This window comes from Molossus molossus, unplaced genomic scaffold (assembly GCF_014108415.1).
Source record: "Molossus molossus isolate mMolMol1 unplaced genomic scaffold, mMolMol1.p scaffold_m16_p_19, whole genome shotgun sequence".
NCBI classification, from domain to species: Eukaryota; Metazoa; Chordata; class Mammalia; order Chiroptera; family Molossidae; genus Molossus; species Molossus molossus.
Window position 1 is genome coordinate 13,987,812 of NW_023425354.1, and position 144,179 is coordinate 14,131,990.

A 144,179-nucleotide genomic window follows, 5' to 3' on the forward strand; every position below is an offset into this window, starting at 1 on the left:
ATCAAGAGGCTGGGAAATTCACTTCTTAAAACTTATTTAATATCCTCCCCACCCTCCAGATTGGGAAAGGCCAAAACAGTCTGGCTGGATTTAGTTACAAAATAATACACATTTAAAAAATCATTCTTTAAAGTTAATCAACATCATGGGAATAGGATTATCCTTGGAAAAAGTGAAACCCATATTAACAAAATATATCGTGGAAGAACCCCACTTAGTGATTTCACTGGCTATTTGAAAGTCTAGTGAAGGCCAACATTCTGCATGTTTTTGGGAGCTGGTCCATGCAGTGGAAAGAGGCCTTGCTCAGGCTCAGTCAAGCCCAGGCAGCTCTAACCAGGCCCTAGACCCAATGAAAGCAAGGAGAGAGGGCATCCTTTCTTCAAGACAATCAAGTCCTGCAACTTCACTTAGCCCATGGGGAAAAAGAAGATAGAAAGTTAGAGGGAAGGCTTAAAGATGCAGCATTTCTTCAAGTGTTAAAAAAGTTCAAAATATTTTTTAAAGGTTATTGAATGAGAGGAAGGAAAAAATGGAATAGAACTTAACATTCTGAGTAAGTTTAAATCTGGTCTCAACTTCAACCATCTCTTCATGTGAAGACACCATCCTTTCGGCATTGTGCTCAACCTTTGTGACCCCCCTGGGTACTCTTTGCTTAGGAGCTTGACTGTAATGGTTAAAAAGGCATTTTACATACACATACACACATATCATGTGAGCACATATATATGTACGTGTGTGTATCTGTGCACGTGTGTATAAATATGCATTGCAATCAAACAGCTTTGGAAAGCTGGAGGAACCCACAGCTCTGGGGCCGACTTCCTTCCAGAGTTCCACAAGACGATACCTACCCACAAATTGGTCTCCAATTTGGAACATTCCGTTTTCCCTTAAGATGGCCTGATACTGGGGAGGGGCAGGTCCACAGAACAAACAGAGGCCCTAAAAATATGTCACCAGTGGCATTTATCACGTGTAAAAGAAACATTAAGAGTCATGGGTTAGTTGCGAGCTCTCTACCCTTCCTGACTCCCACCTCCTGCCCAGGGAACTCGCATGCCTGAATGCTGCATCTTTAAATATTTCTGGCTGAGCCCTCTTGCCACATATGTCAGTAACATTCCAAGCTGGCTACCACATGTTCAAGCTCTGGCCTCCTCTCTTCCACTGCCGAGTGCTCTGCTGTTTCAAGGGCATGGCGGGGCCACGCAGCTCCCATTTCAGCTCCATCTTCAGTCGATCACATCTCAGAAACAGCCACATTGAAAAAAATTAGTTCCAAAAAAAGTTCATATTTGAAATACCTATTTCCCTTGAGATTATGTTTTAACTCCACTTAGTGAATCTATTAAAGTGAGTTAGACAAAGTGCGTGTGCACATGCACACTGATACACACACCAGCACACCCCCACAAAATTTAGAGGGTTGAAGGTTATTTCCTGCCAACAGATCTAACAGAGGAAAGCTTATGTGCTGATCGAGTTTTAATATCGTGGTTAACAAGAAATGCACACCATTTAGCAAGCACATAGAGACCGTGGGTAGGAACTCCTGATCCCTGGGGTATTTGGCTCTCCAGCCCGTTTTCTGCCTACCTTTGGAACAGTTTTGATAGTTACTACATTCAGAGAATCCAAGAGGACTGCATGGACAGATGAACCTTTATTTAAAAAAATAGCACTTCAAATAAATTAAAAGGGACAACCGTCAAGTGTTCAAATTGTGAAGAAATAGTTGAAAACCCAGAGAGACCCAAGCTGCAGTCTTCTAACCTCATTCTTTGTCCAGTGGCAAAACCCCCACATCTCAGTCCTCCCACTCAAATTTCCCACTGCGATGAGGGAAGCAATTGCACACAGGAGACCAGATGGAGGAGAAAGCTGCATCTGACTGGAATGAACATTGCCACGTACTTGCTAATACGGGTTTCACTTTATGACCAAATGTATTCTTCAAAAATAAAAAAGGGGGGAGGGAAGCTGCATGTTTTTAAAAATTGAAATTATTTAGGGATAAAACACTAACTCTAGTGCCTTTAACGGGCAATAGCAACTTTTTTCCTCCGAAGTCAAACACCATCCCCAGCTGAGCCTTTGTGCTACAAGCTTTTTAGGAGATGTTACCTAAACTTTATTAAAAGAAAAGAACAAGTTTAAATATAGACACTGGACTAGCCCAGTCTGTATTTTCAAGTCCACATTCTTCATCTGAAGCACTGCATCAGGGACCCCCCTGAGTCTGCATGTTTTCAAGTTCACAGTACATGGAACCAGTTTTTCTTTTTAATTTTTTTCCTCACTCAGAGCAGCCACACACAGTGGCCGTTGACGCCGGAACCTCGGGCGGGGCCTTTTCCTATGAGGCCTGGCCAGAGGTGCCCAAGGTTTCTCCTCAATGAGAATCGATGCTGTCATGCTCTATGGATGGGAAAAAAGCAAGAAAATAAAAGCACCTGGTACAGGTTTCATGAGATCCATTCGGATTCGCTATGTTCCAAACCCGCTGCTGAATGCCATTTGTCCACTGTGTGTGTGTTGAACAGTCTGTGGCCTAGGAGTGGGTCTCAATTTGAAGAACTGTTATTGGACACCCCGGAGGTTGATGCAATAGCAGCGCCAGCAGGGCTACTTGTAGAGACCGACTTTCGGATGTGAGGCAGCAAGTAGGGGTCACAGGCCAGCTGCTGGACATCGATGCGGTCCTCCTTTCGGTAGGCTAAGCATCGCCGAATAAATGCCTGCAAGGAAAGTTTCTTGAAGAAGCCTGAACAGGACTTGTCTCTCCAAGAGACATCAAGACATCCTGTGAGTGGGGTTTGATTCAGAATCCTAATTCACTACCATTACAGAGGTTTCTTTGGCTCTAGGTATGAAGGGCTATGTAGTCTGTTTCTACAATTTTTATCATAAAGGCCCTTAAATACATGGTCTGTCTCTTTCACCAGACAGTTCTATTTAATCAAAGTCTTGTAATGATTTTAAATAAATGAATCAAGTTTTAAAAATCTAAAATATCATCACCCAAAATCCATACTTTGCATAAGGGTGATAATAGCATCTCCATGGAGGTAAATTTATTATAACAAATGTACCATGCTGGTGTGGGATGTTGACAGTGGGGAAGGCCAGGTGGGGCAGGGAGTATGTAGAAACTATTTTCCATTCAAATTTGTTGTGAATAAAAAAATAATCTGTTCTAAAAAATAATCTATTTTGATTTTTAAAAATTAATTAATTATTTTTTGTTAATCCTCACCTAAGGATCTTTTTCCATTTAGTTTTAGAATGGAAGGGAGAGAGGGTGAGAAAGAGAAAAACACTGATGTGTGTGTGTGTTTGTGAGAGAGAAACACTGATGTGAGAGAGACACATGGTCTGGTTGCCTCCCACACGACCCAGGCCGGGCCAGGGATCGAACCTGCAACTCAGGTACATGCCCTTGACTAGGAATCAAACCTGCAACCCTTAGGACTGAGGGCCGACACCCTAACCGCTGAGCCAAACTGGCCAGGGCTAAAATACAGTCTATTTTTAAAAATCTAAAACATGAAATAAACTAATGCTTTTCTATTTGTTCCCATGTTTAAGTAATAAAACACAAAAGTATAATACTAATACTGGTTTTTCAAAATAAAAGACACCTAGAGGTAATTGTTTGATTAAAACATTTAGAAGATAAAAACAAATTCACAGAAATGAACATAATGGTCCTTGGCCTTTTAAAAAAAATAAACCTGTCCAGCCAGTGTGGCTCAACGGTTGAGTATCAACCCATACACCAAGAGGTCACCGATTCAGTTCCTGGTCAGGACACATGCCCAGGCTGTGGGCCTGATCCCCAATGGGGGGCATGCAGGAGGCAGTCAATCGATGTTCTCTCTCATCCATGTTTCTATCTCTCTCTCCCTCTCATTTCCTCTCTCTCTAAAATCAATAAAGGAAACAAATAAATAAACAAACAAACAAACCTTTCTTGCCCTGACCAGTGTGGTTCAATTGGTTGGGGTGTAGTTCCATATACTGAAAAGCTTCAGGTTCGATTCCCTGATCAGGGAATGTACCTAGGTTGTGGGTCTGATCCCTGGTAAGTCAGGGCACGTACAGAAGGCAACCAATAGATGTTCTTTCTCATATAGATGTTTTTCTCTCTGTCTCCCTTCCTCTCTCTTTAAAATCAATAAGCATATCCTCATGTGAGGATTAAAAAGAAAAAAAAATCTTCCTTGGATATCTGGAACTGGAATTAAATAGGTTTCCTTGGGTTGGACACCAGTCAAACAAACTTTTACACCTTGAATTTTCTCTCTACACAGCTGCCAGTACAGGCTTTTGAAACAACAATCGGATCACAGAGTTGCCCTGATTAAAACTTTCAACTGCTTTCCATCATTTTACAATCTGTCCTGCAGTCTCTCTTATCACTCTCCCCTCTGCTCTGCCTGCTCTGTGGACCTAAGCTCACACTCATATCTGAGCTTTATTCACTTTACTCTGCTCAGAATATTCTTCTCCCAAATCTATACATGGCCCCACATCATTCCAGACTGCTCAAAACCACACATCAGCTCTGGCCGGTTTGGCTCAGCGGTTAGATCCTCGGCCTGCGGTCCGGAGAGACCCGGGTTCGGTTCCCGCTAAGGGCACGTACCTCGGTTGCGGTTTGTCCCCGGCCCTGGTTGGGTCGTGTGGGTGGCAGCCACTCGATGTGTCCCTTTCACATCGATGTCTCTCTCTCTCTCTCTCTTCCTTCCACTCTATCTCAACAAAATTTTTTTTTTTTTAATGTCCTCGGGTGAGGATTAAAAAAACAAACACACAAACAAACAAAAAAACCGCACATCATCATTTGAGACCTTTCCTGATCATGCCATCAAAAAAGAGATTCCCACCTCTCCACCCTCTTACTCTGATTTATTTTCTTCATAAATTTATCACCATCTGAAATGTATTCATCTTTAGTTATTGTTTGTCTCACCTAGCGGAAAGTAAACTCCTTAAGGGTAGGGCCCTTGTCTGTATAGTTAGTCCATTGTTTACATATTCATAGCTCCTTCTGCACTGCCTACTGCTTAATAGTCACTCAATAAATACTTGTGGGAGGAGAGAAGAGGGTAGGGGTTGGAGAAATACACATTTAGAAAAGGAGGAAGGTGTTTTAATGACTCCTTAATTTTGTACTAAATAATCCATCCACTATTACCCAGAGAAATAATACAAAGAGCAAAGCAGTCATTTCTGCTGGCCAGTTGATCAGAACTTACCTTTGCTTCAGGTGTCACTACTGGCTTTGGCGGAAACTGCACTTCAGTAGCTTTAAGGATAGTATTTTCTTGTAGAATGTCTTGCTGGGACTGGTTATGGCCAAAAGGCTATCATATTGAAACAAAATGAAAAAACAAAGGTGGGCCTCCAGTTAAAGCAAAAGACAATTCAAAACCCCAGGAAGGAAAGACGGCATCTTAATGAGAACAGTATAGGGAACTGTGGAGATAATTTTCTTGAATTCTCTCATCTTGATAGATAAAGGGTGCAGAAGGCTCGAGCTTAACCGACACTGAGGTTAAGGCAGAGAAGAAACCAGAAGCAGCATCTGCTATATCATATCTCTGCTAAACTTTGCTTACAGCAAAGAAAAAGAAGATTCAGAGCAGAAACCAGTACCCTCTTTTGCCCTGCGGGCTTAAGTAATACATATGTGTGACACCAGCAGACCCAAGACACAGATAAAAAAAGATGGAAAAGTAAAAAAGTAGAAGGGGGTAAGGTCAGAGTGTGGAGGGGAGACAAACAAAACAAGAATTGGGGCTACTTAGTGGTTTCATCTGTGCCCTAAAATGCCATTTTCTAATAAATTGGGCTCAAGCCTAGTGTCATTTCTACAGTGTTTCAACAGAGAGGTCACAAAACCACCCTTCCTAGCCCAGCAGAGTGTGGCTCAGTGGTTGAGCATTGACCCATGCACCAAGAGGTAGCTGGTTTGATTCCCAGTCAAGGGCACGTGCCCAGGTTGTAGGCCAAATCCCCAGTGTGGGGCATGCAGGAGAGAGCCAATTAATGCTCTCTCTCATCAATGTTTCTTTTCTTTTTTTTAATCCTCACCCGAGGACATTTTTTGATATTTTGTTCAGATAGAGTGGGAGGGGGAGAGAGAGAGAGAAACATCGACATGAAAGGGACACATTGAGTGGTTGCCACCCGCACGACCCAACCAGGGCCATGGACAAACTGCAACCGAGGCATGTACCCTTAGCGGGAACCGAACCTGGGTCTCTCTGGACCGCAGGCCGACACTCTAACCGCTGAGCTAAACTGGCCAGGGCACCCGAGGACATTTTTGCATTTTATCTTCAGATAGAGCAAAAGGAGAGAGGGAGGAAGAGAGAGAGAGAGAGAAACATCAATGGGAGAGAAACACATCAACTGATTGCCACCCACACAACCCCAACTGGGGCCGGGGACAAACTGCAATCGAGGTATGTGCCCTTAGCAGGAACTGAACCCCGGATTCTCTGGTCTGCAGGCCAATGCGCTAACCGCTGAGCAAACTGGCCAGGGCTCTCATTGATGTTTGTATCTCTCTGTCCCTCTCCTTTCTTCTCTCTCTAAAATCAATAAAGAAAAAAAATTAATAACAAAAAACAAACAACCCTTCTTAGATAATCTTTGCCATCACTCTCAGCAGCACTTCCACATTGTCAGAGTATAAATAATAACCCTTGCCCTGGCCGGTTTGGCTCAGAGGTTGAAGCATCAGCCTGTGAACCAGAGAGTCCTGGGTTCAGTTCCCGCTGGGGGCATGTACCAAAAAATAAACGAACAAACAAACAAATAAATAAGACCCTTCCTAGTCCTGAGTAGCTTCCCCAGATTAGAGAAGTGGGATAAAGAAACAAAGGAAACAAAATGTTAAAGAAGAAACTAAATCTGAATTAAAAGCTCTATCTGGGTTTGTAATACAAATATATATATTTTTAATTTTATTCATTTTTTTTCCTTTATTGGTTTCAGTGAGAGGAAGGAACAGGGAGAGAGAGATAGAAACATCGATGAGAAAGAACATCAACTGGCCGCCTCCTGCATACACCCCACTGGAGATTGGGCCCATAACCTGGGCATGTGTCCTGATCAGGAACCAAATCGGCGACCTCTTGGTGCATGGTTCAACACTCAACCACTGAGCCACACAGGCCGAACTGTAATAAAAATATTAAGAGCCCACCCACTTCCCTGTCCTGGGCTCCTCTCGCTTGACCCTCACTTCCTTTATAAAAAAAGGAAAAAAAGCCCTGGCCAGTTTGGCTCAGCAGTTAGAGAGTCAGCCCGCGGACCAGAGAGTCCCAGGTTTGGTTCCTGCTCAGGGCACGTACCTCGGTTGCAGTTCATCCCTGGCCCTGGTTGGGGTCGTGTAGGTGGCAACCAGTCGATGTGTCTCTCTCAGGTCAATGTTTATCCCTCTCTCCCCGCCCTCCCCCACCAACTCTATCTGAAGATAAATGTAAAACTGTCCTCAGGTGAGGATAAAAACTAAAGTAAAAAAATATTAAGATCCTAGCCCTGGCCAATTTGGCTCAGTGGTTAGAACTTCAGCATGCGGACCAAGGATCACAGGTTTGATTCCAGTCAAGGGCACATACCTTGGTTGTGGTTCATTCCCAGCCCTGGTTGAGGTCGTGCAGGAGGCAACCGGTCGATGTTTCTCTCTCTCCCTCCCTCCCACTTTATCTGAAGATAAACAGAAAAATATCCTCAGGTGAGGATTAAAAAAAATAATAATGAAATAAAAAATAAAAATACTAAGAGTACAGCATTGCAGAACTCCCAAATGACTTATACTCACAGCCTAAGGAAAACATTGAAACGTACAAACACACTGACAGCAGAAATATGAGTAGAAATACACAGCTGGATCCTAATACACACATATTTAAGGTATTATACTCACAAGGGAAAAACAAATGTGAATATTCAGTAGGTGTACTTTACCACCCAGGTTATTACTTATATTCTAATGATGTATCACTTTGCTCAGAGGTAACAGACAATGAATACTTTCTGGACCGCAGGCCGACACTCTAACCGCTGAGCCAAACCGGCAGGGCCAGACAATGAATACTTTCTGATACCACCTTCCAGTATAGAAATATAAAGCATGCTTTTGTTAATAATAGCTTTAACTAATGGGGCAGTTGGGAATAAAGAACCCTGCAGATATTTCCAGTTTCAAGTATGGGGACCCTCAAGAATGACTTTTGGGAAGATTGTATACTTTAATAAACTATTTCACATAATTCCTTATAGCATATTATTAGAATCAAAACATACCATGGATCTAATTGAGAACAGCAAAAAAAAATGCATGTTTTTCACAGCCCAGTAGAATTCATTAGGTGCTCAGGATTGAAAATTTCTGCTTATACATAAAGCTACTATTATAAAGTCTGTATTCTGTTCAAACCACAACTTTCAAGATTCCATTTTGTATAATCCAATGATTAACCCCAACAGGATAATCCATATCATGCCACTCTGTACATGCACCACCCAAGACAGAAGTCAAGCCACCACATCTGACCTTCTTTCTTACCTTCCTTCCATAAAGACACTGGTAGAAGATCACACCCACTGACCAGACGTCAACTTTATTTGAGATCTTTGGTGGTTCTTTCCCAACCACAAAACACTCTGGTGGTAAATACCTGGAACAAAAAGGAAATAAGAATTCTTAGAAAAACGACTGTATAAATTAAGACATGTGCAGGTGAAGGAGAAGACCTTGCTGGAAATTAATATAAATAAATTTTAACAGCTAAAAAAGCAACTTAGACTTAACTGGAGAAAGTCAATGAAAAGACATAAAAATAAGGAGGCAGTAATATCCTATAAAGGCTTAAAATACTTATCTCAATTCACTGAGAGGTAAATATTCTCTCTAGTTCCTTCTACCCACAACAGCCTCCTTTCCCAGGGTTTCCCTAATATAAGTGTCACTCAACAAGTTTAAATGGGGCATAAAAGATGTGCACTCCCTTCTATGACAGCTGCATCAACAAACATTAACATGTGACCAGAGGTGGTGTCAGTTTCCTTTCACGTTAGCTAAAGGTGATGTTGTAAAATAACTGTTTAAAAAGTCCCAATGATTTCAGGACCGAGCAGAAATCTCTGAGGGGAATGACTATCTCTCTTCTTAATGTAGCTTCTCTGGGTAATCTGGACTGGAAATAACTACAATATGTAATCAAAGGGGTCATTCAAGTCCGTATTATCAAGAGATGTTTTACATTTCCCACGTCCGTATTATCAAGAGATGTTTTACATTTCCCACTTCAAGGGTGACCAGGGGATTACTGGAAAACCAATAGGGCAGAAAAAGCTAAACAAACTAGTTTGTCTGCACAACTCAATCCTCATCTGAATTCTTTCCCTTTCCACTCACTCCTGGCCTTCATCTAAAAAGACTAGCTGGACAACCAGCCACACCAAATTGTATGGTATGGAAGGTGAGTGCCTCTTGGCATTTAGGAAACCAAACAAGTATGATTCCACTCATTGGCTGGTGTCTTAGCTATGGCATAGATGGAAGGCAGAATTCTATAGATAACAGATCGATTTCTGCAGATTTCATGCTGCCAAAATCAATTCTGTGAAAAACTCTTTTAGACCCTACTGTGCTTCTTGGTATAAAAATCTAACTTATAGCTTGAAGGTGACCACAAGAGTTGAGAGTTAGAAAAATGATGGGCTTTCTTCTTTTTAAAAAAGTTTAGTTTCATGTTTTTTCTTATTTATTATTTTTAATCCTTACCCGAGAATATTTTTCCATTTATTTTTCACACAGAGTGGGAGGGAAGGAGAGGAGGGGGTGAGAGAGAGAGAGAGAGAGAGAGAGAGAGAGAAACATCTACTGGTTGCCTCCCGCACGACCCCAACTGAGGTACATGCCTTGACCAGAACTCAATCCTGAACTCTTTGGTCCGCAGGCAGATACTCTAACCACTGAGCCAAACTGGCCCAGGGCTTATTTATTATTATTTTTTTCTCTTTATTGATTTTTTGAGAGCGAGAGGGAGAGAGAGAGAGAAACATCGATGAGAGAGAACATTGACTGGCTGCCTCCTGCATGCCCCTCACTGAGGATTGGGCCCACAACCTGGGCACATGTCTTGACTGGGAATCGAACTGGCGACCTCTTGGTGCATGGGTTGACACTCAACCACTGAGCCACACTGGGTGTATTATTTATTATTTTTAACAGTCATATTTGGATGATTAAGACCACTGACCCAAACTACTATTTCACAATGAAAACTTTCAGCCAAAACACACATTGAGAAATGAAAATACAGATACAGAACTCACAAAGAAAGGGGAAATGGCAAAGAAACAATATAGATAAAAATTATTTAAAAAACAGCTTTGTCGCCCTGGCCAGTTTGGCTCAGCGGTTAGAGCGTCGGCCTGCGGTCTGGAGAGACCCGGGTTCGGTTCCCGCTAAGGGCACGTACTTCGGTTGCAGTTTGTCCCCGGCCCTGGTTGGTCGTGCGGGTGGCAGCCACTCGATGTGTCCCTTCACGTCGATGTTTCTCTCTCTCCCTTCCTCTCTCTTCCTCCCACTCTATCTGTACAAAAAGTGGAAAAATATCCTCGGGTGAGGATAACAAAAAAAAAAAAAAAAAACAGCTTTGTCAAATGCTAACACCATTTTGAACCCTAGTTTTCATGGTTCTTGAGTCTTTAACATATACAAAAAAATGACATTGGATATATAACAAAGAATTTTGATTCTTTTTTTTTCTATCCTTACCCAAGGACATTTTTCCACTTTTGTTCAGATAGAGTGGGAGGGAGAGAGAGGACAAGAAAGACAGAGAAACATCGACGTGAAAAGGACACATCAAGCGGCTGCCTCCCGCACGACCTCAACCAGGGCCAGGGATGAATCACAACCGAGGCACAGGCCCTTGACCAGAATAGAACCCGCGACTCATTGGTCCGCAGGCCGACGCTCTATCCACTGAGCGAAACCGACCAGGGCCAAAGAATTTGATTCTAAAATGATCGTTTTAATGTATTTATAACTTTTTTTGTGGAAGTGGTGGAGAAGAACAGAAGTTGTTGAACTTTTTCATATGCAGAGTAATAATTTAGCCAAATATTTAGAATACAAAAGACACTGCCATTTAATAGAAGTCTGGCAAATCACTTTCTAAGTCTAGTTTCCCCCGTCTGTAAATGAAGAAATAAACTAGTTCTTCACTCAAATACTGAAAATAATAAGCACTCTAATTCCCTATCAAGGACTTTGGGAGGAAGAGTAGACAACAGTCCTATGACACTATACTAAATTTTAAAAAACCAAACAAACATAGCCCTAGCCGGTGTTCTCAGTGGTTAGAGCACCAGCCCAAGAACCAAAGGATTCTGGGTTGGATTCCCGGTCAAGGGCATGAACATGAGTTGCATGAGTTGCAGGTTCAGTTCCTAGCCCTGGTCAGGGCACATGCGGGAGGCAACCAATTGATATGTCTCTCTCACATTGATGTTTCTTTCTCTTGCACACGCGTGTGCACACGTCCCCCCCCCCCCACTCTCTCTAAAAAAAACAAACAAAAATCAATGGATTAACCAAAAAAAAAACCCCAAAAGACAAAACTAACGAACATAGTAGCACATTTCATGATGATAAAATACTCAAGGGAAAAATGATTCTCAAGGCCTAATCTACAGGTCACTTACTTAAAAGTAGTAGTTAGGCCTTGGCCGGTTTGGTTCAGCTGTTAGAGCATCAGCCCGTGGACCAGAGAGTCCCGGGTCAGTTCCCACTAAGGGCACGTACTTTGGTTGTGGTTCGTCCTCGCCCCAGTTGGGGTCATGTGGTGGCAACCAGTTGATGTGTCTCTCTCACTTTGATGTTTCTCTCTCTCTTCCTCCTTCCCTTCCCTCCTGCTCTATCTGAAAATAAATGCGAAAATGTCCACGGGTGAGGACTAAAAAAAAAGTAGTACTTAGCTCTGGCCAGTGTGGCTCAGTTGGTTGAGCATTGCCCGGTGCACTGAAAGGTTGTCAGTTCAATTCCAGGTCAGGGCACATGCCCGGGTTGTAGGCTTGATCCCCAGTAGGGGGCGTGCAGGAGGTAGCTGATAGATGTTCACATCAACGTTTATCTCTCTCTCTCTCTCTTTTCCCCTCTCGCTAAAAATCAATAAACTCTTTTTTTATAAGTAGTATTTAATGTAGAATAATTCTAGCACAATCAAATACTACATACAGTCACTTAGAATTATGTCCTCCTGTCTATCTGGTAGCTCTCTGGGACATCATAAGATGACATATTGAAGATGGTGATTATGATAATGCTTCTACGAATATGGGGGTTTTTTAAACTTCCATAGAAACGCATAAAATTTAATTTACTCAGTAGCCCCTCTCTATCTTGCTCTTTTTTTTTATCCTCACCCGAGGACATTTTTCCATTTTTTGTACAGATAGAGCGGGAGGGAGAGAGAGGAAGGGAGAGAGAGAGAGAAACATCGACGTGAAGGGACACATCGAGTGGCTGCCACCCGCACGACCAACCAGAGCCGGGGACAAACTGCAACCAAAGCACGTGCCCTTAGCGGGAACCGAACCCAGATCTCTCCGGACCGCAGGCCGGCGCTCTAACCACTGAGCCAAACCGGCCAGGGCTCTATCTTGCTTTTTACTATGAAAAACAACTTCAAATATAACTGAAAGTAGAAAAAATAATAAAACAAACCCCCAAGTAATCATCATCTAGCTTCAGTATCTATCAACACTCAGTGAATCCTTATTCATATACATCCCTCTCCGCTTCCCCTGACTGCTTTGAAGCTAATCCCAAACATCATATAATTTTTATTTAAATTCCAACCACTGAAATTTAAAAATTATTTTATTGATTTTTTTTAGAGGGAGAAACATCGACTGACTACCTCCTGCACGACCCCTACTGGGGAATCAAGCCCACAACTTGGGCATGTGCTCTGACCAGGAATTAGGAATCAAACCAGTGACCTCTTCGGACAACGCTCAATCCTCTGAGCCACAATGGCCAGGCTCAACCACTGAATTTTTATAACTTAGCAAGTACAGCAATAGGTAGCAATGATTTGAAAATTAAGTATGAAAAGGCTTCACCTTTTATTTATTTGTGTGTGTGTGTGGTACGTGCCCCTAGCGGGAACCGAACCCAGGACTCTCTGGTCCGCAGGCCGACCCTCAACCGCTGAGTCAAAAGGCTTCACCTTTTAAAAAGAACAAGCTATCAAACAAAAAGTTCAAGTTCAAGTTCTAGTGACTTTATATAGAAGAGTTATACACCTGTTTCCAAAATTTCCGACAGCAGATATTCTTGTATCATTTAATGACAGGAACACTAACCCACAATAACCACCATAGTGAACAAACACTGTAAATGTAGCTTCTATTTTAAACCTAAAATCTCAAAGTTTTAATTTAGTGACCGATTTTCACTATAGGTACCACCTCCACAAACAATAGTGGAAACCAGAAATTTTGTGTTTTTAGCAGGATTTGATTGGTTCTTTAATATACATAACTTAAATACGATCAGACTGATGAGAACAGGGCTGATCCTGCATGTTGTGAAAGATACCCTTGCTTTTCTCTGTCTGCTTCAGATCAACACCTTCATTCCCAGACAGTCACTAACTATTCTATAGTCTCAAACATAAGTAATCAGACCAGCTGACTCTGGAGTATAAAAGCATGTGTTACCCATCTCTTTGTGCTGCTACTGGAAGCTTTTTTCATGTTCAGAATCACACATACGTGGCTTTGTGTTACTACCACAGATGTGAAGAACATGGCAGCTCTGTTAACACACATTTACGATCACAAAGTTAAATGCCTGAGCTGTAGGAATCTTTTACGGTTTTCACTGTCAAAAGTCATATTAGGTGGAAGTAGGATATGTCATAGAACAGGCAGGTAGAGTTAGCTGAGGTAGGGTGGTTGGGGAGAGATAAGTAACAATAGATGGGAAGAAATGTGGCTCAAAACCTTTTAAAATGTGGATGCAATAGATGGATACATTTCTTAGCAAATTGCAAACTTTTTCCTATTTAGATTGCAAGGGTTGCTTTTAACATCCTGATCTTCAGAACTCCTTAGTTCTTGAGAATCCATTATTCTTGGGCAACTCTAGAAAAAAGTCCCTCAGCCCATTAACCCATGAAGAGAGAGACCTATATTTGTACTGAAAATAATTTAAGGCCATTCTTTTTTTTTTTATCCTCACCCGAGGACATTTTTCCATTTTTTGTACAGACAGAGTGGGAGGGAGAGAGAGGCAGGGAGAGAGAGATAGAAACATCGACGTGAAGGGACACATCGAGTGGCTGCCACCCGCACGACCAACCAGGGTCGGGGACAAACTGCAACCAAGGTACGTGCCCTTAGCGGGAACTGAACCCGGGTCTCTCCAGACCGCAGGCCAACCCTCTAACCACTGAGCCAAACTGGCCAGGGCTAAGGCCATTCTTTATACACAAAGGAGCAACCTCACTCTCTCCCTACTCACTAGGGCCAACCCTATGGCGGAAACACACAACTCAAACATCTGACCACACATAATCTCTCTCTCAATGGTTTTCAGAAAAGGAAAGAAAAATCAAGACAATATAAATATAAGAGTCAAGCTGCTGAAAAGACAGTAACTTTTGGGGAGAAAAATATGCTTTGGTTTATAGCATTACTGCCTAAGCAGACAGGATATAGATATTAACTATGAATTACCAACACTTCAAGTATAGCACAGCCACCTCTCCACCAGCCAACTTGGCAGATCTCCCAGATACCTACCAATAAGTACCAGCACCTTGTGACGTTAGCTCCATGCCATCCACTGAATTGTAGCTATCATCATCCATGATCTTGGAAAGACCAAAATCTGTGATTTTTATCTCTCCACATGCTGTACCATTTACTAAAAGAATATTACCTAAAAAGATAAAAATCTTCATGAATAAAAAGAGACTTACTAATTAAGAGAAAAATCCAAGGTAATAACAGACATGAAGAGGACAACTGAACTCAAACTCCTACACACGATACTAAACATCTAAATCCCCCGAATAAAATGATCTGGACTCTGAATGCTGAGGGAAGAGTCCTCAGTGTCTGGCTGCAACCTTCTATTTTCCAAGAATCACCTGCTTAATGTGCCAAAACCACCACTATGAGCAGTGGAAATAAATTATAACTTGCCAAAGTAAAATATCACTTGTACAGTTAGTAAAAAATGGTGGGAAAGTTTCATCTGAACTTTCAGTTAAGGATTTCTAAACCACTGTATTTAGAACATTAGTTTCAAGGGGGAAAAAAATCAAAGAAAATATACAAGGGAATCAAAGATAGTACCACAGTGCCACCTACAGCTCCTAAGGAAACTGTACAGTGATGGAAAACTCATCACACAATGGCCAACTCTCTAAAAAATCACTTCATTGTAATGGATTTTTAGTCATGTGAACTGTATTAGAACATTAAAGAATAATGAACCGTGAGAGTTAATATGTAGCTACCAGAAGAAGAAAGCAAACTTAACAACTGTGCCACACCAGAAAGTAAATGGGAATCATCTTTCTAATACCAAAGCTAAACTGGTTGGAGCTTTCCACAGAGAATACATGCAAATGTCACCAAAAAATAGAGGCAAGCAGTCCAACTGTCCTCTACTTTTTGCTGATGACTATCCAAGTTAGATAGTGACCATACAAAAAGATGAAAAACTCTGCTCTGAATTTAATGAAATGGGAGATATGTGTGCAAAATAAGTCATTAATTTTTAAGCACTTGAGGAACTGCTATGCAGTGTGAGTAATGGGAAAAAACAAAGTGGAGCTTGCCAGAATAGTTCTTTTTAAATTGGACTGACATCATAAACTGCCCTAGCTCTAAAGACAGGGCTTTGTTTCTCTGGAGCATTTATTATGACTCGCTCTCCTAAACCCAGTGCTGGGTGGCCAGGGCTCTTCTATTCCCACACCTACTCAAGCAATCTAAAGTCAGATGGTTATAGACCTTCTTGGCTCCTGCCAAATTCTCTCACTTTATAAAATTAAAATTTATTTATAAGACCAAAGAAAAGTCACCAATACTGTCTCCTAAAAGTTAGACATACCTGGTTTGAGGTCATAGTGTATGATGGGAGGTTTTATTTCATTTAAGTACTTTAAAGCATTCACAATCTGCATGATAATGGACCGGGCCTCTTTCTCCGACATTAATTTGTGCTGTTTCAGGTAGAAGTCCAGATCATTTCCCTCACAGTATTCTAATACTGTACAAAACCTAAAGACAAATAAACCAACATTTGACCGCAAGATGAGAGCAAGCAGCAGATTAAGACTAACTAAACCAGCCCCAGTGAAAACTTCAGGTAATTAGCTTCTCCTTTCTTCTTTGTTCCTTAAAATATTCTTCTATTCTTTATTCAGTATTAGCTATTTGGGCGGGCACAGGAAGAAACAGCTTACTCTCTTGTTGAAGAGCCTACACACACCCCACATTGGAAAATGTGCTGAAGTTCACCCATGGCATACCTCAGCTGTAATGTATTTAAGACAGCTACCTTTTTGGAAGGGTCTCCTTTACATATCCATGTCCTGCCCCATTTCTAAACAAGCATATTGTGACCAAGTACAAAGTTCTCACTACAAACATTTTCTATGACCCTGAGTGCTGACAGTGAGGAAAAATCTTGGGCTTGCCCAGGTCCCAAGGATTGGTTGCATAGCATGCCTTCTAGTAGCTTCACACAATACTGTACTATAATTTCTCTTTGCTAAACACAAGGTATAAAAGAGCTTTTTAATAGTATCTATGGTTCTAACAAATGTGTTATTACACAGTATGGGTTTTCTTCCTTCACTTGTATCAATCAATATATTAAAAGGACCCAAATTTAAAACTGCATACCATTCGTGGCATTAAGGGTCATGTGTTTATCTTTCAAGGCAGTTATAAACTGAAGTAAGGCATCCTGAACTGTTTGAGTGGTCCTGAGAGATGAATACCTTTTACACTATTCTGAGCTGTGACAATATGGTTGTATCACCCAGGTCTAGCCAGGAAATAAAAATCACTAAAGTATTTATAACAGAGAGGCTTTAATTCAGGGAACTAAACACATAGAGGATGAAAAATCTGAGAAAACAACTGGCCAGTGAGGCACCCCAGAAATCATCTAGAGCAGGAAGCCATTAGCACCCTAAGGGCAGAGAGGGCTGAGGAAGATGGTGCAATCAGAACCCAGGGTCATCAAAGTGGAGACATAGGGTGGGGTGGGGGTGGGGTTCCTCCATCCACCACATACATCTGTCTCCCTACTGGCTGAACTCAGTTGAATAACTGACATAGGAGCCTGGTAAACACAGCCTGCAAGGGCCAACTCACCTAAGATGCTGAACAGGGGAAGAATGAAGAGCAGGTCTGAGAGTAAACAAATTCAGGACTAAAACTATTGGCCTCTGGGCAATTTGAGGCCTTCAAAATGCACTGCAATGAAATGTGGACATAGGTAGTCCTATGGGATCCCAAACTGAACAACAGCTTTATGCTTCTTATGAAACATACTAGGGCATGCTAGCACCCTATTTGAGAATGCTTGAAATTTGTAGATTCTATGATCTGAGACACTGAAATCTGAGATATGGATTCTCATGCTTAGTTGACTTATTCTTTGAACCAAATGAACGTTGAAAATAAAACCTCACTTTTAATACTCAACTCATAGAGGACTTTCTAAAATGATGGTCTGACTTACTTTCAATGAAAATACATCATACACCCAACAAGAACAATGTAAACAATTTAAGAATATCACAGGTTCAACTCAATTTCTCAGATTAGTTAAAAGTATGTATACAATTCAAAACAGCAGGTAATCTAAGTCATTGTATTTATCTTTGAAATAGTTTGTGTACTTACAGTTGGGGGGGTGGTAAGGGTCCCACCCAGTATTCAAGGAATTTATTCAAAGCAAACAGTAAAGCCACCCTGTGGAGACCTCTTTCTACCTAGATATTGTTCTGAACCCCACTCCATGCTTAACACACAAGGCTGGCTATTGCCCAGTGCAAGGGCCACCCTATTGGAAAGGGGAAATCCCAGAGCAGATGAAAGAAGAGAGTTCATGTTCCCAAAGGGAACTGTGGTCTCCTTTTAGGGTCATTTCTAAATATGGGCTGGTTCTCTGTGTAGCAATCTCTGAGACAGCTGCTGCCTGAAACAGGCCAAAACTCCTAAAATTACACTGGGGGGCTAAGAGGAACACCTGTAAGCCATACCCAGAGTATGTTCCCCTGACTCAGTCCAGACTCCTACCAAGAAAATGTTTCCAAATGCTGAAACATTTCTCAACTCCTAGATAAACCCAGAAGTGCTAGAGCTTACCTATACCTGGGTAATGAAATTCAACAATACCCAAGATTATTAAAGATCTTAGACAAGTCATTTAATTTCTGATTCTCAAATCTCCACTGAACTGAGATCCCTCCCAATTCTAAAATCCTCTAAGCCTATGAACCTATATTTTAACACTTAGTATTGGGCAATGTCTTCATTTATGCCACATTCATTTTCACTCTATGATAAAATCACATTGCTGGTACTTCTTTAAAAGGCCTGTCAGTATTTATTAGTTGCAAGGGTGGGGCAGAGACTCTATTGAACAGTCCACACTCACTGGTGCATGTAACTGGTATGCTGGCACCAATTTGTGACAGGTTCTGAGAGCTGATAGCTAAATTTTCAGGAATTTTGTGAACTGGTTATTAAAGTTTAAATAAAGAGATAAACAAAAGGTGGTTATTGTCCATACAGTGGAATATATCTGGTCATAAAAAGGAAGGAAGTTCTGATACATGCTACAAGGATAAACCTTGAAAAAAAATCAACCAAGTGAAAAAAGCCAGCCACAAAAGTCCACATCTATATGATCCATTCATATGAAAGTCCAGAATAGGAACTCTATAGAGACAAAAATGGATTAGTGGTTGCTTAGGGCTGGGGGTAGGGGGTGAAGAAATAGGGAGAGGGAGATGATAGCAAAAGGTATGGGGTTTCTTTTTGAGGTGATGAAAATGTTCTAAAGTTGACTATGAAGATGGTTGTGCATTCTGTGAATATACGAAAAACCACTGAATTGATTGTATATTTTAAAACAGCTATTTTCAACCAGTGTGCTATAGCAGGAATTTTTAAAACATGTAATACTTGACTATATAGTCAGGGGTACTACCTCTTTTCTCTTAGATTGTCAAATAAAAAATGACAACAGCCAAAACACAACAATAGCCGTCCGGTGTAAATGAATCAAAATTATACCTTTATTTTTTTTTTTGTCAGATCGGCAAAAAACACATTTTTTGGTGTGCCACAGAATTTTAGTAGTTTAGTTGTGCCATGAGATGAAAAAGGTTGAAAATTGCTGCTTCAAAAGGATAAACTATATGGTATATAAGTTGTATCTCCAGAAAGCTGGGGTTTTTTAAATTGATAGCTTGAAATTAGACATGTTGAAAGTATTATACCACAGAATTGGCAAATACTATGAATTACCCCCGTCTCCCTCCCCACAAGCTGGATGTTAAACATTTACCAGCACCAACTACACACATCCTGTGGCCAAGAGATGGCGTGCTGGCCCAACTCTTAATTCACATGATTATTTGCCCATAAATAAATATATTTGGTTCCCTTAAAGAATTTTTCCTGAGCCCAGATTTAAACTCTATTCCATGCGTAGTCAACACACTACAAGAAAACAGTATTTAACTGCTAAGCTGAAATGGTGTAGCACTTACGAGTCAGTGTCCAGTGAAAAGTAATCGTACAGCTTAACTATTCTGGGATGATCCAGTTCTTTGTGAATCCGGTATTCCCTACATGCATGCCTGTAAACAAAAATGAAAATTAACATTTTATATTCTGGCCTTTTAGAATTCATCAAGGATAATCCTACATATTCTCTTATTTCTCTACTATTTCCACCTACTCATTCTATTTATTCCATTCAGATCATCTGGTTTCCTTAGTTTTCCTCATCCTATTTTCTCTACTTGTATCTACGAAGCTGTTGAAAAAATAGTAGATGCTCAAATATTTGTTAACTAAATGGATTGGATTTTTATCCTTTTCAAGTTCATTCAGTGACAATCTCACCTCTTTTCTATTTATACCCAAATATTAGAGATTTAAAAATTATAAAGACAGCTTTTTTCCCCTCTCTTCTAAAGCTGATACTTCAAATCTATAAATGTTTATATATTAGGGTTACATCAAGAGGATCAATTAGCATACAAACTCCTTGGGTAAAAAGAGTCCTGGTTATATAAGGCAATTAGCAGTGTTTTGTATTTATTTTTAAATCCTACTCCTTACAAAAAGGATTTAAAGGGCTATCAGTTTTACTTTCTTCAAAGAAAATGTGAAATTGATAGAAAATCTGAAATTATGAAAACCCCAATTTTTTTAGAACAAAAATTTAAATATGTGTTACAAGTATTTTTTTAGTATTTTCCCAATTCAGAAGCATTTAATAAGATAAGGAACACAAATGTACTATATATATTAGGACATATTCATACATTAAATTTTAAAAGAATAGAATGTATTTACATAAAATAATTACAAATAATTTTTAAAGTATTTAGCTCTTATTTACAAACAACAACAGGAAGTTACTATATTTTAAGTAACCTAGCACCATTTAATTCAGGGCATTTTGTTATAAGACAAGAGTCATTAAAAAAAAAAAAAAAGCCCTGGCCGGTTTGGCTCAGCGGTTGGAGCCTGCGGTCCGGAGAGACCCGGGTTCGTTTCCCGCTAAGGGCATGTACCTCGGTTGCAGTTTGTCCCCGGCCCTGGTTGGTCGTGCGGGTGGCAGCCACTCGATGTGCCTCTTTCACGTCGATGTTTCTCTCTCTCTCTCTCTCCCTCCCACTCTATCTGTGCAAAAAATGGAAAAATGTCCTCGGGTGAGGATAAAAAAAAAAAAAAAGAACTTTCACCCAGCCAGTGTAGCTCAGTGGTTGAGTGTTGACCCATGCACCAAGAAGTCGCCAGTTTGATTCCCAGTCAGGGCACATGCCCAGGTTGTGGGCCCGATCCCCAGTGAGGGGCATGCAAGAGGTAGCCAATCGATGTTCTCTCTCATCGATGTCCCTATTCCTCTCTAAAAATCAATTAAAAAAATTTTTTTAATTAAAAAAAAAGAAAAGAACTGTCCACAGTATAGTAAAATAAAATTTAAAAAAAGTGGTGTTTTCAGAAATTGGTGTATTCCAGCATATCAAAAATACATAGAAAAGTAGTTAACCAACAAAAAGCTGAGAAACTAATTGGGGGTGGGGGAATAGAAATCTAAAAGTATTAAATATATATCTTTTCCCCAATGGAAACTTTGACTAGGCTTATTTTTCAAGCTGCCACTTTTGGCAGTTTTTACTTCTTCTGATGCTTCATGTTATCATCTTTATGTCTTCCTGAAAAGAAAGACTTGCCACACTTATAGTAGTATTAGAACACATACTAAACCAGGACCCAGAAACCTGGCTTCAAGTCTGGACTCTGTGACCCCACCGCACTGGGCTTCACCACCACTGTACTGGATTGGCTGTTCTAAAGGGGGCTCACTGCACTCTGGTCGGTTTGGTTCAGTGGTTAAGAGCATCAGCCCGAGGACCAAAGAGTTGTGGGTTCGATTTCCAATCAAGGGCATGTACCTGGGTTTCAGGTTCGATCCCCCACCTGGCCGAGGTTGTTCGGGAGGCAACCAATTGATGTGTCTCTCTCACATGGATGTTTCTTTCTCTTTCTCTCTCTCTCTCTCTCCCTACCTCCCACTCTATCTAAAAATATCAATGGAAAAACATCCTTAGATAATGATTTAATAAATAAATAATAAAGGGGGCTCACTGGAGATTCAAGCCTCCTGAGCCCCTGTGGAGACACTGAGCCAAGAAAGGCAGCTTTGGGCCAACCCCCCATTCCACCAAAGCAGCTCCACACTTGTCCTTTTTCACATATCGATTTCACGTAATATTTCATTTGGTGAAATAAAGGTGATGCTGTTCAGAAAACAAGTTTAGAAACCTATGGACTAAATTGGTAGCTGTTCTAGTCATTTTTTATTCTAACATGCTGCATATCCATAGTTCCCTGCACTTCAGTTTTAACATTTTGATTTTGTGCATTTCAGAGTAGAGAGCAATTTTTGTGTCAAGGTACAGAAAAGGCAAAATTAAAGAAGGTAAAAATTAAGAATCAAAGGAAGTGTCATTCAAACTCCTCACCAACTAAGGGAATTTGCTGTGTGTCACTGAAAGCACTCCCTTCAAGGTCACATCAGGCTTTAGGCCTGCTTCTCGTGCTTCATGAGGCAAGGCAGTGGCTCTGCCTTGTCCCTCATTTCAACTTAGCATCCAAGGGATTAATGCACTATAAATACAGAAACTTTACCAAGAAACTGGAAGAAACTTATCCACTAAAGTATTAGTCCTTGACTCTCTTACAAGCGGATATATATTTAGACTTTCAAAATGATGTTATCCTAGAAGATTACAAAAGTATCATATAAGAGTATACCATTTAAAATGCATTATTTATGCAGAAAGCTTTACATAAAAATGTCCTACCATAGAGTTTCTAATGTATTATTTTGGGGAGTTAAAGAAATCTAGTAACACCTATTAATGCTTTAATAATGCAAAAGTAAAACAATCAGTTTATTTTTTGTTTGTGGGGAAAGGAGGTACAAAATAGAACTCAAAATAAAACAACAGCCTTATACTTTCTTTTACTTTTTCCTTCCTTTTTTTACCCAAATAAATGTCCTGATTCCATATAGGACTGGAAAGTCATCCATGTGAAAGAAAAAGCAATTGAAAGACTTTATTTTGCAGGGTTAGAGTAGCATTTTCATATTTTATAATGTCACCACAACACTAAAGTATACTACTTTTTAGTTTAATACCGAATTTTTAAAGCACTCTCTACATGCGCTTGATATAAACCTCTTTAAGTTCAAAAAAGTTAATGACATTTTGCTAATTCATTATTATCTGTAACCTGAAATTCATCAGTATGATTTCATATCACTTAGCAAGAAAAATCTTTCAAAGAAAGGTGGAAGTGCTTAAGAATTTCCCCCACCAAGGATGAATGGAGGTCATATTAACTTAGCACACCCTCTCGTCTACTAGGAATAGGCCACTGCCCAGATGGCTCCACAGAGGTGGTCAGGCACCTGATTCCCTCCTCTGGTGAAGAAACAAAGAGCAGGCAGGCACCACTGTGAGCCTGAACTGGGCCAGTAAAGAGCTCAGAAAGATGAGACAATCCCCTTCCATTTGCTCTCTGACTATGTCTGGTAGAGAAATGTGAGAAACACAAGCAATTCATATCTACCAGGACTTGCCCAATTTGTCAAGTCCTGCCTTCAATACCTCACTGTTTCAAAATGCTGCAGTGTGAACATGCATCGGAGTTCTCTTTAAGGTCAGCCTAAAAGCTCGATACTGAGACAAGGTAATATAAGTACAGATCCAGACACGGGAACTATCTTCTTATACAGTCCTTGGTTGATCAATGTTGATCCCTTGTAGAGTCAACTGGTTTAGAGTGGTCAGTGCATACATAAGATAACTGGAAGGCATTTTAAAAGAGGAACATACACTGTTCCAACACTCTTAGGGACTCTGAGAGTCTCAATGTAATGGAGACATTTCTCATTTATAAGTGGTCAGAACAACATGTGGTTTCCTTCTCTGAAGTGCTCCTGGCATTCGCTGCAGCCTGCCATTCGTCCTTGCACGTCAAGCGACTGGAATGTACTTATAATAATGTAACTGCTCCTCAGAAGCATCTGGACTGCAGCTGCCCGTCACGTAAGATACACATGCAGGATGCCATGCATAAACCACATACAATCCCTTTTCCTACCTCTGCTAAACCCTGAACACTCTCTTTCCCAGTGCCAAGAGCCACTGCCAATCTGCATGGAATACGAAGAGTTCCTGGGTCTCCGATTAACAACAGGTATAAAGCAAGAGATACCTTGGTCCATGTGCCAAGAACTGGTTGATGATACAGAAATGTTTATTTTTCCCCTTGAGATTGAGAAGCCAACTAAAAGGCTACTTCAAAGTCCACTGCTTTTTTCCCTCCAAAGAACTATTTATAAGAAAAAACAAACAAAACTTCTTTTGGAGAAAGGAGGCAGGTTCTTTATATCAAAAGATGCTGTCTCCTCCTTTCAAGTATAGAACATGTCTAATTCAGTACTTATACCTACAACAAGGATACAATATTAAGCATAGTGGGGATCCTAATAGCAAATTAATTCTGTGTGGCCCCCAAAGCAAATGAGTCATGAATTGCAATGTTCTGAAGCTCAGAAGAAACAAGCAAAACCTGACATTAATGGAACAAAGAAACCTGTAATAACTATTCATTCTAAAGAAGTCACCCCCTACCCCAAGTACAGATGAGGGCCACTACTAGTGGCATTCTGAAGAGAGACAAGCACAGTAAATGGGACACTTAAGATCAAGGACTTTGCCCTGGCCAGTTTGGCTCAGCGGTAGAGCGTCAGCCTGCGGTCCAGAGAGACCCGGGTTTGGTCCCCGCTAAGGGCATGTATCTCGGTTGCGGTTTGTCCCCAGCCCTGGTTGGGTCGTGTGGGTGGCAACCACTCGATGTGTCCCTTTCACGTTGATGTTTCTCTCTCTCTCTCTCTCTCTCCCTCCCACTCTATCTGAACAAAAAATGGAAAAATGTCCTCGGGTGAGGATTAAAAAAAAAAGACCAAGGGCTTTGAGATGGGCAAACTGTGCTGGGGGAGGTGAGCACAGCACTGAGGAGCTGAACAAGTCAAACAAGTGCCACCAAGGCACCCTAGGTCTCCCGACCCCACTGTTCTGTCTCCTCCATAATGAAATGACTTCAACAGCTAAAAAACTCCCACCAAACACTTCCCAGGGTCCCAGACCACTAAAGGACACTCTCATTTGGTTTCTACAGACAAGCAACAACGATTTCTGAGGCTTTATTATAGCTAATTTTATACAAGACAATGGAAGGGGAGGTTAAGAGCATGGGTTTTGGATTAAGGGAAGGATAGATTTAAATGGTATTTCGGCCATTTCTTAACTATTAGCCAAATTCTCTAAGTATCAGTTTCCTCATCAATAAAATGGAAAATTTATTCTCTCTCTTAGAACAGTTATGAGGATTGAATGAAACAACAATACCTGTAAAGCTCTTAACACAGTATTCAAACTTCAGCTAGTATTATTAAATTTTGAAAAATCAGACACTCAAGTATCACTTACTTGTGGTAATTCTCCTTTTTTTCATCTCTCCAGTTTTTATTTAACTGGTGAATTTTCACAGCTACATATCTTTGTTCTGTTAGGTCAAATGCCTATAAAGAAAAGGAATATATTATGTTCTGGATAAATGCTAACAAGAATTACAGGCAACTGACTTGAAGCTTCTATTTAACAGAACAACACACTCAAAGTCCAAGATGCAATATTAAATGAAAACAGCAGCAGAAGACAATACATCACATATTTGTATCAGAGTAGCAACCATCTTCTTGAAACTTGTGATTAGATAATTTAGAAGTCTCCAGACTGGCACCACGGGGTTGAGAAAATAAAACCAAGCATACACCACAAACAGAAAGACAGCTCATGCCTTAACAGTCACTTCCAAATGATTCTCTTTCTGGACATCATCTATCCTATTTGGGACCTTTCTCCCTTAGGGTGTCTTTTGTCCCTCAGCTGACACTGGGACTTGACATGCTTCAATGGCACAGAATGCCTTCTTGAGAAATAACCACCCAGGATACACTTCTTTGCTATGTTTGTTTAGAAAATAACTTTGTAATTTGCCCTACTGTGTTTATTAAAAGAAAAACAGAAACTAAAACTAAAAAGAGCCCTGCCTTTAGTCCCACTCATATATGCTGAGTTAATAAAAAGAAGTTTTTGATCCCAACAATGTCTGAAGTTAACCTCACCAAGCCACTTCTCCAGCACTTTCCCCAAAGACCATACTGTTGGCAAGTCTCACAACTAGGCAGTGCTCTATCATGGAAGTAACAAACGGGTTTTTGAGGATGTTAAGTATAAATCACAATTTGATAATGTAGCATTTTTAGTTAATCCTCACCTGAGGATATTTTTCCATTGATATCCATAGAGTGGAAGGGAAGGAGAAGGAGGGAAAGAAAGAGAGAGAAACATCAATGTGAGAGAGACACATTAGTTGCCTCCCACATGACCCCCCCACTGGGTCAGGGATCGAACTTGCAACCCAAGTATGTGCCCTTGACCAGAAATCAAACCCAAGACCCCTCTGTCTGAGGACTGACACTCTAACCACTGAGCAAAACTGGCCAGGGCAAAGGAGCATTTTAATACAATAGACAATTTACCCCATACAAAAGAATTTACTGAGAAACTCCTTTAAAATGAATAGTTTTTCTTAGTTTTCAAATTTCAGATTAAAAATTTCGTACTTCAGTTCCAACACTGCTACCACCCATCTGCCAGTTTCCACGAATGTATCAATACATAAAGGCAACAGGGGCAGATACACTGTGCATGAACAATAATCACTATTCTGCAGATCTTTTCAAATGTAAGCTACCTCTAAGGAAAGCATTGCATGCAAGAGATGGCTGCTTACAAAAGAAACTCCTAATTTACACTAGATATAAAATAGTATTTTTTAAAATATAAAAACTATTCCATTCAAACAGATTCTCTTATGTCACACAAACTTCTGAATTCTATTTTTATTACAGAGTTTGAAGTCCACCTGCAAGCATGTGTACCATCATGGCTTTATAGTAGAGAAGCATTTCAAGTCATTAAAAGCCATATTAAGCACCACTTCATTTGTAAGAACACTAATGAGACTACAAGTATCATTTTCTCCAACTATCACACCATATTTCTGAACCCAAGACACTGTGATCCACCTTTGACTTAAGAAGGGCTTTTGGAGCATGAAAAACAGCAAAAGAATAACCACATTAAATGTACACATCATTGTAAGAAGCATCTATATTTCACAAATGTTAAAATGCTTAAAGAAAACACAAGGAAAAAGAAAGATAAAGAAAACACTAACTAGTAACTGGGAAGCACCAATAACCAATTTTGATGATTAAAAAAAAAAGGAAGGGTACCAATTCTGGGTATATTGCCAAAAGAACTGAAAGCAGGGTCTCAGAGATATTTGCATATGCGAATTAAAAGTAGCACTACTGCCCTGGCCGGTTTGGCTCAGCGGTTGGAGCGTTGGCCTGCGGTCCAGAGAGACCCGGGTTCGGTTCCCACTGGGGGCATGTACTTCGGTTGCAGTTTGTCCCTGGCCCTGGTTGGGTCGTGTGGGTGGCAGCCACTCAATGTGTCCCTTTCACATCCATGTTTCTCTCTCTCCCTCCTGCTCTGTCTGAATAAAAAAATGGGAAGATGTCCTCGAGTGAAGATAAAAAAAAAAAAAAAAAAAAGACAAACACTGTGATTCCACTTATATGAGATATCTAAAGTAGCCAATTTTACAGAAACAGAAAGTAAAATTGTAGTTACCAGGGGCTGGGAAGGAAGGAAAAAGAGAACTGTTGATTAATGGACAGAGTTTCAGTTTTGCAAGATGAAAAAGTTCTGGTTATCTGTTTCACAACATGAATATACCTAACGTAAACTCTGTACTTAAAAATGGTTACAATGGAGCATGGCCGGTGTGGCACAGTGAACTGACTGTTGTCCCATGAACTGAGAGGTCCCAGTTCGATTCCCAATCAGGCAGGGCACATGCCCAGGTTGCAGGCTCAATCCCCAGTAGGGGGCGTGCAGGAGGCAGCCAATGGATGTACCTCTCTCACATCGATGTTTCTATCTCTCTCTAGAAAAATCAATAAAAAACATATTTTTAAAAATGGTTACAATGGTAAATTTTGTTTTTTTACCACAATAAAAAAATTACCAAAAATAAACAATAAACTAAGCTTATGATTCAAGAATGAAAACAAATAAAAGCAAAGAAAGCAGAAAGAAGGAGGATTCAAAGCAAAAGTTAGTAAAATAGAAAGCAAATGAAACAGTAGATCTGATCAACAAAACAAAAAGTTGATTCTTGAGAGACAAAAACTGACTAATCTGTGACCTCTCAGTGAAGAAGAAAAGAGAAATAACTAAGGAATGGATGATATTTTTTTAATGAGGATGAAATAAAAAATTTTCCAGAAAAACTTATGACCAAAACTGACTTAAAAAGGAAAAGAAAATCTGAATCGATCCATAGTTGTAGAAGGAATCAAAAAGGTGATCAAATACTTTTCCTCTAAAATGACACCTACGCAGGTTATTATGAGTCAGCTCTAACAAACTTTTAAGGAGCTAACAATTCCCACGTAATACAAATATCCCAAGACATGGGAAAAGAGAAATTTCACAACTCATTCTAGAATAACTATGACATCAAAGCTAGACAATACTGCTTGTACACAAAACATGAGTATGGGCCACTCCCTCTTATGTACACAGATAAAAAACATAAATGAAATACTACAAAATCAAACCTAGGGGTACATTAAAAAAAATATCATTATAGTTCTAGAAATGGATAGCAATGATAGTTGCACAACACTGTGAATGTATTTAACGCCAATGAATTGTACACTTAAAAACAGTTAATTAAAATGATAAATTTTATGCATATGTTACTACAATAAAAAATTAACAGTAAAAAAGAGGGAGCCCTAATCAGTTTGGCTCAGAAGGGTCTTGGGTTCAATTGCCAGTCAGGGGCTCATACCTGGGTTGCAGGTTCGATCCCTAGCCCCGGTTGGGATCGTGCAAAAGACAACCAATTGATGTCTCTCTCTCATATCGATGTCTCTCTCCCCCCACCCCCTACACCCCATCCCTCCCTTCCACTCTATCTAAAAATCAATGGGAAAATATCCTTAGATGAGGATTAGTTCTTACTATTTCTTTCTGAAATGAAAACTAATTATTTTACACAAAACATTTCCCATATATACATTCATATGGGCATAATATAAATCCTAACAGTGAAGGCTATGCCTTAGAAAAGAGGGAATTACCAGGGCCATGAAGTAAAGACTACTTAAAAAACCAATTCTACATTTAAAAGCCAGGTGCCAGAAACATCTAGGAAATTCAAGGAGGTTATGACTGGTGAAAATGTTATGGATCTGCAGCTATATTTTAATATTTAAAACTGGATGAATTCCTCATTTAGTAAAAATCAACCGGAGGCACTGACTTAGAAGATGAGAACATCACAAAGCAGTTTTTCAAATAAGAATTAACTGTGACATATCTATTTTGTTAAAAAATTTTTTATGAGGCCCGGCCAGTGTGGCTCAGTAGTAGAGCGTCGACCCATGTACCAGGAGGTTCCTGGTTTGATTCCCGGTCAGGGCACATGCCCAGGTTGTAGGCCCGATCCCCAGTGGGGGGTATGCAGGAGGCGGCCAGTTGATGTTCTCTCTCATTGATGTTTCTATCTCTCTCCCTCTCCCTTCCTCTCTCTAAGAATCAATAAAGAAAAAAAAAATTATTTTTTAAATTTTTTTATGAGAATAAGAGTGAGGCATACTTATTTCTAGCAAATGTAGATGAGGGAGAATGTACAGAATGAGAATAAAAATCACCATAATTCCACTACCCAAAAATTAGTCTTGTTTTTCCTTCCTATTTTAAAAAATCTAAAATTATTTTTTAAACTTGAAAACAGGGTAAAACATTGTATCCTGCTTAGTCACTGAAGTTTATTAAAAGCAGCTCTCCCAAAAATACAAGGTTCTTAAAGTTTATTATTTCAACCATAGTTATCAACCCACAGTTATCACTATTCTAAATGTTCTCCAAGCTGGTAATAACTAGTAGTTTAACCCTTAGTCTCTGTACTCAGTTCCTCATACTTACCTTGTAAACTTCACTGAAACCTCCTCTACCCAAAAGATGTAACAACAAATATCTGTCATTTAGCGTTGGATGATCTTTAAATCTGTGGAAACAGGGAATATATAACAACATCCTGAGGTCAAGGACTACACAATCTTCCAAATTTGCAAAATTTCCAGAATATTTAACATGTTATACACTTGACTATAGCTGCTGCCAACAGTTTGACAATCAACACCAATATAGCTAACTCTAGGCATTAAAGTAAGTTATATAATTCAGAGATAGATAGAGCATGATTGCAATGAAAAGCTTTAGCTGCAGAGCCACAAGACATAGGCGCCGGTCTCTACATAGCCACAATCAGACCTGTGACTTCTGTTGGCCTCCCTCTTTCTGCCCAGCTATAAAATGAGGGAGGTGGACTCCACTAGATCAGGGATTTTTAAATTGCGTTACTTGGTTCCTCCAAACCTTTCAAGAGTCACATACCCCCACCATTACATAACTATATATAATAAAACTCCAAGATATTTTACATGGCCTTAAAAATGGGTTTGATGCCCTAGCTGGTTTGGCTCAGCGGTTAGAGTGTCAGCCTGCGAACCAAAAAGTCCTGGGTTCGATTCCAGCCAAGGGCACATACCTTGGTTGCAGTTTGTCTCCAGCCTGGCTGAGTTGTGCAGGTGGCAACCAGTCAATGTGTCTCTCTCACACTGATGTTTCTCTCCCCACCCTGCACTCTGTCTGAAGATAAATGTAAAAATATCCTCGGGTGAGGATTAAAAAAAGGGTTTGATTATAAAGTGAGTCACATGTTCAATGTGCATTCATTTTCTTTATAAAATAAAAAGTCTTCATGCTATAACTGTTAGTAACTGTTTCCTTCATATAGGATACCACCTTGTGCTGTTTTCTAAAAAACAAAGAAATAAGAGATTCTGCAAACATAACTTCTATTAATCCTGCAATTATTTTGATTTTGAGATAGCAGCATGATTGTGGAGATGACATTACTGTATGATAATTAAATTTGGAATCAGACAGATCCAAGTTTAACTCTTTTTTTTGGTAGTCCACTAGTTATAGGTCTCTGGTCAAGTTAACTTAATTTTTCTAAGCCTGTTTCCAGATCTCTGTATTTAAGATGACCTACTTCACCCGGTTACTGTGAAGATTAAATGACAAAGCACAAGGGCACTTAGCACTATGCCTGACAGAGAGAGAGTGCTTAGTAACAGTTGTTGCCTGGCACTTTACAGAAAGAGAAGTCCATGGCTCACATTGGCCAAACAAAAATATACAAGTTATAGCTATGTCAAAAAATCATGTTTCAGAGTCCAACAGATTACAGACAGAAGCTATTTCCCACTTGCTGTCTACTTTTTGCAGTTTCAGTCTCTTAAATGACTTATAAACAAAGGTGGGCATTTATCTAAATTAATGTGCTGAGCTTAACAGAGTCTTGCTTAAAATCTCAACAGCTTAAAGTCATTCAGAAACCGGGTGTCAACTCAATAATCTTTCTCCAATACCGCACTGTCACCCATCCTTCCCTTTAGTAAGGCTCTGGAGGTAAATCTGAACACAGCATATCCTAACGATTTACACTACAAATCTGTATTGTTTTAGTGACCTCTACTTGTATAAACATGCTATATGTACAGGTAGATATTTAATACATAAATCTAATATGTTTATATATATTTAAACTAAAGCATATCCTAATTTTGCTCATAAATTGCATTACACCCTACAATAAAACCAAATATACCATGTTATCAATTTAACAAATTTATATTAAACAAAATCATCATTCTAGACTAGCGATTTTCAACCGTTTTCATCTCATGGAACACATAATCTAATTACTAAAATGCTGCAGCACACCAAAAAATAAAAAAAATAGGTATAATTTTGATTCATTCACACCAGACAACTATTGTCTTGTTGTATTGGCTGTTGTCATTTTTTTATTTGACAATCTAAAGGAAAAGAGGTCAGTTCCCCTGACTAAATAGTCAGATATTGCATGTTTTAAAAATCCTTGCAGCACACTGGTTGAAAATTGCTGTTCTAGACCCTTCAATTCATGTCAGAAAGCGCTCAGCAGTCTCCAACCCAACATACCCCCAAATTGCTTACTGTGAATTATCTTCATTATGTATCCTTTTTAGTTCCCTGATATGTAGATTTCTAACCCTTTCTAGCCTTTCCAGCTCTGCCTGGATCTCTGCTTCCTCCTAAAGCAAACAGGAAAGAAACAGCTCAGAAAGCAAGAAATGTTACCCTTCTAGCATCTCATTTAAAAAACAATAGCAGACAACTCTTTCATGAAAAGCTAAAGGAGGATGTCTTGCACTGAAAAAAATATTTTTTTAAAGAACTAGACTTTTCATCATAAAAACCAAGCTTGTAACAAAATAATAAATAAAATTCAAACCATACAAAGGATTATAGTAGAATAAGTGAGAGACCTCTGCCTCCTTGCTCCCACCCCAGATATAACACTGTTAAGTTTCTAAGTATGTTTAGAGTGTGTGTGTATATATGTAATCTCTATTTTTTTAAAACAAAAATCAGGTTCATTATCTGGTTCTATTCTGAAAATATGGATTATATTTGGTGCCTTAAGTTTCACTGATTTAACGAGATCTGAGAATGCACCAAAAGCACTTTTTGTTAAATGCTTGTTGACCATCAGCAACATAAGCAGCACCCAACAAAAATGTATGAGCTGTTGAATTAAAGAGATGAGCATTCTATATCTAAGATGCTTCTGTGAACATTGTCAATAACAAATTCTGTGTAGGTGCCTCTGTGTTACCACATGGTTAATATAAAACCTTTTCTTTTTAGTTTAGGCAAAGAGTAAGAGCTGCTATGTGATTGAAAATATAAGAGATTTCTGCAGGTATGTGAAACCAATACATTTGCCCAAATAATCAACTTGTTTCCATACCAAATGTAAACTAAAAATTGCATTTTTCATTATACTTACCTTTTTCAGATGCCCTAATCTAAGTTTGAAGATTTCTTCTTGTTCATGGTATTCTGCTAATGTTAATCTGGAAAACAATGGTAGACATTTCAATAAATTATCTGAAATTATAGTGCATCTATTGAAAGAGAAATACCAAAGTGTGCTATACAGTATATTCAGTCTCAGTTAAAACAACTAAAAGACGGTTTATCTTGCAGTCCTTTGACACAAGAAGACTTCTGTGATTTATCAGATGTGATGTGCAAGAAGGATTTCAAAGCCAGGATTCTAATTTGTAAAAAATGAAAAAATAAATGTGCTATAATTTTACATTATTTATGATATTAGTTTTGTTCCAAACATTACTCAGATGAAAATACTTTAGGAGAGGTAGCCAAAAATTATGTCTAAATATTTTTAAAGGGCAAAATAATAAGCCAATGGATCTGATTATTTTTGATAACTCTTAGACCTTGATACTATAATAACAAAGAGAAGAACTAGAATAGAAAGAGCCCAGGATTTGGAGTTTGAGGACTAGGGTTCAAAGTGCAACTTGGGCCATGTGACTTTGGGCAAGCAACTTCCACCTTTTAAGTCTCAGTTTCCTTAAAATGCAGCAAGTAATAATACCTATCTAACAAAAGTGTTGTGACTATTAAATGAGAATGTGAAAAGAGTATATAATTTGTAAAATGTTATTTAAACACAATTCTCAACGGGCTGACTTGATGGGTAATCACTTGTTTTATGTTCCACCTACCCCAATCACATGCTCTTATCTCAAGAGTGAGCATGTAAAATACTCCTTCCATCTTCACCTCTTCACATTCTAGAAGCATATACATATATTTCAAAGTTTTATATGTTCCTGTTCAGATATATTCTAAATAGCAGGAGAAAGAAGAAACAGCTATCCTATCAACCAGGAAGGGCTTCAAAACACGGTCTTTGAGGTCTGACTAAAAGAAAAGAGTAACAAGAAAAAGAGATACACTTACTAGGATTGTTATACCTATCTCTTCATAGTTGCAGAAATACTGATATCTATTGCTTTATATCACACTAGAGGGAAAAAAGGAGAGCCCTGGCAGGGTGGATCAGCTGGCTGGAGCACTGTCCCATACACCAAAAGGTTGAAGATTAGATTCCTGACCAGGGCACATACCTAGGTTGCGGGTTTGATCTTCCGAGGCAACTGATTGAGGTTTCTCTCTCTCTCTCTCTCTCTCTCTCTCTCTCTCTCTCTCTCTCAACTAATCGAGGTTTCTCTCTTTGTCTCTCTTTCTCCCTTCCTCTCTCTCTAAAAAAATCAATAAAAAATAAGGATTTAAAGAAAAGGGAGAAATGAAAAATCATAGCTAAGAATTCTTTCTCTGCCTGAAATAAGTTTGATACCAGGAAAGGATAATGTGACTCACCCACTCCAAGACTCTAGAAGACTGTTTTTGGCTTCTGGCCAAAGGAATGAGCCAAGTCTCTGATACTCTAATTAAAAACTGGACCAAATGCTTTCCAGCTTGGATTTTACACAGTACTCCAGATGGCAACTATTTATTGACATACTATTGACCTAGACTAAATTCTAATTATTGTTCTATGGCAAAGAAATAACCTATGCATTCTTTTTTCTTTTTTGCCTATGCCTTCTTTATACTCCTAAGCCAATGCTTTTATACACTAGAGCAGTGGTTCTCAATCTTCCTAATGCTGCGACTCTTTAATACAGTTTCTCATGTTGTGGTGACCCCCAACCAAAAATTATTTTCATTGCTACTTCATAACTGTAATTTTGCTACTGTTATGTCTTAGGCGACCCCTGTGAAAGGGTCGTTCTACCCACAAAGGGGTCGCGACCCACAGGTTGAGAATAGCTACACTAGAGGTAAATTAAAAAAAATTTTTTTTCCTTTATTGATTTGAGAGAGAGAAGGAGGAAGAGGGAGAGAGAGATGGAAACATTGATGAGAGAGAACATCGATGGGCTGCCTCCTGCATGCTCCCCACTGGGGATTTGGCACACAACCTGGGCATGTGCCCTGACCGGGAATCGAAACGGCGACCTCTTGGTGCATGGGTTGATGGTCAACCACTGAGCCACACCAGCTGGGCAAGATAAATATTTTCAAGTAATAGTGGAGGAAGAGTCCCTTCACAAAATACATGAAAAAGGACAATATTCAGGTTAATTTGCCTGGAGAATCTTTCAAATCTGGGCTCCTACTTAGATTTCTTGAAAGGAAATATTTTTTATCTAGAAACTTAAAATATTCAGAGCTATAAGAGTGAAGATGTTTTCCAAGCTTATTCACTATGCACACTTTATAACTATACTTAATGTAATCATTAGCTTATTCATCTGTTCATTTTCTCCAAATAAACTGTGAACTCCTATGGCTGGGGCTGTATCCTTTAGCTCTGTATCCTCAGTGTCCAGAACAGAGCTGATAAGCATTTAACACAGACTTACTACATAAATGTCAAGGAAAAGGCTTCCCCAACACATCAAGTATGTATGGAGTGAAGATTGGTGTTAAGCCATCTTTCTCACTGGAATGAAGACACATTTCTGGAATGTCATGGACTTTTAACAATGGTGTAATAAAAGTAATATTATACTTGAAGGGGACTATGGGTGATTATATTTTTGTGAACTGATATGAAAACATAAAAGGCAAAAGACACACTAGTTAATAAATAATACAATATTACTAACTACTATTTGTGGCTATCTTTAAACCTGAAACTTATTTTCAATTGAAGAATCCCACAATGACAGCTTTACAAAAATTCTTTTCCCCCTGTAAAATCAATGTAGCTGCTATAAATACACTGATTACAGGAGCAATGACTGTTTCTAGAAAAGCATATTTTTTAAAATTTCAAATCTCCAATTCAGAAACCAATTTCATGGCTACCATCAATTCTTTAGATATTGCCTATACTATTATCCGTAGAGCTTTTGCTTCATTTTTAATTGAAAGCCTGCCTCTTAAAGACAGGTGATAACTTAAATGTCTTCAGTGTAAGCATAAGAGATATTTTAAATAGATAAGTAATATATATGTTTTATTTTCCATGCCAATTCTGTTTAGTAGTTCCTGTCTAGTTGGCAAACGACATACAGCCAGTGGGCCATTCAGCTCACAATTTGTTTATTTATTTTTTTTATCCTCATCCGAGGACATTTTTTCGTTTTTTGTTCAGATAGAGTGGAAGGGAGAGAGAGAGAGAAACATCGCCGTGAAAGGGACACATTGAGTGGTTGCTACCCACACAACCCAACCGGGGACAAACTGCAACCAAGATACATGCCTTTTGCGGAAACTGAACCCGGGTCTCTCTTAACTGCTGAGCCAAACCAGCCAGGGCAGCTCACAATTTGTTTTTGTAAATAAAGTTTTATTGGAATGCAGCTACACCCAATCATTTATGTATTATCTAGGGCTGCTTTCAGGCTACTCTGTTGAGTAGTTGCAACAGAGACTCTCTGGCTTGCAAAGCCTAAAGTAGTTACTATCTGGCCCATTACAGAAAAAGTTTGTGAACTCCTGCACCAGAAGACAATTCTGACATGAGATGGGGGTGGAAAAGAAAGGCATCTGTGCTCAGAATATTCTACCCCTCCTATATACTAACTGTTGATAGGCAGTGAAAGAGAAGATTATACTGCAATTTAAGACACTGGTGTTTTCCTTAGGTACCCCAGAACAGGAAAATACTGGTGATGCCAAGATTTGTCTTATTGGAAAAATGTCCTTTTCCTAAAATATACCTGTTTTTTCTTAGCTTATGCCTAAGTTTGTGGCAGTTAACTAAGTTCTCCTTAGTAAAGATCATTTTTTCAGTTGTGAATTCTTCAGTCTGAAATAGGAGCCAGGTAATCCCCATAAGATGATACCAACATACCATAACTGAGAACCAACCATCCAAAAGCAATTATATCATTTGAATACTATAATGACATCACATTTGTTATACTAGTGGCCAAAGATAATGTCAAGTTAAGTGGCATTACTTCTCCCTCTCATTCAAAACTCCCTCTCATTCAAATTATATCAAAACTAAATAAGATCAAGACTAGGGGTGGTGTGGAAATTGTTAATCTTGTATAAAGCAACTTAATAAATTGTTTCAAGGTTTCCAGTAAAAAATAAAAAAGATCAAGACTAAAAATATAAGTAATTTTATATGACTTGAGCAAATCCATTAATGTAGCTAAAAAGAAAGCTTAAGCTCTAAAAAAATCTCCATAATTTATCATATTTTTTCCAGTAGCATTCAACAGAAGATTTGTGTTTTGGGGGTGAGAGTGGTATCTCACAGTTCACACATAAAAAAACATACGTTTCATTTTCAGCTCCGTTGGTCTTGCTTTTCCGCTGTTTCTGCTCATTGGTTGCTGGAGGGGCTTGTCCCATGGCAGGAGGTTTCCGCTTTGCTAACATTTTCCGTTGTCTTTCTATTTCTTCCCTTTGTGAATTTATCCTTTCCTGCTGCCTAGAGATATAAAAGATATGGCACAGAGAAAGAAGGCAAACATTTTTTAGATCAGCTGGTGTGGCTCCCATTGACTGAGAGATCCTGGTTTGATTCCCGGTCAGGGCACATGCCCAGGTTGCAGGCTCCATCCCCAGTAAGGGACGTGCAGGAAGCAGTCAATCAATGTTTCTCTCTCACATCGATGTTTCTATCTCTCCCTTTCTCTCTCTCTAAATGAACAACAAACAATTAATAAAAACATTAAAAAATTTTTTTAACATGGCTATACAATACACACAAATATCTGTCACCTGTATATCTAATAGATTTCAGAAACAATAAGCCCCTTTAAAACAAGTAGAAATATGATTTTAACTTCAGTTTGAAAGAGCAAAATAATTAATGGTAGAAAGATTTTTTTCAGAATAAGTCTGTGCTTTAAGATTCTAGTTATGATTATTTTTAGAGTAGAAAAGGAAAATTATTAAATTTCTACTGTGACCTCAATTTCTGATTAAAATGGAAGAATTTTCTGATTCCTTTTTAACAATTAAGAAAACAACTCTCTGGTATGAAACCATTAAAGATCTATATTTATGTAAGAAAAAAGTACAATAGAATCCAAGTGCCTTTTTACTTTCTTTTTGGATGAAAGTTTCCTCAAATTATATCAAGATACAAATTTAAAGGATGCTAAACAAAGTAAAAAAGATTTCCATTTATTCTAGTCTAGCCCTGGCCAGTTTGGCGCAGCAGTTAGAGTGTTGGCCCACCGCCAGAGAGTCTTGGGTTTGGTTCCTGCTTAAGTGAGCCATTACCACCCCCAAGTCATTCCCATCCGATATGGCGAAACCTTAAACAAATTTTTTAAAAACAAGTACCTTCAGAAGAAGCATAATGAAGCCTCGCAACTAGTAAGAACTCCTTAAGGAATGGTACATTAAATGAATAAAAAACATATATGAAGACTCTTCAGATATTTAACTAACATCACTACCATTAAACTATTTCCTTATGTCTAATTTTTCTATGATAAATAAGTTTACGAAGTAGGAGTCAATAAAAATATCAATATAAAAAAAACACTTTCTCTCATGTATCCCACTACCTAGCAAGATATTAAGGTTTACAGACTTGGTATATAAAACATACCAAGGTTTGGGATTAATCTCCAAATCACCTATCATAGTTGACAGTCAAATATGCTAGCTCCCTTCTTCTGTAACACACGTCCCCTCATCACTCCTTTTCTGTTTCTTTTTTTTTTATCCTCACCTGAGGACATTTTTCCATTTTTTGTTCAGATAGAGTGGAGAGGGAGGGAGAGAGAGAGAGAAACATCGACGTGAAAGGGACACATCGAGTGGCTGCCACCCTCATGACCCAACCAGGGCCAGGGACAAACCGCAACCGAGGTACATGCCCTTAGTGGGAACCAAACCCGGACCTCCCTGGACCGCAGGCCGACGCTCTAACCGCTGAGCCAAACCGGCCAGGGCATCACTCCTTTTCTTGATCCAAACTTCACTTTTGCAGAATAACAAAATCCATTTTTTTAACCTGGTCTCAAATAAAATCTCTTCTACCCTCTTCCCTGAACACTGCAACTGTCAGTTTCTAGACCTTTTCCAGATTCAGTATATCTTTCTTGGAAGAATGGCAAGCAGAAAAACAAGACTATACTCCAGGGAGTGCAATACTTTAAACAAAGGTAACCTAATCTGAGTACTTACTATAAATAACTAACCATTCATCTGATAACACAATTCCCTTGGCTGAGTCGCTAATTAAATGTCAATTTAACAGCAGATGGAAATTTTATTTTATTTATTTTTTTGTTAATCCTCACTCAAAGATATTTTTCCATTGATTTTTAGATAGAGTAGAAGGGAGGGAAGGCGGGAGAGAGAGAAAAAAAGAAAGATCAATGTGAGAAAGACACATAGATTGGTTGCCTCCCACAGGACCTTGACCAGGGCCTGAAATGGAACCTGCAACCCAGGTATGTGCCCTTGACTGGGAATCAAACCCGGGACCCTTCCATCCGAGGGTTGACACTCTAACCACTGAGCAAAACCAGCCAGCGCCAGAATGGAAATTTGAATTCAGGAGTTTTCTGCTTGTCTGAAAAAAAAAAATTTTAACTAACTATCATTAGAGACATGCCTCTCCCTCCAAAATATATGTATAAAATTGTGGCTTGAAAATATTCTGGATTAAGACACAGAATACTTAGGTAAAATCACATTCTTCCTTCTGACTCAACAAATGTCCTTAAGGAAAATAATTTACCTTCTCTGGACATGAGTTTCCCAATAAAAAAAATTGGTAATAAAAATTTCTTTATCCCTGGCCAGTTTGCCTTAGTGCTTAGAGAATCAGCCAGCAAACCAAAAGGTCTTGGGTTTGATTCCTGGTCAAGGGCTGTACCTGGGTTGCATGTTCGAAACCTGACCCTGGTTGGGGTCATACGGGAGGCAACCAATCGATGTGTATTTCTCACACTGAGGTTTCTCTCTCTCCCCACTCCTTCCCTCCCTTCCACTTTCTCTGAAAATCAATGGAAAAATAATCCTTGGGTAAGGATTAACAACAACAACAACCTATATATATAAATATATATATATCTTCAGTTCATTCTACCCTTTCAGGAGCCATGAATGCAAGGTACTCTGAACTCTCTGGAGATAACCAGACGATATATAGTTGAAGCTACCAACTATTATGGGCTAATGGAATGCTATAACATTTTGTCTTTAAAAACTAAATGTTTTGGAAGACTGAGATATTAGCAATTACCTTTATTAAACATAAAATAAAATTGATTTTCCATTGTGTTCAGGGAGAATAATTTAACCCCCACAGATTACCAGCCCCAGAGCCAACATATAATATAAACCATAAACAAAGGGTACACTGATGTCAAAACATCTTTGTGGCATCTGAAACTGTATATTGTAAGAATAAGCGAGCTTGCCTCAACATGAAAAATGATGTACCAGAGATCAATGTTACATATAATAAGGATTCCTGCATTAATTCCTTATGTTCTTGAAACTAATCAACTATTTATAATTACAAATAAAAGTTATCTAAAAATAGTCTATCAGTGATACTTCATTACGTTTTATTTTGGGAGTACAAGGTTTGGATTATGTCACTAAACTATAAATTATCTTAGAACAAAAACTGTCTTTTCAACCCTTCTATCTCCAACACATATGAGAGTGCCTTTATACAGTTGAAGCTTAAATATTCTTTGCATTCCATCAATTTTAGAGTGCTCGCTCTTCATCCCCCATGGAAAGAGTATTTCTACTATCTTTTATAGAAGTATTGATGATCTAATAAATCCATCTCATTCAAGTCTTAATAATCCTGTTAAAAAGCTATTGTCTGTAAAAGAAAACAAGACAATCAGCCTTAGGCAGGCACCCTTATAGGTTGAACTGTGTCACCCAAAAATGCATGTGAAAGTCCTAACCCCCAGGACCTCAGATTGCCAACTTTGTAAATAGGGTCAGTGAAGATATATTTAGTTAAAATGAGGTCATACTGGAGTAGGGTGGGCCCTGACTCCAATATGACTGGTGTTCTTATAAGAAGAGAAGACATAGAGACACATGAGGGAACACAATGTGAAGATAGAGGCAGAGATCAAAGCTATGCTGCTACAAGCCACAGAAATGCCAAAGAAGGACCCTCCCTAGAGGCTTCAGAGGGTAGAAGAGATTTTATTTGAGAATAGGTTAAAAAAAAAAAAAAAAGATTCTGTCATTCTCAAATAAAATTTGTGAGAGAATAAATTTATTGTTTTGAACCATCTATTTTATGGTATTTTGTTACAGTAGCTCCAACCATATTATACATAACTAGCAAGAGGTATTAAAGAACAATGCACAGCCCAGCCGGTGTGGCTCAGTGGTTGAGTGTCGACCCATGCACCAAGAGGTCACCGGTTAGATTCCCAGTCAGGGCACATGCCCAGGTTGTGGGCCCAATCCCCAGTGGGGGGCGTGCAGGAGGCAGCCAATTGATGTTCTCTCTCATCGATGTTTTTTTTTTTCTCTCTCTCCCCCCTTCCTCTCTCTCTTAAATCAATAAAAATTTTTTTAAAAAGCACATATTTTCACCAAAATATTTTTTAGCAGTGATCTATAAGATAGCACCTGAATATACCAGATAAGAATTTTTAAAGACTCCCAGGATTTAATATGTTCTTTATCTACTGGGAACTGTGAAACGCTATGCACTACCCAAGAGAGAAGCTCCAGAACGCCAAAGGATCCTCCCTCAAGACTTCAGAGGGAGCAACACCTTGATTTAGGATTTCTGGCAATTTTGATTCTTTTAAGTTTTAATGTAAAACTCATTTTTTAGTCCTTTGATTACTTGTTTAATTTTCTCAGGATGTCACTTCATTCCCTACATTTCCTTATACATGTGATGACTGAAAAGATGACTACTACTAATTACTAGGATTATTAATGATTGCAGAAAACTTAAAAAATCCAAACCAACGTATCAATTCTCAATTTAATTAGCAAAAATTAACTTACTTGATAAGGTTCTGGAAAGCATAACCATCTGTCCATTGTTCGGTAAAAGAGGCCCCATGCCGGACAGTGGTAAAGTGGCCCAGTCTCAAGCGGTCTTGCATGCTCTTATCTCTACATGCCATCTTCTCTTGTTTTGACTTAGAGGAAAAGAACAAATAGAAAATAATTTTATTTTCCTATGAAAACTTATATATAGCATTATGTTTATTTTTTGTACTATACTGTTCAAAGTTTAGTACAACTGGCTAAATGTACATTCACCTTAGGAAATGCCCTAAAACTTTAAGTAAATTATCTGCATTAATATCCACCTTGTCATAAAAATGGGAAAAAAAGTCGTTTCCTTCTTATAAAATAAACGATGAAGCAAAATTCCCCAGTATCTTTGACATAAACAAAATAACCCACTTTACTTTTATCAGTGTTCCCTGTCATTTTAACAACATTCCAAAGATTTCAGTACATGTAACCACCAGGCTGTCTACCTTGTAATAATTTTACTGGTAAGTACTACCATCTTAAAGCCTTCAATATAAGATAAATAAGTACTAGGAATGTAATTTTTAAAAAAATTTTCAAGAAAGAGTTACTAATAACTATTAAAAGTAAGTTGCAACTAATCAACTATGAAGGAGACAGCCAATTAAAGTAATCACATATAAGTATATAGCAACTTAATTATTTTATAGCACAAAAAACTTGATTATCACATTATTATATACATACAATTACTCAACTACCATCTCTGAAATGGTAACGTAACTATTGTTAAATGTTGGTAATAGTAACAGAATCCACACTTCAACTGATAGATAAACGTACAAGAATCAACCAATAAGTGCATGGATAGGTAGAACAACAAATCGATGTCTCTCTCTCTAATCAATAAATAAAAAGAAAAAAAATTTAGGGGACCAACACTTCAAACAAACTCAACTTGAACAAGCTGTTTCTGTCCAATCAACATCACACTCAAAGCAATGCACAACCAGAAGAATGTCCCAAAAATTATTACTCTGGATGCTTGGTTCAAGTGTCCATGCAAGAAAGAACTCTAATAGTCAAGCAATAAGTCTTTTCCTAAAAAGCCCTAGTTTGAAATATTTTCATCTCAGGTAAGGAGTAAGGAGCCACAACAATGACACACACTGAGCACCCCGGGATACAGAGGGTTCTGGCTACCATTCACCACTCACCTTTTCTATAAGGAGTTTCTTGCTCATTGTCACACATCGATTTAATCGTTCTTTGTACTTCTCTAGCATCTTTTGCTGTTCATCAATCTGCCGTCTCAAATCACAGTTAGCCTTCAATTGAAAACAAAAATTTAATTACCTCTAAGGAAGATAGATTAACACAAAAGCAGTTTCTCAGGATGTCCAAGAATCATTTCTGTTGTTGAATAAAAAGCAAAATTAAAAATCAAAGAAGTAACTATGTCTTAAAAAGAAAAAGAAAAGTAAATACTTTGTTGTTTTCTAATAAACGTATCACCTATTTATTAAAGAGGAATTCTGTTACTAAAAATAAGCTTTTCTACTGATTGCATTTTATACCTCTCTCAAAACCCAGTTTCAGCTAAATCTAGTATGCCTCAACTATCACAAAATGAAAGGAAAAAACCCCTATGATATATGATTAAAATACATAAAAAGTGTGAGTAAGCAAGCACTTACCAAAAATTACAGAATTAATTTAAAAAAAACCACATATAGTTCTTTACGTTCAATTGTTCTTTGTTTTTCAATTCTTGTTTTCAAAGAAAAAGAGACACGAATTTGCCTAGTGTTTCTTACCAGAGAAGCTAGGCACACCCATGCCCACATAAGACAGAACTGACTAGTTGAATACAAGGTCCTCGTTCAAGAATGCCAGAATGTAAATACACAGTTAATTTAGCTGTGGCGAGAAGGATGGGGTAAATACTTTGAAAAATTCAAGCCTCCTACAATAACAGAGAAGGAAAGAACCACTAACCCAAGGTCAATTTTGACTTGAAACTCCTAAATTTATTCTGGTGTTAAATAAAAGATCTCCACTCTTTTGGCAAATAAATGCTACTTTATAATAAATCACTTGAATTATGAAAAAAAAATCTGGTATTTCCTAATCAAATGAAATAAGTGTTTCTGAAACAGTAAAAAACACACATGGAAGATATTAGAGCACACTCAATTTGAGACTTTTCAGGCTTCATTTTAAAGTGAACAGAGTACAACACTTCCATCTCCAAATTTCTGCTCTCCCCAGAAGTATAATTTCTTCCTATTAGTTCTTCTTACAGAGTTCTATGGACCACATTATCAAAGACAAAGTGTAAGGCAGCAGACCCCCTATTCAGCTGTCTAATGGGAGCACTAGTGGTTCTTCTACAGAACCTCCAGGATCCCATGGAGCCAGTTTGAAAACCACTACATTAGTATAAATAAGAACCAAACCCACCCCTTCTAAATCACTGAAGAAAAATGTTACTCAATTTTATTTATAAATCAGCAATATTTATGTGTATATTTATTTATATATGTACTACAAATGGCTCAAAAATCACTAAAGCAAATGCATCAAATGTTTTATCTCAGTTAATGTAATTATGGGTGCAATATTTTTCAGTACTCTTAAAATTTAAAAAAAAAAAAATTTTTTTTCCCTCACCTGAGAACATTTTTTGTTCAGATAGAGTGGGAGGGAGAGAGAGGAAGAGAGAGAGAGAGAGAAACATTGATGTGAAAGGGACACATCAAGTGGCTGCCACCCGCACGACCAACTAGGGCTAGGGTCAAACTGCAACCGAGGTACGTGCCCTTAGCAAGAACCAAACCCGGGTCTCTCTGGACCACATGCTGATGCTCTAACCACTGAGCAAAACTGACCAGGGCTTAAAAATGTTAAATAAAGGGCAGATACTGCTTTTATAACAATAAAAAAAGTTAAAAAAAATTTAAGAATGGGTCTGTCAATATGCCAAATTGCACATTAAAAATATGTATTTAAAATATCATGGTACATTTTCTAGTGGTAATTTTTTAATTCTGGATTAGCTATTTAAAATTTTTTTTCTTCTAAGCACAAAAAAACTTTAGAGATGAATAGGTTATAGAAGATACAAAATACAAAACCCAGGCTGTAAAATAGTTTAAAAAATTTTTTTTCCTTTATTGATTTTTTTTAGAGAGAGAGAGAGGAATGGAGAGGGAGAGAGATAGAAACATTGACAAGAGAGAACATCGACTGGCTGCCTCCTGCATGACCCCCACCAGGAATCAGACCCACAACCTGGGCATGTGTCCTGACCGGGAATCAAAATGGCAACCTGTTAGTGCATGGGTCAAAGCTCAACCACTGAGCAACACTGGCTAGACTATAAAATAGTTTTAAAATTCATGAATACTAAGGCCCTGGCTGGGTGGCTTTGTTGATTATAGCGTTGACCTGATACACCAAAGTTTTGGGTTCAATCCCTGGTCAGGGCACATACAAGAATCAACCAATACCCTGGCCGGTTTGGCTTAGCAGTTAGGGCGTAGGCCTGTGGACCAAAGAGTTTCGGGTTCAATTCCCATCAAGGGCATGTACCTCAGTTGTGGTTTGGTCTCTAGCCCTGGTTGGGGTCATGAGGGAGGCAACCAATCGATGTGTCTCCCTCACATAGGTGTGTGTTTGTTTGTTTGTTTGTTTGTTTGTTTCTTTCTTTCTTCCTTCCTTCCTTTCTTTCTCTCTCTCTCTCCTCCCCCTCCTACTCTATCTGAAAATAAATGGAAAAATATCTTCAGGTAAGGATTAAGAAAAAAACAAGAATCAACCAATGAATACATAAATAAGTGGGACAACAAATCAATCAATCTCTCTCTCTCCCCCCCCCTTCTTCTTTCTCTTTAAAATTAAATATATATACGTGTGTGTGTGTGTGTGTATTCTACAATATAAGATTTCCAATTTAAAGACAATGCTTAGAATGCAGGTTTGATCCTGGTTGCTACTCAGAGTAAAGGAAAATATCCATATGTTTATTACTTAATTTTTTTCTTTGGCTACAGTAATTGTCTCTATGATATGCACATGTTCCAAATACACATCCATCAATCAGTGCTTGTATAAAATCTCTAACCACATTTTAATACTTACTCTTAACAAATCATCTATTCTTCCCTCCTTCTTCTCTAAGTCAGAATTCTTACTGTTTTCTAGTGCAGATATTTTTTCTATTGTGAGGTCAGACTACAGAAACAAAACAAAATTTAGAATTAGTCTCAAAATACTACATGCTGTCACATTTTTCTCATTGCTTTTCTGGAAAAGAAAAAAAAAGCCCTGGAATCACATGGTTCAAGAAATTAAATCTCCTTTCCTCATCCCATTCTTGAAGCTTTATATTCTGCTACACCTGATCTTCAAAAACATGTTAACACTGGAATCAAATATATGAATACTCAAAATCTCTGTGCATTGAACAACACAGAAACACTACTTTAGAAATGAAATTAACTTTGAGAGGAGACAGGACCCAAATCTCTAAAGAACAAGTGCGCCACCTAGTGGAGATAAAGAACAATTAGAAGGGGAGAGATGGAAGTTATGCGAATACCCAATTATTTTTCAACTGCCCAAAGGCTGGTAATTCAAATAAAATTAAAATCTGCTCCTGAGGGTTGTATAGCTCTTGAGACCTAGGATATACTCCTAGATTGTCAAGCGTCCTGACTTGAAGGCAGCACAGTGCCAAGAAAACCTGGTATACTATTTGGCTAGCTCAATGTTACAAAATAGAGCATATATCCACTATCATTTTCAGATATCTTTGAATATTCAGAGCATTCCTTAAATTAAAAAAAATTTCTGAAGGTTGTTTAAGGAGAAAATTATGTTGGTGTGCCACATGTTAAAGAAGTTTAGCTAGATCTTGCCAAATAAACAGGTACAAGGAACTAACTCCTTTCATAAAGTAGTGAATTAACATTCATTGATGCCTAGTGCGAGCACTGTCCTACTAAGCATTTCATATACACTGTTTGAGATCATTAGCACCACATTTTACAGATAGTTTGTACTCGAGAAAACCGAGGCCCAAAAAGATAAAGTGTAAGGTACAAAGACAGAATTTGAACTCAGGCCTAGGTCTCCAACGAGTGCTCTTTCCTCAACAGCTTGCTTTAGTATAAACACTTCCACTGCAATGTACCAGAGAGGAGGAAAAGAAACACCTCAAAAACTTAAATCACCTTCCAAAAGATTTTAAGTACTCACAACACAAGTTCTGAATATAATAATACACATAATGAGGTAAAGTCAGAGAATTAAAAAGAGAAGACAGAGAGAAGACTCATGGGTTTTATATGTGGGTAGCATTTATTCATAAGCAGATCTTTTTCTTCTCCGTTTACTGATCACCAACCTACCTGGGTCTGTCTGTGCTGGATGGAGATCTGTTTCTGGGAGCTGCAGGAATGCTCTGTGTTACCAGATCCTGTAGAAGAGGGACTGTTTTGCTGAGCCTGTAATAAAGGTATATCACCAATCACAAGAAGTTTGCATTTTTCTCCAAAAACATTTGTAAGAATGCAAACAATTAACTCTATATAAAATAAATGAAAGTCAGAAAGTCAGAAGTCAGGGCCATGCAGCCAAGAAGAAAGTAAACCAATTCAAATGAGAATCAAAGGCTGGACATGGTGGCTTGGACCATGTTCCTGTAAATAGTTTAAAGTATCAAATGCTTATAAAATAATTTTTTAAAATATGTAAATCAGAGAAAATTAAGTTATTCCTGTTATAACAGGCCCTTTTCACTTGTATTTCAATATGCTTTTGTCACAAAAGGCTGGTGAAACAAGGGGATGTTAGTGACTCTAGGCAGAAAGGACTGTGAACTATTCAGAATACAGCAGTCCCTCATTATCCACAGTTTCAGTTACCTGTGGTCGACCATGGCCTGAAAATATTAAATGGAAAATTTCAGAAATAAACTATTTGTTAAGTATAAAGTTGCATACTGTTCTGAGCGATGTGGTGAAATCTTGTACTGTCCCACTCAGGATGTGAAATCATCCCTTTGTCCAGAGTATCCATACTGTATGTGCTACACACCGTTAGTAACTTAGTAGCCATTTTGAGTGTCGCAGTATTACAGTACTTATCTTTTTTTTTTAATTTTTAAAAATCTTTATTGTTGAATGTATTACAGAAGTTCCTCATTTTTCCCCCATTGACCCCCTCCTCCCCACTCCCACCCCCCTCCAGCCTTTTCCCACACTATTGTCTGTGTTCACTGGTTATGCATTTAAGTTCTGTGGTTTATTTCTCTCCCCGCCAAACCCCTTTTCCTTTGAGGTTTGTCAGTCTAGCAATGAATTTGTACTTCTTAATCCCTTTACCTTTTTCACCCATTCCCCCAACCCCCCTCCCATCTGGCAACCAACAAAATGTTCTCTGTATCTATGAGAATGTTTCTGTTCTGTTTATTCATTTTGTTTGTAGATTCAATTGTCGATAGATATGTATTCGTTGCCATTTTGTTTGTTCATATATTTTATCTTTTTCTTCAAAAAGACCCTTCATCATTTCATATAATAACGGTTTGGTGGTGATGAACTCCTTTAACTTGTTCTTGTCTGGGAAACTCTATATGGCCATCAATTCTAAATGACAGCTTTGCAGGATAGAGTAATCTTGGTTGTAGGTTCTTGCTTTTCATCATTCTGAATATTTCTGGCCACTCCCTTCTGGCTTGCAAAGTTTCTTTTGAGAAATCAGCTGACAGCCTTACGGGACTCCCTTGTAGGTAACGAACTGCTTTTCTCTTGCTGCTTGTAAGATTCTCTCTTTGTCTTGAACCTTTTGCATTTTGATGATGATGTGTCTTGGTGTGGGCCTCTTGGGGTTCATCTTGTTTGGGACTCTCTGTGCTTCCTGGACTTGTATGTCTGTTTCCTTTACCAAGTTAGAAAAGTTTTCTGCCATTATTGTTTCAAACAGGTTTTCAATTTCTTGTTTTCGCTCTTCTCCTTCTGGCACCCCCAAGACGCGAATGTTGGTATGCTTGAAGTTGTCCCAGAGGCTCCTTACACTATCCCCATTTTTTTGGATTCTTTTTTCTTTTTGCTGTTCTGATTGGGCGATTTTTGCTTCCTTATATTCCAAATCGATGGTTTGCTTCTTGGATTTACGTACTGTACTATTGAATCTGTGTAAATTATTCTTTATTTCAGTTAATGCCTTCTTCATTTCTGACTGTGCATCCATCATTTCTGACTGGTCCTTTTTTATGCTCTTGAGGTCCTCACTAAGTTCGCTGAGGTTCTCACTAAGTTCATTGAGCATCTTTATAAGCAGTATTTTGAACTCAGCATCTGTTAGGTTGCTTATCTCCATTTTGCTTAGTTCTTTTCTTGGGGTTTTGTTCTGTTCGTTCATTTGGGACCTGTTTCTTTGTCTCCTTATTTTGGCTGCCTCCCTGTGTTTGTTTCTGTGTATTACTTAACGAGAGGTAAGGGGCTATCTGAGACCAGATGCTGTTCCTTTGAAAGAATTTAGGAAAACCTGAAGCAGGATCCAAGAAAGGCCGATCCTGTGGTTAAGCAAGTGGTAGCAGCTTGGGTGGGCCTGAAAGTTGGGTGGGGCGGGGCCTCAGGGAATCACCAGGGCGGGGCAACCAGTGTGAGCCAGGTTGCTGGAGTCCCAGATATGGCGGCTGTCTGCCGCCCCAGGGAAGGCTCACCAAAGGAACAAAGGCCTTTGACAGCATGTTTGTCCCAGAGAAAGCCCCTTCTCCAGCCCTCCCTCCAACGCCAAACAGCTCAGTTCTTCCCTGTATGTCTCTGGAACCCCTCCAGCTGCCTCCCCTCCAAGCTTAGAGGGAGAGAGTCCAATAAGTCCGTGCGCGGGCCCTTTAAGGAGCTGCCTGGGGCTCCAGCTGCATCAGCTTCCCTGAGCCTCAGTTCCCCCTGGTTTTTCCAGCCAGAAGTTATGGGGACTTCTCTTCCTGGCACTGGAACCCTGAGCAGGGCGTCTGGTGTGGGACGGGGATCCCTCAGTCCTTAGGGAGGAACTTCCCAGACGAGGTATCCTCAGATTTTTATCCGCCACACGTGGGTGTGGGACCAGCCCGTCTGCCTCCGCCCCTCCTACCAGTCTCCAAGTGGCTGCTGCTTTAATTCCGTAGTTGTAGGACTTCTATTCAGCTTGATTTCAGGCGGTTTTGAATGACAGTTGTTCTGTAGTTTAGTTGTAACTTTGATGTGGTTATGGGAGGACGCGATACCTCGTTTACCTACGCTGCCATCTTGACCGGAAGTCTGCTCGTCTAGTACTTATCTTATTTAATAATGTCCTCAAAGGGCACAAATAGTGATGCTTGCAATTCAGATATGCCGAAGAGAAACCAAAAAGTGTCTCCTTTATGTGAAAAAGTATGTATGTATAGGAAAAAACATAGTATCAATATTATCTATAGTTTCAGATATCTACTAGGGGACCTGGAACAGATAAGGGGGGACTACTGTAGTCTCCTACATCCACAAACACACAATGGTCCAAAAATTCAGGTTAATTTCTAACATCACTTATTGATTGTGACTTTTCCATACAATTTATAGGGCATTCTAAGGCGTTTTTAAACCTGCAACTTAGATATGTACCCTGACCAGGAATTGAACCTGCAACCTTTTGGTGTAAGCGACAGTGCTCCAACCAACTGAGCCACCTGATAAGGGCTATATATTTCTTTTTCTTATTTATTAATATGGTAACAATGCTATAAACACCATCTATTGAGCAATTATTACCAACTAAATGCTTCACTGTCATGACTAATCCTTACAAAAACCTATAGGGTGGTTATTATTATTATTATTATTATTTCCATTTATAGATAAAGAAAATGCAAATCAGAGATATTAAGCACCTATGCGGAATCACAGAGCTAGTGAGTGGGAGATCAACTGAGAGCTATATGCATCATAATAACCACTCTAACTGTCCACAGTAGATCCAAAGCCTCTCCTTACGTTACAGGTACTATTATAACTAGGCCACAACCAAGCTAAGTACTTCATACACATAATTAAAGTGAAGGCTCTCAATGGCCTTGTAAAATAGGCAACATTATCTCCATTTTTATTTATTCATTAAACACTACTCATATCTCCCTATGTCTCCACCGACTGCTCCCACAGAGTACTCCCCGTGTCTAAGCACTGCTAGTTGCTAGGGACACAATGATCAAGAAAAACAGAAACAAAACCCACATACCCAGTCATTACTCTCCCTCAATAAAGCTTACAATTCAAGAGATTTATTCAACACTCAATAAATATTTGTTGAAAGAAATTGTTAAATACATAATCACATAATAAATGCAAAATTATAATTAGGATAAATGCTCTAAGAGTATGTAACAGGATACATAACCTAATGAATTCTTTGAGAAAGTGATATCAGAGTTAAGATTTGAAGAAAATAAGGAGTTAAAAATAGGAAATCATAGCATCAGTACAGGTAGAGAATGTGTGCAAGAACCCTACAGGAAGAGAGAAGACTGATGTGGGGATCAAAGAAGTCAAGAACAAGTAAGGTTAAGTTTCAGAGGTTAAACAACGTGCATACCCTGTAAGTAGCAGAGCTGAGATTAGAGTCAGGTCTAGGAGAGTCCAAATAACTGAAAATGTTCTCTACACTTTCTGCAATGTGGCAAATGTAACCTTTTCTTACTGATTAAGGTCCATCATTATGAATTTCAAGTGTTATATGCACAATGCTAAGAGCTTTATCTCCTTCAGTTATCATTAGATTGCTCTTACAATCTTCTTTGAAAATCTGTTTCCTTATAAATATGGCTGTTTGAACTGTATTTATAGTAAGAACCAAATAAGAATCACATAATTGACTAAAAGGTTCTTCTTCTACAAATTTTAGATTTTGGTATATGGGCTTTGCTAAAATGCTTTCTTTAAAAAATATATATATATATGTGTTTACTAATTTTTTTAAGAGAAACATCAATGTGAGAAACTTTTATCAGCTGCCTCCTGCACACCCCCTACTGGGGATCGAACCTGCAACCTGGGCCTGTGCCCTGACCAAGAATCAAACTGGGACCTCTCAGTCCATAGGACAATGAATGCTCAATCCACTGAGACACACTGGCCAGGCTAAAATGCTTTTTACATGTGCTCATTTCTGATTCTAAGTTTTCTTCCAGCAAACGAAGGGTGCTAGAATGTGATTCAGTGGGATATTTCCAAATCAAAGGTTTCTGTAAAAATATATGTATAAATAAATAGCCTAATGATAGAAAAAGCCCTCTCTTCCTGGTTCTGTGGTAAACATTAGAAATGCAAAACTAGAAAACAAAGAGAACTCAGTCTCCCAACATGTCCATAATTACCACATCATGTTCTAGGGAAACGAGAACAGAAGTTGCTGGCATTGCTTAGTGGGCCACTGCACTTATAACTTTAGTCCAACCCCTACCTCATAAAACATTCTCCCTAGACTTCTGTATTCTTTGTTGCTTTTGTAAAAATATTGGCTTCTAATTCATGATGACAGGCTGGATCCCCCGAAGTCCTACTGATATTCAGAGAAATTAAAAAATGAAATCGTAACAACACTAAGACAGAGGGAAAGTCAAGGTCAGAAAAATTTTTGTTTTCCCATGGCTGTTCTCCTTCAGGGAAGGCTCATAGGCAGCAGACATGGTGCCCTGCCAAAATGGCACAATCCTGTAGGCTCCCTTCCACAAGTACTGGCAGCAACATGTCGCCATGTGGTCTAACCAGCGCAGAAGATCTGCAGATGCAAGCCCAGTTAGCCAAAGCAGACAGCATCAACCCCGAGCCCGGCCCCAAACCATGCATCTTGACCCATCTGGTCCATGGTGAGGAACCACAGGGGCTTCAGCTTGGACAAGTAAAGGGTGGCCAGCACCCACAAAAAGGTGGCCCAGACCATTTGGATCTGGATGGTGGAACAAGTCCACCAAGTCCCTGCAGGCCAATGTGCAGTGACTGAAAAAGAACTGCTCCAAGTTCATACTCTTCCCCAAGAAGCCTCCAAGAAGGGAGGCAGTTCTGCTGAACTCAAGTTGGTCACCCAGCTGACAGGACCAGTCATGCCTATACGAAATGTCTACAAGGAGAAAGCCAGGGTCATCATGAAAGAGGAGAACTTCAAGATCTTTGCCAGTCCTCACATGGCGCACGCCTATGTCCGGCTCTTTGGCATCCAGGCAAAAAGTGCCAAGGAAGCTGCAGAACAGAATGTTAAAGAGAAAAAATAAAGTGCTATTGGCAATTTATGATAAAAAAGAAAAAGAATTTTTAACTAAATGTGTAAGAGACAGCCTAGTGGTTGGAAACAGATAAAGAAAGTGAAATAAAAAATTGACAGCTTAAAACATCAGTAGTGCCTGGCCAGTGTCAACCCATGCACTAATAGGTCACTGGTTCGATTCCCCGTCGGGGCACATGCCCAGGATGTGGCCCTAATCCCCAGTGTGAGCCTGCAGGAGGCGGCCAATCAATATTCTCTCTCATCGTTGTTTCTATTTCTCTCTCTCCTTTCCTCTCTAAAATCAATAAAGAAAAAATATATTAAAATAAATCAGCAGTAAAAAAGGTTGGGTCTTTCCAAGGGAGCTTCTGCAAAGCTCCATGCTAAGATTTACATTTACAAAAAACCAAGAGTGACCCACTGGACAATTATCATACCTTTAAAACCTATATGGTCCAATAGGGTCCCTCTCTTGATCCCCACCCTTGCATACTGAGGGGTCTAGATACTATGGCTTCTGACCCCAGGATAAAGCATAAGAATACGTCTCTTAGGTAAGAATAAAATTTAAAACAAATGTGTAAATATTTTAAAAAATAAATTAACTGGGTCCAGGTGAGGTCTCCTGAAATGAATATTGCAGTTTAAGAAAAAAAAGCAAAAAGCCCAGCCAGTGTGGCTCAATGGATTGACCATCATCCCATGGACTGAGAGGTGCTGGTTCAATTCCCGATTAGGACACATGTCTGGCTTTTGGCTTCAATCCCCAGTAGAGGGCATGGAGGAGGTGGCCAATTGATGTTTCTATCTCTCCCTTCCTCTCTTTCTAAGAGAATCAATAAAAACATTTTTTTTAAAAAAGAAAAAATAAAGAAAGAATAGTACCCATGGCCTTCTACAACTGATATAATGGAGGAAGAAACAGAATTCACTGCAAAGAGTGAAATGCCTTCCTTATTTTGATGCTTGTAGAGGAGTAGGTCTTTCTGCCCAGAATTTACCAGACACTTAGAGAGAAATCAGAGTTAGCCCCCTGGCCATTATGAGGGAAGGGCTATCAGGTAAGCAGTACTAGGCTACTACAGAGAAAAATCAATGCCAGCAATCTGTATTAATCACCCTAATCCTTCATTCAACTAAAGCTAAATATACATTTTCAAGAAAACCAACAGCACAAAAGGGAATATCCAACATGAAAAAACAAAAATCTAATTCAGGAGAAAACAGATAATAAAAACTTTAAAAATAAAATATGTTCAGCCTTGGCTGGTGTGGCCCAGTTGGTTGAATGTTGTCCCGTGCACCAAAAGGTTGCCAGCTCAATTCTCAGTCAGGGCACATACCTGGGTTTTGAGTTCGAGCTCCAGTTGGGGCATGTACTGAAGGCAACTGTCAATGTTTCTCTCACATACTGCTGCTGGGTTTGTAAAACAGTGCCCCTCCTTTGGAAAACAGTTTGGCAGTTCCTCAAAAATGGTTACCATATGACCCAGCAATTCCACTTTTTCGTATAGAACCCCCAAAAAATGAAAACATATACATATCCAAAAACTTGTACATGAATGTTGACAGCAATATTATTTCTAATAACCCAGAAACGGTAACAACCCAAATGTCCATCAACTGATGAAAGGATAAATAAAGCTGTGACCAAGTGAGCACCAAAAAGAGTGATTATATTTACTGATATAAATCCATAATGATTTATCAAAGAGGAAAAATTTATTTGTCAACATTTGATACAGCTATTACTCCTTATTTTAAAAAATTAAAAGTTTATTTAAATAATTTAAATTGGAAATTACAAGGAAAAAACTAAGCATTTAGCCTGCCTTTCTAGAAGAACTATGTTGGTATAACCCGACAGGCTCAGATTGTGAGGAAAGTTCTACTTTACATAATAGACACTAATGCCCAGCCAATGTGGCTCAGTGGTTGAGCGTGGATCCACGCACCAACAGGTGGCTGGTTCGATTCCCAGTCAGGGCACATGTCCACGTTGTGGGGCTGATCCCCAGTGGGAGGTATACAGGAGGCGACCAATCAGTGTTCTCTCTCATCAATGTTTCTCTCTCTCTCTCTAATCAATAAAGAAGGAAAAAAGAATAGATACTAATAAAAGGTAAGTATGATGATGTTAATTTGGCTAATAGGAAAATGTTAATATTTTTTAGAAAGACCTGTTGAGTTACTTAGAGACAGGTGATCAAGACTTCTGAAATGCACTTTAAAATACTTCAGCATATGCCCTGACTGGTTTGGCTCAGCAGTTAGAGCGTCGGCCCTCGGACCAATGAGTCACAGGTTCGATTCTGGTCAAGGGCATGTACCTCGGTTGGAGTTCGTCCCCAGCCCAGGTTGGGGTCATGCAGGAGGCAACCAGTCAATATGTCCCTCTCACATCGATGCTTCTTTTTTTTTCTCCTCCTCCCTTCCTCCCTCCCGCCATCCCACTCTATCTGAAAAAAATAAAAATAAAACATAATATTTCAGCATAGCCCTAGCCAGTGTGGCTCAGTGGTTACAGCATGAGCCCTCACACCAAAGGGTCTTGGGCTAGATTCCTGGCCAAGGGCATGTACCTGGGTCACAAGTTAGATCCCGAGCCCCAGTTGGGGCGGGGCTTGTAAGGGAGGTAACGAGTTGATGTGTCTCTCTCACATTGATGTTTCTCTCTCTCTGCCTCCACCCACATTCCTCCTTTCCACTCTCTCTAAAAATCAATGGAAAAAATATCCTCCAGTGAGGATTAACAAAAAACAAACACTTCAGCATTTAAAAAAAGCAAACTACATCTACATTTTTAAAAATCAAGCTTTTAAGAACATTTTGTAAAATATTCAAAGATATAACTTTCAAGGAAATAATAATAATAAAAAAAAGATCCAAGTCATGGGTATGCAATGTAGGCATGGTAACTATACTGCACTTAGAATTTGCTAAGAAAGTTGTTGAGAATTTTCACAATGAAAAGAACGTTTGTAACTATGTATGGTGACAGATGTTGACTAGACTTTTTGTGGTGGTCATTTTGAATATATAAATAGAATCATTATGTTGTACACCTAAAACTAATATAATGTAAAAATAAAACTAATATAATGTTATATGTCAATTGTACCTCAGTTTTTAAGAAGAAATAAAAGTCTATAGATTAATAAAAGAAATCCTGTAATATTTTTGTTTGAATTTATTTGCTATGTTTTAAAGTGCTTGGGTACTATTATCTTTTCATTTTATTAATGTTTCATGGTAAATTATGGTTTCTCAGTGGAAAAGCTTAGAAATGACTGGGTAAAGAATGTGCTTAATCAATGAGGAAAAAATGAATAAATGTCCACTGCAATTTGTTTTTGAAAACTACTTGCAATATTTCTTTAATAGTTGATTCAATTTGTGCTTTTAAAAAAAAAACATAATTTCATACTTAGAGAAAGGTTGCATGAATTGTACAAATATTTACTGAATTTACTCCCTCAGATTCCCCAAATATTGACATTGTACTACATTTACTTATTTGCTTTGTTCTCAATTTTTCTGAATTGTTTAAAAGAAAAAAAATCCAGTAGACCTTGACAACTAGAACTGTCTCATTCACTCAAAACTAACTCAGTGACTAACAACTGTTTTCTTCTTAGTGAACCCAATAAAACCATTTGGTTTTGCAATGCCTAATAATAAAACAACCATAATATTATAAATGCTCCTTATGTGTTTTCAAATTTTAGAATAATTTATAAAGCAGAAAATAATTATAGTTAAAAAATAAAATATCACACACTTATAATGTAACAATAACTAAAAAAAATTAAAGATCAGAAAGAAAGCTGGGTGATAGTTATGAGTATGTTAAATGCATCTTTTATATATAATGGGTATAATAAATAGATCTTATTTAAAGTTGATTAAGTAACAGATATATGTTTTGAAGTTAAAATGGTAAACAGTAGGAAACCTAAAACACAAACTTAACAGTGGTCATCTCTCTGAGGGGTGCAAAAGAAAGAATTTTACTCTTTCATCACTTCAATTTTTTGTGGGCCATTTATGTGTAGTACTATTTTTACAATTAGAAAATCAGTGCTTATAATTCTAAAAAGACAAAAGTTATACTTTAAAACATATAATTATGTAACAATATATATAACATTTAAAGGATGAAACATAATATTCTAGCCCTGACCATGTGGCTCAGTTGGTATGAGCCTTGTCCCATACACCAAAACACTGTGGTTTTGATTCCTGGTCAGGGCCCATAAGGGAGACAACTGATTGATGTTTCTCTCACATCGATGTTTTTCTCTCTCTCCCTTCCTCTAAAAATCAATGAAAACATATCCCCAGATGAGGATTAAAAGGAAAAAAAAAACCAACATAATATATTTTATCAATATATATCTAGAGATATTTCATCATCAGCATAGATCGAACTCATTTCTTTTGTTAACTGTATAGCATTCTATTGTATATATGTATCATATTATATTTAACTACTCCCTATGTAAAGGATGCATTTATTAACTCATGCAACATATAATTACGAGTGTCTATTACAGCAACTCCCGTTCTGGCACCGAAGATAAAAAAGTGAACAAAGCAAAGTCCTTGACCTGATAAAAACTTATATTCCAGTGGGATGGGGGGGAGGGGGATAGAGAATGGGGGAGTCAGCCAAAAAAGTAATTTATATAGCAAGTCAGCTGGCGATAAGACTAAGAATACAAACAAAGTAGAGAATGGGAGCTACATAATGTGTGGGGTGGGCAAGGAGGAGGTGCTGTTTTATACAGCATAGCTAGGGTAGACCTTTTCAACAGGGTAAATAATTAAAAAAAAATTTTTTTTATTGATTTTAGAGAGAGAGAAAGGGCAAGGGAGAGAGAGATAGAAACACTGATGAGAGAGAACATCGGATGGCCACCTCCTGCATGCCCCCCACTGGGGATTTAGCCCACAACCTGAACAAGTGCCCTGATTGGGAATTGAAATGGAAACCCCTTGGTGCATGGGTCAACACTCAACCACTGAGCCACTCCAGTCAGGCTCTGATAGGGTAAATTTAAGCATAGACTAGAGAGAACTGAGGGAACAAGGCACGCTGGTATCTGGGAAAAAAAATGTTAAGGCAAGTATGAAGGCCCTGAGGTAAGCATGCCAAGTAGTATTTGAGGAAGTAAGGTAGCCAGTGTGGATGCAACCAGGGGAGGAAAGGAGATAGTATGTAGTTAAGAGATGTCAGAGCCTTATGTGCCATTTTAAGCACTTCTGAGCAGGCGCATGACATGACTGGACTTATGTTTCAATAGAATCACTCTGATCTGTTCAGAACAAATTAAAAAGAAATAAAGGTAGAAGCAGAGTCCAGTTAGGCTACTGCCATAACCTCAGTGGGAGGCAATGGTTTAGAATTGAGCGGAAGTGGTGAAGTGGGTTAGGAGTGGTAGGATTCTGAATGTATAATGAAGGTAAAATCACTAAGATTTGATGGATTGGATTGAGGTATAAAGAAAAGAGACAAGAACGACTCCAAGGTTTTTAAACAATTAGGAGATAGTAGACAATTATTATTATTATTATTATTTTCATCCTCACCTGAGGACATTTTTCCATTTTTTGTACAGATAGAGTGGGAGGGAGAGAGAGGGAGAGAGAGAGAGAGAGAAACATCGATGTGAAAGTGACACATCGAGTGGCTGCCACCCGCACGACCGACCAGGGCCGGGGACAAACTGCAACCGAGGTACATGCCCTTAGCGGGAACCGAACCCGGGTCTCTCCGGACCGCAGGCCGACGCTCTAACCGCTGAGCCAAACCAGCCAGGGCAGTAGACAATTATTGAAATGTGGCAGGCTGTAGGAGAAATGGGTTCAGAGTTAGAGGAAAAAATGAAGAATTCAGTTTTGGACATGTTAAATTTAATATGCTTATTAGACATGAAGAGAAGATGACTACATACATAGATTTGGAATTTAGGACAGGGCTCTGAGCTGGAGATATAAACTTGGAAGTCTTCTCCATATGGGAGATAATTAGAGCAAAGGAAGGAAATGACAAACGAATCTAAAGACTGAGCCCTGCAGTACTCCAATATTTAGAGATCCAGGAAATGAAAAAGAACCAAAAGATTGGAAGACCAGAGAATAGCCTGTGCTTGGAGAAGGCAGTGATCATTGTGACTAATGAATTACAATGGGTACGTTCTGAGAACTGATCACTGGATTTAGCAATGTGGAAGTCACCGATTTGATTCTAAGTTCCTTTAAACACTGGCGGACAGAAATTGCTTCCAGATTTTTGCAATTATAAACAATAAACACCTTTGTGTAATTCTATGGGAATGGGATTTCTGGACCCAAGAATATGTAAACTTAACACTGAGATACATTCTCAACTTGTCCAAATGACTGTACCAATTGACAGTCACTATAGAACTTCCTGTGTGTCTAAACTATCACCTATACTGAGAATTATCAAACTTATTAAACCTTACCCATTTAATAGGTCAAAATGTTATCTTGTTTTATTCTGCATTTCTCTATGGCTGAAGTTAAGTATTTTTTTCATGTTGTCAGTTTTTTTTTTTATCCTCACCTGAGGACATTTTTCTGCATTTATCTTCAGATAGAGTGGGAAGGAGAGAGGAAGGGAGAGAGAGAGAAACATCAATGTGAGAGAGACACACCAAGTGGTTGCCACCCACACGACCCCAACGGGGCTGGGGACAAACTGCAACCGAGGTACGAGGAACCAAACCCAGGCCTCTCTGGTCTGCAGGCCAACGCTCTAACCGCTGAGCCAAACCAGCAGGGCTTGTCAGTTGTTTTCCTGTAAAACTGCTTGTGGCCTTTGCCTATTTTTTTTTTTTTTTTTTAGAAAACTGCTTGTCTTTATTGATTCACAACATTTGTGGTATATCAATGTTAACTCTTTTGCTTTTCTCTTATATCCTGGCTGGACTGCAGAGAAACAGGACTGTACCAAAGCAGTTAGGCCTTTGGTTTTCATACTGTTTATGTGTCCCTTCTTCACACATCATTTTGTTAAATCCTCTCTGCCACATCTCTTCCACATAAGAACAATCTGGCTACAGCATCTGCAACTGCTCTGACAGGCTGAGTGTACCTGCTGATAGGACTGAGTAGGTGGTTGTCCTGCACATGCCTGCCCCCATCCCCAGCCCCCAACGCCTGCATGCCCATACCTTTTATGGGATGCTTACATTAGGGAAATGAGTTCTTGCTTACTGAAATCCTGTGTATTTAACTATATGCCTGTCACATAGGGGCCATTCAAGAAATATTTGTGGAATGAACAAAGAGAGCTTCTCCTCAACTGAAACAAAGGTAGTTTTTAAAGCAATAAAAAACACAAGGACAAATAACCCCCTGATTATCCAAGATGTTGCCTGGGAAAGTTAGATCTAAGTTGAAGATTTAACAAACATCAGCAAATCGTAAACACACAATGAAATATATATAAACACAGACAGACACATTCTTGAAACTAATACTATAGAGAACTATTGCATACTCATACAAACTATTTCACACTGCTGTCAGGCCCACACACAATATTATATCAGTCAATTCTCCCATTTTATGCCATGTTTCCTTTGCCACTCAGGGATAAAAATGTCACACAAGACAATTCTCCATTCCTTTGATGATTAAAAAGTTCTGCAAGTTCTTTTTTTTTGATCTTCACCTGAGGATATTTTTCTATTTATCTTCAGATAGAGTGGGAGGGAGAAAAAGGGAGAGAGAGATAAACATCGACGTGAGAGGGACACATCGACTGGTTGCCTCCCGCATGACCCCAACCAGGGCCGGGGACAAATTGCAACCGAGGTATGTGCCCTTGGCGGCAAATGAACCAAGACTCATTGGTCCGAGGGCCAATGTTTCACAGCTGAGCCAAACTAGCTAAGGCTGCAAGTTCTTTAAAAGTTGTATTATCTTCCCAGCCAGTGCACTCAGTGGACTGAGTGTCGTCCCAAGGAATGAGAGGTCCCTGTTTGATTCCGTTAGGGTATATGCCTAGCTTGCAGGCTCGATCCCTAGTGGAGGGGGTGTGCAGGAGGCAGCCGATTGATGTTTCTCTCTCACACTGATGTTTCTGTCTTCCCCTCTCTCTAAAAAAATCAATAAAAATATATTTAAAAAAAAAGTTGAATTATCTGCCCTGGCCAGTTTTGCTCCATGTTTAAAGTATCAGCCACTGACCAAAGGGTTGAGGGTTCCATTACTGGTCAAGGGCACATACTTGGGTTGCAGGTTTGATCCCTGGCCCATGTTGGGGTGTGTGCAGGAGGCAACTAATCAATGTGTCTCTCACATCAATATTTCTCCCCCTCTCTCCCTTCCTCCTTCCTTCTCTCCTACTCTTTCTAAAAATCAATGGGCCTGGCTGGTGTGGTTCAGTGGATTGAACATTGTCCCGTGGACTAAGAGGTCCCAGTTTGATTACCAGTCAGGGCACATGCCTGGGTTGTGGGTTCAGTCCCCAGTAGAGGGCACGCAGGATGCAGCGATCGATGTTTCTCTCTCACATTGGTGTTTCTATTTCTCCCTACCTCTCTCTCTAAAAAAGTCAATAAAAACATATTTTTAAAAAATCGCCCTGGCCAGTTTGGCTCAGCGGTTGGAGCACCAGCCTGCAGTCTGGAGAGACCCAGGTTCAGTTCCCACTAGGGGCACGTACCTTGGTTGCAGTTTGTCCCCAGCCCTGGTTGGGTCGTGTGGGTGGCAACCACTCAATGTGTCCCTTTCACGTCGATGTTTCTCTCTCTCTCTCTCCCCCTCCCACTCTCTCTGAACAAAAAAAATGGAAAAATGTTCTCGGGTGAGAATAAAAAAAATAAAAAAATCAATGGAAAAAATATACTTGGGTGAGGATTAACAACAAAAACAAGTTGTATTTATCTCTTTCTTGAGGGAAAGCAATAATAACTGTAAGAAAGTAATCCAAACAATGCACAATTCCCTAATTATTTTATTTTTATTTCTTTTCCTAAGACACCTACCATTTTCATGGCAATTTTTTTTTAACCTGCTTTTATTTATTTATTTATTTTTATATAGAGGAAAGTAGGGAGGAAGGATGGGAGGGAGGGAGAGAAAGAGAGAAACACTGATGTGAGTGAGACACATCAATCGGTTGCCTCCCGCATGACCCCAACCAGGGTAAGGGATTGAACCCACAACTGAGGTACGTGCCCTTGACTGGGAATCAAACCCAAGACTTTTTGGTCCACGGGCCAACGTTTTAATTGCTGAGCCAAACTGGCCAGGGCTTCATGACCTTCCCCCCGCCCCTTTATTGATTTTAGAAAGAGAAGAAGGGAGACGGAGAGAGAGATAGAAACATCGATGAGAGAGAATATCAACTGGCTGCCTCCTGCATGCCGCCCCACTAGGGATTTGGCCCACAATGTGGGCATGTGCCCTGACAGGGAATCAAACTGGTGATCTCTTGGTGCGTAGGTCGATGCTCAACCACTGACCCACACCAGCCAGGCTATGGCCATTTTTTAATACAATTGCATGTGGATGAATGACTCAGAGTCCACAGGGCCAATAAAGAAGAAAATTAGCCCTGGCCAGTTTTGCTCAGTGGTTAGAGCATCGACCTGCAGTCCAGAGAGACCCAGGTTTATTTCCTGCTAAGGGCGTGTACCTCGGTTACAGTTTGTCCACGGCCCTGGTTGGTGGTGTGGGTGGCAGCCACTTGATGTGTCCCTTTCACATAGATGTTTTTCTCTCTCTCTCTTCCTCTCTCCCTCCCACTCTGTCTGAACAAAAAATGGAAAAATGTGCTCGGGTGAGGACTTTAAAAAAAAGAAGAAAATTAGAGCCCCTGGCTGGTGTTGCTCCGTGGTTAGAGCCTCATCCGATGCACCGAACGTTCGAGGGCTTGATACCTGGCCCAGTCAGGGTAAGTACGGGAGGCAACCAATTGATATATAACCAATTGACATCTCTCTCTCACACTGATGTTGCGTGCTCTCACGCTCGCTCTCTCTCGCTCTCTCTCCCTCCCTCCCTTCCACTCTCTCTAAATTTCAATAAAAAAAATATATCCTTGGGTGAGGATTAACCAAAAAAGAAGAAGAAACTTCGATGATAAATGAAGAAATAAACTAGTAAGAGGGAAACACACCTACATCAACGGTGACTTTAGCTCTGAAAATTGCCCCTAAAAATGGAAGAATAGGGCAATGGAGCTTTCTCTTGCTTTATATACCATTCTGGCCACAAACACTTGGTAGGTCCCAGAAACCAAGAAAGTAGAAACTTTTCAGTCAAACTGCATTATAATTTGACAAGTAACAGAGGGGTCAAACTTTCAAGTTCTTGTTCTTCAAAGAGGGAGAAAGAAGCAAGCTGAAAAGAGCAAACAAGTAACCAAATATTCCTGGAAAAACTAATGATATGAACACCCTGAAGAGATGAGAGAAGGCAAGCGTGTAGGTCACCCAAATACCAGAGGCAAAATGACTGGTAAGCATGCTATGGAATGCCTGACTACATGCTTAAATTTTACTGACTTAAATACTGTTTATTTATTTATTTAAAAAAAATTTTTTTTCCTTTAATTGATTTTAGAGATAGAGAAAGGAAGAGGGAGAGAGAGATGGAAAATCAATGACAGAGAACATCGACTGGCCGCCTCCTGCATGCCCCTCACTGGGAATCTGGCCCACAACCTGGGCATATGTCCTGACTGGGAATTGAACCAGCAACCTCTTAGTGCATGGGTCGACGCTCAACCACTGAGCCACACTGGCCGTACCTTAAATACTGTTTTAAATAAGTAATGGCTGGAGTTTGGAGATTTTATTTTTAATTATACAACTTCTTTGGTTGTAATGGAATTTGATCTGTATTTTCGTTATTTTGTCAACCTAAGATTGCATTTTCCTTCCCACAGTGTGCTCAGACATTAATAAAGCTGTCTTTTTCAGACCTCTGAACCAAGGGAGACAGAGAAGCTCACCACTACCTCTAGAAGTGACACCAAGTTGGAAACGTCATCATCTCTCTACCAAAATCATTATTCCAACCTCATCAAGGCGTTCCAGAACAAGGATCTGCATAAATTCAGGCTCAGTACTCACTGAAACAAAAGTGAAGCAGAGGCCAGCTCCCCTTTGTGCCAGCTGCTCCGTGTCGAGCCGAGGTTTTGCTAGCATCACTGACATCAGGGTTGGCAGAGCAGACTGCTCCTCCGATACCTCCTTTGCAGCGCTGCCATCTAAACCATAGAGGGGCTGTTCTACTCGTCGCTGGAAAACATTAAAAAAAACCCACACACATAAATTACATGAGAAAGAAAATCTGATAATGCCAAAACATGCAACAGATTAAAACAGTTACTGTATATAATAATGATTAAAAAACCCCAAACACCTTCTCTGAAAACAAATATGGAGAGTATAATAACATTATTACTAGGTTATGACCTAGCTACAAACCTGAGTTAACATCTTACTCAAATTCAGCAAAATTACATTTTAATGGTTCTATATTTACTTAACGCTGAATTGGCAGGTTACTTTGTAGAGTTCAATAAATTAACTTCATAATATCCTCAGTCCTACAAAGGAAATGTTATTTCTATCCTGTTGGTAAACAAAGATTAAGACATTTGTTCTCTACCTTATAGGTAGAGCTTACTTCACTCTTAATTCGATTCTCACCACACTATACTTAGATGCCAAACAAAGCTGAAATAAATACAAGTAAAGCAAGTTCCATACTACACTGAAAGAATAACATACCACAATTATGTATGATATATTCTAGATATGTAAGGATGGTTCATTATTAGCAAATCTACTAATGTAATTCATTACATTAATGTTAGGAGGGGGGATAAAATCAAGATTCTTCCCTTTAGATGCCAAAAAAAATGGAGGGGTAACTCTTAAAAAAAACACACAAAAAACTAGAAGTATCCATCTTAAATATTACCAGTATCTTTAATATAACAAAGAGTATTCTTTTTCAGAAATTAATTTAATAAGTATACTTAATGGTGCTATAGTAGAAACACTTTCACTAATGTTAGGAACTAGGTGGGGTTAACACATTAACATCACAATCATTCATTTTTATAAAAGTTTTGGTCAATGTGATATGGAAAAAATATGAGGTATAAACACTGGAAAACAATAAAGATTAGAATGTATCATCCTTGGACATAACTATTCACAAAGGAAACCAAGGAAATCAACTGAAAAACAAAGTAAGAGTTCAGTAAAATCGTCAAATATAAAATTACACAAAAATCAATAAGCTTCCCCACATACCAACAATTGATTATAATCAGAACATGTAATGGAAGAAAAAGCAGATTCAAATTTCAAAAAAATCTGTAAAATAATCAGAAGTACACTTAAGAAGTATGCAGATTACATATAAAGAAAACCCAGAGCTTCACAGACAGATACAAAAGATTTGACTTAAATTTAATGGCAATATATGCTCCTGGATTCAATTTTATAGGTGTCAAACTTCTCTAAAAGTCAATGCTTGGGGCTTTTCCTTTATTTTTGGTTTTATTTTCTTTTTTCACAAGAGACCGTTGTGTGCCCTGGATGGTTTGGCTCAGCAGTTAGAGTGTTGGCCTATGGATCGAAGGGTTTCGGTTTTGATTCCTGATCAAGGGCACATATCTGGGTTGCAGGTTCAATTCCCGACCCTGGTTGGGGTTATGCAGGAGGCAACCAATTGATGTGTCCCTCTCACATCGATGTTTCTCTCTATATATCTCGCTCCCTTCCTTCCACTCTATCTAAAAATATCAATGGAAAAATATCCTTGGACAAAGATGAACAAAATAATAATAATAATAAATAATAATAAGCCCTGGCCGGTTTGGCTCAGCATCGGCCTGGAGACCAGAGAGTCCTGGGCTTGGTTCCCGGTAGGGGCACGTACCAAAATAATAATAAAAAATAATAAAAAACAAATAATAAAAAACAATGGAGTCCTGGCCGGTTTGGCTCAGCGGTCAGAGCATCGGCCTGCGGTCCAGAGAGACCTGGGTTCAGTTCCTGCTAATGGCACGTACCTCGGTTGCAGTTTGTCCCCGGCCCTGGTTGGTCATGCAGGTGGCAGCCACTCAATGTGTCCCTTTCATGTCAATGTTTCTCTCTCTCTCTCTCTATTCCTCTCTCTCCCTCCCACTCTACCTGAACAAAAAATGGAAAAATGTCCTCAGGTGAGGATAAAAAAAACAAAACAACAAACAATGGAAAATAAAATAAAATCAATGGAGTGATGTGGTGGTATAGTGATCATCCGGGTTCGCACTTGCTCTCTTTTAGGGAGTTGATTTTTGTGGAACTTCACAAATGAATTCTGAGGTTCATTTGGAAAAATAATCAAAATTAGCTACATAATTTTTAATAAAAAATATCAGGAAACTTGACTATTAAAACATATATAAAGCGCCCTGGCCAGTTTGGCTCAGCGGTTAGAGCGTCAGCCTGTGGGCCGGAGAGACCCGGGTTCGGTTCCCGCTAAGGGCACGTACCTCGGTTGCAGTTTGTCCCTGGCCCTGGTTGGTCGTGCGGATGGCAGCCACTCGGTGTGTCCTTTTCATGTCGATGTCTCTCTCTCTCTCTCTCTCTCTCTCTCTCTCTCTCTCCTCCCTCCCACTCTACCTGAACAAAAAATAGAAAAATGTCCTCTGGTGAAGATAAAAAAATATATATATAAATATAAAGCAACATTAACTAAATCAGTATACTACTGGTATAGGAGATTGATCAGTGGCATAGAACAGAAAATTCAGAAAGATACCCATATAATATGGATATATAATTAGTGATTAAAGTACATTTCAAATTAGTGGGAACTGATTAAAAAGATGGTAGGATATTTGCATAGATAACAAAAAAGGAAAAGAAACTTGCTTCCTTATATTATGTAAAAATTATAAGAAATATAAACAAATTCTTTTATGACTTTCTAGTGGTGAAGGACTTTTCAAACATGATATTAAAAATATAAACTATATAGTAACATCTAAGAACAATAAAACCAGTAAGTAATAAAGAAAAAACATTAATAAATTCAACTACATCAAATATTTTGACTTCTAAATGGTGAAAGTCAACATAAACAAAGAGACAAAATTACAAACAGGAAAAAATATCTACAATATAAATGATGAGATAACAATTTTAATAAATAATGTGCTCCTACTCATCAGTAAGAAAAAAACAAATACTCCAAAAAATAAATAGGCAAAGGACCTGGACAAGCATTAAAAGAGAAATCCAAAGGCCATTAAAATATATGAAAAAATGTTTAATATCAAAAATGAAGAAATGCAAGTTAAAACAGAGCATTTTTGTCACTGACAAAGATTACAATGATAAAATTCAGTAATAGAAGGATATGTAGAAACGGAGACTCTCAAACTGCTGATAATCAGTTAACAATTATGTAATGACATTTTAAAGTGAGCATATTCTTTGACTTGGAAATTATACTTTGGAAATTTATCAAAAAGGAAATATGCATAAGTACAGGTAGATATATATACACACACACATATAGATACACAAGGACATTCATTACAGTACTACCTACAGAATATAAAATGTTTATAGGATATTGGTTAAATTAATTACAATCGAAATAAGGGAATCTATCAATATGAACATACATGTACACATACATATATGACCACTAAACTCTTTAATAGTGCTTTTGGAGAGGACTTTCTATTTTACCACTTCCGAATTGTTGGATTTACAAAATACACACACACACACACACACACACACACACACACACACACATATCCCTTTATCAGGAAAAACTATTTAACATATTCATTTGTTGGATTTACAATACACACACACACACACACACATATATATCCCTTTATCAGGAAAAACTATTTAACATATTCATTTTAGAAAATAAAATACTAAAATGATCCTGAAAAAGAATCTACAAGTAGAGTCCACCTCATTAAGACCAACACTCCTAGGTAACCAAATGCAATGATTTAATTCAGGCTCCAGAACACTGTGATACCCATTCATAACAATATTCTCACTACTTGGGAGAATGTATCTCTAAAGCTTACAATATTTGAATTAATCATTCTCTTATGTATTTAATAAGTATTTATAAAAAACCGATAGATTTAAAACTATTTCTGGAAATAGAGAGAGCTTTGAAAACAGGACAAAGTATGAAAAAGAGGTTTTAAAAGCATCAAAGATTAATAAATCAGTGCAAAATCTAAATGAAATAAGAAATAAGACAGGTAAGAGATGCACCAAAGTCATGCCCTAAGGGTACCTGCAGATCTTGAATTTCCATTTCCAGGGCACCACAGAACCAAGCAAATAGTCACAGGAAAAAACCCATCCCAGTTCAATAAGGAAACTTTTCCCACTTCAAGCTGGTCTTCCAAAGGGCTGGACATTCTAAGGGAAAATGTAAACCAGAAGAAAAATTTCCCCCACCCTCAGGGAGCTGAAAGGAAGTTGCCTTGGCAATGATGGGGCAGGGCTCCCCTGAGAAATGTTAGCACCATTCAAATCAGTATTGCCTGGGTGGTTGAAACAAACAAACAAACAAACAAAATAAGTAAAACAAACAAAATGCAAGCCATGAACTCGGCAGTTTAAAATAATATGGGATTGGTAGACTTTCTAGGCACTTGGAAGAAGCAAATAAAAATTATCTCTGAAAAAATGCATCTTTATCCTAGCTCTCAAAGAAATTTCACAAATAATTTTTCAAGAACAATAAGCAGAATGCTGTTTTAAACAAAAAGCATAAAAAAATGTAGCACTGACCCTGGTAGGTGTGGCTCAGTTGGTTGGGCACTGTCCTGTGCAATGAAAGGTTGTGGGTTTGATTCTAGGTCAGGGCACATGCCCAAGTTTCGGGCTCAATCCCCGGTAGAGGGCATGTAGGAGGCAGCTGATCAATGTTTCTCTCTCTTTCCTTTCCTCACTCTCTAAAAATCAATTTAAAAAAACCTTTAAAAAAAGAAAAGAAATGAAGCCCAAAGCAACTACTATTTAAAACAGGAGACAGCAGAAATAGATTCATAAAAACATCAAATACCAAAATTATCAGGCACAGATTATAAAATAACTGTTCACTAGATTTTAAAAAAAAAAAAATTCCAGACTTGAAAATATCTGCAGGGAAATACAGGGTGGGGCAAAAATATATTTACAGTTGTTTGTATGTGTCTTGTGTACTCACAACTGTAACCCTATTTTTGCCTCACACTGTATAATAACAAAAATTAAGAATTCAATTGGGTTAACAGCAAATCAGATACAACAAAACAGAGAATTTGGTAACTGAAAGGCAATAAACTATCCAGAATGGAGCATGCAGAGACCAAAAGAAAACAGAAAAAGAAACTAAGGAGCTCAGGAACAAGGTGAGACAGTTTAACATATCATTAACTGAAATTTCATAGGAGAAAAAAAGAGAACAGGGCAGAGATAATATTTGAAGAAACAATGGCTAACAATTATCCAGAAATAGTGCAAGACACCAACCCACAAATACCAGAAGCCTAACACATCACAAGCAAGAGAAATAAAAGGATGCATCATAGTGAAACAGCAGAACACCGCGGATTTCAAAAGCAGCCAGGGAAAAAAGAATAGATACTTTCAAATAAATAAGTAAATGAAAGCTATTTTCTCAATAGTAACAATGGGAGCCAGAAGATAACAATATACTCAATTGTTTAAAACCTAGAGAGTTAACCCCCAGAAGATACAGAAAGAATACTAAAGGAATAATTCGGACAAAAGGAAAACGACCCTAGGTGGAAGGTGGAAGATGTCAAAAGGAACAAAGTACAAAGAAAAAGGTAAGTATACAGATAAATATAAGTGAACAGTGACAATATAAAATAATAATGTTTTTATGAGGCTTTTTAGCCTCATAAATTTTGCCTTTTTAAGGCAAAATAAAAACGTACACCACCACCACCAAGTCAGTAGCAGGTAAATTAAGTTATTGTTCTAAGGTCCTTGTTTATTTGGGAGGAGGGTCAAGTTAGTTACTAGTAACATCAAACTTTGTCATATTAAAGACACATGTGGTAATTTCTAAGAGAAACATCTAGCTGCTAGTAGAGGAAAAAAATCTGAAATGATTTTTAAAAAATCAATCGAGCCCTGGCCAGTTTGGCTGAGTGGTTAGAGAGGCTCTCAGACCGAAGGGGCTCAGGTTCAATGGTCAAGGGCACAGTACTGCTGGAGGCAACCAATCAATGTGTCTCTCTCACATTGATGTTTTTCTCTCTCTTTCTCTCTTCTCGCGCCCCCCCCTCCCTTCAACTCTATATTAAAAAAAAAAAAAAATCAATGGAAAAAATATCCTCTGGTGAAGATTAACAACAATAAAATCAAACCAAATGGAAGAAAGAAAGAAAAAGGCAGATGAACATTTAAAAATTATAAAACAGGTGGGATAAATAGAAAACATTAAAATATGGTTTATTTAGATATTTAGCCTGGCTGGTGTGACTCAGTAGATTGAATATCACCCCATGGACTGAGAGGTCCTGGTTCAATTACCAGTCAGGGCACACGCCCCAGTTGCAGGCTCAATCCCCAATAAGGGGTGTGCAGGAGGCAGCTGATCAATGTTTCTCTCTCACATCAATGTTTCTATCTCTCTCTCCAAAAAACAATTTAATAAAAACATATTTTATTTTATTTTTTTAAATCCTCACCAAGCCCTGGCCGGTTTGGCTCAGCGGTTGGAGCGTCTGCCTGCGGTCCAGAGAGACCCGGGTTCGGTTCCCGCTAAGGGCATGTACCTCGGTTGCAGTTTGTCCCCGGCCCTGGTTGGTCATGCGGGTGGCAGCCACTCGATGTGTCCCTTTCACATCGATGTTTCCCTCTCTCTCTCCCTCCCACTCTGTCTGTGCAAAAAATGGAAAAATGTCCTCGAGTGAGGATAAAAATAAATAAATAAATAAATAAATAAATAAATAAATAAATAAATCTTCACCGAGAATATTTTTCTATTTATCTTTAGATAGAGTGGGAGGAAGGGAGAGGGGGAGAGAGAGACACACACACATCGACTGCCTGCCTCCCGCACAACCTCAAACAGGGCCGAGGATGAACCGCAACCAAGGTACATGCCCTTGACCGGAATCGAACCCGAGACTCACTAAGGTGCTTGGGCCAACACTCTAATCACTGAGCCAAACTGGCCAGGGCAGTAAAAACGTATTTTAAAACATGGTATATTTAAATCCAATATAATGATAATTATATTAAATGTAAATAGGATAAATGATGAAGTTAAAAAGATTTTCAATTGAATGAAGGAAAACATTCAACTGTTCAAATATTTGTGAAATATTCTGAAAACATAATAATGAAAAGTCAACAGTATAAAATGGAAGTATTTATATCATACAATGGTTTGATTATATTAAATATCACAAACTATATTTAGAGCAAAAAGCATCACAAGAGGTGAAAAAAGTCACTTAATAATACACAAAGCAAAATTATAAACAGGAAGAAACAGACAACTCCCCAAATCATGAAAGACACGACAGGATAATTGATAGGGAAAAAAAGCCAAAAATCAGAATACAGAAGATTTAAACACTGATTAAACATGATTTGAGGGTTCCAGTCAAGATGATGGAGAGCCCTGGCCGGTTTGGCTCAGCGGTTAGAGCGTCGGCCTGTGGTCCTGAGAGACCCGGGTTCGGTTCCTGCTAAGGGCATGTACCTCGGTTGCAGTTTGTCCCCGGCCCTGGTCGGTTGTGCGGGTGGCAGCCACTCGATGTGTTTCTTTCACATCGATGTTTCTCTCTCTCTCTCTGTTCCTCTCTCTCCCTCCCACTCTACCTGAACAAAAAATGGAAAAATGTCCTCGGGTGAGGATAAAAAAAAAAAAAAGATGATGGAGAGAAAAATAAATAAAAGCACATAGTACTTTGACATCCTCCCCACTAAACAGAAACAAAAGACACCATGATTAACAAAGCTGACTTAATGACAAAGTTAAGCTATTTTGTTTAGGGATGCATACGTGGATGATCAAACCATAAGGAATAGCAAATGATAACCACAAAAATTTTGTTTCTAGTATAAAGATAGGGAGTTGTGATCAGAGAAGAGCACATACAAGTTTCTAGGAAGCTGTAAATATTTTACTTCTTGAACTAAGTAATGATTACATAGCGTTAACTTTATAATGATTTGCTATAAACTTTTTTTGTGAAGGGCCAAATATTTTAGGCTTTTCAAGCCACATATCCTCTCTGCCATATATTCTTCTTTGTCTCTACAATCCTTTAAAAATCTAAAACTCATTTTTAGCTTGCCAGCTGCAGGCTGTAGTGTACGAACTCGTGCATTAAAATGCTCATGTTTTATGTACTTTTGTATTTTCTTAAATACAAAAGAATCACTTTTTTTTTCAATCCTCACCTGAGGATGTTTTTATTGATTGGGGGGGTGGGGAGAAACATCGATGTGAGAAATATGTATCGGTTGCCTCCCACACATGCCCCAACCAGGGATTAAACACACAACCTGGGTATGTGCCCTGACCAGAATCAAACCCATGACCCCTTGGTGCATTGACGACGCTCCAACTGAGTCACACCGGCCAGGGCACTGAAGTAATTCTTTATCCATCTATTCTTCCCTTTCAAGATCTTGAGCACCCACTGTGTACCAAATACTGTTTTAGGGTGTTAGAGACTGAAAATTGAGTAAGATATTATCTTGTCAAGATATTCCATGTCAAGTGAGGGAAATAGTTAAAATAATTATACCTTTATGTAAAATAGTTAGTACTGTGATAAATGAACACAGCAGTAAACAAAACAAAGCAACGCCCCTGCTCTCATGGGATGAACATCCTAGTGGGAGAAGATGGGCAATAGATTAATTGCATAGTTAAAAATTAAAACACATAACTCATAAATTAAAATGTATTAAAAGTATACCACACACCAATTACTATAAATGACCTACAACAACATACAATTGGATTACTCTCACACACAAAAATGCTGAAAAAAAGATGCCAGACACAAGAGTATACACTGCATGATTCCTTTTATAGAAAGTACCAAAATGGAAAAAAACTCATCTATGCTGTTATAAGTCAGGAGAGCAGGTATTCTAGATAGCAGGGAAAAGGATAATAACTGAAAGGGAGCATAAGGGGGATTTCTGGGGGGCTGGTAATATTACATTTCTTGTGCTGGTCTAGTTTGTGAAAGTTTATTAAGCTGTAGACTTACATGTGTACTATTCTATGCATATAAATAGGAATCAATGAAAAATTAAAGTATATATATCAAAATTTACATATATGTCAGGTGGTGTAACTAAGAATGAAAATAAAACAGGAATAGGGACACAATGACAAAGTGTGAGAGTGCTTATTTTGAAGTTGGCCAGGAAGACCTCTCTGATTAGGTCATTTTTGAGCAATAACCTGATGAAGAGATTGCTAACCATGCTGCTCTGGGAAGAGTGAATAGCAAGTACAAAGGCCCTGAAGCGAAGAATGCTTTGCAGTATTAAGGAACTTCAAGGAGGCCAGTATGGCTGTAGTGGCTTGACAGAAAGAACGGTTGAAGATGTCAGAGTCAGATGGGTAGGGGAACACAGACCAAGTAGGAGCTTCGAGGCCATGTAGTCTAAAGCAATTAAGACTAGCCATTACACAGTTTTGAGCAGAGAAGTATGAGTACGAGAATCTGTCTTAACTTTAAAAAAAAAAATGTTTCTCATTGACTTTTTAGAGAGAGATAAAAACATCAATGAGAGAGAAACATAAATTGGCTGCCTCCTGCATGCCCCCTACTGGGGATCGAGCCTGTAACCTGGACATGTGCCCTGGGAATCAAACTGGGACCTCTCAGTCCACAGGACGATACTCAATCCACTGAACCACACCAGCCAGGTAGATATGTCTTAACTTTTTAACAGAAATCACTCTGGCTACTATATTGAAAATAGGTGAGACGTGGGCAGAAATAAGGGAACCACTTTGGAGGCTAATGCAGAGAACCAGAAGAATAGAAAAGTAGTCACATTCTAATAAAGAATAAAAAAGATGCCCTGGCTAATTTGGCTCAGCAGTTAGAATGTCGACCTACAGACCAAAGAGTCGAGGGTTTGATTCCTGGTCAAAGGCACATATCCGTGTTGCAGGTTCGATCCCTGGCCCTGGGGTAGTGTGGGAGGCACCCAATCAATGTGTCTCTCACATTGCTGGTTCTCTCTCTCTCCCTCCCTCCCTCCCTCCCTCCCTTCCACTCTTTCTAAAAAAGAAAATATTGCCCTGGCCAGTTTGGCTCAGCAGTTGAGCATTAGCCTGCAGACCAGAGAGTCCTAGGGGCACGTACCACAAAAAGGAGAGAGAGAGAGAAAAGAAAAGAAAGAATAAATATCCTCAGGTGAGGATTAACAACAAAAACATTTTTTCTTAATAAATAAAATAAAGAATAAAAAATATTTCCCAATGGATTAGATATGGGGCATGAGGTTATGACCCGAAAAATTAGACAAAGTAAACTGTCATTTACCAGGACAGGACAGACAGCAGGAAAAGTGGTGTGGCTTGTTGTTGTTGTTCTGGTAGTTAAGGGGAAGCAAGAGTTTTCTTTTGGACATTTTTAAGCTGTCTATTAGATATATAAATAGAAATGTCAAGTAGAGAGTTGAATACATAATTATCAAGGAGACCAGTGCCCAGTGAAGGCCGGCAAGTTCATTCATCCCAAAAGGCAGGTATGTGTACAGCTGCAAATAGCTCGGTAGATTTGGTGTAGGAGCATGTGAGAGTTCTCTTCTGATTGCTTCTATTTTCTCTAAAATAAAAAGCAAAGCCATCAATTGAGATAGTGGAGAGGAAAGAGTACTGCTGGAAGCTTGCAGGAAATTACAAAAATATGATTATATCCATATAAATATTCATCTAGAAAAGGGAACTAACCAGAGAACTACAATAGGATTGATCGGCAGCTAGAGATACACATGAGGTTAATAGTCATACACTTAAAGTGAGATTGGTCAGCATGTGTGTTTTCCTCTAACCATGCTGGGCTGCTTAGAGGCAAGCAAGGAAAAGTGGAGAATTAGATTTAACCAGGGTTGGGTTTTTCTCGCAAGTATGATGTAAAGAGAGTGGGGAAAGGGAATTAACGAGCATACACAAATCAGTGATTATAAAAATGAAGCACAGAATCTAAACTGAGAAAAGAAAGAGCTTCTCAGAACAATGGAAAAGAAAAGTTAAGGTTTGGTTCCTATTTCAACATCTAATATCTAATATATACTTAGATTTGCCCAATGATAATGAGGCCCAGCACCATTCATACAGCTAGCAGAAAGGTCTACAGAACATATTTCCTTGGGTGTCAGGTAAGACTTGGCCTGAACTGACAAATGATAGATAATGGGTGGTCACACTATTTTTTTTTTTTTAATCCTCACGCAAGGACATTTTGCACTTATCTTCAGATAGAGCAGGAAGGAGGGACAGTAGAAGAGAGAGAGAGAGAGAAACATCTCCATGTGAAAGCGACCATCCACCCATACGACCCCAAAGAGGCAGGGACAAACTGCAACCAAGGTATGTGCCCTTAGCAGGAATCGAACTTGGGCCTCTCTGGTCCGCAGGCCAACAATCCAACCGCTGAGTTAAACTGGCCAGGGCGGTGGTCACACTATTAAAAACCAAATGAAGCCCTGGTTGGTATGGCTCATTTGGTTGAAGTGTTGACCGGTAACACCAAAAGGCCAAGGGTTTGATTCCTGGTCAGGGCACACACTCAGGTTTCAGGTTTGACTGCTGGGCAGGGTGCATACAAGGGGCAACTAATCGATGTTTCTCTCTCACATGGATGTTTCTCTCTCACATCAATGTTTCTCTCCCTCGCCCTTCCTCTCTCTCTAAAAAAGTCAATGAGCCCTGGCCGGTTTGGCTCAGTAGTTAGAGCGTCGGCCTGCAGTCCAGAGAGATTCGGGTTTGGTTCCTGCTAAGGGCATGTACATCGGTTGCAGTTTGTCCCTGGCCCTGGTTGGGTCATGCAGGTGGCAACCACTTGATGTGTCCCTTTCATGTTGATGTTTCTCTCTCTCTCCCTCCCACTCTAGCTGAACAAAAAGCAAAAAAAAAGTCCTTGGGTGAGGATTAAAAAAAAAAACAAAAAACTCAATGAAAACATATCCTCTGCTGAGGATTAAAAAAAAGTTAAAAAAACAAAAAACAGCCCTGGCCGGTTTTGCTCAGTGGTTAGCGTGTTGGCCTGCGGTCCAGAGAGACCTGGGTTTGGTTTCCACTAAGGGCATGTACCTCAGTTGCAGTTTGTCCCCAGCCCTGGTTGGGTCATGCGAGAGGCAGCCACTCGATGTGTCCCTTTCATGTTGATGTTTCTCTCTCTCTCTCCCTCCCACTCTAGCTGAACAAAAAATGAAAAAATGTCCTCGAGTGAGAATAAAAACAAAACAAAAACAAAAAAAACAAATGAAAAATATACATATTTCAGAAAGAAAAGAGTAATAAACAACAAAATTCTACAAAATACTTTTGTCCCAAATATATAATTCTGTAATCTCAATTATTATTATTAAAATTTTGAATGGTTGAAAACTTAAGAAAAATAAAGACAGAGGCCTCCTAAACAGTTATCTAACAAACTTCAACCTAACCAAACAGATCTACACATTAAACTTTTCAAACATTTGAAAATATGGTAAGGATGACAAAAAATTTTTCTCAAGTTGAATACATTTTCATAAGTGCTTTAACAATTACAATCATTCTAATGAATGCATGTTTTATGAAATATAGAGGGGGAAGAAGTGCATTTTAAAATACTTTAATAGGCGGTCAATGGGTGGAACATTTGTAATACTTTCAACAATAAAGATAATTTTTTTAAAAAACCTGAATAATACAGAAGACTAAATCACTCAGGAAGAGTAGAGTAGCATTAACCAATTCTGATGAGGCAGAGAAAAACAACTCTCCTGATCTTAAGGAGACCCCATGTCCCCCAAGACCTTACGGCAATACCTGAGTTATCAGTGGACATAACACACTATTGAGTACAGAGGTCTTACATGGTATCAATAAATTATCCAAAGGCATACAAGCAAATTAACACAAAATCCTACATTAGTTAGCTCAAGAAATTCTCAACCTCAGCACCAACGACATTTTGGACCAAATAATTATTTGCTGTGGGGCTTGTCCTGTGCATCATAGGATGTTTATCAGCATCTCTGGTCTCTGCCAATGGTACCACATTCCTACCCCTAGTTATGACTAAAAATGACCCCAACATTGCCAAATATCCCGAAGAGCAAAATTATCCCCTGGCTGAGAACCACTAACTTGGCTATAATGTGTTTAAGACCTTCACATCTCATTTACAGGCGGAAAACAAACCTATCTCAAATTTGTACAGCATTAGCTTCTCTACTGTGTCACTGATTAAGCCTTGAAAATAATTCAAATACCAGGAGCTGACCAAATTAAAAAAAAAAAACAAACTTATAAAAACATATAAGTTTGTCAAGGATAAAAAGCTACTATTTAGATAGGAAACCATTTCCTTGACAGAACAATGAGCTGTAGGCTTAGAGGCAATTTTATATCCTAAGAATAGTTAGTTAGCACTTGTAAAACATTAATTTACTGATGTGTAGATTTGAATCGAAGTGACTGCTTCAGAGGTAATATTCTGAACTTTTCTCCATAAGGTCTCTTTCCCCTTGGGTAATTAATGCAAGAGAAATTTTGCTTGAGTGTTCCTGGGTTTCCTATCTCCTACAACATGTGTCAAATTTCTCCAGGTGAATGCTTACCGGTAAGGGATTGGATAAGGAATGTTGCGGTGAGGATCGTGCAACTGGTGGAACACTTCTGCCAGGGCTGGTTCCTGGCCCGCTTCCCCCAGCAAACTGGCCAACAGGGAAAAATGGATATGAATAATTCAAAACAGTACTATGCTTCAGATAAGGAGAGTAAAAGATTAATACACAAACAGGTCTTAATTATATATGGCCCCTTTAAGTCAATACATCTTATTCTAGAAAGAAAATACCATGTAAGTAAATTTTTGCTGTTTCCCATGAGATTTTTAAGAAGGAGCTCCAGCAGAAATATACCAAGGTATAAAGAAAACATGGCTAGAAATGGTTTTGAAAAACATAAGAGAAGAATCTTTTCTCTTCTTGTCACATAATACACAAAGCAGGAATATAGCGGTATAGTGGATGTTAGTGTCTTCTTTAGTAACCACTAATGATGGGTCACTGAGCTCACTATGTGTTCCACTGGACTAAAGAGAAGAGTCCAAGTTATTCAACCTCAATCTTTGTACGGCACGAAACCTAGTCTGGCCAAGAGAAAAATCACCTCATTTGTGAATTTTATATCATCACAGACAAGACAAATCATAAACAAATTTAAATTTAGAAAGTCAGCAGCAGTTTCCGCTTATAGAAAGAAATTGGGCAGCATTAGACTGATGAAGATGGGAAGGGGAGGAAAGCATAGTGAAAGCAAAATATAGCTTTCTAAAGCCCTAAATGAACGCAAAAATTTAGGTTAAAAAACAACAACAACAACAACATATTATATTTTCCCCCCAAAATTTAACTTACCTCAAAGTAATCACTAATTTTATGTCCCCTAGGAGTGCCTTTCCCTGAAAATGAAACCAAAGTAAGTATAGTTTTTCCAATAACACATAACATAAATTATCAATCACTGAAATATACTATGTACTTAATAACTGCATAAACTGTTATCAATGCAAGTGCTGGCTTTACTTTTAACAACTGAGCCAAAATACCTATATCATAAGAACAGGGAGCTTCCTCCATATAAAGAGAGACTAAGCAGTGAAAGACTATTTCACAACTTGCTTCCCTTTAAGATTTGTTAAACTGTCTTTATAAATAAACTTTTATGCCACAATTGCAAATCCAAATAAAAGTAATCTATAATCCATACCCCCAACTAGGAGTACAAAGAATTGCCCTGGCCGGTTTGCCTCAACGGTTAGAGCGTCGGCCTGTGGTCCAGAGAGACCCGGGTTCGGTTCCCGCTAAGGGCACGTACCTCGGTTGCAGTTTGCCCCTGGCCCTGGTTGGTCGTGCAGGTGGCAGCCACTCGATGTGTCCCTTTCATGTTGATGTCTCTCTCTCTCTCTCTCTCTCTCTCTCTCTCTCTCTCTCTCTCTCTCCCTCCCTCTCCCTCCCACTCTATCTGAACAAAAAATGGAAAAATGTCCTCGGGTGAGGATAAAAAAAAAAAAAAGAATTAGCCCAGCCAATGATGCTCACTGGTTGAGCATTGACCCATGCACCAAGAGGTCACCAGTTCTATTCCCAGTCAGGGCACATGCCCAGGTTGTGGGCCCGATTCCCAGTGGGAGGCATGCAGGAGGCAGCCAATCGATGTTCTCTCTCACTGATGTTTCTAAATCTCTCTCCTTCTCCCTTCCTCTCTCTCTAAAAATCAATAAAGAGAAGGAAAAAAAAAAGAGAGAGCAAAGAATTCAAAACAAACTCATTAGAAGTAAAGGGTTTATTCTATTTCACAAAACACTTTATGTGACAATGTCACTTTGGGAGAATTCCCCTGCCACCACCCCAAAAATAAAAATTCTGCAGATAAAAAAAAAAAAACAGAAAAATTCGAAATAGACTGGGATTTCCATTTCGGGAGGTGGGGTGGCAGGGGGTAGAGGGGGGTTGTTAAACAATTTTATTCTTTATATAAAGATGTTTGCCATTAGAGCTGTCATATCTATACATTTATTTATTCCACTGGGCGCCAATGTTCAACTAAATAATTGACATGGAAAAAAAGTAGATGGAAAAGGCAGCCAGGTAAATAAAACCATTCCTGGTCACCTATTATTAACAAATCATTGATCTAATGCATAAAGTTCCAGTGTAACCTTTTTCCTGTACAATATATGCTTGGACTGAAGAAAAAAAACCTGTGGTGAGATCATTAACTTACAACAGGAAAAACATGAGTCCCCAAAGAATTGACACTGTTTTGTCAAGTGTATATCAAGTGGCAAGTCTACAATAAACATCATGATATTCCCTTAAGGTACGCACATCTCCTTTGTTAGTAAGCCCTGTATACAGGAATTAGTACAAATCCCTGTATATAAACTAATTATCTAGTGTGAGTTGGAAAATTCTATTTAAGTACATAATAGTTTATTATTTTCATTGGTGTGAAATTATTACTACCTTGGCTAGTTTCATATGGTTCGGCTTTTCTTTTCCGGTTTCGCTGGTCATTCTGTTTTTTCTCAGGAGTCTGTTAAATACCATATAAATCACAGTTAGCATTTTGTCAAATTTTTCACATGAAACTTAGAGAGTATATACAAAATATCAAATTTATAAGGAGATTTAACTGGTACAGACAAGTCCTAAATCAGTGTCCTATTCTTAAAGTAGGGTCATGGAAAGAGTACAAGGTCTGGCCCTGGCCGGTTTGGCTCAGCAGTTGGAGCATCAGCCTATGGTACAGAGAGACCTGGGTTCGGTTCCCGCTAAGGGCATGTACCTCAGTTGCAGTTTGTCCCCGGCCCTGGTTGGTCGTACGGGTGGCAGCCACTTGATATGTCCCTTTCACATCGATGTCTCTCTCTCTCTCTTCCTCTCTCTCCCTCCTGCTCTATTTGAACAACAACAACAAAAAGAGTACAAGGTCTGGAACCAAACCATCTCTACAATTTTTGGCAAACTGCTTAAAATATCAGAGCTTCTATTTACTCATCTATAAATCAAGGGTTGCTACAAAGCCTAAAGAAGATATTTTATAAAGCACAAATGTACTACAAATATCTAGCACACAGAAATAACCTAATGGCTGTTATCTACTGTATAACAGCTTAAATCCAATTCTTTTTCCAAAAAGGAAAGATCTACATAATCAATCAACTGGCTCTAATTTATTGAAAGTTGTACTGAAATGCAAAATAGGTGGTTGCAGACTTGGGCCCATATCCATGCAGCTGGGTTTTTGCCTTAAAAAAATCCTTCAAACTCTATTACTAAAGTTGGCCAGGCTACACTGCTCTACTGACCCACACATGTGAAGTACTAACAAGTATTAAAATTCAAGGGCACCGAAGCTAATTCAGCTACAACTGCCAATGTTTGCCATTTATTGATGGCAATTAAGAAAAAAAAAATTTTAAATACAGACACAGGAGATGGAGGAGGGTACAAGAGGGATAAATGGAGAAGGAAGGAGACTTGACTTGGGGTGGTGAACAGACAATATAGTGTACAGAAGATGTGTTGTGAAATTGTGCACCTGAAACCTGTATAATTTTGTTACAGTGTCACCCCAATAAATTCAATAAAAAGAAAAAAAATACAGACACAAAGAGCGCACAACTCAAACAGTGCAGACCCTAACAGCACCCCTGAAGTTATATTATCTTTTATCACAGACTGAAACTATGGAAATATGAAAAGTCTTGCAACAGATGTGGCTTCTTACCTCTACTTCTTTATCACTTAAGGACCCCACACTGCACAAGCTCTGGTTTGAAGACTCGCTATTGAGTGGCCCCTGGAAAGACAATAAAATGAATTAAAAGAAATTAATTTACAATAACAGCAAAAGTGAGGAAGAAGCCTATTGATTTTGATGTCTAAGTCACCTGACTTAGAAGCCAAATGGTAACTGCAATGTCTCCAAGCCAACCTGAAAAGATGTCAATCAACTATAATACCCTGTTAAAATCCTCTAGCTACTATTATTTTCATTTCCCTTACAAAACTGTGCTTATGTACAGATTTTTCCTTCAAGACTACATGCAATGAATTCATTCTTTAAGAAAGATAAGCAAAAGAAATCAATTTTCTCAGCCTTTTGTATCATACAGGTACTATTTGAAAGTTGAGATGTTAAGGAATATGTTTAAGGGTTCCTTATGAGGCAGTGGTCAGGGACCGTATTGAAGGAAATATGTTTCTGAGTCATGCTTTAAGGAGGCACGACTGCTAGCTCAAAAAAACCAAGTCACAACAGATTGACTTCTCAGAGCCTAATAGCTTAAGGAGCTCTGCTGGCCCACTCCTCAGTGAAACTGGTGAAAATTATAAAACAACAACTATTCAAAGCCTCTGAAAATGGTTCCTGAGGGGAAACAACAAATAAACACATATTTAATAAAAATCTATGAAAATTTAGTCTGAAAGGTGAAAAGTCTATGGTATGTGAAAAAAGACCACTCCCCACTCTATCTTAACAAGGCTCCAGACCACTGCAGCCAATGACACAGGACTCCCTCTTCCCTCAGCTCTTTCTCCAAGGGCTTTCTTCCTGGACAAAGACTTCTTCAGGATTACCATCCTGTCCCCAGCCTCCTTCTGCTAAAGCCAAGTCCCAGGCAACAAAGCGAGAGGAGGGGGTTCCCATCTGCCCAACCCTCACTTGTGGAACAGAAACTCTAATTTAGCATGGCACAATGAGAATACTGGGGCCCCAATAGCCCTTTCACCCAGCACAGGAGATGGTGGTTCCACACCAGCTGTGCACACACACCCCTATCCACATCCCCACACTCCTGGCCAGGGCTCAGCTCCTGGAGCAAGGAGGTCACTCACAGAAAAGTGTTCACCACCATCCCAACCCGTAGCTCTAGAACCCTGGCTCAAATATTTGCCCTAGGGGGGAAAGCAGGAACTCCTAATACCAAACCTCTTTCCAAAGGACCTGACTTAATTCCCAAGAGTGTAGACAAGTTTAAGTCTAAGAGTGTTCTCAATAATATGGTGGTTGTGGTAAAAGGTGACTGGAAGGAGATTTATGTATGTACAGTAAACCCTCGATTTTGCGGACCTCGGACTTCGGATTTAACAGACCATCTTTCTAACCCATGAGTCATATGTGAAAATTAATACCCAGTTAATTTTAAAATGCTTTTAACCAAGAGCAAAGCATTAATTAAATGCTTTTAATTAATTTGCTTATAATTAAATTAACAGGTTAGCCCTGGCCAGTTTGGCTCAGCAGTTAGAGCATCGGCCCTCAGACCAAAGAGTCGTGGGTTTGATTCCAGTCAAGGGCAGGTACCTCAGTTGCAGTTCAGTCCCTAGTCCTGGTCGGGGTCATGCGGGAGGCAACCAATCAATGTGTCTCTCTCACATCGATGTTTCTCTCTCTACCCTTCCCTCCTACTCTATCCCTCTTTCTCACCCACTCTGTCTGAAGATAAATAGAAAGGTATGCTCAGGTGAGGATTGAAAAAAAAAATTAATAGGCTATTCTTTTGTTATTAATTCACTGTTATTTTTAACAAATTTTAGCAAATAGGCGATAGGTTGGAATACACTGTACTAATTTTGCCAACATAAATAAATATTACATATCTACAACTAGAGTCTACACATTTAAATCCAAGAGGCACCACTCATAAACTATGTTCGGCGAATGATTAGCACATGATCACACCACTTGGTGCATGGTGATTGATTGTTTTCATGTAGCCTGACTTTCTGCAGCAGTTTTAACACATGCATGCCCCAGCTGTGTGCATTTATTTACTCGAGGTGCCTGGTGAATACATATGCATTTACTAGACCTATTTAGTATAAATTTAAAATTACTGTAATACATATAGAAAACTCTTCAGTGAAATTAAATTTTTCACATGTACTTAAATTTAATTACACAAATGTGTCTACATAAGTAAAAACAGTAACTAGTTTGTCAATTTTTAACATAGGTATTCAGAAAACCTACTTTATTATATAATGGATTTTTGGCTTTAAAAGATACCCCCTCACCCAAATTACTTTATTATATCAAGATTTTACAAGATACAGCCTAGACTGCAGGCTAGATAGTTTGCAGGAGACAACTAGGGATAAGACTTCTGGGAGGAGTTCTTTTGGGGCCAGAACACATAGCACTGACCTAAAAAACTCTCCCTTCCTTGATGGATCCCCGATTTGACTAGATTAGTTTGAAAAGGAATTTATGGCTCAGGGTATTGTTGAAAACAATAGAGTAATATGGGCAATTAGTGGAGCTGAACAGCTGGGTTGGTCAGGGAAGGAAAGCCCTACCAATACCAGTCATCCGAGTATGACTACAGGCATACCTACAGCTGTGCCTCCCTGAGGAACACCACCAGAGGCTTATGGCTGGGGAGCTGGGGCAGTACAATAGACTTCACTAAAATAATTCAGCCAGTTACTAAACAAATAAACAAGCAAATAACAATAACAAGCCCCAAGAGAGTTGCGGCAATGTATTATTTAAGATGACCAATTTTCAGCCCTGGCCGGTTTGGCTCAGTGGTTGGAGCACTGGCCCATGAACCAGAGAGTCCTGGGTTTTGTTCCTGCTAAGTGCATGTACCTCAGTTGCAGTTTGTCCCTGGCCCTGGTTGGGGTCATGTGGGTGGCAACCAGTTGATGTGTCTCTCTCACATTGGTGTTTCTCTCTCTCTCTTCCTCCCTTCTCTCCCTGCTGCTCTATCTGAAGATAAATGCAAAAAATGTCCTCAAGTGAGGATAAAAAGAAAAAATGAAAGCAAAAGAAAGACCTCAGGTAAACAAAAAAGGGACTTCCTCAACCTGATAAAGAGCATTTAATAGCCTTGGCTAGTGTGGTTCAGTGGTTAGAGCATTGGGTTCTATTACCGGTCAAGGGTACATACCCAGGTTAAAGATTTGATCCTGGGCCCCAGTCAGGGTGAGTGCAGAAGACAACCAATTGATGTGAGACATCCAAGCAATTACACACAAGAAAGAGAGAGAGAGAGAGAGAGAGAGAGAGAGAGAGAGGGAGGGAGAGAAAGAGAGAAAAGGGAAGGAGGGAGGGAGGGAAGAAGGAAGGAAGGAAATACAAGGTATTTAGATTGGAAAGATAGAAGTACAATTATCCCAATTCACAGATGACATGATCTTGTATATAGAAAATCCCAAGGGATCCACTAAAATACTAATAGAACTAATAAATTAGTTCAGCAAGGTGCAGGATATCAAATCAATTTTATTTCTATAAATCTGCAATGACCAATCTGAAAGTGAAGTTTAAAAAAAAACATTCCATTCACATTGACATCAAAAAGAATAAATACTTAGGAATAAACAAAAGGAGTACAAAATGTATACTCTAAAAAATTTGTTTCAAGAAAGTAAAGACCTGAATAAATGAAAAAAAAACAAAAAAAAAAACACCCCATGTTCTTGGATCAGAAGAGTTGTTATTAAGATTGCAATACTCTCCTTGCTCCTTTATAAATTCCATAGAATCTCTACTAGAATTCATTCTTTGTAGAAACTGACAAGCTGATTCTAAAATTCACATGAAATTACAAGGGACTAGAATAGGCAAAATGATTCTGAAAAAGTACAAAGTAGGAGGACTCACATTTTCTGACTTTAAGATTAATCACAAAGCAACAGTAATCAAAACAGTATAGTACTAGGAAAACAACAGATCTACAGTCAAATAATTACTGACATAGGTGCCAAGACCATTCAATAAAGGAAAGAACAGTCGTTTTAATAAATAGTGCTAGAGCCCTGGCCGGTTTGGCTCAGCAGTTAGAGCGTCGGCCTGCGGTCGGGAGAGACCCGGTTCGGTTCCTGCTAAGGGTATGTACCTCGGTTGCAGTTTGTCCCCGGCCCTGGTTGGTTCGTGAGGGTGGCAACCACTCAATATGTCCCTTTCACATAGATGTTTCTCTCTCTCTCTCTCTCCCCCTCACACTCTATCTGAACAAAATATCAGAAAGTGTCCTCGGGTGAGGATTGAAAGAAAATAATAATAATAAATAAATAAATAAATAAATAAATAAATAAATAAAGCTAGAGCCCAGCTGGTGTGGCTCAGTGGATTGAGCATCGTCCCATAGACTGAGAGGTCCCGGTTTGATTACCAGTCAAGGCACATGCCCAGTTTGTGGGCTCGATCACCAGTAGGGGCCATGCAGGAAGCAGCTGATTGATGTTTCTCTCTCACATCAATGTTTCTAGATTTCTCTCCCTACCTCTCTAAAAAAAACAACAACAACAAAAAATCAATAAAAAGTATTTAAAAATAAGCAAATAAATAGTGCTGGATACATTCAATATATATCCAAAATTTGACCTGTTGCAGTTTGACAGCATGATCATACAACTCTAAGGTACACTGCACTCCTTTGAATATAGGTATGTATTTTTCCTTTGAACTAAAATGTATAAAACTTCATACAATATAAAATATTTTGCATGGAGAGACAGATAAAACCATTCATGATATTAGGTGTTCAGAGTCAATACCTTTAAAAGGATACTTTTAAGGACCATTATTGCCCTTGATCAAAGGAACTAGGTCTTTTATGACACTGTGTGGATCATAAGAAATAATGAGTCATGTAATGATGTACATAAAATTTTTTAAAATACAATTAATGGATTTGATTCTACTGATATTAGAGGAAATTCTTTCCCCACACATGTGCCTACATTACCTATATCCACAAACATCCAAATAATAAAGTTGAAAATGGTTCCATAATTGCTAACAAAAATAAATAAATAACTAGTGCTGGGACAACTGTATAACCACAGGGAAAACAATGAAGTTAGATCTTTACTCACACCATATACAAAAATTAACTCAAAATGGTTTCAGAATTTAAATGTAATAGCTAAACCTTCATGACCTCAGACTGGGCAAAGGATTCTTAGACACGACACCAAAAGCACCAACAAAAGAAAACAATAAACTGAACTTCTTCAAAATTAAAAATTTTTATGGTTAAAAGAATACTATCAACAAAGTAAAATGACAATTCACAAAACGGGAGAAGATACCTGCAAATCACATATCTGATAAGGGGCTTGTATGCTGTATAAGGAACTCATACAGTTCAATAATAAAGAGACAGATAAGCCCCTTCAGTGTGGCTCAGTAGACTGAGCGCTGTCCAATGGATTGAGAGGTCCCAGTTCAATTTCAGGTCAGGGCACATGCCTGGGTTGCAGGCTCGATCCCCAGTAGGGGTTGTGTGAAGAGGTCTTTCACATCAGAAGCTTGGCCCTGGTCGGTTTGGTTCAGCGGTTAGAGTGTCGGCCTGCGGTTCCTGAGAGACCCAGGTTCGGTTCCCGCAAAGGGCGCGTACCTCGGTTGCAGTTTGTCCCCGGCCCTGGTCGGTTGTGCGGGTGGCAGCCACTCGATGTGTTCCTTTCGCATCGATGTTTCTCTCTCTCTCTCTGTTCCTCTCTCTCCCTCCCACTCTACCTGAACAAAAAATGGAAAAATGTTCTCGGGTGAGGATAAAAAAAACAAAACAAAACAAAAAAAACACCAAAAGCTTGATCCATTAAAAAAATTAATTAATAAAACCTCATCAAAATAAAAACTTTTACTTAGCAAAAGACTCTGGAAATAGTTTGAAGAGACAAATCAGAATGGAATATCTGCAAACCACATATCTGACAAAGGACTTGATATTAAACTATATAAAGAACTCAAAACTCAACTCTTTTAATCCAGTTAGAAAATGGCAAAAGACATGAATAGACATTTCATTGACGAGAATATCAAGATGGCTAATAACCATGAGAAAAGATGTTCAACATCATTAGCCAGCCATGAGAGAAATACAAAAATCAAACCACAATAAGATTTCATTCCATACTTATCAGAATGCTAAAATAAAAAATAGCAACAACACTATAAATGCTGGCAAGTATGTAGAAAAACTAAATCACTTTTACTTTGTCATGAGACTGTAAAAAAGTATATAACCTGTTTGAAAAATTGTCTTGCAGTTTCTCTTAAAACTAAAAATACACTTAACATATGAACCAGCAATTGTATTATTGAACATATGTTCCAGAGAAATAATTTGCATACAAAAACCTGTACACAAATGTTCATAGCCACTTTATTCATATTAGCCAAAAACTAGAAACAAACCCAATGTCCTTCAACGTGTGAATGGTTCAATAAACTGTGGTTATGCACAGCATGGAATACTACTGAACAATAAAAAAGAATGAGCTATTTATATATATTGTAACAACTTGGATTGACTTCAAGGAAATAATGGCAAGTTAAAAAAAAAGCTAATCTTGCCCTGGCCAGTTTGTCTCAGCAGTTAAGGCATCGGCCCAGGGATCGAAGGGTCTTTGGTTCGTGTGGGTGGCAACCACTCTATGTGTCTCTCTCACATCCATGTTTCCCCCCCCGCCGCCCCCCCCACACTCTATCTGAAGATAAATGCAAAAATGACCTCAGGTGAGGATAAAAAAAAAAGCTAATCTCAAAAAGTTGTTACACACACTTCAAATAACGAATTTAAAAGAGATGACAAACAAATTAGAGGTTGTCAGGAGTCAGGATTTCTTTTTTCCCACCTCACTTGAGGACATTTTTCCATTTTTTTGTTCAGATAGAGTAGGAGGGAGAAGCGGGGGGGGGGGGGGGGGGGGACATCGACATGAAAGGAACACATCGAGTGCCTGCTACCCCAGGGCCGGGGACAAACTGCAACTGAGATATGTGCCCCTAGCGGAAACCGAACCTGGGTCTCTCAGTTCCGCAGGCCGACACTCTAACCGCTGAACCAAACCGGCCAGGGCAGGAGTCAGGGTTTTAAGGGAGAGAGCTACAAAGGAGTAACAGGAGAGAATCTTGTGGTGATGGAGTAGTTCTACATGTCGATTGTGGGAGTGGCTATACACAGGTGATAAAATTACACAGAAGCACACACACACACACACACACACACACACACACACAAATGGTGAGTGTATAATGTGAAATATGTAGGAGTTCGTGGATTTTACCAACAATTTCCTGATTTAATATTTTGCTATAATTATGCAAGATGCTCACATGGGGGGGGGGGGTGCATGAAACCTCCCCGCATATTTTTTGCAACTTCCTTTGAATCTATAATTATTTTGAAATAAAAAGTGTTTTTAATTTTTTTAGTGTATTATTTATTTACTATGTTATTATTTAACATGAGAATTATCTATTCCTTCAAAGGATAGGAAAAACCACCAGTAACTAGGGAGTGGGTTTTTGCCCTACTTCAAGGAAAAAGAGAAGGAAGACAAAGTAGTTTTATAATAGCCTAGATTTTTCTTTTATTCTTCTATTTTTTTGTTTATCTTTAACTGAGGATATTTTTTTTTTATTCTCACCCGAGAGGGAGGAAGAGAGAGAGAAACATCAATGTGAGAGAGACACATTGAGTGGCTGCCACCCACACAACCCCACCTGGGGTGGGGACAAACCACAACCGAGTTATGTGCTCTTAGCGGAAACCGAACCCAGGACTCTCTGGTCCTTGGGCCAATGCTCTAACCGCTGAGCCAAACCAGCCAGGGCTCCATCGATTTTTTTAAAGAGAGTGGAAAGGAGAAAGAGAGAGACAGAAACATCAATGTGAGAGAGACACATTGACTGGCTGCTCCCACATGACCCCAGGGTTGCGGATCGAACATGCAACCCAGGAATCGAACCCACAACCCTTAGGTCTGAGGACTGGATGCTCTAACTGCTAAGCCGGTTGGCCAGGGCGTGCCTAGATTTTTGCTTGGTTATATGAGTCAATTCTGATTTTTATATGTTTTGTCAACATTCATTCCTACTATCTTTAAGTGATATCACTTCACTGAGATTTTCATATTAATATCATATAACTAACCATCCTTTTCCAGTTTTTTCTCTTTGTTGGTCTCTAGCATTTTTTCTTACACTCATTTACTCCTTCCATTTTCCCTTGTTTCCTAATTTTCCAACTCTGGATTGATTAATTCCTATTCTTCTGTTTTGCAGTATATTATTTCTTCTTGTAGTTCTATTATTTTTTCTTCTTTTTTTGTTTCATTAAAAAAATTTTAACTATAACCTTAAATTGAATGATAAATTCATACTCTTGTATGCTAAAAGTACTTCTTTATCAACATTATATAAGTTTGATTACATGGTATTTTCATTTATGTTATTTTCTATGTAAAATAGTCTGTTACTTGATAGTTGATATATAATAGCCATTTAGGAGAATGCTTACTAACATCTAAGTCACTGGAGAGAGGCAACTGTGCCTTGAAAAAGTCATCTCAGCCCGGCTGGTGTAGCTCAGTGGTTGAGTGTCAATCCACACACCAAAAGGTCACCAGTTCGATTCCCAGTCAGGGCACATGCCCAGGTTGTGGGCCCAATCTCCAGTGCGGGGCATGCAGGAGGCGGCCAATCAATGTCCTCTCTCATCGATGTTCTCTCTCATCAATGTTTCTCTCTCTCTCTAAAATCAGTAAAAAAAAAAATTTTTTTAAAAGAGTCATCTCATGAGTAGATAAAAAAGCGGTGGTACATATACACAATGGAATACTATGCAGCTGTAAGAAAGATCTCTTTTTTTTAATCCTCACTCGAGGACATTTTTTTTTTATATTTTGTTCAGATAGAGTGGGAGGGGGAGAGAGAGAAACATCAATGTGAAAGGGACACATCGAGTGGTCGCCACCTACACGACCCAACCGGGGCCAGGGACAAACTGCAACCGAGGTACGTGCCCTTAGCGGGAACCAAACCCAGGTCTCTCCGGACCGCAGGCCGACGCTCTAACCGCTAAGTCAAACCGGCCAGGGCAGAAAGATCTCTTATCCTTCGAGACGACCTGGAGGGACCTGGAGAATATTATCCTAAGCGAAACAAGCCAATCAGAGAAAGACAAATATCACATGATCTCACTTATTTGTGGAATATAATGAACAAAAGAAGATGATGAACAAAATAGACCCAGAGACATAGAAGTAGGGTACAGACTGACAAACCACAGAAGAAGAGGGTTGGGGGGAAGGAAGAGATAAACCACAGAATTTACATGCATGTATGTATAACCATGGATACAGACAATAATGCTGGCGGGGATGGGGGGCGGGATTGGGAGGAAGGTGGCAATGGGGGAAAAAAGAGAAACATCTGTAACAAAAAAATAAAAATAAATAAAAGATATGAAAGAAATAAATGCAAAACAGACAAAAAAGGTTTTTTTAAAAAGTCATCTCAGACTCAAAAAAACCAGTAAGAATATTTTAAACAAAGTATGATAATAAGTTAGACTCCTATGTAAAAAAAAAACTTATTCTATGACAACATTTAAACTGTTTAACCTGTCGCCTGCTACTAATGATTTTTAAAAGAAAACCAAATGGACCATTTGAAAAATAGACAACAGTCAAGTTTCTTATTTTTGTTTTTTAATTTTTTTTTTCTTTATTGATTTTAGAGACAGAGGAAGGGAGAAAGAGATAGAAACATCAATGAGAGAAAACATTTGGCCGCCTCCTGCATGCCCCACACTGGGGATTTGGCCCACAACCTGGGCATGTACCCTGACCTAGAATCAAACTAGCGACCTCTTGGTGCATGGGCTGACCAAGCTCAACCACTGAGTCACACCGGCTGGGCTCAGGTTTCTTGTTTTAAAAAAAGTATGGTTTCCAGCCTTGGCCAGTTTGGCTCAGCAGTTAGTATCAGCCTACTGACCGAAGAGTCTTGGGTTTGATTCCCAATTGAGGGCACTGACGTACCTGGGTTGCAGGTTCAACCCCTGCCCCTACCCCTTGGCATGAGGCATCAATGTGTGTCTCTCACACTGATTTATCTCTCTCTCCCCCTCCCTCCCTTCCACTTTCTCTAAAAAGAAAACCGATGGAAAAATATCGTCAGGTAAGGATTAACAACAACAAAAAGTATGGTTTGCAAAAACAAAGTAAAACATGCTTTTAATATACTCAAAATGTACTTTTCGGAGGACTTAAAAATATATTTGCCTAAAAAATATACAAGCCTAAAAAAACTTTGTGGATAAGTTATAAACCCATGACAACTGAGGTTAAGATAAAAATGTTGACAACCAGACTTTAGTACATGAATGAAACTCATATAAACTAACAAAAACTTGTAGAAGTAGGGGCCAAAGGTTAATCTTTCACTCTTGTAAAAGTTTAAATGTCAACATTTATTGAGTTTCTAAAGTCTTCATTTCCTCTTTGGACTAAATAGGTATTTTGAAAGGGATCGAGAACAGTGGACAGAAGTTGAATTTGAGTATAAAGAAGCAAAGCTGACAACAGAGTCAAACTACCTGAGGTAGTTAAGATACTCCATTAAAGGCTTGACCTAATCAAAAGCTAAAACTAAGGGTCTCCATATTTTTTTAGTCATTAGTAACATCACTTTTTCACACCATAGCAGAGTAAATTCAGCAATTAGAGCAGTCTGACTCCCAGAGACATACCACACTGGGTAATTGATCACAGTGTTCCTAGCAGTGAAATAAATGGAACATCTACCAAATTCTTACTTGATCTGTATACAGTTCTAAGTCAAGTGAACAAAAACCTAATTTGCATCATTAAAAAGAGAGAGCTACAGCCCCTTAATCCCAAAATCTGAATAAGTTTACAGACAGAGAACCCTTTGAATGACTGGTCTTATGGAGGAAAGATCCCCACTACACTATCAAAAATTTACACTGGTAGTCTTTCTCCCAGCCTCCCTCCAAAAGGACTATAACCTTTTACTAGGGTGACTGTGCACTAGGGAAAATAAAATAAAGACTTTTCAAGGATTACTAGATAATGTATATGAATTGACACTTATTCCAGAAGACCCAAAACATCACTGTGGTCTACCAGTCAAAAGGATGTATTCTTCAGAATATTCTTAACTAATATTAATGATTTTTAATAATATTTCAGTCATGTTAAATCCCAATCACGTTATTTAATAACATCCATTTCAAGACAACAAGCAAGCCCAACAATTAGAATAAGAAATCCTTTACCTGTCTTCTTTCCTAAAAACCTGCCTATGGAAGTCTTTGTAATTCACTCAAGATCTGGTACATATAATAAAAAAGATAGGCAATAACATGTTGGCAAGAACAGGGAGAAGTTTAACCCTCATGAACTGCTAGTGGAGATGTAAAAATGGAGCAGCTATTTTGGAAAACACTCTGGCAGTTCCTCAAATGGTTATAGTTATCATTTTAAAAGTACACATAGAGACCCTTAGTTTTACAGTAGGTCCAGGCTTTAATGGATATATATTTTTATTATATTTAAATTTTTTTCTTTACTGATTTTGAGAGAGAGAGGAAGGGGGGGGAGCGAGAGAGAGAGAGAGAGAGAGAGACAGAAACATCGATTGGCCGCCTCTTGCATGCCCCCCACTGGAGGTTGGGACCACAACCTGGGCATGTGCCCTGACCAGGAATCAAACCCTCAACCTCTTGGTGCATGGGTCGACACTCAGCCACTGAGCCACACCAGCCGGGCATATCTTTATTTTTTTTAATCCTCACCCGAGGACATGCTCAGAGAGAGAAAGGGAAAGAGAGAGAAACATTCATGTGAGAAAGACACCACCTATCAGCTGCCCTCCACATGCCCCCAACCAAGAATCAAACCAGCAACTCAGGTATGTGCCCTGACCAGGAATCCAACCAGCAACCCTTCAGTGCACAGGATGACACTCAACCAACTGAGCCATTCCAGCTGGACTAATGAAGTATATCTTAACTAAGACCCAACACTTCCACTCCTCGGAATATACCCTAGAGAAATGAAAACACATGTGCATACAAACACATGTACATGAATGTTCACAGCACTATTATTCATGATAGCCAAAAAAATGGAAACAACACAAATGTCCACCAACCGAAGACTAGATAAACAAAATATGGTATATCCATAAAAATAAAATATTATTTGGCAATAAAAAGAAATGAAGTTCAGCCCTGGCCAGTTTGGCTCAGCGGTTATGGAGCGTTGGCCTGCGGTCCGGAGAGACCCGGGTTCGGTTCCCGCTAAGGGCACGTACCTCAGTTGCAGTTTGTCCCCGGCCCTGGTTGGTCGTGCGGGTGGCAGCCACTCGATGTGTCCCTTTCACATCGATGTTTCTCTCTCTCTCTCTCTTCCTCTCTCTCCTTCCCACTCTATCTGTACAAAGAATGGAAAAAATGTCCTCGGGTGAGGATTAAAAAAAAAAAAATTTAAAAAAAAAAAAAGAAATGAAGTTCAGATTCATTCTCGCTATAACATGAATGAATCTTGAAAACATGGTAGCTCTCTTCCTTGGCGCTGCCTATGGAGATGGCAGCCATCTCCTACTTGGCACCATGGCTACCCTCAGACCCCTTGTGAAACCCAAGATTTGTCAAAAAGAGGACCAAGAAGTTCATCCAGCACTAGTTAAACCGGTAAGTCAAAATTAAATGGAACTGGTGGAAACCCAGAGGCACTGACAACAGGGTGTGCAGAAGATTCAAGGGCCAGATCTTGATTCCTAACACTGGTTATGGGAGCAACAAGAAAACAAAGCACATGCTGCCCAGTGGCCTTCTGAGGTCCACAATGTCAAGGAGCTTGAAGTACTGCTGATGTGCAACAAATCTTACTGTGTTGAGATTGCTCACAATGTCTCCTCAAAGAACCACAAAGCCACTGTAGAAAGAGCAGCCCAGCTGGCCATCAGAGTCACCAATCCCAATGCCAGGCTGTGCAGCAAAGAAAATGAATAGACAGATTGTGTACACATTGTATTTTTGTTAATAAAACTATAAAATTCTGCCAAAAAAAACCCAAACAAAACAAAAACATAATGCTAAGTAAAAGAAGCCAGTTACAAAAAACCACACATTGCATAATCCCACTTATATGAAATGTTCAGAATAAGCAAATCTATAGACAAAAAGTAGATTACATAGGATTGCCTAGAGCTGAGAGGAATGGGAGTTTTGAGGGTGACATCTGTGGGATAAGGGTTTCTTCTTGAGATGATGAATATGTTCTAAAATTTATTGTAATGGTTGTACAATTCTGTAAATATACTAAGCCACAGAACTGTACACTTTGAGTGAACTGTATGGTGTGTGAATTATACCTCAATAAAGCTGCTAAAAAAAAAAAAAAAAGACCTAGTGCAATTTTTTTTTAATATTTTTTTTTTTATTTTCAGAGAGAGAAAGGGAGAGGAGAGGAGAAACATCAACGTGAGAGAGCTAAACGCCCTTAGACTGCCTCCTGCATGGTTCCTATGGAGAATCAAGCCCGAAATCCGGCCATGTGCCCTTACCAGGAATCGAACTGGCAGCCTTCCAGCGCATGGGACAACACTCAACCGAGCCACACCGGCCAGGGCCCCAATGCAGTTCTGATGAACAAAGGAAGTACTCACAACCATGGGGCTGTACCACTATTGCAGTCAATACAAAAAGCATCACCTGTAGTCCTGAGACCATCAACGGAAAGGATTTAGATTACCGGTTTCTCCCTATAATTTTGAAATCCTTTATCTCGTTTACTATTTCTTAAAATGGATGATAAGACACTGTTCAGATATATTTACAGGATTATTGTTTACAGAACAGCGATCCAAACTAGGTCTACATACAGCAACATCTATATGGCTGATTTCAAAACCTGAGTGGAAACTAAACAAGCTGCAGAAAATAATGATAGTATGGTTCAATTTTTGTAAAAGTCACACACAAAACTCAGCACTGGATTTTTTCCAGTGGATAACTATGTATGCAACTGAATAAGTACAGTATTTTAAAAATCAAGCCCTGCCTTGGCCAGTTTGGCTCAGCAGTAGAGCGTCGGCCTGCAGTCCAGAGATACCCTGGTTCGGTTCCCGCTAAGGGCATGTACCTCAGTTGCGGTTTGTCCCCGGCCCTGGTTGGGTCGTGCGGGTGGCAACCACTCGATGTGTCCCTTTCACGTCGATGTTTCTCTCTCTCGCTCGCTCTCTCTCTCCCTCCCCACTCTATCTGAACAAAAAATGGAAAAGTGTCCTCGGGTGAGGATAAAAAAATAAATAAATAAATAAAATAAATAAATAAAAATCAAGCCCTGCCTGGGTATGTCAGTTGCGTATAGAGCGTTGTCCCAAAAGGCCAAGGTTGCAGGTTAGATGCCTGATCAGGGCAAATAAAAGAATCAACCAATGCATAAATAACTGGAAAAACAAATTGATGTTTCTTGCCAGAGTGGCTCAGTTGGTTGAGAATCATACCATGCACTAGAAGGTTGCTGGGTTTGATCCCTAGTTGGGGAGCACACGAAAGGCAACTGATAGATATTTCTCTCTCACATTGATGTTTCTCTCTCTCTCTCTCTTTCCCCCTCCCTTCCTCCCTCCCTTCCTCTCTCTAAGCATGTCCTCAGGTGAGGATTAAAAAAGAAAATCTAAATAGATACATACCAACCTTCTGAGTGCTATTACAGTTCTCAGCATTATAAAAGTATGCATGCATTCCTTATATAACTGAAAATTAATCATTAAAAAAAACTAATCTTAAGGAAAAGTATGACTTCTATATACATACAGGCAATAGTCATATGGATAGACTACTATTACATGTTTCACTCTAAAGCTTACAATTTAGCTTTTAAACTCTCTTCTTATGCTAAAAAAAAAACTCTCCTTTTATCAATTATAAACTACAAATTCAATGTTTATAGATGGAAAAGAGATGCTTTGTATAAAATCCTAGAGCACATTCATAGTAAAGACAACACAGAAGAAATGATCATTAGAATAAGAACAAAAATATAAAGATTAACATAATCCAGATTTAAAATATTCAGAAAGTACATAACCCTAAAGAAAGTTTGACAATAAGCTTGGTTCCTGGCTTTTAGTTTTGAAGGGATCATTAATCTGTGAAAAACAACGCACTGCCACCTCCTACAGGAAACAGTAAAACAAAATTCCTATTACAGACCCCAATATATTGGTATAATGCCAGAAGGCAGGAGTCTAAATCCCAGCTGTGTCACTTATTGACTGTGACACAACCTATAGCAAGTCAACTGCTCTCTCTGAGCCTCAGTTTACTCATCTATAAGAAGCCAGGAAGACTTCACGAGTGCCCTTTACGCCCCTTCAAGGGCTAGAATTTAAGACAGTATTTATTATTATTATTATTTTTTTTTTTATCCTCACCCAAGGACATTTTTGCATTCATCTTCAGATAGAGTGGGAAGGAGAAAGAAAGGGAGAGAAAGAGAGAGAAACATCAACATGAGAGAGACACATCTACTGGTTGCCACCCACACAACCCCAACTGGGGCCAAGGACAAACTGCAATCAAGGTACATGCCCTTAGCGGGAACCGAACCAGGGACTCTCTGGTCCACGGGCCGATGCTCTAACCGCTGAGCCAAATCGGCCAAGGCTAAGATAGTAATTTTAAGTTTATATAATCAGTGACTCTACTTTCTACACACACAACTTAGCTGTTTCCAGATTACACTTACCTGGCTGGGGGAAAGACAGTTGGGAAATTTTCTACCAAGGCATGGCAATCTCATCTGCTCACCTTCTAATTCCAAAAATTACACTACTATCCAATTATCCAGGATGGCAGTACATTTGGTAATAACCCATGCAAAGACTCTTAGCTAGATTACTTTTACTTATGTCCCTAAAGAACATTGTTTCCCAAGGCACATGACTCATAGCTCAGAGTTAAACTAATATGGCAACTTAAATAGATGGACAGTCCTACCATGTGAGGCCACAACAAGATAGCCTTCTATGAATCAGGAAGCAGGCTCTCACCAGACACTGAATTGGCTTGTGCCTTAATCTTGGACTCTACAGCCTCCAGAACAGACTTTGAAAGATGATACTACAGCCCTGGCCGGTTTGGCTCAGTGGTTGGAGTGTCCATCAATGGACCAATGAGTCGTGGGTTCAATTCCGGTCAAGAGCATGTACCTCAGTTTCGGTTCATCCTTGGCCTTGGTTGGGTTGTGCGGGAGACAACCAGTTGATGTGGCTCTATCACATTGATGTTTCTCTCTGCCTCTCTCTCTCTCTCCCTCCCTCCCACTCTATCTAATGATAAACAGAAAAACATCCTTGGGTGAGGAATAAAAAAAAAGAAAGATGACACTACAAGGAATCAGAAACACTAAAGCACACTCATAACCGGTCTAACTACAGAGAGCCCACAATAATAATTGGAAAACATTCCTTTTAGTAACAACATCACATTATAAATACAGATTAAAGAAAGATCTGGGGATGGGCTCAAGTAAAAATTGAGGATCCATATTCAGGGTACTCCACATGCTCAGGCTGGCATTGGTGAGTTATTGTATCAGAGCCTACATCAAGGTTGGTCCCAGCAAGTGAATGGAACCTCTTTAAGGACAGGAAATCTCATCCTTCTCCATCTTCCCTCTAATGTGGTACAATACCTGTCCCATGAATTATTTGAAGAGCTTTACTTGGTTTACAAAGAATCTAAGCTGCACATTATTCCTCAACATCAACCATTCCAGTGTCTATTTAGAGAAGGAAATGGAGCTTTAATCATCTTGTTAAAAGTCATAATGAGTCGGTAGCTGAACTCTAGATTTTCTGTACCTCATTTTGCCAGGATTCCCCAGAGAATTTATTTGATGATTAATAGGTAAACCCAATGTTTATCAATTTAAAACATTTAGTAGATGTGATATGTAATTAAACATTGTAGGTTCAAAAAAAAAAAAAAAAAAAGATTGACGAGGACTTGGATTCAAGTGTACTAAAGTCATTTTTTTTTTATCCTCACCCAAGAACATTTTTGCATTTATCTTCAGATGGGGGGGGGAGGGGGGATATCGACATGAGAGAGACACATCAACTGGTGGACACCCACGACCCCAACCGGGGCTAGGGACAAACTGCAACCGAGGTATGTGCCCTTAGCGGAAACCAAATCCAGGACTCTCTGGTCCATGGGCCGACGCTCTAACTGCTGAGCCAAACCGGCCAGGGCCTAAAGTCATTTTTATTTGTATTTTTCATTTTTTTATCCTCACCGGAGAAGACTTCTGCATTTATCTTCAGATAGAGCAGGAGGGAGAGAGGGAGGAAGAGAGAGAGAGAATCATCGATGTGAGAAAGACACATCAACTGGCTGCCACCCACACGACCCCAACAGGGCCAGGGACAAACTGCAACTGAGGTATGTGCCCTTAGCAGGAATCGAATCTAGAATCGAATCTAGGACTCTGGTCGGTGTGCCAACGCTCCAACCACTGAGCCAAACCAGCCAGGGCCTAAAGTCATTTTTTTTTTATCCTCACCCGAGGACACTTTTCCATTTTTTGTTCAGGTACAGTGGAAGGAAGAGAGAGAGAGAGAGAGAAACATTGACGTGAAAGGAACACATCGAGTGGCTGCTACCCACACGACCAACCAGGGCCGGGGACAAACTGCAACCGAGGTACATGCCCTTAGCGGAAACCGAACCTGGGTCTCTCTGGACCGCAGGCCGACTCTCTAACCGCTGAGCCAAACCGACCAGGGCCCTAAAGTCATTTTTAAAGAGGTCTTGAACCCAGCAGTGTGGCTCAGTTGGTTTAGTGTAGTCCCATGAACCAACCGGTCTCAGTTCTATTCCCGTCAGGGCCCATGCCTGGGTTTCAGGTCTGATCCCCAGTAGAGGGTGTGCAGGAGGCAGCCATCAGTGTTTTCTCTCATCAATGTTTCTCTCTCTCTCCCGCTCCCTTCCTCTCTCTCTCTCTCTCTCTCTCTCTCACTCCCTTCCTCTCTCTCTCAAATCAATAAAGAAAAAAATTATAAATATAAATAAATAAGTAAAAATATAATAACAAATAAAATAAAATAACACTATATATTGGGGGAGGGGTAAAACAAAGCCTGAAATATAGCTGGTGCTCAGTGAAGATTAGTTACCTTTCCACCCCTATATGGGGATATAGGAGAATATACATAAACCATTCTTAACATGACATTTTAACCAACCAAGCCAAATCTATAAACTGTCAAATATATATTACAATAAAATAGTTTTCCCACATAGAGGCCTCATTATTCATCAACAAGCCACAATATTTAAGATCTAATTCGCCCTGGCCAGTGATGCTCAGTGGTTAGAGTGTCAGCCCTCAAACCAAGGGGTCTCAGATTCTATTCCCAGTCAAGGGCACGTGCCTGGGTTGCAGGTTTGATCCCTAGCCCCATCAGGGTGCATGTGGAAGCAACCAATCAATGTGTCTCTCTCACATCAATGTCTCCCTGCCCCCACCATCTCCCTTCCACTCTACCTAAAAATCAATGGAAAAATATCCTCAGGTGAGGATTAACAAAACAAAAAGACAACAAAAAAGTCCAACAAAACAGAAGACATAGGAAAAGAAAATACAGTAAGAAGGTCTAACATGTTTAAATGGAGTGTAGAAAGAAAAAGGAGAATAAGATAGAGGCAATATTAGATGAGGAGACGATGCCTGAGGATATGCTACAACTAATGAAAACCAGCAATCCAGATTCAAAAAGCCCAACGAATCCCAATGAGAATATAAAAGTCGCCCTGGCCGGTTTGGCTCAGTGGTTAGAGCATCGGCCTGTGGTCCAGAGAGACCCGGGTTCAATTTCTGTTACTGGCATGTACCTCAGTTGCAGTTTGTCCCCGGCCCTGGTCCAGTCATGACATCTTGTCAATGGGGAGCTTCCCCTCCCCCTAGGGTCTCCTCTAGGGGTCCCTTCCACAAGGAGCCATCCCCTCCCCCCACATACCTCTGGGCTCTCCAGGCAGGTCCCTCCTACCTCCGCTGATGCTCCCTCCTCATTCTGCCCACCCAATGCCATACCCTTGTGCCCTTGGTTCTCTCTGACACACACCTTTCTGAAGCCTCTTTCCTTCTCTTCTGCAGATCCCTTGTGCCCCCTTCTAATACTGCAAACCTCCACCTCTGTGCTGACCCAAATCCTTAGGTACTCGCCCAGCATCCCTTGGTGCCTGTTCTGTACCCCGTTTCTCTCTGTTCCTTCCTTTTCTGTTAGGCAATGACTTTCTGCTAGTTCCAGTCTCTGGTCCGAGATAGCTGTTTCCCTTCATCCACCCAAGGTCCAGTTCCACACTTGCCCCACCTCAGTTCTCCTTGTCCCTCTGTGATCCCAAACTAAGCCGTAGCCATTCCTACCACTCCCCCCCCGTGTTTCTTGGGGCTGTCTCTGGGGCTGACTAGCCCTCTCCCCCTCCTCCTCCCCCACCCAAAAGAAAAAGAAGAAGAAAGGAAAGCACAGGTAAATAATAAAGAAAAAAAGGGCCCTGACTGGTGTGGCTCAGTGGATTGAGTGTCCTCCTATGTACCAGGAGTTCACAGGTTTGATTCCTGGTCAGGGTACATGCCTGGGTTCCAGGCTCCATCCCCAGTAGGGGGCCAAACCGGAGGCAGCCAATTGATGTTTCTCTCTTTCACTCTCGCTTCCTCTTTCTCTAAAATCAATGAAATATATTTTTTTTTTAAAAAAAGGAAAAGGCAGTCCGGCCAGGGTAGCTCAGTGGTTGAGCGTCGACCCATGCACCAAGAGGTCACCAGTTCGATTCCCAGTCAGGGCACATGCCCAGGTTGTGGGCCTGATCCCCAGTGAGGGGCATGCAGGAGGTGGCCAATGGATGTTCTCTCCCACCAATGTTTCTATCTCTCTCTCCCTCTTCCTTCCTATCTCTCTAAAAATCAATAAAGAAAAAAATTTAAAAAGAAAAAGAAAAAAAGTTACTCTAACCTAGCTCCCTGACTCCAAATAAATAAGTAAATAAGTAAATAAAAGCACAGGTAAATAATAAAGTACTAGCTAGACTTATCTCCCACTTCCACATTATACTGCAGAAAATCACTAAAGAAAATTTAGGAAATAGGCAAAGAAAGGACAGGTTCTCTTCAAAAAAATGCAATGACACTAAAAACAAAAAGGGTATAATGGAAGTCAGTGGACAACAGCAAACAATGTGCTGAAAGAAAATAGCCAGCCTAGCAAAAATACCCCTCAAGAATAAAGCCATAAATAGACATTTTAAAGCAGACAAAAAGGGAAGAAAATCACTGACAGACCCACACTAAAGGAATTCCAGAGGATGTATTTCAGGCAAAAGAAAAAGTATTCCTGCCCAGCAGGTGTGGCTCAGTGGTTGAATATCGACCCATGGACCTAGAGATAGTAGGTTTGATTCTGGGTCAATGTTTCTCTCTCATCGATGTTTCTATCTCTCGCTCCTTCTCCCTTCCTTCCTCTCTCTCTAAAAATCAATAAAGCATGGGCTGGTTCTGCTCAGTGGTTAGAGTGTTGGCCCATGGATGGAATAGTCATGGGTTCAATTCCCAGTCAAGGGCAGATACCTCAGTTGCAGGTATAACCCTGCCATGTGGGAGGCAACCAAATGACGTGTCTTTCACATTGATGTTTCTCTCTCTTTCCCCCTTCGTTCCTCCCATTCTATCTAAAAAAAATATATAAATATATATATATATATATATATATATATATATATATATATCTCCTCGGGTGAGGATTAAAATAATAAAATGAATCAATAAAAACTTATTTAAAAACTAAATAAATAAAAAGAGAAATTAAAAACAAAGTAGTCCAGATAGGTCAGAGATGAAAAAAAGGAATGGATATGTGACATTTTTTGCATTTATCATAACTCATAGAATTACACAACACAAAGTGTAAACCCTAATGTTAAACTATGGACTTTAATAATTATGTATCAATGTTGGATATCAATTGTAGCAAATCTCCACATTAATACAAGATGTAAATAGGAGAAACTGGCAGGATAAGGAGGGGGTACATAGAAACTCTCTGTACTATCTGTTCAATCTGCTCAATTTTCTGTAAATCTAAAACTACTTAAAAATTAAATTCTATTGTCCTGGCCAGAGAGTGGCTCAGTTAGTTGGTGCATCATCCCATGCACCAGGAGGTGGCTCGTTCGATTCTGGTCAGGGCACACACCCAGGTCGTGGGTTCACTGCCCAGACCATCTGGGCAAGTGGAAGAGGTGGGCAAGTGCAAGAGGCGGCTGACTGATGTTTCTCTCTCCCTCTTCCTCTCTCTCTGGAATCAACTTAAATTTTTTTAATTAAAAATAAAAATAGCCCTGGCCGATTTGGCTCAGCGGTAGAGCGTCGGCCTGCGGTCCGGAGAGACCCAGGTTCGGTTTCCGCTAAGGGCACGTACTTCGGTTGCAGTTTGTCCCCGGCTCTGGTTGGTCGTGCGGGTGGCAGCCACTCGATGTGTTCCTTTCACGTCGATGTGTCTCTCTCTCTCTCTCTTCCTCTCTCTCCCTCCCACTCTATCTGTACAAAAAATGGAAAAATGTCCTCGGGTGAGGATAAAAAAAAATAAAAATAAAAATAAAAATAAAGTCTATTAATTAAAATATATACATATACACAATTAAATATAGAACAACAGCATGTGATTTGGGAAAGGAATAATGGAGTTAAATCTTCAAGGTTCTTGTTGACAAGCAAAGAGGGCAAAGGTTTAAAAAAAAAAAAGAAGAGCAAAGGTATCATAATGTTTGATAAATTAAAGATACACATAATTTTCATGGCAACAAATAAAAGAGTATATATCTTTCAAACTAATAAAGGGGAAAATGGCCCTGGCTGGTTTGGCTCAGTGGTGAGTGTCGGCCTGCGCACCAAAGGGTCTCAGGCTTGATTCCCAGTCAAGGGCATGTACCTGGATTACAAACTCAATCCCTGGCCCCAGCAGGGAGTGTGCAGGAGGCAGCCAATGAATGTTTCTATCTCTCTCTCCCTCTCCCTTCCTCTTTCTCTAAAACCAACTTTTTAAAAAAATATTAAAAAGTAGGATAGCTCATCACATATCGGATCAACAAGAAATAAAAAGTTAGGTTCATAACCCAATCTCATCACCTCAAAAATGCTGAAGGATGGTTACAGGTCCTCCTAAAAAGTGGCAACTAGACTAGAGGAGAAAAGTCAACTATAGCTTCTTGATGCACATTAAGCTACTTTCCTTTATCATCCAGGGGTGGGGAACATCCGGCCTTCTTCGGGCTGTATAAGGCCAGAGAAATCAATACCAGCTGACATCACACACCTCACCAAATTAGCCTGACCAAATAGAGCAGGCTAATTTTTAAGATGATAATTTTGTATGGCCCTCGAATGATGTTATAAATATCCAAATGGTCCTTGGCAGAAAAATGGCTCCCCACCCCTGTAACTCACTAATGACAGAAAATATCAATCTCTTAAACAAAAACCATATAGTGTATCCCAAAGTGCAAAACTAATGCTTTTGGTTTAGTTATTCTAAGTTACATATGCTAACAGAAAGAGAAAAAAATGCAGTGACTGCAATATGCAAGAAAATTTTAAATTTGCAAAAAAAAAAACCAAAACATAAGTAAAGAGCAACTTAAATATAGGTAATAAATGTGGTGGCTTGGCCATTTTGTTTTAGTGTAGGTTTTGTGATGTATATCCAATTTGCAGGTATAAAAAACATGAAGCAACATGATAGGAGATCTATAGTAACTAGGAAGTTCAAAGACTTCAGCTACTTAAAACCCTCCTGTCCACTAGGGAAGAATCCACAGTGGCACTGAATTTCTTCCTTCTATGGACATCAAAAAGTACTGAAAATGTTATGAACAGTTAGGAGAAACTCAAGACAGCCCATGAGGCTGCACCAGTTCCACTAGATGGCACTATCACAGAAAAGTCACTGTGTTCTCCCATTTGGAGCAAAGGCTGAAAGCAGTCTTGATCTTTGCAAAACTGAAAGCTGTCATCAACACAGTGACATCTTTACTGGAAAATCATGACCCATAATGAGAAATCAAAGCTAAGAGGAAAAGTTTTTTCCAAAAGCACCTTTTCTCCCAGTACCATGGCCTCTTCCCTACTCCTATTTTAAATTAAGTCTGAGAGATATGTCTTGTAGGCAAAATAAGTTGCAAAAAATGGAGAATTTCTTTTCCTCTTCCCAACGTTGCAAACTACAAAATAATTTACTTGTTTGTTTGTTTTTTCCTTCAAGTGTTGTTGCTATGGAGAAAAAAACCCATTCTACTTCCAGTCTTTGAATAACATATGTATTCTAATCAATATGCTTACCATGACTGGAAACATCAAAATAATATACAATTAATGCCATAAAAACATTTGGATATAAATGAAATTCTTTCTCTATATATTACAGGCAGAACTTCCTATTAAACAGATCATCAGGTTAAGTTTTCTGATACCTTAGTTATATGATGTTAAGTTGGGCCTGGGGAGCAAAATTCAGTGTCACTCATTCCCATTACTTATGCTTTACCCCATCAAAAGTATACTTGGATATAGCTCTCATGAACTAAAAAACGGAAGGAAAGAAAAGCATTCTAACAACAAAGTCCAATGAATTTAAACGACGTACAATTTGAATACAAACTTACTTTTACACAGTAGGTGACCATTTGAACAGACAGATTTGGATATGAGCCTTCTCCTGAATTCCGAACTTAAAAGACACATCAAAGGTCATTATTAGGTAATCAACTGAATCAGAGATCAATTTAACACTTACATCTAGTGTTCCCTTCCAACTAAAACTACTTCACCTAGATCAGTGTTTACACTTACACATGTTAACTTCAATGTATAACAATAGTCAGTATAGCCCTACAAAGTGCCACAAAAATCAGTTACTAAAGTGGTCAAAATAAGTCCCAGTCACCTAACAAATAAGGTATTGGCCTCCTAAAGTGGCCAAAAAACCCTAAGAACTACAATATGTATGTTCCCATAGCACCAGGTCACAGCTCTCACCCCAATATGATCTCTCTCCACAATGGAGGCTTGGAGGCACTGTGCTGAGGTGTCATCCCTGCACCATGCCTAGTATGCAGCGGGCACTCAAATGTTGAAAGAACAAAAACTATCAAGCTATTCCAGCTCACCAAAATGATGAGACCCATCAAAGCAGCAGATTTTTTCAACTAAACCTTGACAAATAACTTATTTTTTAAATTGATTTTTAGAGCGGGAGGAAGGGAGAGGGAGAGAGTGAAACATCCATGTGAGAGTGAAACATGGATTAGCTGTTTCCTGCACACCCCCTACTGGGGATTGAACCAGCAACCCCTTCGCATATGTCCTGATGGTAATCGAACCAGCAATCTTTAGGTGCACAGGGCAACACACAACCAACTGAGCCACACCAGGTAGGGTAACAAATAACTTCTTTAAAAAGCTGCTGACCAAACCATGAGACTAATATCTAGGTCACCATGAGAAATAAGACTTCTTGAAAAGCACTGAAAGAAATGTATCACATGAAGTCAAAGATCAAAAATTCAAAAGTCCCAAGCCCAAGTAATGCAACAATCTTGGACTAGTGAAGCTTTTAAATAAAGCATCACAAATATAGTTTACATACTGTAATAAAACCATCCTATAAGAGCAGAGGGGTGAAGTAGCAGGTACATAAGGTCGCACAGAAAGCCATACCATTGTTTAACTTAACACCTGCCCATTAATGGGGGCTTGATCATATTTTATGCTCCCAGAACAAAATAAAAAGAGTGAAGAGGAAGGAAAAACAGAAGAGAGCAAGCAGTCCGGAGGTTCAAACAGGAGGAATCTGCTAAACTGCAGATTTGGAGAACTGACAGACTTAGCAGAGAGAGATTTTTCAAAATTCTACCATACCTTAGAACTAACCAAAAAGTCCAGTGTAAGGAAGCTATGCCAATACCTTTTAATTAACAGCTGTCTTCTGAGTGACTAAGGAGTTTTGACAAAATATGGCATAGAATACACATCCGGTTAGTATCCTTGCAATAAGACCCATGGGAAAACTCTCCCATATCATAGGGTTGAAAAAGCAGCACACATTCCCATACAGAACACATTCAAATGCAATGCTGAACGGCTGAATTTAAAAGTTCTTTAGAACTATGAACTGAATCTTCTCCCCTACAATCTATCAATAATTGCCCTTAATTGGCTTTTAAGTATTTTTAAATTAGACTACGTACAGTGTTCGTCATCATTTCACTCACCTTACTAACACCAACTCCAGTAAACCTAGCCTCTAATAATTCCTGCCGTCGTGGGTCCAGGCTGTGCAATTCTTCCATCATTTCTACTGAAAAAGAAAAAAGTAGGTTGTGAGACCAATAAAGGCTAAAATGGGAGGAGCCAATTTTTAACTATAACAAAGCTCACAGTAATTAGTTCACTGAATGGTCACATATATGTAAACCTCAAGTATATACAGCACACAAGGTATAAACTACAATATGCTGTATCAAATGGTAACACATTTAAAGTTATAAAGTGGCTCAAAATCTCTTCTGAGAGCCACTTCTCACATTCTGATTTGATTTTAACAGCAAAAAAAAAAAACAAGCCCCTCAAACCCTTCATATAATCTCTGTAAAAGCTGAGCAAGGACTAAATTGCAAAAACACACACACACATATATATATATTCCTTCTATCAACTTCTGAGTTTAGCTAAGTACTTTCTAATATTGCTTTTCGAAACACACAGGAACTAGTTTTGCAACTAAAACTGCGAATCATTAATAATAATTTCATAATAATACAGCATGAATCAGAAGCTACAAATAAGTTCAAATAACGCTATTATATTGCTCCTTTCTCTGAAGAGCCCATAGTAGCTCATAAAAAAAGGAATTGTTTTCAATTTAATAAAGTACCATGGTAAAACCATCAACCTGCATTCACTCAGGAAATTAGTATAGCTCCATAACCATCCCTTTTCAAATCTTTTTCTGACCACTCCCTGGAGCAGAAGGTTTCTCTAGACATCTGCTTTTAGCACTCCTTCCAAGCAGGGAGGGGCAGGAGGACACCATTTTTAAACTCCTTCCATGACCAATTAATGCACAGACTACTTTCAACAAATATGTCCATCCGCTGCAAGAGAGCAACTCTTGCAGCCCCACTGGAAACCTCTCTGTGGAAAAGGAGCATGTGCCATTACACAGAATCCCTTTGAACATATTATCAGTTATTGGAACAACTGTCATGATTTAAAAGTTCACTGAAAACATGAATTAAACATTCTCTTCTGCAATCTAGCGACTCCACGATTTCCAGTAACAACCCCTACAAGTCCTCAGTTTCATTTCCCTTCCTGGATTGAGAGCCTGAGGCAAAGGGGAATGAAGGGGTGACAAATGAAAGTTTCACCCACACATACATACAAGTGCAGGTTACAGGGGTAATTAGGAAATTCTCGGAGGGACAGAAAGGCATCTTTAAAAATGGAAAGGAAGAAGAAGAAGAAAGTGCAAGAATAAGAGTTTCCCCCAAGTGGCCTTGCTCGCGTGTCGCCCTGCCCTAATCGAGGCCGGAATGGCAGAGGTTGCAGCCTCCGTCAAACCCCAGGGTCTCTCAGAACATTTCCTACACCTCCATACCCAGGCCTGGCCAGGAAAACGACACCCCGGCGATTATTCCATTTAATGTCAACTCATGTTAAGGAAATATCCACTCTGTCCCATTCCAGCGGGGCCCTGGGCTGGGATCCTCCCTGTAGCCCAGAGCCGGGAAGCAGGACTTGATGGGGCCTGGTCCCGGTGCCCCTCGCCTCCAGCCGGCTCCAAACTTTCCCCAACTCCAGGCCCACCTGTCACGGAGGGAGGGCGGGCCAGCTCTCGGGGGCGCCCGGGAGGCTGCTGGGGCCTCCAGCTGCCGGGGCGCCCCCCTCTGCCAGCCGGCCGCCGACCCCACTGCCAGGCCGGGGCCGCCGGGGCCTCCCCCATCTTCCGCCCGGCCCCTCGGCGACCCGCAGCCCTCCGGGAGCCCCTCCCGCCTCAGCGCCGAGGAGCTGCGGCCCGGCGCCGGCCCCTGTGTGGGCCCGGGCCGCAGCCTCCTCAGCCGAAGGGTTTCCCGGGACGGTTAGTGCCCCAGGCCCGGCGCCCTCCCCTGCCCCGGGCTCAGCCTCTCACCTGCCGCTGCCGCCGCCGCCGCTCCACGCTCCTCCAGGGAGGGGCCCCGACCCGACCCGGCTGCGGATGGCTCTGCTCTCCCCCTGGGCAGGCCCGGGGCGGAGCCGGGGCCTCTCCTGAGCGCCGCAACCCCCCGCCCGGGCAGCCGCCGCCGGCGCCGGGCTCCACGAGAGGGCGGGCGGGGGAGGGGGGCCGCGGAGGCCGCAGATCCCCGGGCTCGCGTACAGAGCCAGGCGCCCGACGCGGGCCCGGGCCCGGGCGGCAGCGGGGGTTGCGGGACCGGCCTCCTGGCGCCGGACAAAGGCCAAGGGAGGCTCAGAAGGGCCCAGGCCGGGCCGGGAGGTGGGGGCCCGCTCGGCTGGGGGCCACTCGGGTGCGGCGCGGAGGACTGGGGGGGGGGGGGTCGGAACCGCTGGTGCCCAGGACCCGCCTCCGGCCCCTTAATCCGGATCGGTTCGGTCCGGATTAGTAGTGATCGGTGTAAACACACTAGTGAAACCGCGTGTTTCCTCGCGAGATTTGCACGGCTGGGAAGCAGGGGGGGTCCTGGGGGGGCTGGGGGAAGAGCTGACAGTGGGGGAAGAGGGGGAGGGGACGAGGAAGGTGGGAGGGGTGTCCCCGCTGCCCCCGGCGCCCCGCCTCCTCCAATCAGCGGCCAGGCTGGCGGGCAGGGGTTAACCAGGGGACCCCGCGCCGGCTGAGAAGGCCGCCGCCTTGCCTGGCGGCTGAGGGCGGGAGGACGGCGGCGCCAGCGGGCGGGGTGAGCTGCGACGCGAGGGGAGGTCGGGCCGCCCAGAGAGCGGTCCGGGCCAGAGCCCCAGACATCGGCTGCCTTAGGATAACCGACCCCGCCCCAGCCCCGGCCGAGGTGGTTGGGCCAGGACTCTGGACCGCGGATCAGCGCTAGAGGGGCCTCCCCCCTGGGCCGGCGCTTCCCGGATGCGCCTCGCCGAACCCGCGCCCACCTAGTCCCTTGTCTCCACGAGTTTGGATGAGAAGTGGGTGGCCCTGCCCAGGATGGATTTTAGAGGAAGAAAGCTCGTGAGCCGGCGGACCCCGCCCGAACTTCCCCGGAGATGCCTAGTTAGTGAGTTTGCTGTGCCCACCCGTGTGCGCTGGTTCCCACGCCCGCCACTCTCCAAAGCCATCGTCCCTGTCCCGAAATTCACTTGCCGCCCTGGAAAAGTGGGCAGCACTTTGCCTCCATATACCCGGTTGGCAGGGCGCCTCCAGGGACAAAAGGTGCCCTGGGATTAAAGCTGAGCCCCCACCCACACCAGCATGTTGCCCTGGGGGGGGGGGGCACTGCCCCAAAGGGACAGTCACCGGGCACCCCGGGGGAGGTTCTATTTCAACCTCTGATTAAAAGCACGGCTCTCCTGGGTACTTAGGGGGTCTGAGAGTAAGTGTTAGTATGGAAAAAACAGGCCTACCCCTCACAGAATGTCTGCTGTGGAATGAGAGCCAGGAAAGGGTGAGCTCTTGTGCACAGTAGACCCTGCAGCAAGGAGGGCCTCCGGAGGAAAAGGCTCCCACTCTGGTCACCCAGCACCAAAGAGAAAAAGCACCCTTCTCCGCCAAGTCCTATGAGCCAGGACACTGACTTCAATGCAAATACCCAACTTTTTTTTCCTCTGAGGCTTCCTTGATCAGAGGTCTGGAGATGGCCTAAGGACTACAAGCCAATTACAAGGGAAGACTTGAGACATTGAACAACAGTCTTGAACTTTTCCAGAGGATTGGCAAGTACTTCAAGTGGAGTTTCTGCCTTTTTTTTTTCTTCCTGTTACTTCTTCATTCTTTCATATTTTAATAAAACAGACCTGCTGAAAGGGCAGAGGATGGCAGTTTACTTTCTGTTGTCTAACCTTCCAAGCCCTTGGGCAAATTCAAGCACTATGGAAAAACTCCGTTAAACCAAGAGTCACCTTGCTCCAGATCCAAGCCAGGTTGGGAAGTGCACACACATATGTCCAAAGATAAGTGTTTGAAGGGGAGGGGAGAGGGGAGGAAAAGTTGGGGTCCGGGGTCCAAGGGTAGGAAAAAAAGGTCAAGGTGAAGGACTATCAGGAGAGCAAGAGTACCAAGGGGCCGATAGTGTACATATGATTTGCCTTCTCCAACACACACAAAAAAGCAAATGAGCCAAGCTCTTTCTTTATAGTGAATGATCAAGAAAGTTAACTCCTTAAAATACACTGAAATGTCTTAAAAGAGGAGAGACGAATTTAAGAAAAGAGCACAGTCAGCTGAGTTTCAGCCCAGCTCTTCTCCAGACAAGCTGTGTGGGCCTGGGACCTAACCTTTTCGAGCTTTGCCAACCTCACCTGTGAAGGAGAGGTTTCAACTAGAGGATTTCCAAATACTTTCCAAGTCTGAAAGGCTATTATTTCATTTTTAAATTATTTAAAGTAATCATTGAAACACAGGGAAAGATGAGATTTTTAGTTTCTCTTTTCCTAGGGCGTTTTTCTCTGCATATTCAAAAACTTACCCTGTCATAGGACTATTCACAGACCCACTCTAAACAAAGTCATCCCAATAGGAATTAGTCGTAGGAATTTAATGAATTTGCTTACCACAAAGATTGGTGCTTCTATTTATAGGCATCATGTAAATGAAAGTATCAAATATCAACGGTAAGGAAAAAAACTAGACAATAAGGTTCACCTTTTCCCAGAGAAAGATGGGTAATTTCAAAATAAATTCTGTTGACAAATGGTACCTTTTACAATGTGATTTAAATTTGGGATCATGAACCAACTTGTTTAAAGTGTGTTTGCTCACGTGGCAACTTCATGAGACTCAACTTGTCATGGGCTGGCAAATGGTGACATGCCACATACAAAGGCCCAATCCCCACCCACTGCAGAAGGCTCAAACCTGGATCCAACTAGATGTGCACATTGGTCATCTGGCCCTTTTTGCCTTCAGGGGTGTATGTGACAAGTCCTCCAGGTTCGTATATTCCCAGAGACAACCACAGAGCTGGTGGACAAACCTCAGGTTAGTTCAGGTGATCCCCAAGATGTGTTTTATAGGTCTCAAAAGATTAATATGCTTTAACGGGAGTAGATATTACATTGATCCTTGGGAAACTCTGGGTTAAAGTTAAGTGGAATACTTTAAGTACCAGTTAGAGCCTTAAATGTGTAATGTGCATGTGGCAATCTCTAGGAGGGGACTGGGGTATTCAGGATTTTCCTGTTTGATTTTGGAAGCATCACCATGGTTCTTGGTTGGTTGGTTGGTTGGTTCAGGGTACTCATGTAAGTTATTCTGAGGAAGACATTGGGAGAAACTTGAGCAGTTTAACCCCCTTTTGCTTATTCACATATACCACACTAATGATTGTTCAGCATATTCTTGAATGTTTCATAATATCTACCATCTTCAACAAAAAGATCCTGGCATTTGATACCCAGCAGATTGAAAGTGCTCAGAAATCTTAACTCCTTTTCTAAAGGAGCCTGCGGGGTGAGGCTAAGAGGATAAACTTCCCAGTCAAGGTTTTTGGTTTTAATCTCGGTCCTGTCTCTTACCAACTGTATAGTTTTAAGCAAGATATTTAACTGTAAGCCTCAGTTTCTTTATCCATAAAATGGTGGTAAAATCTCACAGGACTGTTGGAGGATTAAATGAGACAATATATCTTCTTGACAGAGTAATTCCTGAATAAATGGTCCCCAAACTTCACATTTCTGCCAAGGATTTATACATTTGTCATTAGGTTGATTTGGCAGCACAGAGTTTAACTTCAGAAACCAGGCTGCCGAACCTGAACATATACACAAAAACCCTTCCTTGTTCCTCCCTCCCTCTTTCCTTCTTTTCTCTCCCTTCTTCCTTCCTTTCTTCCTCCTTCTCCTCTCTCTCTCCATCCTTCCATCCTTCCTTCCTACTATCCTTCCTAAAAAGAAATAAATAAAATAAGAAACCTGGCTGCCAATGTCTTTTAGTGGTACTATTTTCTTCAGAACAGAAAAAGGACTTGATGTCTCTTCAATGAAGACATTTGTTGGGGGGGTTAGAGAAAAACTTAGTTACCCGACCTATTTATGTTCTTCCTCTACCCTGAGAACTGAGGGTTTCTAGTGGTATGAAGAAAAAGGAATTTCGAGAAGGCAATATTTCCATTTTAAGTTCTGGGCAGGAGACTATAGAACATTAGGGTATTCATGGTTAGACAGAACTAGGTTTCAGTCTTGTCTCTTCACCTCTCAGGTTCCTCATCTGAAAACTGGCCAGCATAGATAATTCCATGAGTGGCTTTAATTAAAATGGAAATAATGATGGGAAACACCTTGTAACTGTACCTGACATATGTAGGCATTTAGTCAGTGTTATTTCCTCTCCCCATTCCTAACAAAATGGAAAAGTGTCTGTTTGCCATGAAAGTACACTACAGATTACAAAAATTCAGATCTCAGCCTTCAGAAGATGCTCTGCCAATCACTCCCCTATGTCTATGTTTTTCATATCCTCCTACTGCTCAGCTTGCTTCAGAAACTCTTCCTGAGCAAGTCTCCTTGACACAGTTTGTTTTACTTATCAAGTCATGCATTCTTCCCTACAGCCCACTGATTCTGGAACAATCTTGTTCTCCCGGAGAGCATCTCCCTTCTGTAATTTCCTCTTCCACTCCCTCCCCAAATGTCACTTCTTTTTTTTTTTTTTTTAATATGTTTGTTTGTTTCTTTGGGGGAGAGAGAGAAACATCGATGTGAGAGAGAAACATTGATTGGCTGCCTCCTGCACACCCCCACTGGGGATTGAGTCTGTAACCTGGGCATGTGCCCTGACTGGAAATCAAAGTGGGTGGGATCTCTCAGTCTATAGGATGATGCTCAGTCCACTGAGCCATACCAGCTGGGCTCACTTCTTTTTAATAATTGTCTTTTCCCCATATTGTGTGTTGCTTCTTTCCAGCAGCTGAACTGTAAAATAAACAGAGGGGTAAAAGGGAATAAATGCCACTGAAATGTAACATAAGCCCCCTACCCTTAGCTATTGAATCCTACATATTGGTTTTTCTAAGAAGGAAAAGTTTAAGATAGGAAACGACAGCAAATACACTGTGTTTGTGGGTACTGGCAAAGTATATTATTAAACTCTCGGTTTAATATTATTAAACTCACTAATTCCTTTTTTTTTTCATCCTCACCCGAGGACATTTTTCGACATTTTGTTCAGATAGAGTGGGAGGGAGAGAGAGAGAGAGAGAAACATCGACGTGAAGGGACACATCGAGTGGTCACCACCCACACGACCCAACCAGGGCTGGGGACAAACTGCAACCAAGGTACGTGCCCTTAGCGGAAACCGAACCCAGGTCTCTCCAGACCGCAGGCCAACACTCCAACCACTGACCCAAACCGGCCAGAGCACTAATTCCTTTTTACATACTGTCTGTGGCTGCTTTTGCACTCCAGTGGCAGGACTGAATAGTTCTGACAGACCGGCAAAGCCTAAAATATTTACTATCTAGCTCTTCACAGACAAAGTTCGTCCACCTCTGCTCTAGGCCAGGGCTTCTCAAATTATAACGAGCATATATATCCCTTGTGTATCTTACTAAAATGCAGGTTCTGATTCAATAAGTCGGGTGGGGCCTGAGATTCTGCATTTCCAGCATCTCCCAGGTGCTGCTGCTATTGCTGGTCTGCAGACTATCCCGGTTACCAAGGCTCTGAAAGGCTTGTCTGTTATGGCAGGAGGTTTTTTGTGCGTGAATGTCTAAGTAAACACATCTTTTTTCTTTTAAATCCTCACCCAAGAACATTTTTCCATTTTTTGTTCAGATAGAGTGGGAGGGAGAGAAAGAGAGAGAGAAACATCGATGTGAAAGGGACACATCGAGTGGTTGCCACCCACACGACCCAACCAGGTCTGGGGACAAACTGCAACTGAGGTAGTGCCCTTAGTGGGAACCAAACCCAGGTCTCTCTGGACCGCAGCCCAATGCTCTAACCACTGAGCAAAACTGGCCAGGGCTAAGTAAACAAATCTTAAAAAATATGAAAAGTTGGAGTGTAATCCATGATAATAACCTCAAAAGGGTTTTCCACATTGTCTGGGCATTGTGTGACAGCCAGAATAGACATGGAAATGGATTTGCTAGCAATCTCCCTGAACTTAAAGGGTTGCAGCCCCCAACACTCCTGTAATGTGGTGCTTCCTGTCATTTACCCTAAACTTAGTCCAACTACAGAAAGGCCTTCTTTGTCCTGGTAGTCCAGAATTTGGGAAAGAGGACTGAGTTCACCTTATCCAAATTATTCTTGATTTTTTTTTTCAACTTCAGGCAAGTTCCCTCTAGGCTCTTCCTTCAGTGACCGGTGCTTCTCAGGGTGACAAACCCTTGGAGAAGCAGCCTAGGTTCAAACTGCAACTTCCTAGGTACATGTTCTAAGACCTAAAGGTACATAACTTCCAGTGCCTCGATTTCCTTGTCTGTGCAGTGGAGATGTATGTAAAGCACTTGGCATACTGACCGATTCTTGGCAGGTGCCTCCAACCTGAAAGCATCTCAAAACTTAACACCTCTCCCTCCCCACAGCTGAAACATTTTAGCACATGCCAATTTCATTCTTTTATTCCTGAGACCAAAAACCTTGGAATCATCCTCTCTTCCACTTCCACCACCAGCTCCTCCACTCCAGCCTTACCACCTGCTCCCACCCCAGGGCCTTTGTACTTACTAGCCCTCTACCTAAAACACTCTACAGCATATACCTAGCTGGCATGGCCATATGTTATTAATTGCATGGAGTATGTCCTATCTTCTGTGTACCTGTGATAATGATATGGAGCTGGCAAGTAGCTGCCTTTCCATGACAGTGAGAAGAACCTCCAGGCTCTTTCAAGAGACGGTCATGCTAGACTTTTGAGTAGAAGGAAGTGAGGAGGGCATTTTAAAAAGAAGGAGTAGCCTGGCTGGTTTGGCTCAGCGGTTGGAGCATTGGCCCGCGGACCAAAGAGTTGTGGGTTTGATTCCAGTCAAGGGCACATACCTCAGTTGCGGTTTGGTCCCCAGCCCTGGTCGGGGTCCTGCAGGAGGCAACCAATCAATGTCTCTCTCACATCAATGTTTCTCTCTCTCTCTCCCCCACTCTGAAAATAAATGGAAAAATATGTCCTGGATGAGGATTTTAAAAGTAAATAAATAAATTAAAAATGAATAAAAAGAAAGAGTAGAGCCCAAAAATGAAATCCTTGTTCTCGTGTGCATGCTAATGGGAAAAACAGACAATGAACACATAAGTACACGTCAGAGGTAATGAGTGCCATGGAGGAGAGAAAGCAGGGTATGTGGACAGAGTGCTAGACCCCAGTGGCAGTGTGGATGCTACTTTATATGGGGAGTTAGGTCAGGGACAGCTGATCTCTGATAATGTAACATCTGAGCAGGTGTTTAAATGAAATGAAGGTGCGAACCCCGTCACTGTTTGGGGGAACAGCCTTCCAGGCAGAGAGAACAGTGAGCAAAAATGCCCCGGGGTCAGAACTCGCATGGTTTGCAGCGGGCTGGCTGTCAGGCAAAGCGGCAGCGGACTTCCGGGCTTTCTGGGCTTTGAATGCTAGAGTGAGAAAGCGGCCTGCTGCTGAGGGCAACACACAGGGAGACCACAGTTTCAACAGGTCTTGGCATAGCGAGGTACTTTATACTGTAGTCTCAGTATCTCGAGCCTGTGTTTAATGCCTAATCCCAAAGGATAGGGATTATAATAAAAGCACTTATTGAGCATTTATGGGGCAGGCACTGGAATAAGAGCATGTTCATTATCACATTTAATCCTTTCAACCTTGAGGGAGGCCCACCTTATAGATAAGGAGGAGGAAGTAGGGAGGAGAGATGAAATCTCCAGCTCGGAATTAAGGAATTAATTGTCTCAAAGATGGTCTGGTTCCAGAGCCTGTGCTATTAGCCCCCTGCTCTGCTGGATTTTATTTAGGCTATACAGTATCACGTGCACAGAGGACTCAATTCTGCCCCTTCGTCTCTGATCCCTTTCCATCTCATAATTTCCAAGAAACAACTAGTAGGTCTTAGTTTGCTGATTGGCTGTGACCTAAATAAAATTCTATGTTATTATCCATTTGCTTGTTTCAGACTCTTTTCTAGACTTTCCAAATGAGTAGACCCAATAAATAGTCTTCCCAATAAGCTCCCACTTTAGCCCCACTGCCCCTTCTGCTATTTTATCTTTTGCCCACAAGTAGACTTGAGTTCTTAAGGCCTTCTCCAGGTGCCACCTGCTCCTTTAGTTTGGTTCAATTAACGCTTTTTTTTTTTTATCCTCACCTGAGGACATTTTTTTCCATTTTTTGTTCAGATAGAGTGGGAGGAAGAGAGAGGTAGAGAGAGAGAGAGACATCGACGTGAAAGGGTTACATCAAGTGGCAGCCACCTGCACGACCCAACCAGGTCCAGGGACAAACTGCAACTGAGGTACATGCCCCTAGTGGGAATCAAACCTGGGTCTCTCTGGACCGCAGGCTGACACTCTAACTGCTGAACCAAACCGGCCAGGACTCAATTAACTCTTAACTTTCCTTTATCTCATTCCAGTTTAATGTTTCATTACCACATATTTATTGTGTTCCACAATTTCCCTACCTGGCAGTTTCTGCTTTCTCTGAAGGTTTAGACACAGGCAGTTGGTTTGTTACTTAGGTAAGACTCTTACCAAATTCACCATCACCCAGAAACCAGTTTTCAGTTCTGCGGGTCCCCCTTGCAACAGAGTTAATCCAACTCAGTAAGAATGTAATCAAGCCCTCGCCAGTTTGGCGCAGCGGTTAGAGCATTGGCCTGCGGTCCAGAGAGACCCAGGTTTGGTTCCCGCGAAGGGCAGGTAGCTCGGTTGCAGTTTGTCCCCGGCCCTGGTTGGGTCGTGCGGGAGGTAGCCACTCGATGTGTCCCTTTCACATCGATGTCTCTCTCTCTTCCTCTCTCTCCCTCTCACTCTATCTGAGCAAAAAATAGAAAAATGTCCTCGAATGAGGATTAAAAAAAAAAGAATGTAATCAAAATACTGAGGGAATGGTAAAACACTCAGGACACCAATTGGTTCATTTTAAAAAAAGAATACGACTGCCACGTAACGACATTTGACCAGCAGACTCTCCTCATGGCAAAGCTACGCAGGAAGGAGAAAGGGAGGAAGGAGAAAGAACAGGATAATCCTAAAGGCTCCACTGCATCAAGCTATATTCAGCCACTGCTCTCAATTCCTCAAAATAGGGCTCCATCTTCTAAAAGGATGGGCACTGTGCCTGTCCCTCTCATGAAATTATACCAAAGCCTTTCTTTTTTGACCCCCTACCCTCTCTTAGATACTGGGCGGGTAGATCACACCTCTTCTGCAACCTCAAGCAATGTATAGGTTTACGTTTTTTCCTTAGAAATTTGAATCACCCCCTTTTAGCCAGCGCTGCATCTTTGTGGGTGGGGTGGCTGATCACCTCCATCACTCTAGAATCTCCCAAGTTTTGTTCTCAGGTTTTGGTGAGGCCTCAGGTTTAGACTGCTCTAACATTCATTAGCACAAGATTTTCGGAAAGTTACTTCAATTTACATCTATTCACTGAGAACTAACACCTGTTCTCCTCCCAAGGTTGCTCTAAGAACTTAGCCAGTTAACACAACATAGTCTTTTGAAATTTGAAAAAAAAGTGTATAAATGCAAGATGAAATTATTCTTTTAAGGCAAGGTCTCCTTGCAACAACAGTTGCAAGAAGGAAAGAGAGGGTGACGTTACAGCCTCACTCTGCAGCCTGGATTACCTACCTACGTGGCAGCCCAGTGTCATCGATAGGAGTGGGGTTCAATCTGGTCCAGGAACCACTGCCCTAAAAATACTTTACTCTCTCAACGTGAAGACATCCACAGACTAAGTATTATGTTTCCCTGGTGTCCCTGTGCTCTTTCCTAAGTCCAGACTTAGTTGCAGAGTAAATGTGATGCTGTGAAAGGAACAGAAGACACAAAGTCCTAAGTCCTGGGTTGGAACCTGAGCTCTGCCATACCCTTGGTGAGGTGCAGCCAAGTGTCACTCACCTGCCTAAGCCTTGGCCTCCCCGGTGGTAAAATGGAGCTGCTCATATGATCCGCCCCTCAGAGTAGCTGTGAGGATGGGGTGTGGTAACCTAGGTTAAGAAAGAGTAGCGTAGTGTCTGGCATGTAAAAGACAATCCAAGATGCTTGTTTCAAACAATAAAAATATCAGCTTGTGGGCACTGATTTGTCTGATGAGAGACAGCAGTTTATTATTAGTCTTCTTAAAATGCTTGCTTTCTTCAGAGGTTTCAACTTTGGCCTGAAGTACCACACTATTGGTTGTTAGTCAAGAATATTTATTGTGTTCTTATCCTACAAAATATTTGGAAGCCAAAATAGATAACTGGGCTAGGGGCTTTCTTGGTCACTGTTTTAGCCACTGAGATGGTTCTTAAGTGGTAGCTAGGGCAAGGCTTTACTTTTGCTCTTACAGTCCCCAGCATCAATGTTGCCAGAATATCGCTCCCCAATCTGATTGTGAATTTGGCATTTTACTGCCCAGCTGATTCTGTTCCACTCCTGTATCAGAGCAGGAAATATCCTGATAGGTTCTTCTCTCCTCCCATAGAAGCAAGACTCACCGACCCACCAAGTATTTCTTTCCTCCAGGGACTGGGGGCCCTAAGCCCTCCCAATGACAACCCAGGAGCTGGATGGAAGGACCTCTGGCCTGTGGTATTGGGATGTAACACCAATTCAGTTTGGCTCATGCCTGTGAGAGCTGGTCCTATATCCTTGTAGGCCTTCCATCTCCTGCCCTCTCCTCACTGCGCTCCCCACAAGATTGGATACCCCCAGGATGCAGGCCTGGGATACGTTTTCCAGCCCCTGCTGACCTGTCTCACCCACTAGAAACAGTTGGAAAAGTGTACGTGCTCAGATTCTGTGAGGTGCCCCACTGTCCATCAGGGAGTTTCCGTCATAACTGGGAACACAGATCCAGGATCCAGCCCAAGCTCTGCTCTGCTAAGCGCTGGGAACTTGGGCTGTTACTCCATCTTTCCAGCTTCAACTTCTTCCTCTATACAATGAGGATACAGTACCCATCACAAAGGATGGAGTTAGGCTACCTAAAGCATCAAGCACGGTGCTCAGCCAAATAGGTAGTCAGTATTGAGGCTTCCTGGAATTATGACTTCTTCTCTTTCTCATTTAAAAAACTCACCTTGCCCTGGCCGGTTTGGCTCAGCGGTTAGAGCATCGGCCTGCGGTCCAGAGAGACCCAGGTTCGGTTCCAGCTAAGGGCACATACCTCGGTTGCAGTTTGTCCCCGGCCCTGGTCGGTCGTGCGGGTGGCAGCCACTCAATGTGTTCCTTTCACATCGATGTTTCTCTCTCTCTCTCTGTTCCTCTCTCTCTCTCCCACTCTACCTGAACAAAAAATGAAAAAATGTCCTCGGGTGAGGATAAAAAAAAAACAAAAGTAAAAAACTCACCTTCATAATTGTGTTGACTGATGCGTATTTATCATGTATACAATTTTCTGTGTTTAAAATTTTCAAGAAGTCCCCAAACTAGAGCTGAGCTCCAACACCTAGCTGACTGAAGTTTAGCTGCCAGAGGCCCTAGCAGCACCTGCCACAGAGGGGGGAGCCAAGGGGTCACCAGCCTCTTCCCAGTCATTTTTTGGGGACAGCAATTTTTTCAATAAAGGGCCAGATAGTAAATATTTTAGGTTTTCCGAGCCATAATGTCTCTGTTACGAGTACTCAACACTGCTGTTGAAGAAAGTAGCCACAGACGATATGTCAAGGAACGACTATGGCTATGCTCTAATTAAACTTTATTTGTGCCCTGCCAGTTTGGCTCAGCAGTTAGAGGGACAGCCTGAAGACCAAGGAGTTGCAGGTTTAATTCCAGTCAAGGGCATGTACCTCAGTTGTGGTTCAATACCAGGTCCTGGTTGGGGTCTTGTGGGAGGCAACCAGTGGTATGTCTCTCTTATATCGATGTTTCTCTCTCTCTCTCTCCCTCTCTTTGTCCCTCTTTCTCTCTCTCCCTCCCTCCCTCCCTCCCTCCCACTCTATCTGAAAATCAATGGAAACATATCCTTGGGTGAAAATTAAAACAAAAACTTTATTTCCAAAAATAGGCTGCTGGGTTCCAGCCAGATGGCTCAGTTGGTTGGAGCATTGTCCTGTACACCAAAAAGGCTGTGGGTGCTATTCCCATCAGGGCACATACGTATGTTGCATGTTCTGTCCCCAGTTGGGACATATGTTGGAGGCCATCAATCAATCGATTTATGTTTCTCTCACACTGATGTTTCTCTCTCTCTATCTCCTTTCCTCTGTCTCTAAAATAAAAAACAAAAACAAACAAACATATCCTCGGGTGAGGATTTAAGAAAAAAAGAAATAGGCTGCTGGCTGCGGGGAACTTTGCTGACCCCTGCATTGATTCTCAACTTTACCATGCTTCAGAATCACCTGGGGGATTAGTCCAACACAGATTGCTGCGTCTCACCCTCCGAGTTTCTGACAACTCCCAGGTGAGGGAACCACCTTGGGATCCGCTGAAGACTTTCCCATACCTCTTCTTTCACGGTGCATCTGAAACACTTCACCCCTACTGTGAACACAGCATTTATTATGTTCTATCATGGTTAGTGGTTGGTGTGTGGGTCTCCAGGATCCTTAATCACCTTCCTATTCTAGTGCTTGATGATAACAATTGCTAATCACTGACTCAGATCAGGGAGGGTCCTGCCCTGCTCCTTGGGGGACATTTCTCTGTGGAGCTCTGTGCAACCTGGACCCAGCCCTGCCACAGAGACTAGGGGAAAAGGGACTTTGCCCCCTGCCTGTCCAGAAACAGACCAGGAGAGGAAACATTCCCTACTCAGACTAGACCTTGAACCTGGACTGTTTCCTAAGGAAATAAATGAGGGTGGGTTGGGGGATGGTTTAATTCTGTTACTTCTTACTTCTAAATGGACTGTTTTACTTTGTGATGTGTGAGTGTATGTGTACGTGTGTGTGTGGGAGGCGGGTTAATCCAGATAGCTGTCTGCTGCGGAAAACCATTTTTTAGTTAGAGACACAGAAGGCATTTAAAATGACCAGCACTCAGGGCTTTTTCTCAAACCACACAGAATCAAGTTTGGTCCTGATAAAAGAGTAGTATTTGAGTCCCTTCCCCATCTTTAGTGGCATGAGCCACAACTCCTGGGTCCACCTCCCTCTTTTGGAACTTGCTGCCTACCTCCTGGTTTTTATTCCCAAGGATGCTCTGCAAGGAGTGCCAGGTGTGGACCCACACATGCTCCCCACCTCTCTCTGCTGGTGGGCACGAAGGAGGCATTGGCAGGAGCTCGACAGAGACGGGACCACTTGAGCTGGCTGCAAAGGGCAAGTGTAACAGTAACCTTACTCTTTTCCATTCCCAGGCCTGCCTGATGGAAGTTTACACAAGAATTCCTTTGATCTTTGAAGTTTCAAGACCACCCCTACCTAACTACCCTTCCATGCCTCACTCTCTCCATTCCAAAATAATAGACAAAGCCAGGAGGAGGGACTCCTTCCCCTCCCCATCTTGATGGGCTCCCTGGACACTGCCCAAGATACATTTGCTGCTTATTTAGACTGTAGTGCAGAGAAGCCAGGACATGGAAGTTAGCACAACAAAGAAGCAGGAATGACCCCAGAGTGGCGTAGAACTCCTTCTGATATTCCCTGTCCCCGAAACCTTGTTACCCCTGCCTGCCAATCAGTTTTGTGTCAATAAACTTTATGTTCTGCACGTTGCCCAATGAATGAAAGGAGAGCAACTGAAGACTGATCTCTGACCTTGGCACGTAAACAGCCCATGGATTGCACTTGACAGTTAATCAAGGAAAGGCCCAGCAATTCTCTGATGCCTTTTTGCCTTAATTAGATTAAGCATTCATAAACTATGGCGAAATCTTCAATTTGAAGAGAAAGACCCCACAAGACAGGAATTCACATTTCCACTCCTTCATTCATTCAAACTGTCAGTCAGTACCCACTGACATTTGTCCAGTGCCCGATTACCTGTGCTCAGCACTGTGCTAACCTCTTTCAAGTAAAGTGGATGCGAAAACTCCCCAAGACCACACCGTGCCCTCCTGGAAGACAGTGTCCAGCCAGGAAGTAAAGAGCACACGCTTCTTTCAGACACATCTGAACGTGAATCTGATTCGGCTAGGCGACCTATGGCAAGTTATTTAACCTCTGCCCTCAGTTCCCTCTTGGGGTTAATAATACCAGCTGCCAAAGGTTGTCTTCAAGACTAACTGAGACCATCTGCGTAAAGTATTCAGCACAGGGCCGGCTCTCAGCAAGAACCTCCCATCACATGCCTTTGGCTTATGGGCAGCTCTGGGGCCGAGAGGCTCCGTCCCTTCTCCTGGCACCATGCCAGTCACTGGGGAGCCAATGACACTCACAGTCTCTGCCTTCAACGATATTAGGAACCTGCTCTTGACAATGCTCTTAGTTTCTTCATCTATAAAGTGGGTGGTGGTGATAGTCCCCTGAGAGGATCAGGAAGGAGCAACAGTACAGAAGCCCGAAAATGCACCTTGCCGGAGGAAAGGACCACAGGAATATTAGATCTGGGAGCAGCCCGTGGCTTGTCATTGGATGCCACTGCAGCCCTGTGGGCTGTCTTTAATAACAGACATTTTAAAATTCCTGAACCCACTTCATGCTATATTTGCTCACACACGGAGGTTATTCAGTGTTAATCACATTAATGTACTGTTTCATTTCACGCTGTGCAAATTCAACTTCAGCAAGAGCCAGGAGGGAGCAGAATTGACTCTCAAAGGGACCTCATACTGTGTTCACCCAAAAGGTGCCTCATCAAGGCATCTCAGAGCCCCAGTGACCTCCGGGCCACCCCCTCATTTCCCTGGGGTGCCCTGAAGCCTTAAGCAGCCTGCCTTTCAAGTGTCTCTCTGTATATATTGGTTTTTACCCTCAATTAGAGACCTCTTAGGCATTTTACTAGTTATCTATAATTCTTAAACAACTCAAATGCATGCTATTCAGTCAAAGCTCCCCACCAGGTGTCATAAAGGGACCCTGAGGGCACATGAGGTTTAGAGGATCCTTTGAGAGCCCCCAGTTCAACCCCTTTATGTTATAAATGGAAAAACCGAGGCCCAGACATGTGAGGGTTTAAATCTCTCTGTTGGCTCCTTCCATAAACCAATGAATAATCTTTGTTCGGTTCTTAAACATAAAACAAATTCACCAGGTTTTTCTTGGTCCTATGCTCCAATCTACTTGCCCTCCTGGCCCTTGTCAGCCAAGAGCCTCAGGTCCTACTTCCTGAAGAAAATGGAAGTCATGGGACAGGACCTCCCACCACCTCAGCACATTGTCCCCCCAAGGCCAAAACGCTGCCCTCCACGTGCTCAGGACATTACCTGCCTGCCCAAGAATTTTGCCCCGCACCTCTCACCCCTTTCTTACATCACCAATCGCTCCCTTTCCAGGGGAACATTCCTGTCAGCATACACAGATGCTCTCTCTCTCTTTTTTTAAACCCTCACCTGAGGATATTTTTCTATTTATCTTCAGATAGAGTGAGAGGGAGATAAAGGAAGAGAGGGAGAAACATTGACGTGAGAGGGATACATTGACTGGTTGCCTCCCACACGACCAAACGACTCTGACCAGGGCCCGGATGAACTGCAACCGAGGTACATGTCCTTGACCGGAATTGAACCCGAGACTCATTGGTCCGTGTGCTGACGCTCTAACTGCTGAGCCAAACCGGCCAGGGCACACATGCTCTCATTTTTTAAAATTTTGCATAAAACCCTCCCTTGACCTTACAGTCCCCTCCAGCTACTTACTATACCATTTCTTGCCTTGAAAACTATGTTGGTTCCACATCCTCATCACCTGCCATTCACTCTAATTTATTTTTTCCCATTTTTTAAAGACAAACTTAAGCCTATAATAAAGTTGAAAAAGTATTGAAAGACCCTCTACCTAGATTTTCCAATTAGCATTTTGCCACATTTACTTTCTTTCTCTGTTAGATAATATACCTATATACATGTAAATATCATTTATATATAAAGAATAGATATATAAATATATGTATGTACATATGTTTAGTTTGTTGCTATTACTGAACCACTGGTAAGTATCAAGCATCCTGCTCCTTTTCCCTTAAATACTACATGTGGCTCCTAAGAACCAGGAATCCCTCTTATATAACACACAGGCCATTATCACACACAAGAAATTGATGCTGATACAATATTATTTAATATAAAGTCCATTTCAGATTTCTCAATTTACCCCCCAAATGTCCTTCACAGCATTTTTAAATCAGATTACAGTCCAAGATGAGGCCCGCCCCAATTTAACTTCCACATCACCACTCCACCCAGATTGTACAAGGTCAGAGTAACTTCATTACCAAATCTAAAGCGTCCCTCTTTGGTCTCAGCAGGCACTAAACCAGGGCCTAGTGCTCTGGGCCTCGGGGGAGTCACTGCACATTAGGTTTTCTCCCTCCTTCCTTGCTCCTTCCCCTCTACTAGTCCTCTGAATGTTGGGGCCTCCAGGCTTTTGTGATGGGCCCCTCCTCTTGGGCTCCCAGGTGGTCTCATCTAGACCCTGGCTTTAACACCAGTTGTATGCTGCTGCCACCCACATTTCCAGCCCCCAGGGCCGTGCAGCCCCGACCTGTCTCCCCAGCTCCAGACTGACCACCCCACTGCCTTCTTTTCATCATCTCCCTGGGATGTGCCATGGATCCCAGACTTAATCTGTCCACACGGAAGTCTCGATGTCTTTCCTTCTTTCCCATCTCAGTGACACCATCACCATCACCCGCCACCTGTTGTGATTCCATCCTTCCCTCTCCAGCCCCCGCCACCACTGAGTCCTGTCTGGACGCTGCTTCCTCCATCGTCACCACCACCACGGATGTCCTCGGGACCCCCACCAGCTGCCTGGAGACTGCAGGCGTCTCCACACTGCTCTCCGCCCTTGCCCTACCCCCACAGTACATTTTCCAGCTGCGCTAATCTTTGACAATATCACCCACATGGGGTCACTCCTCTTTAAACCCTTCAACAGCTTCTCACTGTAATGAGAAAACCACCAGCACAGGAAGGCTTATAAGGCCCTAGTCCACCATTCTCTCCGGTGGCCTGACACTGGCCCGGGGGCGTCTGTTGTACTAGCTTTCGCCTCGGCCTGCAATGCTCTTCCCCCGCGACGTGGTGCCTGCAGGATCCTTGGCCGCTGTCATGGCTGCCCTCTCAGTGATGTCCCCGGAAGGGCTCTGATTGGCTTAGACGGTGTCACATGCACACCCCTGTCCAATCATTTGTGGCCACAGAGCAGGTAGCTGGGCAGAAACATGACTGACATGAGCCCTTCTGGTTCTTTCTGGAATTGGAGGGCAGGAAGGGGGAGCAGTTCTTGGAGGATGGGTGGACGATGGACCCCACACATGCTGTCTCTCTACACTTCTGCTGTCTTCAGTGTGCTGGCCTCTTGGCAGCAAGTCACCTACTGGGAACCGCCCCATCCAGTTTCCAATGACAGCTTGTTTGTGGCTCATCACGCTCCCTCCATACTCCCAAAGCTCTTCCTCCTCCATTGAAGCCCTAATCATCGCATCAACACTCCCCCATGGTGAAAGCCAGAAACTTCAAGGTTATTGTCAGTTTCCTCTTTCACAGCCTGCCTCCCACACCTCATACCCATCAACAATCCCATCCATTGCGTGGGTTACATGTGGCCCCACCCTGTTCTCTCCTTTCTGTCACCTCCATAGTATTGGTTTATCCTGTCTTCTTGCAACTAGTGGAACCTTCTGCTCACTGACCTCCCTGCTTTGGTCTCTGACCCTGCCCTTCTCCTAACACCCTTCCTCCCCCTTTATCCCCTGTGATTCTCTCTCCATCTGAATTGCTGTCAGAAGTGACTTAAATGTCCATGTAATTTTTCTGTTGACCTTTTCCAGTGTCTACACTGGCTCTCTGATGCCTACAGGATAAAGCCCAAACTCCTCAGCATGGCATTTGAGGCCTCCAAATATCTGTCTAGGAGGGACAGATTGGGAGACAATTCTAATTCTCATGAGACACTCAGAGAACTGCCCCACACATGGTCCTTCCGTGATCCTGTTCATTGGCTGCTCTTCACTATAAATGGGTTTTTGTGAAATTCCACCCCTTTGGCCAGATACCATCACCCCATCCCATCCATTTGGAAAAATCCTTTATCCTCTAAGACCCTGTTGGAGGGTTACCTGCTCTCTGACACCCTCCCTGAGAAATACTTTTTTTCTGTGCTCCAGGAAAATGCAAGTCATAGCAAGAAACATATAAATTAACAAAAAAAAACAAAGAAATTATGTCCATAAGAATAAATGTAAAGACTGGATTTCATTCCTCGATACTCTAAATGCCACCATTCCAAACTCCTTACCTACTGATATTTCTCCCACAGTTAGACTGCCCCACATGCACATAGAAATGTTAAAGACTTTACGCAACATTCTTCCCACATGTTTGTGAGACAGCGTGACTTGGGCATTGGGGAAGGTGGAGAGAAGCATTCACCCATATCTAACTCCATCAACTCTGCCCCTCTCTCTGGGAGGCTAATGCCCACTGAGGGTCTGGCCACACTGTGACTTTCATGGGGTTTGGGCTACTAAATACGTATATATTTAAAATCCTTTATTCTCCTCTTTTTATATATTTTACAATCTTGTTGGTGTAAAAACAAACAATCTAGGCTGCCTTCATTATCACATTAATTATTATCATATTCATTTTTCTGCTGGATTGAAAATAAACCCAAAGGTCTTCCCTCCCTCCTCTTTGAGACCTTAGAGAAGAAATGCAAATTAGTGTTTTCTGCTACAATCTTATCAAGACTCACTCAGTAACATGTCTTTATTCTCTCCAGGCAAAAGTCACCAAGAGACATACCATTGATCCATCTGCTAAATGCACAACATATAACAAAGTATGTCTTACACAAGTGAGTCTTGTAAATATAGAGTAACCCAGAGAGGTTGGCATTTGATGCTGTTTTTTTGCAAGGAGGTAGGATTGTATTATGGGGGCCATTAGAATTGCTAGATTATTGTTAAATTTTTTTTAATTTATTTTTTCTTTATTGATTTTAGAGAGGTAGAAACATCGATGAGAGAGTACATCGATTGGCCGCCTCCTGCATGTCCCCCCCCCCCCACTGGGAATCTGACCCACAACCTGGGCATGTGCCCCGATCAATAATCAAACCAGCGACCTCTTGGTGCATGGTTGACATTCAACCACTGAGCCACAATGGCTGGGCATTATTGTTATTGTTTATATCCAATTCATAGTTAAGGAAACAGAAAATCAGAGGAGTTTAGTAACTGGGCCAAGGTGGCATAGAGAACAAATAAAATGGCAACTCTAGGATTTCAACCCCAGCCTGTGCTCTTATGAGTTGCTTTAGACAGATTGAGTCTGAGGTGTCCAAGGGCCTTCCAGGGGAGAGAGCTATCAAGAAAGTATTTAGATAAACTAGTTCAAGAGTTAAGTGAGATCCTTAGCTTGTCATAGATTTGGGAATTATCTGAGTACTGGTGGCTTCTGGGTGACCTTCTAAGTACTCACCTACCCAGTAAAATTTATTGAGCACTGACTATGTGCTAGACATCACTGTAAGGACTGAAGACACAACTGTGTACAAACTAAACAAAGTCCTCACCCCAAGGAGCTTACAGTCTAGAGGCAGGAGCAGATAGTAACAGTATTATGTGTCGTGAGGAAGATAAAGCCACATAATGTAGTACGACTGAAGGCACTGAGAGGGTTCAGAGGGATAGTGGAGACACTGGTCAAGGGTATCATCAGAAAGACTCGGGGAAGAGGAGGACTATTTGAGCTGAAACTTGCCTGAGGAAAAGGTACCAACCATGAGAAATGGGGAACATGCAGGGCCTTTCCTGCAAGAGCAGCAAGTCCTGAGGGATTCAGGCTTGGCATGTCTGAAAGGCCCGCCTGATGGGAGAGGAGAGGGGCTTGGAAAGGCAGGAAGAGCCAAAGGTGTGCAGAGGGTCCTGTCCTGGGCAAGAAGGTCCAATACAGGGCAGCCAAGGGTCAGCTGTGAGGTGGGAAGGGAAAAATAAAAGTCAAGAATAGACCAGCTGGTGTGGCTCAGTGGTTGAGCATTGACCCATGCACAAAAAGGTTGCTGATTCGATTCCCAGTCAGGGCACCTGCCCAGTGGGGGGCATGCAGGAGGCAGCCAATCGAGGTTCTTTCTCATTGATATTTCTGTCTCTCCCTCTCCCTTCCTCTCTCTCTAAAAATCAATAAAGAAAAAAAAAGTCCAGAGAAGACACTCTCCTAAGGAAGGAGAAAGATGGAGGAAGGAGCAAGAAAGCAGCAGCAGCAGGGCTGGCTACACAATTTATGGGCCCTTTCTTAAAACAGCAAGAGCCTGGCTGGATGGCTCAGTTGGTTGGAGCATCGTCCTGTACTCCAAAAGGTTGTGGGTTCAGTTCCAGGTGGGGTGTGTATGGGAGGCTACGGATTTATGTTTCTCTCTCTCTCTCAAATCAATAAAAACATCCTTGGGTGAAGATTAAAATTATCAATATCAAGACGGCAACAGCAGAGCATTGAGCCTAGCGTGGGTCCTTCTGAGAGCCTGGCATTGTGCAACTGAACAGGACCCACAGCCTGTGACACTGGCGGCAGAACCGAGGCCCTCCTTTCACCCCAGGCTGAGCTGAGCCTTACAGGCAGGGCCCCACCACAGGGTAAAGGTGGTGGCTTAAAATGATCTATTTTGAAGAAAATGTTGGGTTTGTACGATGTTGCTAAACTAACATAATTTATGTAGCTGATTTCATGGACTCTTGATGATTGTATTCCACTTCTGATAGTTGTAGTTTTTCCTTTTTTCTTGGAAGGTTTGGTGGGGAGTGTGGGCAGGAGCCAGTGCCATTTCTCCCCCTCTCTCCCCACCACACCACGACAGGACGAACCTCTGAGCAGGTGTAACGCTTTCTGTATTCTGGGCAGGTCAAGTTGGGTGGAGCCAAGAATGCTGAAATCTGTATATTATGCCAAGTATCATTTATATCAAATTAATCCTCCTTAATCTTAGGCAACTGCCTTAACAATCAACACTAGGGTCTGACCTTGGTAAACCATTTACCCTCTGTGAACCTCAGATTTCCTTATCTGTAAAATGGAGATAATTATATTTCACAGGGGCACTGTGAGGATTAAATATATGAAAACCTTTTTAAAGAGCATTACATTCTCAACAAATGCCCATTAGTGTTATTACAAATCTGCTCAGCAGTTTCTTCATTGGCTCTTGGGCTCCTGGGCCCTGGTGTATTTATTATTATTTTTAATATATTTTTTTTATTTTTAGAGAGAGGTAGTGAGGAGAGAAACATTGATGAGAGAGAAACATTGATTGGCTGTCTCCTGCACATCCCCTACTGGAGATCAAGCCTGAAACGTGCCCTGACCAGGAATCGAACCAGTGACCTCTTGGTGCATGGGTCAAGGCTCAACCATTGATGTTTCTATCTCTCTCTTCCTCTTCCTTCCTCTCTCTGAAATAAAAACATATAAAAAAGTAAAAAAATAAAAATAAATATGATTCTTTCTAAGGACATTTTAAGTTTCCATGGAAAAATCCAAACTCAGCCCTGGCCAGTTTGGCTCAGCGGTTAGAGCATCGGCCTGCGGTCCAGAGAGACCCAGGTTCAGTTCCTGCTAAGGGCATGTACCTTGGTTGCAGTTTGTCCCCGGCCCTGGTTGGGTTGTGTAGATGTCAGCCATTCGATGTGTCCCTTTCACGTCGATGTTTCTCTCTCTCTCTCTCCCTCCCACTCTATCTGAACAAAAAATGGAAAAATGTCCTCGGGTGTGGATTAAAAAAAAAAAAAAAATCCAAACTCAGAGAAAGAAAGGTAGGGAATGAATGAATGAATACAATTTGGGGCTCACCTCAGGGATAAGATGCCAAACTTGAGCTTTTGGTCAAGGTTTCTGGCTATTGTGTCTTAGGGTCCCCCAATGCAGCACAGGATCTGATTGTGGCTATTTGTCCTGTAACTTGATCACATAGTACAGTCCACTGACTATAGTCAAGAGACAACGTCCAATCTTGAACCTAGAAATTCACTGAAATAAAGTGAGGTGGCTGTTATCTACCATTTCAGTGTTTTTACCTGAAAATTCACCATCAGGACTTCTTCCACCTCTCAAATCATAACCTGCACACAAAATTAAGAAACATACAAAAATCTGTCATCCATTGATGCAGCCGAGCTCTGAAAATAGCAGCTGCAGCCACAAACCAAAGAACAGGCCTTTGTGAAGAGTGAAAGATGCCGTTTGTTCTGAGCTCATCGTGTAAGCCACAGATAGAACTCTCCACTATTACTAAAGTAACATCTTTAAGCAGAGAGAGGAATCAATTAGAGGAAAGTAGGATGTTTTAGTACATGATTTTCCTTTCCTACTAAGGTTCCAAAGCCCTAATTTTCCAACCAGAACCCAAGAGTATGAATTTACATGAAGGCAGGTAGCGAACCCATTGCAAATGGTATTAGCAGAGGCCAGACTCAGAATAAAGTACACAAAATCGGAGATGAATCACTTTTGTGGTGTAAGGGTATTCTCTGGGTATTCATGTTACACCCTGACCCTGGACACCACCTTCAGGAACATGGCTTCACTCCAATATCGCCAGTGCACCTGTTTCAAATTAAATTGTCCCTCATTTTTCAAACAACATTGAATTTGATCTCCTCAGCCAAATTAACACTACTTAGGAAGATCAGTTTCAGAAACACTTCTCTATTAGACTCGAATGTAAACCACACAACTTCCTGAGCAGTTTGACATGTGGAAGCTACCTTCCCAGCCAACGCAGCACTTTTTTCTGCATTAAAAATATCAAAAGATGCCATTTGGAGTCAGCCTGGTAATCCAGTCTGGTTTTTTTTGAGTGGCACTAAGGTCATACTTGAATCTACCCTGACCATGTTTAATTGTCCTCTGCTCATCATTAGCAACTCCAGGGCTGAAAAATTATGCAAAGTCCCTTAGGGAGCTCAAGTTAGTCTGACAAAAAGTCAGAGAGCAAAGGAAAAGCTTGGCAGATGGCAGAGAAGAAAGGGGAGCAGGGGGCAGGAAAAGGCTCATTTGCTTTACCTAAGTCAAAGGCCAAGTCAGGTGCCAGGAAGATGGAATAAAAACTATTCCTATTGCCCTGGCCAGTGTGGCTCACTTGGTCGGATGTCACCCTGTGCACCAAAAGGTTGCTGGTTTGATTCCTGGTCAGGGCACATGTCTGGGTTGAAGCTCGATCAGGAGTGTACAGGAGGCAGCTGATGACGTTATGTTCTCATATAGGTGTTTTTCTCACTCTCTAAAAATCAATTTTAAAAACCTTTAAACCCTGGCCAGTTTGGCTGTGTTAGAACATCAGTCCAAGGACTGAGGGGCCACAGGTTTGATTCCCGGTCAAGGGTACGTAGCTGGGCTGCAGGTTCAATCCTCAGCCCCGGTTGGGGCCTTGCAGGAGGCAACCAATCAATGTCTCTCTCACATTGATGATTTTTCCCTCTCTCTCCCTCCCTTCCACCCAATCTAAAAATCAATGGAAAAATATCCTCAGGTGAGGATTAAAAAAAAAATTAAACACAGAACTGTTCCTGTTGCTTTGAAATACTTCAGAGATGCAAGGAGGGTCTTTAGCAGACCACTGAGTTAATGTATCTATTCATTTCAAAAGATAAACGAAATACCATTCCAGTGACTCAGCCTTTGCCTTTTAAATAAATTAATTGCAGTGGAAAATTTAGGAGCTCTCTTAGGTCCCACCTTTTAAAATTCATTAGGTGAAGACAAGCAAGGTAGATGTTAGCACAGCGGCAGAGGGGTGGTGGCCTCACTCAGATACCGGTGCAGGGCAGGGTGAGGAGGGTGTCTACATAAGGAAGTGGTAGCAACAATGGCTTAGAGTGGAGTGACAGAGCCCAAGATCTGAGAAGGGCATCTATGTGTGGGTGGTGGTAAAAGAATGGTTATGTAGGAAGGAATTGGCCCAATACAATGAGGATCATGGGAGTTTGGAATTATTAGAAAAAGGAGTCACAAGTACAGAGGGGGAAAATCAAAACCAAAATGAATTCTGTGGTGTTGGGTTGGAATCAAAGGTATTGATCTGAAATGATGGTTTTCAATATATGCATTTATACAAAGGTAGATGCAAGTGTATGTATACATACATACATACAGCCCTCAATTCCATCTGCTTAAGTGGCCTGGGAACAGGAACACCCCAATAGCAATGAACACACTTAGGTTGGTTTCTAAATACCTTTCTCCAGTAAAGAAACATAACTCCGTGGGGGGAAATGTTGGATTCAGACTGTGGCAGAACAAGTACACGATGAGCCTACAACAATCTGTGCTTGAAGTACTCCAAGAATAATGGGCACAGGTCAAAATGTTACAGAAGCATTTGAAGGGGTTCCCGCTGGCCAAATCTGGGACAGTAAGAGCATTAAAATAATGATAGTATATAATCATTGAATAAAAAAGAAACCCAGGAGTCCACATTAAGTAAAGGATGAGAAAAGAAAGTCTTCTGTATAGAACCCCAATGCAGAGGTAATGGGATTAGAAAACACCGTGTGACCACCATCGGAGTAGTAATCAGGCAAGAAACAGCAAGATACTGAAAGCAGAGGGTCAACTTTGGTGAGGAACAGGTTATTTATAGTCACAAAGCATTACCCTACAAAATGCTTACTAGTAACTTTTCAGTGGAGAATCCCAGCAGACAGCACCTCAATTAAGTGATCAAGGTTAACATCACCAATGGAGTAATTCAAAAGCATGTATCCCAACAGGAAGCAATGGGAGGACAGCACCACCTGATATCCCTGCTGAAAAGGTAGAACTTGAAGAACCAAATCATGAGGGTGTACCAACAAACCAAATTTGATAAGCAGTCTGCAAAATAGCCTATCTTGACATCTTCAAATGTCAAGGTCATGTTAATAAGCTTGAAGGAGGCCTGAGACATGACTACTAAATGCAACAAAATGGCCTTTTTTATAAAAAACAAAAAGTGATATAGGATATACCGGGACTACTGGGAAAACTTGGCAACCAATGTGTCTCTCTCACATCCATGTTTTTCTCTTTCTCCCTCCCTTTCTTCCACTCTCTAAAAAAAAATTAATGGAAAATATCCTCGGGTGAGAATTAACAACAAAATATATATATACACACACACACACACACACACACACACACACGTATATACATATCTTGTCTTTTCACATATATAACTAAAATAATAAAAAAAATTATGAAAATATCTAAGTTTTAGTTGAAACTACAAAATGTAGGAATCAAGAATTGAAATTTTTGCCCAGCTGGCGTGGCTCAGTGGTTGATCATCAACCCATGCACCAAGTGGTCACTGGTCTGATTCCTGGTCAGGGCACATGCCCAGATTGTGGGCCCCATCCCTAGTGAGGGGCATGTAGGAGGCGGCCAATTGATGTTCCTCTCATCGATGTTCCTATCTCTCTCTCCCTCTCCCTTCCTCTCTCAAATCAATGAAGAAGGAGGAAAAAAAAAACTGAAATTTTTTATGTGGTAAAATTAATAACTCATGGACTATGAGAAACATAAAATAACTGAAAAAAAAAAAAAGCAGAACAGAACATAAAAAAAGCAACACTGATGACAAGCACATTCAGAAGTGAAGTGATGTGACTAAAAGAAAGTTCTCTCAATTCCTTTTGTGTAAAACATTTAGGGGCATAATAAAAAAAATTAGGCAAATTTGCTAAAAGTGAAGATCCTTTTAATTTTTAGACACAGGTTACTTAGAAAAGGGGAAAAGTACTTAAAATACCTTGAAGCCAGGTATTTGAATTCCCAAATAATTTAATGAACTTTACAGTCAAATGACACTATCATATATACTTTCACATGGAAATAAACTCTTGATGCCTTTAAAATTCCTAATTTCCATGAATACTTCAGTTATTAAGATAGTATAAAATAGCAAGAAAGATTGAGATCTCAAAGTAAGAAAAAGCTGGAGAAAAGTATACATTAAAGGGCTTTGCAAATATACAGCATGATTGTTAAAATCTTGATAAAAAGTAATTTTTCCTTGGTTCAAGGCTCAAGTTTGTTTGATTCCTTGAAGTGTCCAACAAGACACCATTTGTAGAAGTTCTTTTAAAAAAGCCAAGGAGGTCCGGCCTGTGTGGCTCAGTAGTTGAGCATTGACCCTTGCACCAAGAAGTCACCAGTTCAATTCCCAGTCAAGACACATGCCCAGGTTGTGGGCCCGATCCCCAGTGGTGGACATGCAGGAGGCAGCCAGTCGATGTTCTCTCTCACCAATGTTTCTATCTCTCTCTCCCTCTCACTTCCTCTCTCTCTAAAATCAATACAGGAAAAAATTTTTTTAAAAAAGTCAGGAGCCAGTGTTGGACAGAAGAGGTTTTCGATATTTGCACTGAATCCAAACTCGGTACATTGTCAGCTGTTTCCCCCGGTTCACTTGAAGTCGGCGATCCACCAGGTTCTGAACTTTTTCCAGTCCAGCAGTTGTGAAAAGTGTGTCCAGTTCATCTAGTTTGGAAAAGAGATGTTTATATATGTTCCCCAGAAGAAAGAGTATAATGTCTACCTATGTTAAATGGAGCTCCTTGAGACTGCTGTCATTATTTATATATTTTAAGTGGCCTCAGCAGGGCTGTTTAATTATAAATGCAGCAGTGGCTTGGAAATAGCAAGTTCATGTTTAGGTAGGGGAAGCCAAACCACCTGGGAAGGGCGGCCTGGCACCCAAGGAAGAGCCTCTCTAAGAGCCAGCTGATAAGGAAGATTTTTCATGAAGGGCTCTGTGAACACCTTAAAATTACATGTGAAAAATCTACATATATGTATGTGAAAACCTTTTTTTAAGGGGAGAGGTTCCACCACTTTAACCAAAGGTACAGAAACGTATGTGACATGACAAAGGTCCAGCAGTGGAGTGTTCTTAAGGCACTGGCTGAGAGGAAACCTGCAGCGGGGCAAGGAGAGCAGCTCGGGGTGGTATGTGGAACCCAGTGAACAGTGAGTTCACCCTAACTCAGGTGCACCTAAGGCACAACCCGGCATAGAGGGTGAAACAGCTAGTTTCCTGTTTTGAACAAAGTGACAGAAAGGAAGGACAGACAGCAGGACAAGGCGGAGGATTGAAGGCATACCAGCTGAGTCTATCTGGAGAAGAGTGAGCGGTCCAGGGTGGCTGTGAGGGACAGGGAAGGGCAGGAAAAGGCTGTAAAAGGTAGGAGGGCCTCATGATCTTACTTCTAAAAGTCCACCGAGGAACATTTAATATAGCACTTTGGGAGTGTTAGCATGAAGATGATTGTTCTTTTCATACCTTGTGTGAAGAAGTAAACTCTGGTGCCATCACCTCTCACATAGAAATTTTCAGATAGACACTGACCTGCAGAGTGATATGGCAAAAATCAGAGAAACTTTAGAGCACTTTCTGGAATTTCACTGTCAATCACATGCATTTCATAGACCATCTTCTTAGGCAGAGAACAGAATTCTTTCTTGGTTATACTTGGTACTGTGCAGGAACCTGCAATTTCTCTCCTACAAAGGAGTAGTGCTTTGGAGACCAGCAGCCCAAGGGGAATAATTAAGCTGCAGGCTAGGTAACACATGCAACTATCAGCCCCCTGGTTCTAGAGTTCTGTTTCACACTGAAACAGGTTGCATTCCTCCCTTTCCCTGACTAAACAAATACCATATACTCTTTGTAAATAAATAAATAAACAAATAAATAAAGCTAAGTTTAAGGAAAAGAAACTTTAGACAGCCACCAATAGCATTTTGGTGACTGTTATTTCAATGTCTCTCCATGTGTCTACACATACATATTCATAAATATGATAACACATATACCGTTCTTATCTTGGACAAGCTCTCCCTTTGCTGCTAAACCCTGACTTGATGCCAATTTAACACCCTGGTGTGTAATCCTTCACCTTCTGAATGTCAACATAATCTTACTTGCTGTACTTACTTACGTATTTCTCCCCAGCTACTGTTACATGTGGGATCAAGTTTGAAATACTCATCTGCGTACTGCTTTTCTCACTTGGTAATATAATAGAACCCCCTCCCCCACACCCAAGACCAGCAATATTGGGTCTATCTCACGTGACAAGCACTATATTCCCCTATACAGAGGCATTCATTTTGTTTCCAAGATTTTGCTTATGTATATATTATGGGCTGGTTCTTGAAAAATTCCCAAAAGAACTGTTAGACTGAATAGATTAATATAGGGCATTTAAAAAGGCCATAACAATTCATGTTTTAACAGTAATGGAGAAACATATCTCTTTCTTTGAATTGGCTAGCAATAGGTATTTCATTGTTGTTTTTATTGCCTTGAAATTTTGTTTTTGGCCACTTGAATACATTCTTCTGTGAATCAACTCTAAAATATTCCTTCCTTGTTTTTTGAGCGGGTCACTGAACTTTTCCTTATCAATTTGCCAAGAGTCCCTTGAAGTGCACAGATATTAAATCTTTATCTGTTTTATGCACAGAAAATAATTGTCTTTTAACTTTTTTTTTTTTTAATCCTTACCCGAGGACATTTTTTGTTCAGATAGAGTGGGAGGGAGAGAGAAACATCGACGTGAAAGAGACACATCAAGTGGCTGCCACCTGCATGACTAACCAGGGCTGGGGACAAACTGCAACTGAGATATGTGCCCTTAGCGGGAACCAAACCCGGGTCTCTGGACCGCAGGCTAACTCTCTAACAACTGAGCCAAACCGGCCAGGGCGTCTTTTAACTTTTTAATGGCATCGTTTGCCACCACATTTAAAATTATTTATGTAATTAAATGTCTTTTTCTAAAAACAGCTCTTTTAAAAAGTAGCTGTTTTGGTTAAAAAGACCTCCCTAATACCTAGATTATACAAGTCTTCAAAAACAGACCACCCTTGTCATATATTAAGTGGCTCTATCTATGAAGCTATAATTCTAGAGTGTCTATTCTGTTCCACTGATTTGAATGTCTATTCTGATGGCTAAACCATTGTTTTTCTTTTTTTTTTTCCTTTACTGATTTTAGAGAGAGGAAGTGAGAGGGGGAGAGAAGGAGAAACATCGATGAGAGAAAACATCAATGGCTGCCTCCTGCATGCCCCCTCACTGGGGACTGGGCCCACAACTTGGGCATGTGTCCTGACCGAGAATCGAACCGGCGACCTCTTAGTGCATGAGTCAGTGCTCAACCACTGAACCATACTGGCCAGACCCATTGTTTTGATTATAGTAGCAAAATACCTTTTTTAAACCGAAGCTGAGCCATGTCATGGCGGCCATAATCTCGCAGAAGCATCATCCCTCCAGGTTTCAGGAGCCTGCTCAGTCTGTTGATAGCCTTCTGCATCCTGTGGGGTAACAGGGAATGAAGATCAAGTCTCTTTAAGGACAGGATTCCTTTTCCTTGTTGCATATTCTGAAAAGCCAGTGGAGTTCCTAACCCTGAACTCTTAGATCCTCTGTCCTTGCTTTAGTTAGAATGGGAGCACACATCCAAATTTCTAATGTGCCTTCTGGGGCCTGCTCACAATTGAGGATAACCTGCTTCTGTCTTAGGGCTCCACCATAGGGAATGTGACATACTCTGCCTGGATCACTTCCTATTCCTCCTGGGATTGCCTCATGAGGAAGTCCCTGCTCTGTGCTCCCAGGGCTCTCATGGGAGCCTTGGTCACCTGCTGTGGGACTGCCAGTGAACTCATCTGCCTGCCTCACTTGGCCCAAGCTCTTTGAATGCAGAGACCAGATCTTTCCATCTGTTAAATAAAGACTGAACCTCAAGAACTTACAATTTACATGGGGGAGAAAGTCAGTATGCAAATGAGTAACTATGGGCAGAGTGATTCACATTTCCTACTGCACTTTCCACATTTAGGTTCGGTGCAGATTTCAGCTTTTCTAACTTCAAAAGTATAAATGTTACAAATTTTTGATAGTTTATTTAACTATTGAATAGCTTTAATGGTCCATAGCTTCATTTCGGTCCACGTCAGTTTTTAAAAGTTTGTAGCATTTAAACTTCTGTAGTTACTAGCCCTGGCCAGTTGGGCTTAGCAATTAGAGCGTTGGCCTGCAGTCCAAAGGGGCCCAGGTTCGGTTCCCACTAAAAACATGTACCTCAGTTGCAGTTTGTCTCCAGTCCTGGTTGGGGTTGTGTGGGTGGCAACCACTCAATGTATCTCTCTCACATCGATGTTTTTCTCTCTCCCTCCCTCCTGCTCTATCTGAAGATAAATGCAAAAAAAATATCCTCGGGTGAGGATAAATAATAAATAAATTAATTAATTAATAAACTTCTGTAGTTACTGTTTTGAACCATGCCAGGTGCTTTGGGCTGTCCTGCATCTGCCTTTACTGCACACTCACAATATCCCTGTCAGGTCAGATGACTTAATGCTATTCTAGTGGAAACATGGGTTGGAGAAAATCATCCACTCCCCTGGGTCTCCAACCAACACGGCTTCCTTGAGACAGTATTTTACCAGGAAGACGAGTTGCCTTTGTCTGTGAGGCTTTAACAGTATCTTTTAGGGTACTATCTTTTTTTGTCGTTGTTGTTTTTAATCCTCACCTGAGGATATTTTGTTTTTCCTATTTATCTTCAGGTTGAGAGAGAGGGGAGAACAAAGGGGAGAGAGAAAAAAAGAGAGAGAGAGATACACTGATGTGAGGGGGACACATTAACTGGTTGCCTCCTGCATGACCCCGACCAGGGCTGGGGACGAACTGCAACCGAGGTACGTGACCATGGCTGGAATCAAACTTGGGACTCATTGGTCTGAGAGCCAATGCCTCTACTGCTGAGTCAAACTGGCCAGGGCTAGAGTACTGTCTTTTATCTAAATTGGTTTTACGAAGTTATATTGTACTCAAGTTTTCCAAAGAACTTAAGCATTAGTGAAAAGCTGAATTGAAGCTTCACTGTAAAATGTGTGCTGTTAATAAGCCTGGTTTATGCCCTACTTGGGTAGCTCAGTTGGCTAGGGCATCATCCCGATATGTCAAGGTTGCAAGTTTGATCCCTGGTCAGGGCACATACAAGAAGCAACCAATGAGTCCATAAATAATTGGAACAATGAATAAATGTTTTTCTCTCTCTGTCTCCCTTCCCCTCTCTCCCTCTAAAATGAGTAAATTAAAAAAAAAAAAAAAAAAAAAAGAAGAAGTTTGGTTTAGCCCTGGCTAGTTTGGTAGAGTGTCGGCCCGTGGACCAATTAGTCCCGGGTTCGATTCTGACCGGGGGCAGTTCGTGCAGGAGGCAACCAGTCGATGTGTCCCTCTCAAGTCGATGTTTCTCTCTTTCTTTCCCTGAAGATAAATAGAAAAATGTCCTCGGGTGAGGATTAAAAAAAAAAGGCTTGGTTTATTTAAAACATTTAAAAGGCCAATAATGAGATGTTACCTGACAGTGGTGGCACTCACAGTTCTAAAACAGTGTGTTATGAGATTAGCAATAGGAATTTCTCTTCACAGCCATTAAAGATGGCTCCCCCAATCTTTGCGGGATATTATACCATAAAAATTAAAAGAAGAACCAACCACTGAAGTCAATAAGCAGAGGTGTTTAGAGGCTGAAACAGAAGTTGAACTTCAAGACAAATTTATAAAAATGTTTGATATGCTTCTATTACTGGAAATGGAGTGGCTTCTTTCTATCAGAACATTCTTTTTATTTAGGGCCCAACTCTGATATCAAGGTCCCTGACTAAAGTTTTGTTTTTGTTACACTACTGGTTAAGGGACTTACAAAACTTACTTGTCTGGAACAATTGCTGAAAGAACAAATATGAGGATGATGATATCGAGACTATCCCTGGGAATTGGGTAAGGCTTATCTTCATCACACAAATCGTGAACAAAGGCAAAACACCGAGAAGAATCATATGCTGAATTTGTCTGCAGACAGTTGAAACAGAGAGACAACACATGGGTTAGAAGATGTCCAGAGTTTCAAGGTAAGCTAAATTTGCTTTAAGTATAATCAGTTACTTCCCTCTGATGGATAGAGCTCTAATCATCACAGCACATTCTTACTCAAAGGCTAAGAACCAGGAACAATTCTAGTGAAGAGCCAGTGGAATCTAAATGGTGCTTTTAAAATGAAATGTTCCTGATTCTTCTCTTTCATTCTGATGCAGAGACTTAGATCTGAGGGCTGGAAAATGATCAGGAAGGTAAGTGACCAAGAGAGAAAAGAAAAACCTCATAAGGAGAGAGACAAAATGTATTGAAAAAGCATGATTTAAAACTCCCAATCTGTCCTGGCTGGTTTGGTTCAGCGGTTAGAGCGTCGGCCCGCGGTCTGGAGAGACCAGGGTTCAATTCCCGCTAAGGGCACGTACCTCGGTTGCAGTTTGTCCCTGGCCCCAGTTGGGGTCGTGTGGGTGGCAGCCAGTCGATGTGTCTCTCTCACATCCATGTTTCTCTCTCTCTCTCCCTCCCTCTCGCCTCTAGCTCTATCTGAATATGAATGCAAAAATGTCCTCGGGTGAGGATTGATTAAATAAATAAATAAATAAAATAAATCCCCCAATCTAACTACCGCAAATTACATAGGTCATAGAAGTCTCTAGGGAAATCTATTTCTCTAAATGTGGGGGAAAAAGTTTTTTTTTAAAAATATGTTTTTATTGATTTTTTAGATAGAGATGAAGAAGGGAGAGGGGGCAAGAGATAGAAACTGATGAGAGAGAAACATCGATTGGCTGCCTCCAGCATGCCCCATACTGGGAATTGATCCTGTAATCTGGCATGTGCCCTGACTGGGAATCAAACCAGCGACCTCTTGGTGCATGGGACGACGCTCAATCCACTGAGCCACACCAGCCAGGCTACATGTGGAAAATTTAACTTCATATAACAAATGCATTTCAGGGTAACTTCCCTTTGCACGTCTCTTTTCTCCAAAAAATGTGACTTTGTTCCTCATTGGTCACAGCTAATTAAAAAGGAGCAAGTAGATTATCAGCTGGGCTGGGTCAATCAGACTCTTTCTGTAGACTTTGGAAAGGGACACAGTCATTCTGGTGAGGTTCTGAGAACACTTGAACAGGGTTGACTTGCAAGGGACTAGAAGGGGCAAGCATGCTGGGGCCATGTGCAAAACTAGGGTAATCCTACTACAAAAAGTTAGTCTGCAAAGAGAAAACAAATATTAAAAAAGCAAGGGGGCACTGAAATGAGAGATAAGACACTGTGAACTTAAGGAAGATGTAGTGATAGAAAGAAAGGGTGGCAACATCTCACTGGCCAGCCAACCTGCCTTGGTATCTGTGATACCTTTTCAGGGCTGAGTTTCTGTCCTGGCTACACTTCATGTTCTTGGGTTCTATGACATTCCACTTTATTGAGTTTGTCTACATGTTTCTGTGACTTATAACTTAAAGAACCTGAAGTCATCTCACTTCAATCCTTAAAAAATAAATTTGGAGCCCTGGCCAGTTTGGCTCAGCAGATAAGAGCATCGGTCTGCAGACCAAAGAGTCGCGGGTTCGATACCAGTCAAGGGCATGTACCTCAGTTGCGGTTTGTTTCCCAGCCCTGGTTGGGTCGTGCAGGAGGCAACCAGTCAATGTTTCTCTCTCTCCCCCCTTCCTCTCACTCTATTTGAAGATAAATAGAAAAAATATCCTCAGGTGAGGATTAAAAAAAAAAATTGGAGAGGTTAAAAGACCTGCCCAAAGTTCTACAGCTGGAAGGTGGCAGACTCCATATTTACGTTTGGCACTTTCCTCTATTCCAGGCTGTTTCAGTAAATCTTTGACTTTCACACCACAGTACAACAAGAAAATAGCTAGAAACCATGATTTTTAGGAGACCCTTTGCCTTTAACCAGTGAAAATTACTGATAGGAACCACTATACTTACCTGGACCAGCTGTATAGCTGTGGAAGAAAAATCACAACAGTAAACAAAGAGTCTTGGGTCACTGAAATGAGCAGAAAAAAAAGAGCAGAACAATCACATTACTAACTGGATTATGTCTATTCTGAGTAACAGGGTTAAACTATAAAAGATACCACATATTAGCAATGTGACAGGTTTAAATCTCACTAATTTCCCTCATGACAAAGTAACTTATAAATCAGATTAAATCAAAACAATCGTAAATGAATAATGTAGAAATCCAAATCTCCTGTAACCCATGGTTCCCGATTATTACATTTGATGCAGTAAAACTTTTGACTACCAACACCCCTGCTTTCCTCCTTTTTGCTGTTATATATTTAAACTTTACAACATACTTACTTGTTGGTTTGTAAAATTGGAAAGACTGTGTTTCCCACACCACAACCAACCTGCAGACAGAAATGAACTATTAATCACAGAACTTTCCAAATTAATTACCTGAAGCTAGATATATAATCAATAATAGATAATCTTGCCTAATTGTATTAGGGATTATGTAGTGACCAGAGATAAACAGTACCACGGCTTTCTCTGACCTTGACCTCAGAAACCCTTAAAAAGGCAGCATGGGCTTTCATTAGTAGAAGGGAGCTGGTCTAGAAAAAAGTGCATGGGTTGCTTTTACTTTTTTAAAAGTTATTTATTGTTGACAGGGTTGCTTTTACTTTTTGAATTCTAGATGAATTATTTTCTTACTGAGCTCCACTATACCATAGAAAATCATTTCTAATAGACTGGACTGAAAAATTCATGAAAAGGAAAAAGTGATTACACTGTCCTAAGTACAGTGCTGGGTGTGGTAATAATAAAAACAGTGACTTACTAAGGCCTTCCTATGTGCCAGACACTATTCTTAGCTATGTTATATACATCATTTCAACTAATCTTCATAAAACTATGAGGCAGAGAAAGAG

General features: G+C 40.6%; 2 protein-coding genes across 12 annotated transcripts in view; both read right to left on the bottom strand.

Moving 5' to 3' along the window:
• Positions 1 to 1,650: 1,650 nt before the first annotated feature.
• TLK2 (tousled like kinase 2) lies at positions 1,651 to 119,234 on the bottom strand. Of its 4 annotated transcripts, none has more exons than XM_036267696.1 (22): positions 119,216 to 119,234; positions 107,233 to 107,315; positions 81,852 to 81,923; positions 80,585 to 80,654; positions 78,974 to 79,017; positions 78,173 to 78,268; positions 64,415 to 64,582; positions 47,426 to 47,521; positions 46,155 to 46,247; positions 43,229 to 43,339; positions 42,033 to 42,169; positions 37,339 to 37,491; positions 33,010 to 33,076; positions 32,154 to 32,251; positions 30,030 to 30,111; positions 25,386 to 25,477; positions 19,857 to 19,946; positions 16,172 to 16,341; positions 14,851 to 14,989; positions 8,591 to 8,702; positions 5,268 to 5,375; positions 1,651 to 2,744 (listed from the first exon to the last, which is right to left on the bottom strand). In XM_036267696.1, exons 2-22 carry the CDS (start codon positions 107,311 to 107,313, stop codon positions 2,571 to 2,573), a joined length of 2,253 nt encoding a protein of 750 aa, XP_036123589.1. In that variant the 5' UTR covers positions 107,314 to 107,315; positions 119,216 to 119,234; the 3' UTR covers positions 1,651 to 2,570. The 4 variants fall into 4 exon arrangements, with proteins under 4 accessions (XP_036123589.1, XP_036123590.1, XP_036123588.1 ...); XM_036267697.1 differs by lacking the exon at positions 119,216 to 119,234 and adding an exon at positions 112,035 to 112,052; XM_036267695.1 differs by lacking the exon at positions 119,216 to 119,234 and adding an exon at positions 109,152 to 109,620.
• An 11,975-nt stretch (positions 119,235 to 131,209) lies between these two features.
• METTL2A (methyltransferase like 2A) overlaps positions 131,210 to 144,179 on the bottom strand; it is a 16,166-nt gene continuing 3,196 nt past the window's right edge. Inside the window, exons 4-10 of one of the 8 annotated variants that reach the window (XR_004960260.1) lie at positions 143,605 to 143,654; positions 143,224 to 143,284; positions 141,113 to 141,252; positions 138,598 to 138,704; positions 136,663 to 136,728; positions 134,011 to 134,143; positions 131,269 to 131,369 (exon numbers count right to left, since the gene is read on the bottom strand). Coding sequence is in view for 6 of the 8 variants with exons in the window: in XM_036267698.1 (XP_036123591.1) it covers positions 135,703 to 135,860; positions 136,663 to 136,728; positions 138,598 to 138,704; positions 141,113 to 141,252; positions 143,224 to 143,284; positions 143,605 to 143,654 (582 nt within the window). In the remaining 2 variants the exon portion in view is untranslated. Of the gene's footprint in view, positions 131,370 to 133,936; positions 134,147 to 135,646; positions 135,861 to 136,662; positions 136,729 to 138,597; positions 138,705 to 141,112; positions 141,253 to 143,223; positions 143,285 to 143,604; positions 143,655 to 144,179 lie in introns of those variants that run through there. The other 7 variants (XR_004960259.1, XM_036267702.1, XM_036267701.1 and 4 more) reach the window with 7 other exon arrangements.

Coding starts and splice junctions, on each gene's coding strand:
- TLK2 (XM_036267696.1), bottom strand. CDS start 107,313: ATGATGGAAGAATTGCACAGCCTGGACCCACGACGGCAGGAATTATTA. Junction 80,655..81,851: donor TAAGTGATAAAGAAGTAGAG/GTAAGAAGCCAC, acceptor GGTATTTAACAG/ACTCCTGAGAAAAAACAGAA. Junction 8,703..14,850: donor CAAGGTGCTGGTACTTATTG/GTAGGTATCTGG, acceptor TTTTTGTTCCAG/GTATTTACCACCAGAGTGTT.